This window comes from Xenopus tropicalis, chromosome 2 (genome assembly GCF_000004195.4).
Source record: "Xenopus tropicalis strain Nigerian chromosome 2, UCB_Xtro_10.0, whole genome shotgun sequence".
In the NCBI taxonomy this organism is placed as follows: domain Eukaryota; kingdom Metazoa; phylum Chordata; class Amphibia; order Anura; family Pipidae; genus Xenopus; species Xenopus tropicalis.
In genome coordinates this window covers 131,425,284-131,569,462 of record NC_030678.2, presented here as the reverse complement: position 1 = coordinate 131,569,462, position 144,179 = coordinate 131,425,284, and positions in this window count along the sequence as shown.

The window sequence follows — 144,179 nt, the reverse complement described above, 5'->3', positions numbered from 1 at the left end:
TGTAATAATTGTGTATTACACAAGTTGTAAAGAATATAGGCTCCTGCATGCCAGTCACTTGTACCTGACAGAGCCACAGGCATTGGTGGGAAAGGGGATTGTGTAAATCCTCCAAAACAGAAACAGGAAATCTGATAGCTGCTGTCATTGTCTAATGTAGCTATTATACGTAGTCACTTTTTATCCTCATGTGGCCACTAAAAGAGGTGTGCTAACAAAGACAAAGGTGGCCATTTTCTAACTCCCTCTAATATACACATAACCACCAGCATAGAGGGGAAACATGCCTCAGTATGTAATAACCTATATCAACCAATAACGTGTTTGTTTCTACCTGGGCAAATGTAATTTGCTTTTTAAATACCTAGTTACCTAGCAGCCTATTTACCATGCTGTTTAAAAATATTTATGCTGAATAAACAGGGAAAAAGCAGTTTAAAATAATTGGCAGCTTTACAATGGTGTGTATTTTTTATGTGTATGATCACAGAATTTAACGCTGTTGTTTTACATTATTATATTTATGGTGTACCACATTCAATAAGAAAGATGCAGGTGGCAAGTAAATGCCAGTGGTAAAGTGTCCAGTGTAAAAAATAATGCAAGGTAATTTTGTTTCACGTCATTTTCAAGCAGTTGCTGGAATTTCCATTTTTTAAACTGGAAATTTGGCTCTCACAACTGTGCTCCCTGCACTAGCTATGTGGCACCCCCTAGACTCCCTCCAGTGCTGCAAAGGTAAGTGCTTGCTGGAAACCCTGCATTGTACTAATGTGCATCGATAACTGGTCTGCAGTTGGGAATACAATAGTGGCTGCATGCTTTTCCTGTATATATGTAATCATACAAGTTTTGGATAGTGCACTTTGGTCAGTTAAGATGAGGAAGCATGCAAGCATTGCTTCAATCACAATGAACAGAAAGAGTTGCAGTATGCTAGATGTTGGTATTTCGGTGTAAGTGAGTTGCTACCACTCAGACCAGCATTTAAAGAACCAAAAAGTATAAAAGCACAAGTGCATAAAACCTTCATTTGTATATGTCCAACATGTGGTTAATGGTTTCACCTGAGCTTGTTAGCAACCCCACCTAGAAAGAATTCTTTAGGGAAAACCTTACTATTTTCTTTTCCTCCATGCCTGTGCCAAATCTGATGATCTTACAGTAAAAAAGTAGAAACCAAAAGTAGATACCAATAAACGCCTGTGTTTACAAGGAGAATATTTAATGTATTGCTTCTACCGAGCAACGTTTTTTTTTCTTTTACGTTTGCTAATGGGTAAAAGCAAGTGAGAGTTACCTGTATTTCAATGACTCTAACAGCAATAGTGAATATAGTGATGAGGAATTAAAGAAGATTTTTTTCTTCCCATGCTCCCATTAAAGTATTAAATATAAATGGCTCATTGGATAAAACAAATAGAGTAGGCAATAAAAGCTGTAGAGCTGATTCATATTTTGATGATTGTGTTAAAAATAATTGCTGCCTGCTGATCGTTATGGGTTATTAGACTCAGAGCCAACTCTGCACCTATTCATGTTTGTATCTTTTTATTTAAACCAATGCTAACATATGAATAATTTCCATGATCTCCATGACTTGAAACAAAAATAAAATTTATTTGCACAGCAGGCTAAATTAGGCTGCACTGCATTATCTATATAATGCATTTGAACAACATTAGAGAAAAACCTTCAACCTTGCCCAATTATTTTATATAAATGCTTTGAGCTGTTGTACAACTTCCCAGATGCAGAAGTCCTATTGATCCTAAGATATCCCACATCTCCTTCTATGTATAATGGCAACCGGTGCAAAGGTTTTAATGTTAAAGAAATGCATTTTAATTCAATGTTTGTAAGAATATCCACTCAATTCTTGTGTAAAGAGTAAAGTTTACTAGTCTGCATCTGTTTAGCATTTAAACTCCCAGCCTTCCACCCACACAAACTCATTTTCAGAGCTACCATTTTTTCCTTCTCATTTACTAGCGAATAAAAATACATTATTTCACTCTGAGGACCATTAGACAGTTCAGCCTTTTAATGAGAGGTCAAGAAGTAACATCAACAAGATTTGTTAAGAGAGAAGCAAATGAGAATACAATAACTGATAAAATACCTTCTCTGTACGGTTCCCATTACGGGCGCTAACTTGTTACAAAAGACTCATCTTGCTGTTTATTTCTGTACAAGTTATAGCAGAGCAGTGTAGCAGTAATGAACATGCGTATTTTAAACAAGGCTTATGGTTATTCAGATATAACCAACAACAAGCCACACCATTGTAACAGTTTAAAGGCTGCAGTGCAGACATTTCAATATCTATTTTTTTTTATCATTATTGATACATCTTTATAGCTGTTTTGTTTCACTCTTCACTAGTACTTATCAGTCAGATGAAATTGTGTCCAAATTGTGTTTGTCATTTGTGGGTTTAGATTTGGGGATTGTGTGATTTTTGTGTATGTTCTACAGGTCACAAGTCTGTGTTGTCTAATAAAAAAGCAGAGAGAACTCTGCCCCATTTAGCTTCACCAGATTTTTTGTGTGGCTAGCGTGTCTTTTTTTTGCGCCTGCATTTTTCTCTCACTACAAATGCATTGAAGTGAATGGGCATTTTTTTTTTGTGGATTTTGCAAATCCATGCCTTAGCTCATCACTACTTACGGGTGTAAGGTAATAAGTCCAGTGTCGGACTGGCCCACCAGGATACCAGGAAAACTCCCGGTGGGCCCAGGTGTAAGTGGGCCCTCCTGCTCCTGACCATTTGGCCTGTTTCATGGTCGTTCCCTATTTCTGAATGGGTAGAAATTGATGGAAGAATAGATGCTGGCATGTAAATAAAAGAGACTAGGAGAATAAAGAGGTTGGGTGAGGAAAAGAGGAAAAATAGTTTGTAGAGCAGGACTAGGGTTTAAGGTTTTCTGGTGGGCCCCTGGGTTCCCAGTCCGATGCTGAATAAGTCAATGGGAAAACTTCGGGCAGCAACGCATTGCATAAAAATAAGCTAGAGAGAAGCAATTTTTTTATGCTAGAATTGTACAATGGATATTTTATGTGCCTAAAATAAATACCTAGCTTTTCAAAAACACTGGATTTGTCAGTATTTTGTTTTGTTTGCTAACGGGTAAAAGTAAGTATTTTATTAGGCCAAAATGTATAAATAAGTCTTTTATTTTAATACTCTTAACCATTGTAAGAAATGCAGTGTGTTGATGGTTTATAAACATAAGAAGCAGAAACAGAAGATGGCAGGGAACTGGTGAAATTAATAAAGGGATATATAAGGGGTCCACCTAGTGCTACCAAACTCTATTTAAATACATTTCCTGAAAACATAGAAGACTAATTAACCCCCATGTTTCATATCTTTGTTACTTGTTCCTCCCTTGTCCCTATGCTTCATTGCTTCTCTATAAACTATTCTACCCAGAGCAGTACCAAGCCCTGTTATTCACAAATGTGTAATGGAATTAGAAAGAAAGAAGAATTAATAGTAATATCTAACCATGTCATGAATTAACAAATACATAATGGCTTTTGGCAACTTTTGAAGTGTTTCATAGAATATTTAACTAGAAAACAGTAACACATTTTCTCATTTGCAAAGATCCAATAATAATCACACTAATAATCACACAGCAATTAATGAAAAAATAAAGCCAAAAAAAGTTAAAATGATGCATTTATTTCTGTTATACTTCTTGAACCAACCCAGAGGTCTAGGCATGCGTATCACCGCTTGTGCACAGATGCTGGAATGAGAATGTTTAGACATGGTGCATTACAATGTACGTAGGTTAGCGCCAATCTTTGCACTTTTTAAAGGACAATGAAAGGTTAATATAAATTAAAAGTAAGTCTAAAGGCATTCTTTTTAAGTACTTACTGCATATGTAAATTCCCAGGTCCCTGCTTGCTTCTCTGAGATATGGTGCTGGCAGCCTACAGCAGTGTGAAGACTACAGTGACATCACTGAAACCTCTCTGTCCTTCCTGTAGGTGCCAGCGGCAGCCTTCCTATTCTCTGAGCATGTGTGTAACTTGATCCTGTCTCCTGTTCTGAGCGACACATGCCCACCAGCCAATCAGAAGCGAATCTGGCAGAGGGGAGGGAATGAAACACAAGTGCAGTATGAAGCAAGGAGGGAAAGGAAGGGAGAATACCTTTTTAGAGATGGCTGCCTGTTCTAGAAAATGGGAAGTAAGTGTGACTGAGTAAATAATTGATTAGGTGAGCCAAAAGTGTGGCGTTTTTACTAAACAATAGGAGGACTATTGGGCAGTATGCTTTACTATATATATATATACTATGTATATGTATACAATAAAAGAACAGAGTGCCACACACATAGGGACTTTAGGAAAACAAAAAAGTATTTATTGAAAAAGATCCGACGATTCGAGCACCAACTGTGCTCTTCTTCAGGGACAAACCAAAAGACAATGTGCAAACAAACCCCTTAAATACCCTACTACAAAAAACGGCGCCAAAAGAGTAATGGCCATAACCACGGTAACCCCTATATACAAGTGACATAAGTGACTAGACAATGTGAAAAACAAAAAACTTGAAAAGTAAAAAGATAAAAAAGAATAGTATAAAATGTAGTTGATTACTACATATTATACTATTCTGGTTACGGCCATTACTCTTTTGGCGCCGTTTTTTGTAGTAGTGTGTTCTTTTATTGCATATTCTTGACCAGCACTTAGGGCATTTGATTGCTTGAAGGGTGTGCTCCTTTTGTTCTTGTATATATATATATATGGCAGTGCTGGCGGTTCTATTTGAACAATTGGTGCGGTTTACTGCGAGCGCACAGTAGCTCCTGGATGTCTGCATAAATAAGAGCACCGGATCGGTGCGCTTCGGGATTATAAATGTGCGACAGAACACACCTCTTTTCTTTATTTCCCTTATCTGCCCCACTAATTTACACCTATTGGCATTCTTGTATTATTGCACTTGTTTGATTTTTTATGTGTTTTGTTTGTTGTTATATAGGTTGCTATATATCTTTGTATGTTGATTGTTGCCTAGCAACTAATTTGTCGCCCTTTTGGGTTTAAAAAGGCGTTTACTATGCAATGCAATACTGCTGTCCCTGATGAAAGTTCCTGTGGGAACTGAAATGTCGGATCAATAAAGAACCTCACTTTTCTACAAACCTTTTGATGTTTTTGGTGTGAAAATTCCTGTGAGTGCCGTTCTATTCCGTTTCTCTCTCTCTATATATATATATATATATATACATATATTTATATATTTTCAAATATTATCACTTTTTCTTTCTCTGACAGTTTTAGTGTTTGATGGCTTTTGCATTTAGTCATACAGCACCTGTCATTCAGCACTGTCTTTGTGAGCTAATATGTAATTAACTGACAAACCCATAATACATATCTTTCAGTAAGATTCATTGGATAAGTAATACTAATAAGCTGATGAATCTAGTCTTCACTTAATGCTTCAATAAGCTAATTAAATTCATCTTTACACTTTGTATTTCATGGTGTGTAAATATATGCCAAGATAGAAGTGCAGCATCCCAAACTCAGTATGATGGATTCCACACCTTTTTTACTTTATAACAAAAGTTATGTGTACTCTAGATGGAGCCATGGCGACGACAATAGCAAAGAGAAGGATTAAAAAAACAAAACAAATGTGGTTAGTGCAGTTGTCATTTCCTGCATTGCAACTCTAACACCAAAGAGGTGATATGATGATAACAGATAAACACCAAAGAGGAACTCTATACTAGCTCTTTTTGCATAATGAAACTATGAATGTAATTTATATTCCATATACGTACATTTGTTATTTGTAGAAGTAATTGCTGTTGAGAGTTGTATAAGACTGAATCTTTCTTTTCTTCCTCTTGAATGCAACAGTGCAGAAATAGAAAACAACTATTGCTTTCAATAGCAATTGTGTTTACATATATACTTTTGTAGGGGGTGTAAGAATGATTACTTTTTCTGTCTGTCAGGATGTGAGATAAGAGTGACTCTTTCCTTCAGGAAGGAAGGTGATTTCTTCTAAGTGATGTGATATTATGGGGTGTTCCTTTCCCTGAATGATAAAATGGTGGGATCACCAATATATTGAAAAAAATCCAACCTTGTGGTATTCCAAAGTCTCTGACTGGGCTCACACTGCGGGTTCTCCTGTCTATTTCCCCCCAGACTGAAACAAACCATTGTGCCTTCAGCTGCCTTTTTAATTATGTATCTTATGTATCCATTCCTGGAGTTTCCCAGGTATCTTTATAGTGACCTTGCCACAATATATATATATATATATATATATATATATATATATACATTTTTTATTTATAGTTGAAGGTTTATGGTAATATTCACTTTTTCACTATTTGAAGTATAGACATTGACTGTGAAAGCCAAAATACCATAACACCTTGCAAATAAAGAATGTATATCCATATACAATGTCAAAATCATTTGATTTTAAAAGATAGTTTTCACTGGTTTCTGAATTATTAATGACCTGAATTATTTTAAGTTAATTGCAAAGACACTATGAAATAAATTGTTGGAGGAAGTGTCACATAGCAACAAAATTATTATAGCAAGTTTGCTAGAAACAATTGATTCCTGAGTGGTTACTCCATTTTTGGTTACAGGAGGAAGAATATTCTATATACAGGATTTGATATGTTATATACTTCAATACTTCTAGGATATACAGATACTACAGGTATGGGACCCCTTATTCGGAAACCCATTATCCAGAAAGTTCCGAATTATGGGAAAGCCATCACCCATAGTCTCCATTATAAGCAAATAATTCACATTTTTAAAAATGATTTCCTTTTTCTCTGTAATAATAAAACCGTACCTTGTACTTGCTCCCAACTAAGATATAATTATAATTTTTTTGTAGATTTAAGGTAGGAGATACGAATTACAGAAAGATCCCTTATCCGGAAAACCTCAGGTCCCGAGCATTCTGGATAATGGGTCCCATACCTGTACTAGGTTTGTTTTATAATTTTATCACTTCTTTACATTAACTTATTTGAGGGGTTGGCTTCAAATATAATGTTGCAAAGGATATTCCAGGTCAAAGGTTATTGTTTGATGATTAAAAAAAATACAAGCACTACATAGTTCATTTATGTCACTAATAAGTACTCTGACCACAATCAGTCAACAGAAAATCAATTGGCTTAGATCACAGAGTGAGGCAGGTTACAATACATGAAAACACAGTCATTTTTTCTTGGAATCCAAAAACATAAAAAGACAAGAACAATATTTATAAATGTGAGGCCTTATTGGAGATCAATGGAATTTTCACTCTGGGATTTAAATACTGTGGAAGCATGTCAAATGCAACACATACTCAAAAGAGTCTGGAAGAAGTTACACATGTACTCAGTTTCTTCCAAGGAGTGAAATAAATTATTCCTGTCTCCTGGTAGATTATCAAACCAGTCTGTGGATCAACATTGTTTAGCATTTTGTCAATGGCTAAAATGCATATTACCCTTTCTTTAAACTGTTGGAACTCTTGATTCAAATATATGTGTATAAAAAGAACTTACTTGCACTGCCAGCTCTCTTATCTATCCATCTATCATCTATCTACAGTGGTGTGAAAAACTATTTGCCCCCTTCCTGATTTCTTATTCTTTTGCATGTTTGTCACACAAAATGTTTCTGATCATCAAACACATTTAACTATTAGTCAAAGATAACACAAGTAAACACAAAATGCAGTTTTTAAATGAGGGTTTTTATTATTTAGGGAGAAAAAAAATCCAAACCTACATGGCCCTGTGTGAAAAAGTAATTGCCCCCTGAACCTAATAACTGGTTGGGCCACCCTTAGCAGCAATAACTGCAATCAAGCGTTTGCGATAACTTGCAACGAGTCTTTTACAGCGCTCTGGAGGAATTTTGGCCCACTCATCTTTGCAGAATTGTTGTAATTCAGCTTTATTTGAGGGTTCTCTAGCATGAACCGCCTTTTTAAGGTCATGCCACAACATCTCAATAGGATTCAGGTCAGGACTTTGACTAGGCCACTCCAAAGTCTTCATTTTGTTTTTCTTCAGCCATTCAGAGGTGGATTTGCTGGTTTGTTTTGGGTCATTGTCCTGCTGCAGCACCCAAGATCGCTTCAGCTTGAGTTGACGAACAGATGGCCGGACATTCTCCTTCAGGATTTTTTGGTAGACAGTAGAATTCATGGTTCCATCTATCACAGCAAGCCTTCCAGGTCCTGAAGCAGCAAAAAAACCCCAGACCATCACACTACCGCCACCATATTTTACTGTTGGTATGATGTTCTTTTTCTGAAATGCTGTGTTACTTTTACGCCAGATGTAGCGGGACACGCACCTTCCAAAAAGTTCAACTTTTGTCTCGTCGGTCCACAAGATATTTTCCCAAAAGTCTTGGCAATCATTGAGATGTTTTTTAGCAAAATTGAGACGAGCCATAATGTTCTTTTTGCTTAAAAGTGGTTTGCGCCTTGGAAATCTGCCATGCAGGCCGTTTTTGCCCAGTCTCTTTCTTATGGTGGAGTCGTGAACACTGACCTTAATTGAGGCAAGTGAGGCCTGCAGTTCTTTAGATGTTGTCCTGGGGTCTTTTGTGGCCTCTCGGATGAGTTGTCTCTGCGCTCTTGGGGTAATTTTGGTCGGCCGGCCACTCCTGGGAAGGTTCACCACTGTTCCATGTTTTTGCCATTTGTGGATAATGGCTCTCACTGTGGTTCGCTGGAGTCCCAACGCTTTAGAAATGGCTTTATAACCTTTACCAGACTGATAGATCTCAATTACTTTTGTTCTCATTTGTTCCTCAATTTCTTTGGATCTTGGCATGATGTCTAGCTTTTGAGGTGCTTTTGGTCTACTTCTCTGTGTCAGGTAGCTCCTATTTAAGTGATTTCTTGATTGAAACAGGTGTGGCAGTAATCAGGCCTGGGGGTGACTACAGAAATTGATATTGAAATTGAAAATTGAAATTGATAAACCACAGTTAAGTTATTTTTTAACAAGGGGGGCAATCACTTTTTCACACAGGGCCATGTAGATTTGGAGTTTTTTTTCTCCCTTAATAACGTAAACCTTCATTTAAAAACTGCATTTTGTGTTCAATTATGTTATCTTTGACTAATAGTTAATGGTTTTTGATGATCAGAAACATTTAAGTGTGACAAACATGCAAAAGAATAAGAAATCAGGAAGGGGGCAAATAGTTTTTCACACCACTGTATCTATCTATCTATCTATCTATCTATCTATCTATCTATTATCTATCTATCTATCTATTTATCTATCCATCTATCCATCTATCCATCTATCTATCTATCTACCCACCTTCCTGGGTAACAATTCTTGCGTTTTTTTTAACTGCATCCATTAGATTGTATTTGATTTCTCTTATAGATACTTACATTTTTTATATGTATATATATCTTATGTATAAATGGCAAACTGATTATCCACAAAAACTAAGTAATATATTATTATGATATATTTTACAAGACAGAATTAATTTATTAAAATAATCAAAATGATTTTGTTAAATTCACCCAATAATTCATCATCATTTCTTCTTAATTATTAACAACTTTTCTCTTTTTGACAGATTTGTTTATTTTATCTCACTATATGCTGTGAATGAACAATATAAATATTTTATGCATTTTAAAGTTGAAAAAAAATATTTTAAAATAATGTTATCTTTAGACATTTAGACAAATACATTTATTAAGATCCAAAAGTTCTATGATCAAAATTATGTTTGGTATATCCTACTATTAATGATTAAATACTCCTAATCATTCACCAGCAATAACAATGTTTTCCTTGTTTATTAGGTATTATCTCACTTAAATGATTATTAAAACTTGCTGCCTTATAAGATAATAAATTGCAACACTTCTAACAGATATGACCTGTCTTGAAGAAAAAGAATAGCCCAGTCTACAGAAGTAGCAATGAAATCTCTCCTGAGCTTAACATTTAACTATGAATATTTGTCTATTTCAAGCTTAGTATTTGAGTGCCAGATTTCTGGACAGTCATTAACCATCACGGATGATTGATAGAGCTCTGCTGAGAGATAGAGTATGATAGCAAACCTCTTATAAATGATAATGATCCTCTAAGGTCAAGTGATAATAATTTGTTTGTGACAGCTTGAAGTTGTTAGCAGAAAATAAAAGTTCTGAACAAGAAGGTCTGGTTTTACTAGATATGGATAAGTGTTTTATGTTTCTTGGTGTTCTTTAAATTGTAAAATACTGATCGATATATATGTTAGGTTTCTTTTAACATTTAACATATTGTGAATAAAACAAATGTACTGTAGTAGAAGGAGATCTTGCAAGAGTATAAAGAAAAAATAATGTATGACTAGTGATAAGCAAAATTTTGCAGCTGGCATGGATTTTTTTTTGTAAAATGGGCGCAAAAATTTGTTGCAGGAAAAATTCACTCTGCAACAAAAAAAGTTGTGCACATTAGAAAAGCAGTGTTTCACAAATCTTTCACAATTTCTTACATTTTTTCAGCATTTCAGGGAAAATAAGAAGAATCTCCCTATTTATACTTTTTTAGACTTTGCTACTGAATAGATTTTGATGGAAACCACAATGAACACTCTAGATGGACAGAATTCGTAGAAGTTTAAACAATCAAGAACTTAATAAAGCAAAATTGTCTGTATAGCGCACCCAAATAAAGCCATTTGTTAAAAAAAACTAAAAAAAAAAAAATCTGACACAGGTCGGTCATAAGCCACCAAATATGAAAAACTATAAACTATGCATGTAAACTATGTGACTGTTACTGCCAATGGGAAAGGAAGCATTATCTACAGTTTTAAGAACCTAAAAAAATGTGAGCGTAATTTTTTTCACGGGGCCGTGACAAATTGTTGACGCAACTGAAACTTCTTTTAATGTTCCCTTAGCTTTTTCACAAAAAAATTTCATGTTTCACGGAATTTTGCTTCAAATCCATGCCTGGTGAAAAAATATTTTCAGCACTGCATACGGTTATGTGTCTTGGCAGATGCACACATACACTTGCAGCCTGGTCCTTTGCACTGGTCTGTAGTGATGGACAAAACAATCCCATTTTGCGCGATAACATTGGAGTTAATTAGCATTTTTTTGTATCGTGTTTTCTTGTTCAAAATGTCAATGGTTGTTTTTTTTTCTCACGCCTATTGGCTCACACCAAATTCATTGAAGTCAATGGGCATTTTTTCTCTTGCCAAATGTGTTGGAGTCAATAGGCTTTTTTTTTCTCACACCAAATGCCTTGAAGTCAATGTATGTATGTATATGTATGTATATCTTTATTTATAAAGCGCTACTTATGTACGCAGCGCTGTACAGTAGAATACATTAATACAAACAGGGTGTTAATAAGAATAATAGATAAATACAAAGTATAACAATAAATACAGATAAATACAGCTGCAATAAGTTAAGAGTCGAGGACACAAGAGGAAGGAGGTCCCTGCCCCATAGGGCTTACAATCTATATGGTAGGGTAACTTACAGACACAAATAGGCAAATATAAGTGCTGTAGGTCACAGTGGGTGACACTACAATATAAGTGCCAGTTCCCAGATCAGGTGTTGGGCGAGTGCTCCAAGAGGTAGTCTTTAACTTTAGTTTGAAAAAGACTGGGGGAGGATTCTCTCTGGAGGAAATCAGGGAGGGCATTCCAAATGTAGGGGGCAGCAAGGCAGAAAGGTTTAAGGTGGGAAACCGCAGTAGTAGTGGGGGGCGCAACCAAGCGATTGCTCTGCGAGGAACGAAGGAGTCGACCAGGAACGTACAGAGACACAAGGGAAGAGATGTAGGGAGGAGCAGAGGAATGGAGGGCTTTGAAGGTTAGGAGAAGGAGTTTGTAAGATATTCTTTGTTTAATAGGGGGGAAGCCTGAAGGGCCTGAACTCTCCTGGATGAGAGGAGGAGAATTCTGGCAGCAGTATTTAATATAGACTGTAGGGGGGAAAGATGGGAGTTAGGGAGGCCGGTTAATAGCAGGTTGCAGTAGTCCAGTCATGGAATGGGTGTTTTATCTCACATTTTTTTCTTCACCAAGGGGGCCACTTACTAATGCTTGTATTTTTTTCTGATTCAGATTTCTTAGCACTAAAAGTCAGAGAAAATAATTGTGAATTTTTTGAGATTTACAAAGAGACAAAATGGCTAAAGATCTGAATCCGACAATTCATCAGCTAAAACTTGCTGAGATCATGTTAATTTCAAAGGCAGATTAGAAAAAGTAGATGTTTCGGTGTACACTTTTCTGCGACTTTTTCCTCACTCTGACTTTTTTAGTTCAGATATTTTAGTAGATGTCAAACTTTCGTGGAAATTAGTTTATTTGAATTTTTAAAAAGAAAAAAATGAGAAATGTTACAGTTTTAGTAAATCTGCCCCAAATGCATTGAAATCTGTGTTTTTTTTCTCATGCCAAATGCCAATTAGAGTCAATGCTTTTTTGTCACGTTTCTTCCAACTCAAAAAAACACAATTTATTTCCCTGCAAAACAAAATGCATAGTGAAATTCTAGCACAGATTCACAAACATTCCACCACCAATCTGTATCAGAGAAAAAAATGCACTCACCCCTGTTAGTCTGTCCAATATTTTCTATGCAGGAAACACATTGTGGGTATGGTAAATGGTTTCTCACAGACAAACTGTCAAATTTTCAGTGAAAGACAACTAGATTTAATAAATAAATGATTGAACATATAAGAAAAATGTTTAATAATTTCAATTTGTTTGCATTTGAAATACATCTCAGAAGGGGAAATTATGAAAATGTGTTAATATATAAAATATCAATGCAATATTTTCCTAATACAGTTTTCTTCCTTTAGGCTGAAAGAACAATAGAAAAAGAGAAACTTTAGAAAATAAAGTCTAATCTTTGGCACAAGAAGTAAAAGGCAGTCAAGTCATGCAATTCAGTAACAAGAGTTCTAGTGATGAATCATTTATCTGTGGGTGGTAAGCATGCATGGATGTTGTTCCAGCAAGAAAAAGGTATTCAATTATAATTATTGCCGTAAATGAGCAATTTGCTCCCAATGCTCCCACATCCCTATGACACTTAATAGGCAATTTGACTATTTATAGTGTATTTAGTGTGTTTGAACCCCTCATTTAATACTGTTGGGGTTTGATGTGATTGATTTATGTCTTTTGACATTACAAATGAATACGTAATTACATAACTTTGCTTCTTTCCTTAATCGTTTAAAGGTTTCCTAACAACTGTAGTTTTAGAAATTACTGGTTTCTTAACTCATTATTTCCAAGGGAGACCCTAGTTTAAAAACCTAGAGTGGTAATATATTAATGCCCCCGTGCAAAGACAAGGTCACTCATCACTACTCATAATGTATAGTTGATATTTGCTTTCCAACATGTGGCCAATAAATGGTATTTTTTGTTTGGTTGCTAGACCTGGTGCAACTAATTGACACTTTTATTGCAATACCCCTGTAAATCACTAGCAGTATTAAGTCCATGGATGCAGAGGACAACATGTGACAGAGGGACATGCTATTTTAAAGAAACAATAGGAAAGAGTCTTATTGAGGGTTGCAGCTAACTTAAACCTAGAGACTGAAACTAGTTTCTTAAAGGAAAAGGAAAGGCTAATAATAAATAAAAAATAAATCTCAAGCTGCAGGCATACCATCAGTTCTCTCAATAGTGCCCTTAAGTCTCCCCATATTTCTCCTGGTCAGATGATCAGAAGCCTCACAGGAAAAAAAATGCTGAGCTCTGTAAAGAAAATTCCCATAATGCCATGCTCCTGCACCAAGACCCCTGAACATGCGCAGTTTGTAAGACTATGAGGAAGCTTCCTGCTGATAGGCTCAGATCCACATTCCTAAGGGGGGGAGGGAGTCCTTAGTATTATTTTGGGAGAGGGAGCAGAAGAGGGGAGAGAGGAGAGAGCTGCTCAGACTCTGGCACAGGAATTACAGAGACAAGGAAGGAGATGATAAATCCTGTTTCTTTTGATAGCAGCGTTTCTGTGAGTGCTTATGGCTGTATTTACATTTCTGATAAAGCTTACTTAGTTTTTACCTTTCCTTCTGTTTTAAACTGTTTTGACGAGAGAAATAAGTGGTTGCAATTAGAAGATATCATTCATATTTTGAAACTTTATGAAAGAAAAAAATCCTATACAGGTAAATAAACAACTTTAAATAAACAACTGCATGAACACCTACATAAATATATATAGATTATAGGGCCATACATTTAATGTTTCATTTGGCTTTTTCATGCTTCTATTGAAATTGCTATAAGCTCCTATATATTCCTGGCTCCCTGGCTGCTGTTTCTTCAGTCTTTGCTGTTATGCCTTTATCTTTAGTATTTACACACAAAATGTATAGCAAATGTTGCCATTAGGAACCAACACTGGATTGATAGACAAACATTTTTGGTTTAAATGTATTTCAGAAGAAATTTAAAAAAATTACTATTCATAATTTTATTGAATAATTCAGGATTCTAGTTAAGGTTTCCATTTCACATGGCATGTGTAGTGTTTTATTTTTGGCAAAGTTTCTGCTTTTTTCTATCGCATTTACAGCTATTTCCGTTTTTCTGTCCCTTGTGTTACATATGTCCATGAAATTGTATCCTTGTAATTCATTCTTTATAATTGTATTGTATGCCTATCTTTTACTGTCTCTTAGGTGTCTTCCTTCTAGTCTGGATCATTTGTAAAGAATTCAATTCAGATCTCAAATGGACCGAAGAGGAAAATTAAGAAAAGACTATTTTATGAATATTTCAACAAAATGAATTCCGTAAATTTATTTATAGGACTTACTTTTTTGCTTCCTGACAATATATTTGTATATAATGAATACAGTATGCACTTTTGTTTTAATTCACTCAAAATAATACCGACATTCAGCCTTAATTAGGAAACTGTAAATCTAGCATTAACAGACTAGCAGGATTTATCTTATGTTAGAAGGGTTCTGAAAGCCTTTTTAGCATAAACAATTTGTTTTGCTGTACTGTAGAGACATATTTGATTTCTATATATTTGTACCAGTCACACACACAGAACATCTGTATCGTACATTTTCTCCATGTTACCACAAGACATAAATGCTTCTGTCTTACTTTATGGCCTTTGCAGTAAAATGGCCATTAATGAGAATTCTAGCTATTGAAAAATCAGTATGGCTTCTAATTATAATAACAAAGTGAATACATTTAAACATAGAAATACAGTACACAAATAAATGATGTTTTCCTTACACTAGGTTAGTGTTTGAACAGTTGAAAAGTGCTATCTCCATTTAGCACCTCTGTCTCTAGTTCTGAACAGCTCATATGGGGTCATATCATTAAGGCAAAGGGTGTAGTGGTGATACACATCTGACAGCCTGGAGAAAATCACTATTAAAGAATAATGGTTTGGAAGCTTGGCTTGCAGTCACAGCTAGAGTTCAGACAGACTACATTGCAAGGGCAGGCCAATGGTCAGGCAGTGAACGTTCACAATCACAAAGAGTGGGGCAAACCTCCAGTAATATTGACAGTTTTGTGTTATGGAAAGAGCCCGGACTGCTGTCAAGATGGCTCCAACACAGAGGGCATATAGAATAGCCCCAAAACAAACAAACATCTATGTGAGAGATAAAGATATTGGGAAGATATAGGGAAGTTCAAAAAAGCTGTCAACAGTCACAATTCCTGCATCTTATTGCAAAGAAGGCTTGCAGACACCATTCCAGTATGATACTGACCCACAGCCCTACACGCTCAACCTGCAGTTCAACATCTCTCAGAGATATAATTATTTAGTAACCTACAAGGATTCAACATCATTTTACTTGATAATAATCTAGATGTGAAATACAAAAAAAATTATAGAAATGTCAACAAGCCTCCCAGGAACACTTTTTCATTTAAAGTAATGTCCTATATGATATACAGTACAGAGAATAATACAAAAACCATAAAGAGACTATACATTTATCACTTCACAGATCATGCATGGACAACAGGGGTGATTTACATAGACCCTTGGCAGGAAATTAATTACATACAAACATATTTAGATGAAATTCATTGTGATAAAGTGCAAGTGTTTCAATTCATGCAGTTTAAACTGCAAGTTTGTTGTTAGGTCATTCCCCTATTGTGGGAATTCCATAGAAAATTTAGGCTCTCATTCTAGTAGCAGACTTAAAATGATTATAATGCATATCAATATAGATCCTCTCAGCACATTTTGCCAAGTAGGCTTTCTCAAGAATCACCTATTTGGCTAAATGCATTTGTGCTAAGAGGACATCAGCGGGAAGTTCTGCCTGGATTGTGAACGAGCGTGATCTGGAGAACTCTGTGGAGAATCTGTGTCACGGTCGGCACCCTAAACCAGAACAGATGCCAAGTTCCCTTGTCTCGGCTCGGCTTCACCAGTATTGTGACCGCCTTTGGCTTCGGGAGGAGCCCTCAGCTACTCAGATGCCACCTGGACTTAACGAGGGGAACGAGGCAGGAGTTCTGGCAAGCAAAGGGGCACGACTGTAGATAAAGTCAGTTAGGCCGAAGATCACGGTACAAATAGGGTTAAACAAGGTCGTCGTCAGGCAGGCTAGGTCGGGGCGGGCAGCAATCAAGGGTAGTCAGACAGGCAAGGGTCAAACCGGAATAATCAATACAGCAGGATGAGACGAAATCGTAATCGAAGTACAAGCCGAGGTCAGATATGGATAATCAGGATAGTCAGGAGCAAGCCGGGTCAAAAACACAGGAAGGCAACAAGCAGGATACAGGAACAAAATACACAAGGCTCAGAAAGGCACCAGGAATCAAATCCTATCACGGGCAATGAGTAACAATAGAAAGGCCCTTTAAATATTTCAAATTTGGCGCCATTGCGCGCTGACGTCATGCGCCATGCGTCATGACGTCATCCGTCAGCGCGCCTGCGCCTTTAAATATGCGGAAGTGCGCGCGCGCGCACACTATGAAGGAGCAGGCATAGGGAGCAGACGGCGCGGCGGGCGTCCCCGCCGATGGCAGCGCGGCGGGCGTCCCCGCCGTGCCGGTAAGGCACTTCTCCTTACAATCTGAAAGCAGACTGGAAACCACCAGAAGAACTCCATGGACTATTAGTAGAAATCCAGTGTTTTTAGTATAATTTTAAAGTATTTTTGTAAGTGCAATATTCTATTGAGATATTAAATAATTTAAACTGACAATGAGATCCTTTTCTTTTCATATTAACTATGCAAGAAGCAATACAGAGTTTTCTGATATGCATCATAATTGTTTTTAGTCTGTGAGTAGAACGAGAGACTAAAGCTGGTCATACATGCACCAATATTATCATACGAAAGAAGGTTTTGTACGGTTTTCAGTGTATGTATGGTGGATCAACGAGACGACTGATATCGGCAAAAGCATTGAATATTGGCTGCCTCGTTGATCGGGTACTGTTATAATCTTTGTATTTAATTATTTTTAGCAATGCAAGTGACAGGGAGCTATTATCTTGTTACTATCACTGCAACTTGCAGCGCAGCAGTAAAGAGTACTGAAGTTTATCAGAGCACAAGTTACATGGCTGAGGGCAATTGGGAAACTAAGAATATGTCTAGCCCAGCATAAGATTTCAAAATTAAAATAAAAAATCTGTTTGCTCTTTTGATACATGGATTTTAATTCAGGATTCTACTGAAGGAGCTCTATTAACTGATGCATTTTGTAAAAAAACATGTTGGGATTGCTGTTTCACTGCTATAGCACTGTCATTTTTTATTAAGTGATTAAAAAGTATATATTATTGATTTTTTTTGTTTGTTTTACTTCATTTCAGTTTAATCACCTGGAGAAACCAATTCTGGCCAAGGAAATAAAATGGCAACCTCCTGGATTTTATTAACTCAGATTGCAGGCTTTTTGTGCAGTAAAGTTAATGGTAATTTTTTTTCCATCCACACAAACAAATAAACAAACAAAAAATAGATATGTTAAAAAAATGTAGAAATGTTGGTCTTGAAATTGATGCTTCTGTTACCTAGGCTCTGTGGGTGGGAGGTTTCCCCAGTAGTGATAAGCAAAACTGTCCCGTTTCTGTCCCATTCTGAAAAATGTGCGAAACAGCGAAAAATTCTCGAAATGCGACTTTTTTGATGTGCATGACTTTTTGTTAACGTCAATGTTTGCCGCAACCAGTATCAAACTTGGGTACTGGTCTCCATTGACGTTCAGGTGGGTGTCTGGGCTTGTGTACTTTTGGTTATTTATTTTGGGCAGTTCTGATGTAATCTACTGCATAAACTAAATTACATCTTTATATGCAAAGGGTAAATGTGTAATGTCCTTCATTACATGGGCTTTATGGAACAGGTCAGTGTTGATATCTGCAAACATCAGTAATCTCAGAGTTTCTGTTTGTGGTATAGCAATCAAAGAGTAAGTAAAATATATGTGAATGCATACATGTCATAAGCTAATTACACTAAGCAACTAAGCAAAAACATGCAAGGTCTTCTGTTTTTCTTCAGTTATAGGGATGGAGACTGGCTATAATACTGCAATGCAATATTTAGGGTTGACTATAGTCATCCTTCATCAGACAGCTTCCTCCACAAAACACAGTTAAACTTCACATACTTGTTTGGTTTTATATTGATTGGGGGGTGTTCTAAAAGTGTTAAATGTTTAAGATATAGATAAAGTAAACCCTTATCCAAATTATACAAATTACTAATAAACGCCACACCTCCACCGTCTAGATCATTCTGCCTAGCCTGGGAAAAGGAATTAGATATAACACTATCAGACAAAGCTTGGGTAAGAATATTTAAAACTATGTACAAAACTTCGAGAGCTTCCAGAACCAATGAAGCCGTATACAAATTGGTCACAAGGTGGCATTACACACCAGAAAAATTAAAAAAAATGTTTCCCAATAGCTCCGATATTTGCTGGAGATGCAATAGCCACATAGGCACCCATACTCATATTTGGCTTAAATGCCCCAAGCTTAAACAATACTGGACAGAGGTACTGGGAGCAATTAATCAAGTTACAGACTTTAAGTTTACCATTGAGGATGCAGCCCCACTACTATTAAATATCTACCCTAAAAAAAATGTTTCAGTAACAGATCCTCTTACCCTTCACCTTCTCCAATCAGCAAAGGCCCTTATACCCAGAAAATGGAAATCCACGGAAGCCCCTACTTTCATGGAATGGCTAAACAATATAAATGAGATAAGACAATTAGAAGAAATATCACTCATGATCCATAACAAAAGTTCACTCTACTGGAAAATATGGACCCCATGGCTAAACTACACAAAATCTCTATAACACTTGATTAATTCACAGTCATTCATGTTAGCAACCCATCCTACTACAGTTTATATGTTCTCTTTGTATTCATGTTAAAACCTAGCAATGACTTGCTGATAGCTAATGCCTGATACTTAAACTGTTAAAATGTGATAAAATGTATAAGAAAATGTTCCCTATCCCTCCCCCCCTTCCCCTCTTCCTTTCTGTACCCTTCCCCATACATGCAAAATTCAAAAATAAAGAATTGACAAAAAAAAAAAAGATATAGATAAAGTAGATACTATAGTGTATTTAGGGAAATTTATGTTGCTGTTGGACTATGTACTATAGCTACAAATGGTATGTGTAAAACATACTGTTCACGTTTCTTTTTACATTTTTTTTTCCTATTGTAACAAGGCTCGGCTGTATTTTTCATCTTGCTTTTTTCTTCACCTTATTCTGACAGTTTTGAAATGCCTTGTGTCACCTTTATCATCTTTCATTCCATATTATTAATTATACATTTTTCATGTCCTATCAGAATAAGCATTTATTCAATGTATCTTCCTTTCAAGCTCTAAATTCGTATCTTGGAAATTGATAGACAGAAAAGTTCCTATGCTAGGACCTCTGGGAATCATTCTTTCTCTGCACATTTCTGAAATGCAGTCACATTTCACAGTGTCTTCATTTGTTAGACTTGTAAATTCTTCTAATGTTTACTCTGAGCCTGTAGTGATAAGGCATGTGTAAGTGGATGCGGCTGCAGAGAGCTCCCATAAAATCTTGTCAGCTAATATTTTTGTAACATAGAAAACTGCTGTATTATGAATCCAGAAAGTCCAAAAAATGACTTAAGAGTGCACAAGTAAAATGAATTTGTCCCTCAGTTACTGAATTATATAATACCTTTTTACAGAGAAGTTGTTCCGGAACAAAATTACAAGAATCTAGCCTTAAACTGGTTATACATGTACAGATATAGTTATTGGAGGCAAGGTTTTGCATGATAGATATGTGTAATAAGGTCTGTTAGAAGCTCTCTGTTGTTGAATAAAATGTTTATACTGATCATGCAACACAACAGCACTGCACTAAACTCTAGGCCACCCTGTCCCATTGAGCTTACACTGTGTCTACTTACTGCCAATATGGCCATCGAGACTCCCATTTCACCTTCTCATGTAACCACACCTCAAATGACCTTATAGACAAATAGAAAAATACCACTGATACCAAGAACAAAGATATAATATATATTACCAATACAAATTTTAATAGTTTATTTTAAAATTTCAAACGAGGCTACCCATATTTCTTATTTCCGAGGATACCACAGCCATGTGACCTGTGCTCTGATAAACTTCAGTCGCAAGTTGGAGTGATATCATCCCCCTCCAGCAGCTAATCAGCAGAACAATGGGAAGGTAACAAGATAGAAGCAAATCCAAGCCCGGCTTGCAACTCCTTTAATTGCATAGTATGAGAAACAATTGGTTACCTGAATGCAGTTCTAATGTGTAGCACTGGCTCCTTCTGAAAGCTCAGGATCAGGCAAAGCAGCATTTAGATTCCTTTTACTTATAGATGCTGCACTGCACATTTGAGGACTTCAGGGCAGAAAATACTAATTACAACTGCCTTCTTTGCTATTATGGTAAAATCCTACATTTATCATCAATTCCTTAAAGGACAATGAAAGGTTAATATAAATTAAAAGTAAGTCTAAAGGCATTCTTTTTAAGTACTTACTGCATATGTAAATTCCCAGATCCCTGCTTGCTTCTCTGAGATATGGTGCTGGCAGCCTACAGCAGTGTGAAGACTACAGTGACATCACTGAAATCTCTCTCCCCTTCCTGTAGGCTGCCAGCGGCAGCCTTCCTATTCTCTGAGCATGTGTGTAACTTGATCCTGTCTCCTGTTCTGAGCTACACATACCCACCAGCCAATCAGAAGCGGATCTGGCAGAGGGGAGGGGGGGAGGAAATTAAACACATGTGCAGTATGAAGCAAGGAGGGAAAGGAAGGGAGAATACCTTTTTAAAGATGGCTGCCTGTTCTAGAAAATGTGAAGTAAGTGTGAATGAGTAAATATTTGATTAGGTGAGCCAAAAGTGTGGCGTTTTTACTAAACAGTAGGAGGACTATTGGGCAGTATGCTTTTTAAATTTTGACTTGCATTCTCCTTTAATCATTTTGCTTGTCATTAGGCAAAATGCATTGACATTGAGCATAGACTTGGTGGAGAGGAAAAACATTGCCAGCTATATGACGATGATCCAACATCTGGTAAAAAGGAAACCCAAAATAGATGTTTAAATAAATAGGGAATAAATTATATTAGATTGCCAGCTCTTGTCTCTGCATATTTCATAACTGGATCTGGACTCCACATGGTAAAATTGCACAAAGCTCAGGCAATAACATTGGATCAGTAGATTCAGAGTGGCACTGATCTTGATCTTATGACTATCTAGTTTAATGATAATGGACTTAAACAAAGCCGTGTGTCAGTGGGGCACTTACTCTTCCTAAAGTCCTTTCAAAGCAAAAAGTATATGTGAGATCATTGAAAATGGTATAATCCATGTGCCAAATCCATTTGGAATAATGAAGTGGCCGATAGTGATACTGCACCTGAATGGTAATTGCACACTGGCACTGCCTCATAATTCTGCTTCACAGCTGCCACTGAGGTGATATTGCTGCTGGACTTTCACTGTAAATGAGCCCCTAGTAGTCAGTCAGGGAGTCACAAATATAATGAGGCTTAACCTTAAACTTACTCTGGGATCCAGCCTTTCCTTTATAGGTCTGAGGAATAGCACCAATTCATAGATTCCTTTCTCACCCTTCTACTTTCCCTGCTGGAGGGAGCATTGTACCTCCTTCATAGCCTTGTGTCTCGGTCTCTTGTAAGTGTTATTATTTATCACTGGAGAGTTCACTGGGTGCCTCTATAGTAAGCAGAGGGGTGGGCTTCGAAGGTCACCCACATAAGTGCCATTTTCACCGGCAACAAATCTCTTAAAAATCTTGCAATACAGGATGTGGTTATGCACAGACACTGCTTAGATCTTTGTTACAAGGGACCCAATGGATACAATTATGACATTGGTATAAAGCAGTGCTTAATATTCTTCTTTTCTCCCATAGAATGGGAATCAGCACCTGGAATATCTAAATCTCCATGAAGTAAGTTTCTTATCACTATCCCTGATGCTTTTTAGATATCTATTGCCAAAGTCTGCAGGATACACTTAGGGGTCAATTTATTAACAATTTTATTATTTTCTACAATTTGTGTCTTTTGCATTTTTTTTCATTCTTGCTTTTTCAATTCAATTTTGAAAAAAATGAAAAAAAAAAGCTATTTTTCCCACATATATTATGCGTCAAAGCTGAGACAAATCCAAAATAAACATTTTTACGTTCTTTTTTTTAATTCTTGCTTTTTCAGTTCAGGTCTTTTAAAGGAACACCAAAAAATGAAAGTGTATAAAAGTAATTCCAATATAATTTACTGCTGCCCTGCACTGGTATAACTGGTGTGTTGGTTACAGAAACCCTATTATATAAACAAAGCCGCCATGTACATAGCATATAACCGATAAAGCCCCATTATATTCTACAGGGTTTATCTATTATATGCTATGTAACCTGTGCCTTTTCTCCTTTTTTTCCAGCTTGAATGGCTGCCCCCGTGGCTACTCAGCAGAGTATTTATATAAACAATATTAGGGTTTCTGTAGAAAACAAACCAAAAATTAAAGTGACAATGTTGCTAAATGGGCCTCTTAATGTATAGGGAACATTAACATGTATTGGGTTTGTGCAAATATCTGTTTCTTGAAAGAGAAGTATTCTGTCCATTGGTTTAGTTACAAATAATACAAAGTATATATACTGATAATGCAGTAACCCATAGACCGCTTGATAATTCACTTTTATCAGTCTATTGCAACAGGACGATTTTGCACATGCCAACCAGATTTTTCCCTACCATGACAGAAGGCATACTCATGCTCAAGGCTACTTGCAATACCACATGCTCCTTTAGTATTTGGTATAGTTAATATGGGTTGAAAATAGACAATAGTCCAACAAATTCAATATATATGTATACACACCTCCCTATACTAAACGAGCTATGGATGCTGAGTTTACTAGTATTGGATACTTGTCCAAGAAGTCAACCAAGTCACTACTTGGGTTGCCATCACAACACATGCAAAATTATAACAGTCTTTTTTCTCCTCTCTTTGCTCCCATCCTTGTTTCTTCCCCTGCACTGACAGACCATAATAACAAAGCTTCAAGAACTCAAAATGAAGATCATGGAGATCTTAGCCCCCCCCACACAAGTGCTAGCCCATCCACCCAGCATATACAAGTGCCTGCCCACCCCTATAAAAGCATCCACCCAGCCATCCCTGCACAAGTGTCCCTCCACTCTCTGGCCTAAAATTCCGTTGGATGAGAACTGTGTCAGAACATTCATACAATCCTCTAAAGGAGGATGATCAAATAATTGACCCCCCCACAGAACAAGACAATCTCAATGTGTATGGCCAGCCCAATCACAATTTTCTCTTGGATCTATTCTGTGGACACCCATTATCCAAAATTAAAAATTATTTTCAAATTGTCAGTGAGATCAAAGTTAATAAACCCAACGGGTAGTGTATTACAACAGATAAACAGATATTGTTTCAGTACAATCACAGCTGTGAATACCTGTACAATGATTGAAATTCTGTAAATAAACAGGCAATCATATTCACTGTAAACAAAACAGCATCCCACTTGCTGGTCTTTCGTGACAGGAAAATGTAATTTATTTTTTAAAGAACATTTCAGTTTGCCCAGAGACCTTTGTGAAGGTTACAGAAAGCCAAGCAAAACTGGAATAAATAATCCATCCAAAAAAGCACCAAAAACCTAAAAACCCAACCCAAAATGGATGTGTGACATCATAAAAAAGATTATACAGGGAGTAACATAATTGTTTAACCAGTGTGTGGAAAAGTCCCATATAATTAAGAAATACAGACTGCTGAAGTGTTGTTATTCACAATGTGTTTATAAAACTTGAAATTATCAGCATAAATCTAAAAAACAGAGATGTAAACAAGGAATGGAATGTCCACTTCTTCAGCAGCTGTTGTTTGTGTGTGGGGATGGGGCTGCTCATCAAAGCAAAGCATATAAAACTGATGGAGGTTGGGGTGCAATGCAGCAGGCAAAAAGATTGATTGCTGGCAGCAATGTCATGTGGATAGATGCACTGGGTTGTTCTAGCTAACCTAGCCACAGTCAGGCAATGCAGCAGGAGATTGTTGGTGCTGCTCATCAACCAGTGTTTGCCACTGCCATTTGAATCACTTTATGCTCACTCAATCTACCTTCCTGACTCCTGGGGAGCTCAGAGAATTCCCTTGTCTTTAGACCCCCTAATGACAGCTATTTTTGGGAAGATGCTAAACTGGCAATGGACTTATGGGGCCCCAAATCACGGCCATGCCTAGGGCTCAGTTTTGTCTTAATTAATTTCTGGTAATACAGCATGTTTTCCCCAAGGGCCTCAATAATTCTAAAGATACCCAACATACAACAAGCTCCTTGTGAACTGGCATAGATTCAGGAGAATGTTATCAATAGAAACTTGCTCATGCTTAATCTCCTAATGAGTAGTGCCCTAACTAGTCTCAATCCCATACAGGACTACAGACCTATGTGGGGTGTGGGTGTATCCAGGACTCCTGCATTCTTATCTACATTCTTACATTGCAGTTATTTTACTGCAATGTAAAGTCTGTTTCAGCCCCTGACACAACCAGAGCTGAACTTTTAAATTATCCACTTGAATGAATGCAGAGAAATCAGCTAAAGGTTGGGACAAGAATCCAATATCCCTATATCATGAGGAATGTTCCCTGCTAAACACCAACTAAGTGTAGAAACAGCACATTAAACATGAGATTACAGCTAAGCACACACTGTAAAATCCCTTTGTTTTGGTGAGATCAACAAACAATAAGATCTTTGTTAAGTAGCACCTATACATTTTGGGCAGTCACTCAGACCAGGCAACTGGATTTTCTAATCTGCTAGATGTCAGTTGGGCAAGAAGTCTGAATGAAACCTGGCAGAAATCAAGTCTAAACAATACACAACTGTTGACTTGCAAAGAAAAATTTAAATCCAGACTGAAAGACACACAAAAAAAAATCACCTACCAAATCAATGAGCATTGTAGGTTTATCTTCCTTCTTAAGAAACATGGAAGATCTGGACAACAGAGGTAGACAACAACCTTAAAATCCAAGGCATCCCTGTGCTTACTTTTGCATCTTTGTAAGTTAGAGAGCTAAAGGAGATGCAGCCTTCTTCTGTGCCCTGTACTTTTGCCAAGAGGCAGGCAGCAAGGACACAGAGTTGTGTCTCCTGATTCCGCTGTTTGCAAGGAGAAGCGGATTTAAAAGTCAATGCTTTATGCAGAAAGAAACAAGCACGGGGGCACAAGTTCTGTTAAATGAGCAATAATGGCCACACTCTTGTGCCCCATACTGCACTTGCACACCCTGTACTTGGAAATGAGCCCTATTATCTCAAACTGAATTATGAGACATAAAAAGAGTGCTGAAGGAAAATGATAGATCTAAACAAAAAAACATTTTTGAACTCAACAACCCCAGCAGCAATATCCCCACTTAAATGTTCTCCAGCAGAGAATATGCACTCAGCTCCAGTTTTTAACAATAACAGATGAAGCCAGACAAGTACTTTACTCCCTTTTATTGAGGCATCAAAAGTTAATAGCTTTACCAGGTCCTGTTACAGGGAACTCCACTACACACTTTCAGGTTCCTGCTGAAGCTCTGTAAGCTCACATTTCTCTTAACCCTAAAATGGGAAAGTCCCTGCAGGCTCAGTAAGCTATGGACTCCCTCTGAGACTCCTATGGTTCTCCCTTCAAAACACAAATATTCCCATTCTCACACTATTTATGCAAGGGTTTCCAAATTTTGCACAGGCAGTCACTGGGTGATCAAATATTCAAGGTTAGAAAAAGCGAGCAGAACCGCCAACAACCAATCAGATTTCATCCATTAAATCTCATTGGTTTGCTTCCATTCTTTAAATATTAATGCCAGGGTCCCTAAACTTTGCAGAGCTTGTCACTAGGTAACTGCAGTTCAAGGTTAGAAAAAGTGGGTGGAGCCACTAACCATCAATCAGATTTCACTCTTTGACTTTCATTGGGGAAATTTATATTGCTGCCATTCTGATAATATTAAAACCAGAGTCCTTAAAGTTTGCACAGTCTTTTTTACTATATGACAGTGGTCCAAGGTTAGAAATACTGGGTGGAATAGCCAATCAGATTTCATTAATTGACTTCACATGTTTTACAAACCAATATGAAGTTTGTTCTAGAACTTTTCTTCTAGTTTCCTCTAGTTTATTTATTTATTTCCTTTTGAAGTACTAATTGAAGTACTCTTCTACATAAAAAAGGCATTTAGTTGAAGGATGAAAACACAAGTTTGTCTTTTTTAGATAGTTGATATAACCTTATCAGTTGTTGGGAAGGATATAAAGGAGCTAAAATAGTAAATAAATTAGCAACTGAAGTGGCAAAAGGTATGAAAAATGTAATCTATAAGGAATCTTTCCTGTACCTTGTCATAATAGGAATTCTGCAACACTATATTATAATGATAATAATGGTCAGTTGAATAAGGTAAACCATGGCAAATCAAAATGGATCACTTCCCCTTAAATAAATTCATTAGCCTTCATTCGGTTGTTGGATTAGAGATATAGTAGGTAGTCAAAACAATACAATTCAATTGTGTTATAATTATGCTTGTAAGTGTATTTGTGTGTGTGTGTATATATATATATATATATATATATATAGAGAGAGAGAGAGAGAGAGAGAGAGAGATGTCTATGGTGTGAACACCTGGAATCAGTATTTTGGCATTATCCTAGAAAAAAACTTTATTAACAGCATAATTAATCATCATATAATTAATGCAAGTCCTCATAGGCATTCTATATATTGATCTTGCCAGACTAAACAGAATATCATATTAAAGATTCATAAAACCACCAAGCATTTGGACCAGGTTCATGTACCAGGTGTTATATATTGGCAGATAATTCTATCTAAAAAAAAGAAGAAAGAAAAGAGAAAAGAAAATAGGAAAAGAGAATAATCAAAAGCCATATCAAAATCTTCATGCTCACTTTATATTCATGAATGCATTTTATTATAATACTTGGCTAGACAGCCAGATTACTATTACTCAGGGCTAAGTGTACAGAAAGCAAAATAGAACTGATGAAAAAAGTGCAATTTTTTTAACATATTTACTCAGATTTTGATAACAAGATTGATTTATAGCTGCTGTGAAGCTTTTAATTGTACATTTGCTTTTGTTTAATACTTGCCTTGTACATTATTTGCTGGAATATATCCAGAAGATTCGTATTATTTCAGTCAGATATTTTCTTCAACATATTACAGTAATAATCAGGTGTATGGCATAACACAATTAAGAAAAAAAATCCCCAAAATGTGTAGAATATGGATATAAAAGTGGAGGTAGGTGATTCGAGTGCAGACTAATTGTTCTCTGCTTACATAATATGTTGGGGACGGTAATGCCAAAACAGAACCTGTTAGAAAAGGTATCTATGAAATTGTTTAATACAAATATTTAAGTTATGTAATTTAGGCAATAAAATATGCAGTACCAGTTTATCTTATACAGTTAATTTATTTGTAACTTTACAGTTACAAGTATTAGGTAGGCAGTAAGATTGTTCTCTGCTCAGCTAATGTAGTTTCATAAATATGGAATAATCCCGTTACATTGGCAACCAATGTATTTTGATGACTGTGTTGGGATAAGTGAACAATACTGTTATTCTGCTAATAAATGGTTAAAGGAGAAGTAGCAGCTAAAAACAAATGGTCAGATGGTAACATACTAGCCAAAACCCAGCCAAGGATCATGTGGGTTGTGTATTGGTCAAAAGTAGTGATGGGTAAAAAAATTCAGCAGGCATGGATTCAAGGCGAATTTCCTTGTTTCACCATTGGCGGAATGATGCCAATTTTTTTCGACATGCTGCTATTTCACTGTTTCGTACATTTTTTGCCATTTTGCTAATCTTTTAAAAGGTTTGCAAATTTTTCAGCTCATCACTAGTCAAAAGCAGTACAAGGAAATATTGGAGACACAAGGCATAAAAAAATATGCAGGATGGGATGCTTCAGTGAATCTAGTGCGGTTCCATAAGGATGACAAGGATTGCTGAAGAAGTTTAAAAGGATTATTTTCCAGATTATTGAATGCCTTCTAAAGAAATAGCACCACAATTGTAGAAGGATGCTTACTACATTAATATTAGCTGAAATATTTTACACAAGCTAGTGAGGGAATATCATATTTACCAGGTGAGGAATTACCCAAAGCGTTGCAACCCCGCACATAGAACCTTTTTAAACAATCAAAAACAAAAAAAGATAATTTGGGTAGCTGTAGAATAAGGCTAAAAAGTAGGGAAATGCATACTATTAATATCCTGTTACACCAACATGAATAAAGGGCAACTACATTCTGGATTTAATGGAGATGTCGCCCTATATAAATGTTATATCCTAATGTGAAAAAGGAAAATTGTATCATACTTACTGTGATTTTCCTTTCCTGGGAGTACTCATTTCAGCACTATCTGGGGGTGGGGGTGGCTTTTAAAGCTTTGGGGAGGATCCTTCTGATGGGGCTTGGGGGGGGGGGGCGATATCCCAGATAGTGCTGATATGGAGTATGACCAGGGAAACAGTCCTAAATACTATGGCACAAATCTTTTGTTGAGGGCTTGGGTTCCTGAGTACAAACTAACCTGTTTTGAGAACAAGAAAAGCAGTAAATAATAGCAATAATAAAAGAAGGAAATATCAGACCAGAGACATATCATTAGTGCTGCATATGGTGATCTTATCAATGTTAGTAAGTTATATTTTGTATGCTAGACTGCTCCACAACATTCAAGATGATAACTGGCACAAGGGGTACAGTATACATCACAGAAAAATTAACTAGGTAATGTGACTTTTAAACATTTAACATTTTTCTTAAACAACAGAGAACTTAGCACTTGAGAGCTTGCATCCTAGATTTGTGTGCCTGAGGCTGATAATGAAACTTGCATAAGGTTTCAAAGAACTGACATAAACCTTGAACTGCTTTCCCTCAACCATACTGTATTTAGCCCTATTTATTTGTAGGAACATTTATACAAATACATCATGTGTTACACTATAAGTACAGAGATATGATTCAAACATAACAGATATTTGTAATAATATCTCATGAACATTCTATTGCAGTCTGCAAAGGTTGATCATCAACTTTTTCTGACAAAAGTCATTTATTCCCCAAAACATTACCTTGCTTGTTACACTCTGAGGCTACACATATGGTGTAGTGTGTGGCTCCTGCTTTTTATTTACAGATTATTTAAGATCTGTTCTATGTCTGGAAGAGCTACAGTAGGTGACATATACCACATTGCTAACTCAAGATTTAAAGTTTGAAGGTTGGCTGGAGGATGAAGTACAAACCTTAATCATTCATAATTATCTGCGGGTCATTTAGGATATTTTTACCAGCTTGATACACGAAACAGTGTGTGGCAGTATAAAAATATTGATCTTGAATATTTTAAAGACCTTAGGAAACGTTAAACTTCTTACAATAAATTGATCGTTAAAGTAGTTCAAGGACCATCGATGACAGTGGCAATCCTTATGACCCTTTGAACATTGCCTTTGCACTGAAAGCTTAAATTTCTCATTGAAATTTAAAATGTAATTAAAATGTAGAAATATAAAAGAGCAGAAAATAATGCTCTTAGTTTATACAGTAGCTCTAGCAGTTCCTAGTTTAACAAGATATGAAGCTAAAAAGAAATGATGACCAAGTTTTTATTTCATAATCACTCAAACATCTGGGGCAATAGATAACTATCTCCAGTGATGTAAATGCAGAGGCTGGCTTCGTGAGCTTTTTACTAGATCAAAGCATTTATTGGAAAATAGCTTATATATCACCCTAAACTGGTGCAACCTCTATATGGGAGATTCAAATGTATTTAGCAATTTAGCAGAGACAAACTAGATCAAAGCATTTATTGGAAAATAATTTATATATCACCCTAAACTGGCGGAACTTCTATATGGGAGATTCAAATGTATTTAGCAATTTAGCAGAGACAAACTAGATCAAAGCATTTATTGGAAAATAACTTATATATCACCCTAAACTGGCGCAACCTCTATATGGGAGATTCAAATGTATTTAGCAATTTAGCAGAGGACTAAAAGCACAGATGCTTCAAAAACTGAGCCAGTTTGTGATACACAATTAGAATCCAAACATTTTAAGCTCAAGAAAAATGAATTTATTGTTCTTAATAGATTATACTGTTTCATGTTGGCCAAATGTGAGCATGCAAATAAGATTAAGGGTCAGAGCTGAATTGAATCAGTAAATCCTAAAGGAATTCCCACCAGTTCAGTTTCAGTTAACACTTTTCTACAGGACATTTTTCCAGACAAGCAGCAGTAATTTGACACAATTATCAAAGCAGATCAGTGTGTCAATTTGTCAGAATGTGTTTGACTGCTTTTAACAGATGAGTATCATTTATTTTTAGGTGGTTTTAGAGCGCAGTGGCAGCTTTGGACACCTTACTGGCTTGTTATTCCCTGAATAAGCTTTGCATTACAATTAACAGGGATTTGACTTGTTATCTAGGTATTTTTTTAGGGCTCTGGTACACAGGGAGATTAGTCGCCTGCGGCAAAACTCCCTGCTCGCGGGCGACTAATCTCCCCGAGTTGCCTTCCCCCTGCCATCCCACCGGCGAACATGTAAGTCGCCGGCGGGATGGCAGACGCGGCGGGGCGATTTCGGGAAATCGCCGAAAAAGCCTTGCGAGTCTTTTTCGGCGATTTGCGCGAAATCGCGCCGCCGCGTCTGCCATCCCACCGGCGACTTACATGTTCGCCGGTGGGATGGCAGGGGGAAGGCAACTCGGGGAGATTAGTCGCCCGCGAGCAGGGAGTTTTGCCACGGGCGACTAATCTCCCCGTGTACCAGAGCCCTTAGAAGACTTCAGTATTTGCCATATCTTAACAATTATGTTTGGTGAAGCTTTCAAGAGTGTTGTTGATACTGAAAGGTATTATATAAAGGATAAGGAACAATAGAAGATATAATTAACTATTCGTTATTAAAATTCAAATATCAAAGGGCAATAGATTTTTTTGGCTGCTGGGATCAGTGACCCCCATTTAAGAGCAAGAAGGAGGCAAAAGAAAAAGGCAAATAATTCAGAGACTACAACAGAGACTACAAAATGAAGACCAATTGAAAAATTACCAAGAATAGGCCATTATATAACATACTAAGGGGCCCATTTACTTACTCACGAACGGGCCGAATGCGTCCGATTGCGTTTTTTTCGTAATGATGAGTATTTTGCGATTTTTTCGGAAAATTATCGCGACTTTTTCGTTACCAATACGATTTTTGCGGAAAAACGCGAGTTTTTCGTAGCCATTCCGAAAGTTGCGATTTTTTCATAGCGTTAAAACTTGCGCAAAACGTCGCGCCTTTTAAGTTTTAACGCTACGAAAAAATCACAACTTTCGGAATGCCTACGAAGAACCGCGTTTTTTCGCGCAAATCGTATTGGTAACGAAAAAGTCGCGATAATTTCCGAAAAGTTGTAAAGGCGCCGAAAAAAATCGCAAAAAATACGAAAAAGTCGCAAAATGTTAGTTTTCCAATCGGAATTTTTCCAATTCGGTCGGAATTCGTGTCTTAGTAAATCAGCCCCTAAAGGTAAATTTAAAGATAACTGCTACTGTGGTGCTCTAATGAAATTAAACTCTTAAAAGTGTAGAGCATTAAATAACACAATCATCGGGGCAGATTTATCAATGGTCTTATTTTTTTTCCCCATGATTCATATTTTTTAGTGCTAATTTCTTTCTTACTTAAAAAGTGTGAATCTTTCACAATTTATTATGCATCAAATCCACAAAAACTGCACATGTAAAAATATACCATCTAAAAACTTGTGAGGCCATGTAGCAGTCAATGGGACCTGCCTGTCCTAGGAACTATAGGAACCATAGGTACTATTCGCTATTTTGCGTCCGCTTTATTTTATTCTGATTTTTTCATAAATAATAAAACATTTAAACTTTTTGAAGAAGTTTAGTAGATGTCAACAAACTCAAAAGTTAAAAGGAATATGAATTTTGATAAATCTGTTACTTAGTGTCAGACCTACTATAGAAGTAGCTCATCCTCATCCCCAAAATCTGTTGTGCTTCAAGGCAATCAACAGATTTCTTTGTTCATTTATAGTCATTTATGTAGGTCACTCCAGTTACTGCATGTATTATGTCGCTTACCATTGTATACAAAAATATACATCACAAAAATGATAGAAAAGCAATGATTCACTTTCTATTTAAAGAAAATAGGTCAGGTCTACAAAGTCTATATTGGAATAAACCACGTTATAGCAAATAAGATAGTTCTTCTTTCTATTTCTTGTGCTAAAAGAAAAAAAAAAAACCCTTTCTTTACACACAGCTGAGCGTTCTGTCACATTAAAATAAAAAAGAAGCCAAGTGTAGAAGGACCATGTTAATGGATTTGATCGGGTAGAGAATAATAACATACTTCCTTGTTAAAGCTGTTTTAGCTCATTAGTTTCTCACCACTCTATCTGATTCTCAAAGGCAATGACACAGAACGGCTTTCAAATCATGTACTGTGTTTATTTTGCAATACAACTACGCTTTAAGGGTTAAAGTGCAACAATTTATATTTATGATAATTAAAATGAAATCATAATTAAATGTGTAGGCTTAATGGTTGTATATGTTTTCCCACAGGATAGTCCATATTTAGCAGGATATGATTGTTTTAATGATTTTCAGTATGCCGCTATTTGGATTTCTGGTTGCATTTTTTACAGTATTGTTTAGTTATAATTAATGGTATATCAGCTAATCAACAGAGAAGCTTCCTTTTTGAATTGATTATAGGTAGCAAGTTCTGCTGGAATAAATATCACTTAAATAAATAGTGCATCTCTTCTTTCTTTTGCTATTTCTTCCATTTTAAGTGTTTTTGAAACCTACTTAATTGTTTAAATGTAGCATGGAACCATGATCCTTGCATCTCACGCTAATATAGTCTGTGCCACTTTTGATAGCATACCTGTGGAGTTTATGTAGCCTGATAAATTAGCACATGTGACCACAGCAGTCAGGTGGTTGGCAGTTGGTAATGGTAAAGAAGAAGGAAGGTTTACATTTAGTGATGAGCAAAATCTTTGGTCAGGTATCGATTCACTGTAAAATTCCACAGTTTGCCATTGGTGACATTTTTTGCAAAACTGGCAGAAAGTCACTATTGCATAAAAAAAATGTGGCTGTGTCAAAAGAAAGTTGTGCACTTTAAAAAAAGTTGCACAGTGGCTAGTAATGGGCGAAATTCATGGCAAATTTCCACATTTCGCCATTGGCAAATTTTTTGCGAAATGGATGAAAAAATTAGCCATGAATAAATTTGCAGCGTGTCCAAAAATTGACGCCCATGTCAAAAGAATTGTCTTGGGTGTCAAAAGAATTGTCGCAGGCGAAATTTCTTTTTTGACGTTCAACATTTTTCGCTTATCACTAATGGTAGCCAATTTTCTCCAATTTTTCTCCGTTTTGCTAATTTTTTAGCAGTTTTGTGTATTTTTCATCGAAGCAAAACGGGACCGATTCACTGTTCGCTATCATGACATCTGGAAATTGACAGTGCTTACTGCTTGGTCACTGTGTATAAAAAGTCCACAATATCTTACACTTAAAAGAAAAGCATGAAAATTGAAAATGCCAATAAATGAACCCCAGTGCACACACACAAACACACGTATATACTTATATAGACCTACATATAGACTAGATATAAAAACTATGCATACCAATACCTATACTAACTAACTGCAGATCTTAAGATAACAATAGCCTTGGATACTATTCTTGTCCAAGAAATTACCCAACTCAGTATAATCTGCCAATACAATATCACCCAGCGGGGCATTTGACAAGCTCACTGCCCTCATCGTGAAAAACCACCTGCTCTGCTCCATTTAAAAGTTCATTACCTCAAGTCTAAAAGGGTGACCTCTGGTGGGTTGTTTCTTTCTATCTAAAAAAAATCCACCGCTATCTGTCTATAATGTCCTCTAATGTACTTGTAAAGAGTAATTATGTCCCCTCTCAAGCGCTTATCTCCAGAGAACAACACTAGTCTGACAGTATAACCTCATAGTTGAAATTATCCAACCCTTTTACCAGTTATGTTGCAGGCCCAGTGCTTAACCATTAGTATAAAGTTGTTTATGAAGGATTTTGTTCATCTAAATAATGATATCCGGTTTTACTTTTTCTATTTCTCAACTGTTTTACGAATGCAAAGGCATTTTCAGATATTTTGTCACCCACACTGCAGGAGATTTTGTGTCATCTGCCATAACCCTAAAAAACAGTGGTCAACAATTATCTAAGTGCTTATCAGTTTTTAAAATTACAGTTACTGTCAACTTATCACTAATAGACATTGCAATAAAGGTTTCTTTTTGGAGCAATACATTTGACCAAATTTGTAATAAGGGATACTAACAACAAAGGGGGTAATGTAACAATTGGTCAAAGGATTGCTACTTGTCTAGGATCCCATAGCAACCAACTAGCAGGTAGCATTTACTATTCAGCTTGAAAACAAGCTTTGGTTGCTATGGGGTTACTAGATGTAGGCAAATTTAAGATTTTTTCTTACATTATCCAAACATCCTTTAACTAGATCTACAAAATTGTAAATAGTTGCATTATCCGAAGCAATACAGATATCAGAAAACTGAATTTGTAAAAAAGCCAATGGTGCATCCCCAGGACCCAGTATCTTGGGGTTGGCCCTCAGTTTTTTCCCAAAGTGCTGTATTTTAGGTTTTTCGGAACCCAAAAATTCATAATACTAATCTCTCTAAGGAGCAGTTCAAGTTGTCTGGTTACTACATACTACCACAGGGATAACATGCAGACTTTTAATGGTCTGTAAGTAATTGTGTCTGTATAATGGGCTGGTTGACTCCTGAAAATACAGTGCTTTGGGAAAGTAAATGATATCCCTAGGATGTACAGGTTCTGGTGATGGCACTACTACATTATCACTTTAAACATATCATTCATTCTTATGTCTCTAAATGTTTCTTTAGGGAATTACTCCACAATGCAGAGAGAAATCTTGACAAACCCATTTATCATAAAAAGCACCTAAGAAGTGAATAGCTAGACAGAAGTGGATGATTCATTAATTTGTTTATTTACAGAGACTGACCTATGCAGTTGCAGCTAGTGTAATGAATCCTCGTTTCCATATCTGATGTTCTTACGTAGTTTCAGAATCCTGCATTTCTAAAAGTACAAAAATGTAAACACGCGTCTCTGTAACTACGAAATAGATTTAGGGTTGTGATTCATATTTAATATTGTTTGCAACTGAATATTTCTTATACGAATATTGGAATCATTAAAACCAAACTAAATCTGAACATATTTCCATTACTGTCTTTAAAAACCTCCAGGGATTTTTTCACGTGTCAGTAACTAGGAAGCAATAATGAACGTTAAAAACAAACAAAAGAAATTACCAGCATGGAAGAGAAATCTGTAGTAATTAACATTCCAGATTTGTCTATGCTGAACCTCAAATGAAACTGAAAAAAGGCGGAATGCCTATTTTCCAAATGGCAAATGCAAGTTTAATCATACATTTATATGCATTTAGTCCCCTGTCCACATGGGCCTTTATGTCTTACTGGCAATTATTTGCTATAAACAAAAAATATTGTGACTACCTACGATCATCATTATTCTGTGGAAGTAATTTTCATTTTAGGAAAAATATGTTTAATATTTTTCTCAAGATACAAGAAAATCTCTACAGTTGTACAGAGGATTAAAAAAGAGATTAAGCATTAAGCCTATCAAGTACAGACTTTGCCAACATGCTTGGCAAGAGACATTTTCTTTTTACACTATGGTGCATATTTATCAAAAGGTAGAGCAGACCTCGCCACAGTCTGCCAGAGGAAAATTCCACTGCTCTCTATTAATGTCTATAGGATTTTTTGGAGATGTATTTATACAAAGATGAAATCTCACTTTCACCCTTTGATAAATATTCCCATAAAAATGCTATAGAAATGTAAAGAATGCCAGAATTTCCATCTGGTGGACTGTGGCATGCTGTTTCATCTCTTGATAAATATGCCCCAGAGTCTGAAATGTGTTTTTTTTTGGTTACATAAAAGAATAGTTAATACGAGAGTAAAGGGCAGTATAGTAGCAACAAAGTAGATGTCTAATCAGCAGTAAATAGATATGCATGGAAGAGGAGGATAATAAATGCACAGAAAAGCTTGAGCAACTGCAAAAGTTAGGTTATTAAGGAACAGAAATAATTTAAAACTCGCAGTTGATAATTAGCTAGTTTATATAGGCCATGTGGACCATGCAGACAAAACAAAGGCAGAGAAGAATAAAGACATTCAAATTATGAGTTTGTCTAGAAAGAAAGTTTATCTAAATAGAAAGTCTCTATCGGGGTGTCCTAAGGCTCTGTCTTAGGGCCTCTTCTCTCTTTACATTCTCTCTCTTAGTGATTCACATCTCTCTCTTAGTAATTCATCACTAGTGATGGGCGAAATTTTTCGCCAGGCATGGATTCACGGCAAATTTTCGCATTTTGCCATTGGCAAAAATAGCCGTGCGACAAAATAATAGCCGCGGGTGACAAAATAATAGCCCCACAACAAAATATTAGCCACGAGCAACAATAACAAATAACAACAATAGCCACGGGCGTCAAAACAATAGCCGTGCAACAAAATAATAGCCGCGGGTGACAAAATAATAGCCACACGACAAAAGAATAGTCGTGGGCGACATTTTTTTTTGCCGCACAACATTTTCACTGTTTCACGGATCTTTTGAAAGATTCGTGAATTTTCATCACATCTCTCACTTTCTCCTTTATGCAGATGATTAGTGATGAGCAAATCAGTCCTGTTTTGCTTAACTGAAAAAAATTGGCAAAACTTCTGAAAAATTTGAGAAATAGTGAAAAATTAGCAAACCAAACTTTTTTGACGTGACCACAACATTTTTTGATGCGACTTTTCCAAATTTGCACAAATTTTCCGCTGTGAAATTTTGCCCCAGTTTTGCAAAAAAATTAGCCGATGGTGAAAGGCAGAATTTCGCTGCAAATCCATGCCTGGCAAATCAGCCCTGCTATTCAGGCAAACATCATGCAATGTCTTACTAGTGTAACATCTGAACATACTGAACATATGCAAGATGGAACTGTTTATATTCCTATCATGTGTTTATGTCTCATTAAGTTCTTTAAATAAATAAATACATACAGTATATACATGCATACAAAAGGGCACATTTTAAATCAAGGTAACAATGGAAAATGTTTAGGGCTAAAATAGATGCAAAACTAGGTACATATTAATGGAATTCACAAAAGGCACTTGTTCCCAGACATGCTTCTAACAATAGTAATAAAGCTATGCAAGTTGTGGGCAAAGGAGCTTGGTATATACTTCTTTTACACTGGAATTTTAGGAAAAAACTGCACTTTAAACAGAGTGCTTTTTTGGACAGGTGGTAAGGTAAGGGGGGTGGTTGGGGTCACCTAAATATGTTTAAAATAACTGTGTTTAAGTATATTTCTTAAAAAAGGAAATTATAACATTTTTAATATGTAGCAAGACTTCATTATTTTCCAGCTTTGTCAGTGTTGATTGAAGATGGCAATTTCCTTATCTCTGCCTTGTTTAGTGGCCTTGTTTAATTACCTAATTTCCTAGCACTTATATAATATGAGCACCTATAATGGGGATGCTTTCGGGTCATTTCCTGGGGAGTTAAGAACAAGTAATATATATGAATATGTGTATAACTCCACTTCTGTAATAATATATTATCACAAATATCTCTAGAAATTAGTTCTTATATATACAATGTATTTTATTAAAGCTAGTGATCCGCAAATCTTTTCGCCAGGCATGGATTCGCTGTAAAATTCCACATTTTGACATCAGCAATTATCTTTTTTTCCGTGAAACTGGTGCAAAAATCTGCTGCAACATATTTGAGTGAGAAAAAAGTTGCGTCAAAAAAGTTTTGTTTACAGCAACTACATTGTGGTTGTGTCAAAAAAATTGCACACGCCAGAAAAGTCATGAGGTAACCGTGTTTAGCAAATTTTTCGCCATTTCACAAATTTTTCTGCAGTTTGACGAACCGAAACGGAAAAGATCTGCTCATCACTTATGCAACTGATTTATCCAGAACCAAAATTACGGGGAAGGCCATAGAGTACATTTTAGGCAAATAAGTCCAATTTTTAAAAATGATTTCCTTGTATTTGATGGAAACTAAGCAGTGGAAATCCATATTGGTAGCAAAACAAAGCCATTGTGTTTATTTAAAGTTTAATTTATTTAATGACCCTTATCTTACAAACTCAAGGTGCCAGTTATTCTGGATAATAGATCCTATACCTGTAAAAGGTACTGACAGGCAGGGAGATCCTAGAGTGCTGCAGGATGCTATTTGATTTTTTTTTCTGTTTCACATTTGCCTTGTGCTTACTGGGCCTTAACATAAGTAAGTCACCAGGGTTGATCTGTTGTATCATTTATTTTAATGATAAGAAGAAACACTAATAACAATCTTCCTTCCATATTCTAGAAGTTGATTTTTAAGAAATACCTGGCAATATTAATAGAAATCAAATAATGACAATTTGAATACTGATATCACATTTTCAAAAAGGTCATGTTATTTCTTGTTGTAATAATATATGCTTTATATGGTCTTTAAGATAGACTGATGAGGGTTCTATTTCCCATGCCATTACCATTTCATGCCTGGGCTTAAGTGACATTTTTTGCAAGGATCATGTTCTCACTGGAACCTCATGAGATGCATCAAATATGTCACTTAATGAAATTGGGTGGTTTTCTACAAAGATTTGTATGATTCATTGCCTTGACCTTTCAAGTATAGATTTTAGCTTGAGTAGGCAACCATGTGTTTTCATCTTTAAACAGCAAAGCAAGCACCCTTGTATTTCAATTTTAGTTCTTTCTGTTTAGCTTTCTACCTTTGGATGCCAGTTTGTTTTGTCCTTTCTCTCTCTCTCTCTTTCTCTCTGTCTTCTTTCTCTTTCTCTCTCTTGTTCATTCTTTTTTTCTAGATTCTAATTTGCTTCTGTACATGTTCCTAATTCAGGTGGAAAATGTAATGTGTAAAGCATGCACAAAAATCACAAATTTAATCACATGATCTAAAGTCACATGATGTTAAGGATTCAAATCAGGCCAAATCCGAATCCTGCCAAAAGGACTAGGATTTAGCTAAATTTATTTTCTTTCTTTCAGTATTTGATGATATTTTTATTTGTTAAGGTAAAGGATGGTTCAGACTTTAATGAATTTTTTTTGTGTTTGGAAGGAAGATAAACACTGCTTTACTGTGTTTCTGCTGAAACCATATTTATTGTAAAATTAATGATGCTGATTATTTTCTATGTGTGCTGGGTGTTTGTAATCTAAAACTACATACTTTCTTACCCTGCTTCTAAAATCCATCTGATTAATAAAAACTTATTTTATTTACTTTTACATACAAAAAATAAACAAACAAACAAACGCTTAACACTGATAGTGGACCTGTCACCCAGGCATAAAAAGCTGTATAATAAAAGCCCTTTTCAAATTAAACATGAAATCCAAACTAATTTTTTTATTAACACATCCATACTAATTATAAAAGCCTTTAAAAATCCCAGCTGTCAATCATATATTGCCTGCCCCACCTCTATGCCTTAGAAAATAAGATTAAATTAATTTATATAGTGTAAGTGAGGTTTATTTTGCTTGACAAACACAACAGAAAACAATTTGGAATTACTTCTTAGGGTGACAGGTCCCCTTTAATACACATACTCATGTTAGTACTGAGTTATCACTGACATAGATCACAGAGGGAATGTTTGAGACCATCTCAGACACCAGAAAGGAATATGACCAGTGAAGATATAGTAAATCTGAGCTGTCCATGGTTCTATTAGACCATGGACTTCTTAACCTATCTTTGAAACCTTAAACATTCTAAATCAGTTCTTTTGTGCACTCCCGCACATATGTTTAATTCCAGCACAGAAAATTGTTGGAATCCTGTCCCCATGCATGTGATATAAATCAGGCAGTATGAATTTGAATGGGTTTTTCAATGTTAAGACATACTAATATGCACAAACGTCAGCTTTGAATTGTGTAACCTTATTACATTGGATTTAACCTTTTACATTGGATTAAACTTCCTTTCATGGTTTCATTTCTTGGGAAAAATGTCTCCTAACTAACACATTGATTTTCCAGGTTGATCTAAACCCCCTGTAGCTTTTATAGGGGGAGATCTTGAACACACATTTGTAATGGCATAAGACCAGGATTAAGGAGAAGTTTGGCCTTTCTTCATGCAGCTGTTCTACAACACAAAGAAGAAGACACTTTTCTCATGGGGCAACTAAGTGGGGACATACTTACAAACATCTGGAGTGACAGTATTTCAATGTTTTTAAAATGTTAAGTATTAAAAAAAGAATTAAATTAGAAATAAGATGACACAAGAAGAATGTTTTCTAGACAGAACCATTTCACTTTCTGAAAATTCTTAGCTCTGTATCTGAAAGCAAATATTCTTTAAAACAAAATGAATACACTGCAGGAACCCTAAATAAATGTGATGTATTCTTAATATTTTCTAGAATCTCACAACACTGAACCATATGATGCATATTTTTATAGTTAATAGAAACATTTTTGTTGAATATTAATATATGTGATTTTCTGTACTTTCTGAGAAACTACTCAGCTCTCAAGTTGTGAACCTAAAATGCTTTGAACACTATGTAATGTACAGATGTACTTACCTAATTCATGTGAGGAATATAAAGTTGTACATTACTTGAGGATTAAATGGTGTCTCAGTAATCAGATTAATTCCTGTCTGAAGATCTATGGTACTCAGGCAGTGTGAGTAATGCTTTTGACAACTACCGTCTAACATGAACCTTATTAGTAATATATAAATTATAACAAGGCAGGTCAAATCAGCAACTCTCTGTGAAGTTAATGATAAACAGAGGCACTGGGGCACTTCTGACAACTTGTAATGAATTTGTTGCATTTTTAGTTTTTTTTTACTGTCAAGAAATGCATTAACTTTGAAAGAAAGTTGATATACAGTGGCTATATTTCTTTGGAAAGACCATTGATTGCTCTAAACCTCAATTACAAAAATTACCACAGTTTTGGTTATATTTTTGTGCTATGGTTGCATTCAACGGATTATATGACATCATTCATACCCAAAATTCAAGACTGTCAGTTTTTTAGATCATAAATCAGTGGTATTGTGTATAAATATATACCTTATATATGGAACAGATGGGGTGTTTGAACACATGCAATATTAAATATACAAACTAACAAAAATACTTCTAAAAATAACATAAGCATCACGATAAAATAGACAATAGACTTGGGAGTATGGAAATGGCAGAAATATGTATTTAATGTGGTGCTTTCACGCCCATCTATTATATGAACTAAGTTCAAAGAACTTCACAGCTCAAAGAACTTCACAAAGGATTGAAGATGATTTCAATCTAGTTAATCACAGAGAAGTACATATCTTAAATGCACTGTCACTAGACTCCTCTATAATTATAAACATAGTCAACTATACAATAGTTATTAAAACAGCCTATAGTTTGTAGATAAATAATATTTAATATGTACTGTATTATAAGCGCAATTAATGTATTTCATTTTTTCTATTTTTTTCTGAAAATAGTTTTCTATATTGTTTTGATAATACAATTTATCAAGCTTTTTTTTTTTACTAGTAATTCAAATGCTTAATTTTTAAGAACAGGATTTAGATATCATACATGATATGCATAAGTAGTAAGAAATTAAATGACTGTCCAATACAGTTCAGAGGTTTCCAAAAAGGCTGTTGAGAAAAATCCTGAAAAAAGCAGGGTGTTTATTAAAGTGTATATTGTATTAGTTAACCATATTTTGTCTTTAACTTGGGTACCAACTCATCTCATGGAAGCAGCACCCCTGCATGGTATAATACAGAAACTGCTCTGTGGGGGTTAATGCAATTGACACCTAGAGGCCTATTTATCAAAATTTGTAAGGTTTTTTTTTTACTTTGAATTTAAACACTTTAAAATGAACTTGAATGTGTGCTAATTTATTAAAGAATCTGAAGCTCAAGCTAAAAAATAAGCAAAAAAAACCAACTTTACTAAATAGTTTACATTTTTACCTAGGACAGCTTCAAAAAACTTGAATCACAGTATAAATTAAAATTTGTTAATTAGTTAGTCCCCTCGTTGTTCGGTGTCAGAAGCCCTGAGTCAAGTGTAAGAATGCAGATCTCCCTAGCCGCATCAGGGGGTTATTAGCCATATTTAGTGATGGGCTAAATGTTTTGTCAGGCATGGATTCACAGGGGATTCACGCCAGATTTTTTTGTGAAACGGATAAAAAAATTTACCGCTGTAAAATTCACCGCACATCAAAAGAATTGTTGCTGCTGACAATTTTTCTTGCTGCACGACATTTATGCTGTTTTTTAAATTTTGCGCAAAATCTTTTAAAAGATTTGCAAATTTTACGGGGAAATGAAACGGGACAGATTTGCTCATCACTAGCCATATTCATATCTGGCCATAAAACCTCTGGCCCAGTTAAGGCCACACTGTGGGTATTGAGTTTAAATTCCTACTCTTTTCACTCCCGTTGTGTTTTGAAGTTGGCCATCAGTTTAGTGACTCGAAGGTCACTATGCTACAAAAGTGTGCTGCTACTGAGATATCAGTTTTCCCACAACTGATATTGGCTCTATAGGAAGACATCCACTGGTTTAATGTTTGTCCAGTTTCACCCACATATATTTCTGAAGCTGGGCATTTCACACACAGGATAAGGTAGACCACACTGGATAACTTGCAGGAAAATTATCCCTTTGTTATGTGTTTCTGCTGGCGATGTGGTTTAGGTACCCGCCCTGTAGAATAAATGTCAGTGCAGGTTTTACACCTTGCTTGCTGGAAGGCTGATGTGCCGCTTTCTGCTGGGGCATTTGTGGAGCTATGTTCAGTTTGGTTAAGGTTTGGCAGTTATTTGTGTGCAAGCAGGGGAGTTTCTGAGAATATATTTTGCAGCTTTTTCATGATTTTGTATAAGGCTTGTAGGTGTGAATTATATGTGATAACAAGGGGGACTCTTTGTTATTCTTTGGGGTTTGTTTGTATTGGAGGACTTTATCCCTGGGTATGGCAATTGCTCTTATTAAACGCTCTTAAACGCTTTTATTAGTTTCTTAACAAATACAATTATATTATATTATTAGATTTTTCAGTATCTGCATATACCATCCCTCAAGCAGGGACCTAAGTAGTCTCGTAAGCTCACATTTTATAATCTAGCCAATAAAATCTATTCTATACTTTCTACTATTGATGTTATTCGTAGATTAACTACCAAAAATTAGAGTGTTCTCATTTTTCACAATTTATAATACTGATGAAGCTTAGAGTTAAATCATTCGGGTGCATGTGCAATATCCCCAGGTAATTAGTAGAATGTAGTAGACAGATTAAATAAACACTTATATTACTACTAGTCTTAAATGTGTTCTCAACAAGAAAACAACAGTCTACATGCTGTAATTTTCAAGATGGTGGTTGGTGACTAACATAAAATATGTCTGATGAAGTAAACATGTGTGCAGTAAACTTGAAAAATTAGGTTTTAAACAAATCAGAAGTCCACTAAAACTATCATATTACATTTCTCACATGTAAAGGATATAGGACAAGCAGCCTAATGCATTTTCTTGAGTTTTACATACACTGATATCCAACTTTTTAAAGTAAAATCAATGATAAATGAATCCCACAAGATCATCCCAGTCTGCCTATCAGAGACAATGGTGTTCTATTAGTGATTACTTTGGCAATAACTCTGAAATTACATATTGTGTACTTACACATATCCCTAAGTTAAGTCAAATGATGAAGATTGTACATAGAACTCTGGCTATCCTACAATCTAACCCTATTTTAAATAAATGTAACCTATGTCACCTACGTGCCTATGTTCTCTCATGTATTCCATTCAATCTTCCTATTTGAAGAATATCTATTTACTTTTGGGTCATATGACAAGCAGTGAATACCTTATTAGATATTGGTTAAAGGCATGTATGCATGACACAAGGTATCATTAAGGTTAGATTTGTCATGCCTCTGGAGATCAAATAACTTCTTGTTCACAAAATATTTTTACTGACATTATTGTTCCTTTTATCTAACTCAATATGTAATGTTAAAGGCTGTTGCTGTTCCCTTCACAGACCCATGAGACAGGTGCACAAAAGGTGTTACACGAGGGGCGTGGCTGACTGCCTGACGGAATGGTCGCATAGTCCTGTAGCTCCGCTGCAGACCTGTGGAATATAAGTCAGAGATCGCAATTAAAATGGGCAAACATGGCAAAATGAAAGATATACCGAAAGATGACTCAAAACCACGCAAACTTACCGAATCGCAGAAACTTCTGAAGAAATTCCTGATGCCATCCGACGGAGAAGAGGAGAGGTGCGCAATGAGGCCTAGTGCACCTGAGGTTGGCGGGAACGAACCTGAGTCTGACGACGATTCATCTATATCTGAGAGAAACACAATTGCATACTTGAAAACTTTGCCTACCAAGCAGGATTTTGCAATACTAGCACAACAAATTCAAGCGACACTTAAGGAAGAGGTGGCAGACCTAAAGGCAGAAATAGCATCGCTACATATCAAAGCCGCGGAGAACGAAACGAAAGCGGAGACAATTGAAATATCCGTGGACTCACTTATGTCGGTAACACAGATACAAGGTAAAGCAATTCAATCCCTAACTAGACGACTAGAAGATCTAGATAACAGGGGAAGGAGATGTAATCTGAGAGTGAGGGGCCTTCCCGAAACGGTCGACCCCGCAATACTTAAGCAAAAAATTCAATCACTGTTTAACTTTATATTAAACAGGCCTGATGCTACTGAGATCCACATTGAGCGCGCTCATCGAGCTCTTCGGCCAAAGGGGCTAGCATCAGAAAAACCTAGAGATGTTATCTGCTGTCTGCTACACTACACTGAAAAGGATGAAATACTCACTAAAGCTAGACAAATGAAGACCGTAAAGTTTGAAAATTCGGACATTACTATTCTACAAGACCTGTCTTGGTACACATTACAGCAAAGGCGTATGCTAAAGCCACTCACCGATATGCTAAAGGAAAAGAAAATTTTATTCCGCTGGGGGTTCCCTTTCAGTATACAAGCCACGATAGCGGGGAAGCTACATATTATTGCAGACCCGAATGACATACAGCCCTTCCTCCAAGCCTGTGGAGCGCCAGAAATTTCGCTAGTCGAATGGGTTAAATTTGTACAGCTACCAGAACCAATCCCGCTGCCCTCCAGAGAGGCCTGGACAGAAGTATCGACTCCAAAAGCTAAGAGGAAAAGACCCAGGCAAATCCCAGACAAAATAGGGAATCCCCCAGAGGACATGGAACCCGGTTGACGTTGGTAACTATGGTCTCACTTAATTAATATCCCCAACTATTTGCAAATACTCTTGAGCAGCATAGCTCATAATTTACTATGCCACAATGCTGACATTTATATCAAGCGATCCCCGTGATTCTACGTGAGGGACTCGTTAAGTCCACAGAGGCTGTGCGACACTTCTGAAAGGCCCTTCCTCCCCCCCTGGATAAAATGGGCCCGCCATTAGACCGGCTTTCTGCAGGCAGAAGCCGCAAGGCAGAATACCCATTTGTTTATGTGTATACGGTTATGTACCATTATGCTATTTTTGGTCATTCCGGAACCTATCCGGATGAGTTACAGTTAATGCGGAAAATGTGCAAATGTCTAATGATTGCTATCCTTGTATATAGTTCACGGCAAACTCTGACTATCTTCCCCTCTCTCTTTCATAGTAGCGCTCGGTATGGCACTAATATTATGAATGTATGGTCATTAAGGTATGAATATTGCTCTATATACTCCTTTAGATATGATGGCAAATAATTTAAAAGTAATTTCCTTAAATGTGAACGGTTTAAATACACCGGAAAAAAGAAAGCAACTAGTCAATATTTTGCGGAAACAAAAGGGAGATATTAATTTCCTTCAGGAAACACACTTTAGGAAAGAAGCTCCCCCAATGCATAAGCTGGGCACATTTTCCCAATGGTTCTATAGCAATAATCCCTTACAGAAAACGAAAGGGGCAGCAATAGCCATCAGGAATAATGTAGACTTTAAACTCCAGGCAACCCTTTCTGACCAAAATGGGAGATACATATTAATCAAAGGACTACTTTATCATACACCTTGCACCTTAGGAAGTGTATATCTACCTAATATCAAACAACAAAAATTCTTATCACATTTAGTACCCAAGATACAGGACTTCGCAGAAGGCATTACTATAATTGGGGGTGACCTCAACCTAGCCCTTAATCCCCTTTTGGATACCTCCAGGGGGGTCACAAGTCACACAACTACAGTACTTAAAGGGATCCATAAAAACTTACAATCACTTAGACTGATTGACTCCTGGAGATATCTCAACCCTACTATGAAACAATTTACTTTTTACTCACATGCCCAAAATAGTTATTCCCGAATTGACCATATACTTATTTCTCAACACCACCTCCAATGGTTAAAGCAAGCTACCATAGATAATATTACTTGGTCAGACCATGCCGCTATTTCAGCATCCTTGTCCATCCCTAATAGAACTAAAACAGTATGGAGCTGGAGGCTAAATGACAATCTTTTAAAAGACCCCGACTGTAAAAAAGAAATTCTGGATAATATAGAAGATTACAAAAAGACAATAGCCAGCGACCCTACCCCCCACCAATTTAAATGGCAAGCTTTAAAATGTATAATCAGGGGAATATTAATTAAACATGGGGCCAAGCTGAAAAAACTTAAACAAGCTGCTATAGATAAACTATATACGGAAATCCAACATTTGGAATTGATACACCAGACACAGCTGGATAGAGACAGTCTAAAAGCTTTAACTAGTAAAAGACTGGAACTTAAACAATACCTTAATCTCCAGACCAAATTTGCCATGGTTAAACTCAAACAAAAATATTATGAATACGGCAATAAATCCGGGAAACTACTAGCAAAGGCCCTCAAAAATAGACAAACAAATCAGTATATCCACAAAATCAAAGATTCCAAGGGCGAGCTGCAAGTTTTACCAGAAAAAATAGCACATGTATTCAAGAGCTTTTATGAGGACCTCTATAACATACCACAAGCATATAAGCAGGAGACTCTGACTTCTAAAATTAAAGAATATTTAACCAAACATCCCCTTCCAAAATTGGAGGCATCAGTCATAACAAATCTATGCGCTCCCTTCCAACTACAAGAAGTACTAGAAGCTATTAAACATATACAACCATACAAAGCCCCAGGCCCTGACGGCTACTCGGGACATTTCTATAAACAATTTGCCCCCATCCTTAGCCCGTTGTTTTTAAATTTTATTAATGATATAGACTTAACCCGTCCCTTAGACAAGGAGTTTCTCTCCGCTAACATAACTGTAATCCATAAGCAAGGCAAAGATCCGAATAACTGCAGTAGTTATAGACCTATTTCTCTTCTCAACATAGATCTGAAAATATATACTAAAATTATTGCTAGCAGGCTTAATCCCCTCCTACCCCAGCTTATACATAGAGACCAAGTAGGATTTGTTAAGGGTAGAGAAGGGAAGGAAAACACTATGAAAGTGTTACACTTAATCGCGATTGCCCAAAAACAACATTTACCCTCATTACTCCTCTCAACAGATGCAGAAAAAGCATTTGATCGGGTCAATTGGGAATTCCTGAAACAGATGCTAGAAGGCCTGGGAATCACTAATGCTTTTAGGGACAAGATAATGGCACTCTACTCTATCCCCACGGCCCAAATAAAGATAAATGGTATCAGATCAGAAACATTTTTTATACACAATGGGACTAGGCAGGGGTGCCCATTATCTCCCCTCTTATATGTACTATGTATGGAACACCTCTTGATAGCACTCAGGGCTAATCGGGATATCAGTGGCCTGCCAATTGGGGACAAGGAGTATAAAGCAGCAGCATTTGCAGATGACCTCCTAATGTTTATAACGAAACCACATATTTCTATGCCTAATATTGTAAAAGAGTTACATCTTTATGGAGAAATATCCAATTACAAGGTAAATATGTCCAAGTCAGAGGTGTTACCCATTTCCCTGTCAAAGCAACAAGAAACGTTATTGAAATCGAACTTTTCCTTTAAATGGCAAAGGGATAAGCTTTGCTACTTAGGGATCTATGTGCCCAGAAACCTGAATGAAACCTTCCATTGTAACTATACGCCCCTATTGAACACAATTGATAAACTACTCAAGGATTGGGATCTCAAGCACTTCACTTGGACTGGCAGGATTAGTATAATTAAAATGACTGTGCTCCCTAAAGTTTTATATCTTTTCCAAACTCTCCCAATTAATATACCGGTAAGCTTCTTTAAATCTCTAAATTCAATTGTCAGCAGATTTATTTGGTGCAAACAACGCCCTAGATTACGGAAAAGCATCCTATATCTTCCCAAAAATCTCGGAGGCTTAGGTTTACCAGACTTTACCACATACTATCAAGCAACTCTACTAGCTAAAGTAACGGAACATACACAACCCGGCATTAGTAAGCAGTGGAAATCGCTAGAAGACTACTGGGCTAAACAACCACTACAAAACATTATCTGGAACAAAAACAACCCCAAACTACCCAACATCAGCAACAACCCCCAAGTCCAGGCTATCTCCACATTCTGGAAACTCTTTAAACTGAAATCTCAACTAGTCCCATACCCATCCCCTTTATACCCGCTCGGCTCCAACCCGGAGTATCCTCCTGGACTAGCAGACGACGGTCTACTCCATGCATTCGGATTACAAAATTTACAACTAAGACACATCCTGGGCTCACCCACCCAACCTGCTAAGATTCACTCAACTGCTGCACATTGGTCTGGGAGAGACCATTGGAGATTTTTTCAACTCAAACATTTCCTCCACAAAAATCCGGACTTACATAAAGCCAATCGGACCCTCACTGCTTTCGAAAAAATCTGCGATATCCAAGCGCCCATACAGCATCTAATCTCTATCCTATACAAGCTGGTTCTTTCCGCAAAATACCCAAACTTACCTTACTTTACACGTGCCTGGAATGAGGAACTCTGTCTAGATCTGCAAGAAAAAGAATGGGGAAAAATCTTTAGACTAATAGCGAGATGCTCGATCAGCAACAGATACCAAGAAAACTCCTATAAAATACTCTCGAAATGGTATAGAACTCCACTCCAACTCTGCCGAATGCACCTACTACCAAATGATGCATGCTGGAGATGTAACTCCTCACAGGGGTCAATTACCCATATCTGGTTTACATGTCCGAAACTGTCACATTTTTGGAATGGTATACAATCTACCTGCCAGGAGATTCTGGGCTGCCAAACAACACTGACTCCCCAATTAGTATTATTATTCCATACGGATACACCTGAATATATTTTTAAACATAGCCTCTTATTACAAATGATCCTTGCCGCTAAGACTCTTATTCCTAAACACTGGAGAGACGAAAACCCTCCTACTATAGAGGAATGGTTTACAGTCATGAACGAAATATACACAATGGAAGAGATCACTTCCTCCATCCATGAGAAACAACAGGAGTTTGTGTTGTGTTGGCAGCCTTGGCTCTCTTATCTAAACTCTCATAATAGCTTATGACTACTATTGTACTTAGTGCCATGCCATACCGAGTCAATGTAAATATATCATACTGCTACTTACCCTGAAAATGCCGTGTAGTTCACTCTGGTCCCCTCTCCTCTTCTTCTCCTCCTCTTCCCTTCCTCCTCGAGCCCTCCCGATCTTGGCCTCCTGACGGTCAGTGGCTCCTCTGCTTCCCCCTCTCCATTTGCCTACTTTTCTTTCCCTCTTTTATTACACTACATCATTTATTGTTCATAACTAAGAACATTTAATTGTAAACATATGCTTTAAGTATTACGACAATAATGCTGTAACTATATTGTGTACTACCCAATAAAGATATGTTGAAATACAAAAAAAAAAAAGGTGTTACACATTTACAATGGCCCTGAGAGTAAATAGAGCCAGCCAACAGAAGACAGCAGAAGACAAGAGAGTAAAAAAGATTTTCTTTAAAAGATAAGTTAAAAGCTTTTCTAGATGACAGGCTTTTTATATTGACATTTTTATGTATTTGTGAAATTATTTGCATATGTAATTTTGTTAGTTTAAATTTGTTTGTGTAATAAACCGATTTGCTTACAGTGGCCTTATGTAGAGTCACTGCAATTTCTACTATTCTATTAGCGCTAACTACCAATTGTAACTTCAACATTGTTAGTCTTAGAATTAAATTACTTTCCAGATTATATATATATATAGGTAAATATTTGCAGTTTGCACTATTGTTCCCTGTTGCTGAAAAGAATCACAAACAGACATGCAATATGAAGCACAGTAAATTCTTGATAACATTGTTTATTTAGGGATTAGCATGGGATCAACTCTAAAACTCTATTTTCTCTGCTACTTTCGAGTTTACACATACACACTAAAGAAATAAATGTACTTTTTCAGAAATATTTTAAAAGACACATGCCCATGGTGTTCAACTAGTTTACCTAAGTGAAACCTACCCTACTAGTGGATTTAGTCCATATCTAACAAATGTAAATTTACTCCTATGATTGTAAGGATATTTTAATATTAATTCATATACTATATAAAAGTGTGTGGACAGTCATGTTTGGGTCAAGGGGCCCATTTGATTACTTCTTCTTCTGTAAACTGGTAATACATATAATAGTGGCATTATCATTAGTGTAGCCTGTGCTCCTTGTTTTTATGCCAAATCAACTGTATTTTAAAATTAAATTCATATGTGTGCATGTGTATATTCTTCTCACCATCTTCCATTGCTCAATTTGATCAACTAATATCCTGTTTTATTACTTTTATGCAGTCTTTCTTCTCTACCAAGCTATGACAAAAATATAATAATAGCAGCAAATGAATTTAGTGGGGGTCATTTATAAAGTTTTTGCAGTGCATATTTATTTGCATATAGTTGTTTTAGCATAGCATAGCATGTTTTCCCCAAACTGCTTAAATATTGCACTGCTGTGCATGTCTTTTCTTTTCTTGCAAATCTCGGAAAAATGCACACTGTGCACAAATATTCGCAAATGCCTCACAGATGAGATGGGTGTTTGCTTAAGCATGGCCACTGTGCATGTTTGTTTTGTTCGAATATAGCAGATATTTTAATTTTTCCAATATATGTTTGCAATTTGCAAAATCTGTCACCAAAGATGTGAAGTATCTCGCATGCAGGGTGTGTGTATAGATATTCACAATTTGCTATTATGCCATATTTCAAAAGCTCTTAATCCAATCTAGTCCAGCTTTGTAAATATAACTAAGGCAGGGCAACAGGGTTGGACTGGACCAGTGGGGCTCTGCCCTCCCCTGTTACTTCCCTGCAGCCCCCTGTCCCCGATCACGGCAAAAGTAAGTATAAGGTCAGTGCAGGGGGAGAGGGGCTGGCGGTGGGTGAGTGGGCAATGGAAAGGCCCCAGAGGAGGTGTGGGGGCCCCTGTGGTAGCAGCCTTGGTGGGTCTCGCACACCCCAGTCCAACCCTGCAGGGCAAATATGTTCAATGTGTGAATTATTCTGCATTCCGCAAAGTTTTTAAATAAGCCCCAGTGTCACTAGTCTTAACTAACAGAGCATTACAAAAAAAGCACAAAAACTCACAATGTGTTTATGCTGTGAACCATATAGAGTCCACAGTTAATGATTAGGACAAAAAATTACAAATGTAGAAGTCTTTTCTTATTTCATTTTATTTATTTATTTATTTTGTTTCTGTTAGTGCCACTGTGATTTATTTTTTTGCCCAATAGTGAATTTAAAAAGAGAGTGAAACAAGAAACGGGCAAGTGACATACACAGATGAGGAAGAAAATGTCATGCTTTTAACAATGACTCAACAAGCATATTCATTTCTTTTTTTTGAAAATAAAAAACGGAAATATGAGCCAAACTAAACTGCAAGAAGAATATAGAAAAAAACTGTTTCTGAGTTAATAGCATGGTTTTATTTATTTCTGCTATTGATTGTGCAAGCAGCTTGATAGTCCATTTTAGGTAGAAGTCGAGGTATAGTACAAGTGGGAGCATTCAGAATAATAGAATCTAATCTGAGAATCTCTGAAGGGAGAAAAAGCATTTTAAAAGAGCCATGAAATGTACTTTATCATAATATACAATATAATGGTAGAAATAAACATAAAGAAATGCTGTAAGGTCAGAAATAATTGTACAAAGCTACTGAAAGAAAAGTAGAAATATCAAAACAATGTAAAAAAGATTTTATTACCATAAAAGAGGGTGAGGAAAATGAAGCACTTTAGGCTTTGTACTATAGACTTGTGTAGATTATGTGTCAACATTGTCAACTTATTTTAGGCCTGCGGTTACATGCATATTATACTCAATACCCACTGCTCACCCTTAGAAACATATTTTTATTGGAATTACAAATATCTGCAATATGGTTACCTTAAAAATGGCTCATTGGCTCAGGAAAACAAGATTCTATATGTGAACTTTCTCTTACATAAGTTGTATTACACACCCTCTCACCTGTTCCCAGGACTAGTGTTGGGCGAAATAATTCAGCAAGCATGGTAAAAAATTAAACGATTCAATATATTCTCAAAAACTTCATAAAACTTTCACCAAAATTCTAATTTTTTTCAAGAAACTTTCGTACAATCAACTTACAAATTGTCATGACTATTAATAAACACATCATTGAACATTTTTTTTAATTAAGAAACTCTCAGGAGTTTGTGTGTTTCTAAAAACAAAAAAATCATATTTTTAGTAAATCTGCCCCTATATGTTACAACTGATTTTCTGTATATGGTACTACTATACATTATTGGTTTTCCTTAGTAGAAAAAAGAAAGATAATGTGATAAGATACACATTTCAAAGTATGAGAGAAATGGGAGGGAAAGGGAGGGAAAAAAATCCTCATTAAATATAACCAAAAGTTAATTACAAAGAATTCCTATAGGAAATCCATTTTAGGGTAATCAAACCGATCTACTAAATCACTAATGAGCTGTAGTAATGTTACATCCGAGCAGCAATGTTACATTTACTTAACAATCAGGAGCATGCAAATTGGTTCGATATTGTATTCTGTCTAAACATCCCTAGTAGGAGAAGGAGTAAGAGAGAAAAACATGTTTCAAAAAATCCAAGCTACTTATACTTTTATGTATAAAATATTGAAACAGTAATGGATCTCCACACTCCAGTGTCAAGATATGATAACAATAAATAAAGCTTGGAACTGCAGCTTTTTCTAAGGTACAAATCCCTTATATATAAAAATTCAGGTGCAGGATTGTGGGATATATGACTTACAGTAGTATTTGGGTAGACCCAGCAATATAGTAATTTGACTTTTAGTAACCTTGTCATGCTATAGAGTTAATGGATGTGAAATTGCTTTTCTACTTTAAAATACAGCAGAAAGCCATAGTCTACTCTGACAGGCAAAGTCCATTTACATTTCTATACTCTGTAGTGCACCTGACCCCTTGGAGGAGGGGAAGAACAGAAGGACAAGGAAATGGCTACTCTCTACTTCAGTAGAGAGAAAAGAAAGCATATTGGAATTGTAAGGTTGGCAAAAAAAAAAAGAATGGAAGTAGAGAGAGAAGAATACAATGTAAAGTGGAGGGAAGAGTTAAGAACAAATGTAGGTAGAGTAGGAAATTAAGAAAAGAACCCTTAGGAAATTCGCAAAAAGAAAGGCAGAGTCCTGAAATCAGAAGTGAAAGACTCAACATAAGAAGAAACTTTTAAAGTATGCAGTAAAACCGGTGGACGTCACACACAGTAAAATTGTGCCCATCAAGTTAAACCTTTTATGTCTATATAAAAACTGCTAAGTGCTATTTAATTCTGAAGAAAGCCAAAAAAGCCCCTCAATTTTGCCTCAAAGGCAAAAAAGCCATCCAACCCCTTCTTGAACCTCATGGCACCTAAATAACTACTGCCAGCACATTCCCCATGACTAATTTGATTTACTAATATGTGTGTGGCTGTGAATGCGTGTGGCATGAGCCAGGGGGGTGACCAAGTGTTTCAAAATGTCTAAGGTAGACTAACACTTAGGGGCACATTTACTAACCCATGAACGAGCCGAATGCGTCCGATTGCATTTATTTCGTAATGATCGGTATTTTGCGATTTTTCGGAAAATTGTCGCGACTTTTTCGTAGCCATTCCGAATGTTGCGCAAAATGTTTGCGATTTTTTCGTAGCGTTACGACTTGCGTGAAAAGTCACGACTTTTTCGCAGCTTTCGCGCCGAGTACGAAAGATTCGGATTCATTCAAGCTTCAGTATGGTGACTTTTCTTGGGCCAGGTTGGAGCTGCAGGGTGCCATTGAGTCCTATGGGAGGCTTCCAAAATCATGCTAAGTCTGAAAGTTTCACCCGCCACTTACTAGCGCTCAATACGGAAAAGTCGCGACAAGATACGAGCGAATCGTAATGGCTACGAAAAACTCGCGTTTTTTCGCACAAGTCGTAATGGTTATGAAAAAGTCGCGACAATTTCCGAAAAGTCGTAAAGGCAACGAAAAAAATCGAAAAAAATACGAAAAAGTCGCAAAATGTTCGTTTTCCAATCGGAATTTTTCCAATTCGGATTCGGATTTGGGGGTTAGTAAATGTGCCTCTTAGCAATCCCTTGCTTCCTTTATGTTTTTCATGGACATTAGCTCTAACAGGTGTAACTAGTGATGGGTGAAATTATCGTCAGGCATGGATTCATGGTGAATTTCGGCTTTTCTCCATTGACGGATTTTTTTGCAAAATGGGCGGTAAAATTTGCAGCAGAAAAATTTGCAGCATTGACGCATAATAAATGGTGAAAAAAAAATCATGTTTTTATGTGCATATTCATGCATATTATGATGGACAAGAATGTTAGCCCTATACTAGTTAAACATGAGGTTGCAGTTTTTGCTAATTTAGTCCACAGATGTTAGAGATTACAGGGACAACTGAACCTCTTTGATTCTGTTAAAATTATCATTTTTATTTAATAAATGCAATAGAGTCAAGCTTCTTCAAAGTTTTCAAACTCAAATTTCTAACTGCAAGGGGAAGTTGGTAAGAAACTTTCATAACAAAGGGCAAAAGAACAAGAGATTCTTCATTGCTCCATAACATTTTTCATTTTGTTTTCATCACAGATTGCTCAGTGGATGACAAATGCAGCTTCTAAGGTTTTGATCTCTCAAGGACACTGACCAGATAGGCTTGAAGAAAGGACTTCTAAAATTTTGTAATTTTTAGGTTTCACTATTATTAGTGAAAAATGCAGTGTATTTAAGTTTAGAATCCAGAACTCTTTCCTAGCAGGTTATGGAAATTTGAGATGCTGTTTTACATAGATTAATTGCAATGATTAATTCATTCTCTTGTTTGAAAATGAACAATTTATTAGTATGAATGGGGAACTTGACTGCACATTTTTTTTTCAAGCAGATTTCTTTCTAACACATAGCTTATGGCAACACTTCTTATCAGCTAACTATATTCCCTCTATTTCTTTGACTTAGTTACAGTCAATTAATAATATTAATGACTTTGTAATGAGAATTTTTCCCCAGCTAAACATTTTAGCTATACAAACTCCCCTGAGCCCAGATAGCTTTGTGTCAGACTTTCATCAGCTATATTTAACAAGCCATTATCTATTATCTTGTCTTAATTTTTAAGTGGAAATACCCTTGGTATACTGACACATTTCCATTTAAATCATAATGACAACAAATGAGCACCAACAATAGTTCAAAACACTTAGCAATCATCTGAACCATTGACATTGTACACTCATTTTAAAGAAACTGAGGGATTATACTTCCACACTGACTGAAAAAGAACTGTGCACATTAGATCCTTATATACAGAAATTCAACAAGTCAGATGGTATGACCTCGCAAATTTGCATATAAACAGTTCTCAAGGGTGAAACATAACTACTTCTCCTTATTGTTGCTCATCATTCTTATGGATACTTAAGTTTTCTACTCCCTAATTGCATTTAAGAGACCTTCAGAGCTAAACAATTTACAATTGCCTCTGTGAACTCTGGAAATATAATTGCACCAAGCTTGTGTTCCAAAATTTCTTTCTGCCCTTCCTCCCATAGGCAGAGGGTGAATTTTTTGTTTGGAGAGGCTAATGATGGGCCATACATAGACTGACCTAATGCTAATGTGAAACTTAGTGGATTCTCTACTGGTTTAAAAATGGACCTCCTTAACTACCTCTTGCAGTTCCCACTAACTTCCAGGGATACTGTGTAAAAATGCGGGTGAGAGGGCTTTTTTTTTTTACCCTAAAATGCTTAGGATATAAAAGTATTCATACATGCACTTCTGTTAGAGGTTCTCCATTCATTTGTGTTTGTGATCAGTTAGCTAAATGTGTCTTGGTTATTTTTATAGAGAGAGAGGCAGTGGGTACTGACACCTCAGTCACATTATATACAGTGAAATTCAGTCTATATTTACAAAATTATATGCAGTGAGATGCAGTGGGTAGTGATGAGTGAACCTGTCTGTTTGAAAAGATTTTTACATGCATCATTTACGTGCACAACAATATTTTGTTGCACAAACCAATCGGAAACGGAAGTTCGCTGAGAATCCATGCCTGACGAATTATTTCGCCCATCACTAGCAGTAGGTACTAGCACCCCAGGCACATTATATGCAGTGAGATGCAGCGGTACTGATGCTAGATATTCAGGCATGTCCTCACACTATATATAAATTGGTTTGTTTCCCAGCTATGTAGTTTCATGAGAACTTCACTGTAACTTACCAGAAATGAACAAAACAATGACAAATGTGAGAAAAAAAGTGTACAATTAGCTTTTTTTTAGGTGGAAAGAGTTAATTTAGGACAGGAGCAAGGGTGATAGGGATATTATAGATGCCAGGTGACAAATAATGATTTAATTCATATACATTATAGTACCTGTGGGAGTGGGATGAAATCTGCAGCAAAAGTTCAGAGTTGGTGGGGTTCTTAGGTAAAGTTTACAGTCTGCAGATTCGTCTTATCAGTTTTCATTTCTGCACTGACTTCAGTTTGTAATATCTCCTTCTCTGACTGGAGAAGCCACAAAAAAATGTAGATTAAAGCAAAAAGATTTCCCAAAGCAATGCAGAAATGGAGTGAGGTTTGTTTTTTTCTTAAGGCGCCAAGTAGGTTTGGGAAACCTTAGCCTACCCTAGCCTTATTGAAAATCTGCCTATGCAGTGCAGAAACAGAAAGCCATTTTCCTACCAAAATCTTCTCCATTATTCTCTACCCAGGCCAACACAGTGAGGGTTATTTATTAACACTGGGCAAATTTTGCCCATGGGCAGTAACCCATGGCAATCACTCAAATTGTTGCACTCATTGTTCTACCTGCCGCTGGCGCAGCTGGCTGAAAAAGCCAATTGCTGATTGGTTGCTATGGGTTACTGCCCGTAGACACATTTGCCAGTGATGACAAATGAGTCCCAGTGAATCTGGGTGCAAAACCAGGAATGTAAGCGGAGGGACTGTTTCTACACCTGCTCTTATAGGCAAGCCAAGAAACAGCCCAATTTGGCAGCAGCCTAAGAGAAGGAAAGACCTCTTTTTATGTCACAATTCTACACATGGCTGCACCTTCACATACAGTCATTGCACAGCTTTATGGTACCTTATCTTAACATAAACTGCTGATCTCTTAATGGTTGTACCACCTTGTGCTAGGGAGCACTAAAAGGAACACTTTCAGTCTTTATGAAAGCATTGTTCTTGAATGTGCCTTGATACCTAATGGATCAGCCAGTTGCTGTGAGCTTATTTTCCATGTCATTATTTTGGAGGACTCACTTCCTACTGTTGTTGCTAGCTACATAGATAGAGTCATTTTGGGTGATCTAGACACCCCTGTGTTCCAAATACAATTTTTAGGTCCTTTCTGTTCATTTGCTTAGATGTAGAGACAAATTTATTAACATTGTGATTTTCATGGTTTTAGAGATTTTTAAAACCAACAATAAACTAATTTCCACTAAAACCCCAAATGTCTAGCCATTTAGTAAAAGATCCGAATATAAAAGCACTAACAAATTCAAATGTGTAACAAAAATGAGGATTTTACATTTTCATAATAATTTGTGTGTGCCTACAAATGAAAAGAATCGGTAAACCTCTACAACAGGGAATTAAATAAAGATTGCTACAATTAGCCAACAAGTCCCATTGACTTCTACATGACCTTGACAGCTTTTTAGATGGCTTATTTTAACATTTGCATTTTTCATGGTTTTGACGCATAATAAATGGCAAAAACATTTCTGCACAAGGAAATCATGTTTTAGCACAAAAAAAAAACAGGAATCACAGAAAAAAGAAGGTATAGGACCCATTATCCAGAATGCTCTGGACCAAGGGTATTCCGGATAAGGGGTCTTTCCGTAATTTGGATCTCCATACCTAAAGTATTACCGTAATTCAGATTTCCTACATTACGTCTGCTAAAAAAATTTATTTAAACAATTAAACCCAATAGGATTGTTTTGCATCCAATAAGGATTTTTTATATCTTAGTTGGGATCAATTACAAGGTACTGTTTTATTACTACAGAGAAAAAGGAAATCAGTTTTAAAATTCTGAATTATTTGATTAAAATGGAGTCTATGGTAGACGGGCTTTCCGTAATTCAGAGCTTTCTGGATAACGGGTTTCCAGATAAGGGGGTCCCATACCTGTACAACCATTAGTAAATCTGCCCTGTAATGTTCCTTTGGCAGCTATAGAGGATAGTTATCTCCTGTGGGCCATGAAGTGTAGCAGTAACAAGTTTCTGAGCTTCTTTTATCTTCTTCTTATTATTGTTAAAGTGAATCATTTGTGATAACCTTATTGCCTTATGTTTTTTAAAGGATTTAAATGGAAAACTGTTGTCACCAACATGGGCCTTTTTGGCCCCTGGGCCACCCCAGACGGCCTCTCCAATGCTGTCCCCCCTCGGCCCCCCGCGCTTACCTTTACAGCACCAGAGGGGGTCTAGAGGGACCGCATCACTATTGTAGAGACTACAGTTGCAGAGCTGAATTTCCAGAAATTTGGCTAGTAAAGTTACCAGGAGTGGCTCTTTGCTGCCCCTGGTAACTTTGGGGGTGCTGCCACTGGTAGCCACACCCCTGGTCACAAAATAAAAAAAAAAGCAGTCTAAGACAAAACATTAATGATAATAAGAGAGTAGTGTTTTGAGCAGTTAATATTTTGTCTGATGGGTCTAAAACACCTCAGCCTAAAGGACTCCACCCTCAACTAATAAGGTAGTTATGAAATAGATACTCCATTCGTATAGTAATCATGGACTACTTTTTTCGATGTCCAATGCAAAAAAACTTGCATAAATAAGAAAATATGAATATTTAAAAAGCAGACTACATAGAAACCTGTAAGTAACCTACAGACCATATGAAAATAATTTAAAAAGGAATATTGCCCTGTGGAATAAGAGAGAGAATGAGCAATGCAATACGCTAGAGCATATAACTGCTAATATTTCTCTGTTTCTAAGAAGTTAATGTATTTGTTTATACTTCTCTACATAATAGTCTATTCTATTGCAGTTGACTTTATCATTTAATGTGGCTGAATTGATATTGCGCAGTCACATATACTGCTTGCTGTTTGTGGAATTGATATTTTAATGAAAATGTTTTAAATGCATATGTAGATGCTGCATGGAAAACTTTAAGTACATTTACTTTAGTACAAACAGTTTGAATTTGTGACAATGGGCCACTATTTTTTGTTACAGGTTTTTTTTTTTTATATTTAACCATAGCAACAAAGTGTCTTTTTTAAATCTGAGAGACAGAAAAAACAGCAAATAACAATAAAGCGAAGGTCGATGCCATATTAAGAAATAGCTTTCTTCTCTATGTTTAATTAAATATAATTTTTTATACATTGCTTTAAAATGAATTAAGTATTAGTGTACAGTATTATTTCAAATTATTGATAATCGTTTAATCGCTGCTGAATGCGTGTACCCTAAAATTAACTGTGCAAGTGCAGCTACCTCCATATATGTAAAGGAAGCACAAAGTTAATTCTGTTGAACGCGGCTGATAAATGATTCCAAGATTTGCTACTTTTTAGAAGTTTTTATGAGGGTATTAAAATACCGTACCAAAGAAAGTTAAGGGATATTATGGACTCTGCTAAATAATAGCAATATTTTAATGAACTGTCCAGTTCTATTGATTTCTTGTATCCACTTCTGTGATTTTAAGTAGTTTGAGATATTCTACAAGTGGATTCCACTGACTGCAATAATAATAATTGAGTTTTTATTACTGTGGATATTGACTCACTGTGAGAGATGGCAAAGAGATAAAATTTTTAATATAGAATCTAGCAAGGTTGCACAACGGTTTGATATGGTTTTATTGCAGGAGTGTTTAAATGATGTGCGTTTTATTTATTTTTTTTATTTTATAGGATCAATGCTGTATTGTTAACTATGGTTAAAGTGAATAGTTCCCAAAGAACAAATGGACCTTAAAATACATATTATGATTTAGGCAATTGTTAATTTTAGGTATTCAGACATGGTGTTCCTTGTGTATTTCACCGCTTTCTTTCCACGCACATAAATACAAAACGTTAGCCATATTTGCAATTAAAATAAGACCAATTAAAATGTTTATTTATAAAAAAAAATATATAACACATTTTTAAGACACAGACACTTTTTAGGACGCTTGCGTGAACAATTCGGAAAGGTTCTGCCGCTGTTTACAATCGTTCGGTACGAAAATTTAGTGATTTTCGGATCGCCAATACGATATTATTGTGACTAATACGATTTTTTCGTAAGCATTTTCATCATATTTGTCATCTTCAGAAATTATCGTTTCCAATCCGAATTTTTCCCATTCGGGATTCGAACTCGTGTTTTAATGAATTGGCCCCAGTGGGTTCCAGAAAAAGCTTGAAAATTGAGGGGTAAAAATTTATAGAAAATAGTGATGAACGAATCTATCCCATTTCACTTCGGCAAATTTTTTTTCGAAACAACATGAAAATTCACGATATGACACAAAATCGGTCAAATGCATTTGTCCAGCGACTCTTTTGTTGCATGCGTCTTTTTTGTCACGCGTGTCTGTTTTTTTACGCGACCACACCTACTTTGACTGCCCATTTTGCCACGACCACACCCAATTTGCCGTGACCACAACTTTTTTTGACGCATAACGAATTTTCCGCTGCAAATTTTCCCTGAGGTTTGGCGAAACGATCAGGTAAGATTTTATCATAACAGACAAAATCCAAAGGTCAAGCTCAGAGGAACATTCCAGCTATTGCTAACAATATAACGTTCTTGAAGAAAAGAAGATGGGGAGCTACTGGGGGCATCTTTGGAGGCCCAGATCTTCTCTGCTAAAGGGCTATGGTTGCTTTGGGCTGGTACAGAAACCCAAAACATGATGAACAACATTTCTGCCTTTCTTCATTAGCAGCACTTACTACAGCACACACTACATAGATAATTAGAATTACTGTAGAAAAAAATGCCAAGCATTTTACCTGTTCAGTGTTTCATGCAGTATTGACAAGATATAAGAATTCACAGCATATAGCAGGAAGTCTATACACGGACATGCTGTGAATTCTTATATGTTTCTAATAATGGATACAAATACTGTTAATGGATATCATAAGGTACCACACAGCTTCAATTGTAAATGAGCAGTAATGTCTTAACTGTAAATATTAAAACTAACTCTCAGAAGTGATTTGTAAAACAATAAAGATGCTCAGGTTACATACAGATTACAAATAGAGACAAATAAGAAAGAGACAATAAATGCCTCTGTAGTCACTATAACTAATCACACTATAATAAATTCCCATTAAGCAAAAAAAATCCATCTCCTTCCCATGACTTTCATTGTCTGCACTAGTGATAAGAAAAATTGTCCTGTTCTGTTTTTTCTAAAAAAAAACAACAAATAGAAAATTTCACAAAACCAAATGGAATTTAATTAGAGCATTGAAACCACAGGGAAGGTGAAAATGATATTGCGGTTAAGGTGTCTTTAGTTCTGCAATAGCACGTGCATTGCCCTGCCTTGTAAGAGAAGTTCCTTTCCACTATGCTACAGCTGTTCTTCATTGACAAAAAAAAGCTCTTATGTTGCCCGAGACCTTCTTCTTAATTAGAAGGGGGAGGGGTAGGAGAAACTCTGATCCGATTGGTTGATATAATAATTGAGCAATAATTGAGCATAAGAATGCCTATTTTTTCTGGTTCAAAAACCTGTCATTATTTTCCTGAAGAAACAAAACACAGGTGTAATTCTAACCAGGACAGTATTTAGGTCTGATGCCACCCTAGTCACCGGACCTTAATACGCCCCCTGTGTCACATGCATTTAAGTCGTGTGTGATGTCACAAAAGTGTACCAGGCAAAAACATTTGTTCCCAATTCTGCAACTCACTACATCTCTTCTCTTGTGTCCCCATACATTATTCTGCTGTTCCACCACCTGGTCACACCACCCACTCCTACTGCTGTATCCTGCCTGTAACCTATCTTGTGTATTTTACACTAAGGGGTGTATTTATTGACACTAGAGACAAACATCACCTGTGATGTTGCCCATAACAACTGATTAGAAGTTAGATTCACCTACAAGTCAGAAAACAAAAGCAAAGATTTCATTGGTTGCTCTGGGTAACATCACCGTTGAAATGTTGTCTCCACTGTTAATAAATATACCCCTAAATATGGTATGCAAAACATTTAACTCTTATGGGTATTTTTTTCTGGAAAGTCACAGGTCCCAAGCACTCCAGTTAATAGATCCCACACATGTAAACTTTTAACAGAGAATTAAAGCTTAACTAAAGAAGTAGGGCAGAAATGTTGTTCATCTTGTTTTCTTCTTCTGCACCAGCCCAAGGCAACCACAGCCCTTTAGCAGGGAAGATCTTTGCCTCCAAAGTTGCCCACAGTAGCCCCCCATCTTCTTTTCTGCTGATTCCCTGCACATGCTCTGTGCTGCTGTCAGTTACTGAGCTTAGGGACCGACTCACAATATACTGCATAAATAGAATATAAATGTCACAATACAGCTGATTAGTACTTAATACAGATAATTATTACATGGCAGCCGGTGCATTTAACATCAGAATTTAATAATCAGCCCTGTAGCATCAGCTTATATGACAGGCCAACCTCATTTTCTGCTTGATAATCTATGACAACCCCTAAGCTCAGCTTCTCAACCGCTGTCCAGAGCCCACTGAGCATGTATGAGTCGCAGACACTTTCCAAGATTGGGAACCCTTGTGACAAGTTTGAAGTCCTAGATCTTTGTTGGTATTGAGATGCTAAAACTTTAGGCTGTAAAACTACAGCTATAAATAATATAGAATTTTTAGGGTTTAGTTCTCCTTTAAGCTCATGTAACAGTTTCATTTGCACAATAGCTTCTCTTTACTTTAAATACCAAGGATGAAAAAGCATGCACTATTTTTGTTAATGCAATTTACATTTGTACAATTTCTAGATATGTTGTATTTATAGAATAAGCCTCAAAACCCGCCTAGTATCTAACTGATAACTATATTTAGGACATTTCTTACTTCCATGAGATGAAGTTTATATTAGATTACATTTTTTTTTGTCAAAATTACCCTTTCACTGCCCATTTAACCCTTTCCAAATTCTAATAAGCATATGCTAATTTATGCTAATTAGGATTTGGATTCGCCCGAAACGAATCCTTAAAAAAAAGCTGGGATTTGGCTGAATCCTGAACCGAATCCAGGATTTGGTGCATCCCTATTTGTCATACTTAACTTAAATACTTGACCTTTATCTTTGTAATAAAATGTAAAAACATAGGGGCACATTTACTAATCCACGAATCCGAATCACGAATGGGAAAAAATCGCATTGGAAATGAAAATTTCGGAAGATCGCAAATATCACGAAAATGCTTACAAAAAAATCGTATTAGTCACGATAACATCGTATTGGCGATCCCAAAGTCACGAAATTTTCGTACCGAACAATTGTAAACCGCGGTAAAACATTTCCGATTTTTTCGTGCAAACGTCCGAAAAAGTCGTGCGATGTACGAAAAAGTCGTGCGGATGCCCGAAAAAATCGTCGAAAATACGCTCGGAGCGTTCGTGCTTTTGTAAATGTGCCCCATAGATTTGTTAAATACAAAAATGCTTTGAATGAAAACCTCTATAGGCCACTTCTTAGATGAGATGTTCAATTATTGACACATTTGTTATCACATTTTTCATTAGTGAAATATAACCTGAGACCAAGAGACATTTACAAATAACTTTACAAACCAGGAGAAAAGGAAAAATAAAAGCAAAACCCAATGTCTGCCTTATGAATCATAGTCATATTGTATCAGTTTCAGCAACTAACATCATCTTTTAATAATGTTTACCATTCTCATTTGAACCAAGAAATAACCTTTTATATTTAATGCAATATAAATGTATAAAACAACAACTCTTAGTAATGTATAGAATATAATTACATTTGACTTATAGGGAATAGAAACAGATTCCTATATGAGTATTAATCATGGCAATGCGCAGTGTACAAAATATTTCATTTTGTTCCCTTTGCCTATCCCTTCTATAATCTAGCTTTGTTTTTATTTATTAAAAAAGCCCAGCACATTGCATTATACATCTGAAACAAAATACATTGAAATGATAAATGGATGGGAAAAGATTTGGATCAAATAAAAAATACAAATATGTTAGAAGGGTACATCATAAATGAAAAGACAAAATGACAACGTCATAAATGATTTATATTGCTACGGAAAATGTTGCTGTCCCATAAACACACATAAAATTCTTATTACTCTATAATATGTATAACAAAAAAAGTGAACAATAAAGGCTACTCTGTGTAAAATATTAATTCCAATATTCCACATGCTGCAGAGCTACATCTTAAAGAAATTAAAACGGTAAGAAGGCAAATAGATATAAAATGTATCATTTATAAAGGTAGAAATGTAACATTTTATTATTACTACTAGTAGTAGTATTATTACTAGTGTTAATAATAGGATGCTTTTTAGATCACTGTATTTTAGGCATTTTAGAATGCTTTTTTAGAGTCACTGCATTTAACCGAGACTCTTAAAACTAAGGGTGCATTTATTTATTTTGTAATATTATTGTATTGTTGTATTTTATTTAGGACTATTTCCAGTGGTGGCCAGGAGTTTAATGGTGTTTATGTGATTGCAATCCCTTTTTGGCTGTAATACAGACCATCTAGGATGGATTAGAACATGGGGTACATTGAACTCTCTGAACCTCCAAGTGAGTGCAGCATGTTTACATTCAGAGGAGACATGTATAGTTACTCACTTATAATGGTGGCTGCCACTGGCAAATTTTGCTGCAGAAGACGAAGTACTATGGGCAGGAGAGTAGGATCACTCACACTCTGCCCAGAGATGCAAATCACTGTATCGCCTCTCCTTTTCTGTCTGCATAAACTAATATTTAAGTCCGCCACCATTGCCCTCAAAGAGGCTATGTAGCTATCCCCTGCCCTGCATGATTGACAGATTTTGGCACCACTGAGTGACTTCGGCCTGTATAACACGGACAGTCAGTCCTCCCCTCTTCCATTTTTTCTCGGCATCAGAAAAGTAAGAAATGTGTTTTTTCCTGTACTTGTCATTTTGTGTCATAAGTGTAATCTGTGATACTTGTATTGAGCAAGCCAGTAAAACTTTTTGGAAGATGTTAAGGCAAGTAACAGTTGGGGCCCAAAGGGAGGACTAGGAATAGACTGGAGCAGGAAAGAGTGAGTAAAAAACACAACAAACTGGAGAAGGAAAAAGCAGGCACAGAACAATACAGACTACACATGGCAAGGCAGGACTAGAATATAGGGCAGAGTAAGCAAGGAAAGGGTTCTCCAACAAGGCAAGGAATCTTAGAAAAGACATGGTAGAAGTAGCAAGTGGTAAAGACAGGAAACAATACCCTGCTACACAGGAAATACTGAGAGCTAGGCATCTCCATTCTCTTACTAAGAAGTGAGGAAAAAGAAAGGTTTATAGAGAGAAGTCAGTTTTGAATAAGTTCACAAAAGAGATTAGCTGGCACAGTGGTTACTAAAAAGCAGCTAGAAGTCAGGAGGTCCCCCATTCAAATCCTAGAAAAGTCTTATAGCTTGTTCACTTTATTTATGAAGTGAGGCCTATTCACTTAACCAAGAAAGTTTGAGGATACAGTTTTGGGAATGACAATGCTAAATTAGTTGCTTGGAAGGGGGACAGCACATCAGATGACATAGCAAATTGCTAACTACAGAAAAGCTGCAAGTAGCATGGAAAGTTTTTGAAGTCTCATCAACATGAAAAGAAACAGGGAAAGGGTACATATACATGATCAGTATACCTGAACACACTAAAAGCATTCTTCATTGACTCCATTGCCTTCACAACAAAGGTTTTAACACAACAGTATTAGGCAAGCACATACTATACACAAATATAACATTAAACTGTCCTAGAACTCTTCCTTAGTAAAGAAGAAGATTGTCAAAGTAACCACAGGGAATATGTCTTTGAAGAGCATATCATGCAACTTATCTTCAAAGATTAAAGAAAAAAGTATTAAAAATGAAATGTTTCTGATGTTTAGGCAGGTGGATGTGTCTCCACATAAAAGTTTTGACACTGATCTACAATAATTTAACTTATACTGAGAGCTGCAAGAATAAACTAATGTTTCTGCTCATATTAGCCACTATTCTGTCTCTTGTAGGACTGACAGTGCCTCATTGTATGTGGTGACATATTCCAGCCATATACATACCATGCAATCTGTTTCACAATGGACACAGCAAGCATTTCCAAGTTACATTTTCTTTTAATAAAAATACAGTGTTTCAGAGGGATTTAAATGTACTGTAAACTATTTCACCTAAAGTCATATAAATCATGAAAAGGTTGATACCTAAAATGTAAACGTTGATACCTAAAATGTAACTATTCAAAACAATTAAATTTCTGACAATACAAAATGTTGTGCAATCTCATTTAAACTGCTGGTAAAGTGTTAATAACTTGTCTTAGCATTAACCCACAACTACAAAGAGACTTTCTTTCAGCGATTGTAATTTTAAGGTCCATTCATTTGGTGAGGTCACCAAACGAGCAGATCTTCTCCAAATATGCACACCTAAAGTGGGCAATATCAGGATAATTCGATCTTTTGGCCCTAGGGCCAAATGATCGAATTACAATGACAGGTATAGGGGCTGTTGGACTGAGGACTACATTAATGAGCCAATGCAGTCTCTGATCCAACGGGAAAATCAGACCTGCCTTGCTGATTTTCGGGGAGGCCTGTTGGGGATCTGACTGGAAAAAATCGATCATTAGTAAATGCCCCCCAAAATTTCATTTACTTTTCCCATGAAATGCAAGCTGTTCAACTAACTTTTTCCTACGTTGCAAACATTTTATAATACTATAATACTACTTTTTGTGCATATTATCATCTGCCAGCATTAACAGGGGGACATTTACTAACATTACTTGTACTTTTTGGGGGGGTTTGCACTAAAATTAGATTTTTTTATGAAAAACAAAACATGATTTTTTTTGCTATTTTTTAAGTGTCAAAACCACAAAAAACACTAATAGAAAACTTCACCATCTAAAAACTGTCAAGATCATGTAGAAGTCAGTGGGAGTTGCTCTAGGCAAATCTTTATTTAATTCATGGTTTTGAGGGGGGGGGGGTCATTTGTTAGTCCACAAAGATTCATAGGAAAGTATAAAAAAAACAAAAATGTGTGGTTTGTTTGCTCTTTTTTGATAAATCTGCCCCTAAATGTCAGCAATAAATTGTGTTGTAAATGATCATTTTATTCATAGATCTCTCCAAGTGACACAAGGATATTCTTAGAATATAGGAGTAGGTTTATCAAAATGTGAGATTAGAGCTCACCACAGAAATGCTTACCCACTTTTTATTCATTCCTATGGGATTTGTTTAGAAGCATATTTATCAATGGGTGAAAGTTAGAATTCATCATATGATAAATACACTTCTAAAAATCCCATAGGAATGAATAGAAAGTGGGTGATTTTTTTCTGTGATGAGCTCTAATCTTTCTAATCTAATCTAATTTTGATAAGTCTGCCCCATAAAGTTAGGGTATCTTCCACTAATGCCATATGGTTCCCTTGCAGTAAATGAAATGACATTATGTGAAAATTAAAAGGGCCATTTGAGTTGTGAATTTGTGCTTAAACTAACACAAGCTGTCTGCCAAAGCAAGAGAGAGTCAAATATACTTTATTACTAATGAGGGAATATTTTCACCAGGCACGGATTCACTGAGTAATTCTGCATTTTGCCACTGGCAAATTATTTTGCGAAACTGCTGCAACTGCTGCAAAATTTTCCACAACAAAAATTTGCAGAGGGAGGAAAAAGTTGCAGGCACATCAAAAAGTTTCCGGACACATAAAAAAATTCACGGTCACATCGAATATGTCATGGTCGCGTGAAAAAAGTTGCATATGTCAAAAAAGTAGTGTGGTAGCCACATTACTCAAATTTTCACGCATGTCTATGAAGATTTTATTCATCCAGGTCATGGTCAAAACAAGAGCAACTAAGCCCAACAGGAACACCAAAAGGAATAACCGTCCTGAGGCAGAGAGAAGGCGCAATATAGTCATCCCATATGTAGCAGGAGTGTCGGAGAAACTCAGGAGAATTTTCAACAAACACCACATCCCTGTGTTTTTCAAACCTAGCAACACACTGAGACAAAAACTTGTACACCCAAAGGATCCAACACCTAAGGAAAAACAAAGCAATGTTTTATACGCAGTCCAGTGTAGCGAGGAGTGCACAGACCTTTACATTGGGGAGACAAAGCAACTGCTCTCCAAGCGATTGACTCAACATAGGAGGGCGAACACTACAGGCCAGGACTCTGCTGTATTTCTACACCTACAAGGGACACTCCTTTGAAAATAGCAATGTCCAAATTTTGGACAAAGAAGACCGCTGGTTTGAAAGAAGTGTAAAAGAGGCCATTCATGTCAAAGTGGAGAAACCATCCCTAAACAGAGGCGGGGGACTTCAACACCATCTGTCTGCTACATACAATGCTGTTCTAACATCTGTACCCCGGTAGTTTCAGAACTCTTCACACATCCATTCATGCAACTCTAACAATTACACCTGTTTTGAAGAGTTGCATGATACTTTGGTAATCCTTTCAAAGTACCCCGGTAGTTTCAGAACTCTTCACACATCCATTCATGCAACTCTAACAATTACACCTGTTTTGAAGAGTTGCATGATACTTTGGTAATCCTTTCAAAGTAACTCCACAGCATTCACACCTCTGAGTTTCAGATGTCACCTCTCTGAAGAGTTACAAAGTGCCATTGTGATTGGATTAGTGGAAGAGTATATATGCTGAGCATGGGCGTCCGCAGAAAATTTTCCAAGGGGGGGCAAGTAAGCTAGCATCATCCTGCAACAGATAAATATATATATATTTTTTTTTTTTTTGCAGGATGATACTAGGGGAGGCTAAATATGGCCCATACACAGACTGACCTATAGCTAATGTGACACTTAGTGGATTCACTGCTGACGTAAAAAGTTAACCTCCCAACTACCTCTTGCCGTTCCCACTGACTCCCAGGGATACTGTACAAAAGTGTGGGTGGGGGTGCTTTTTTTTTTTACCCTAAAATGTTTAGTATTAGTAGTAAAAGTATTCATACGCGCACTTCTGTTAGGGGATCTGCAAACATTTGTGTTTGGGATCAGTTAGCTTAAAGGGGTAGTTCGCATTCGAATTCACTTTTATTTTTAATGGTTTTTCAGTTATTTAGCTTTTTGTTCAGCAGCTCTCCATTTGGTATTTCAGCAGCTATCTGGTTGCTAGGGTCTTATTTACCCTAGCAACCAGGTAGTGATTTAAACAAGAGATGGGAATATGAATAGTTAAGGGGCCTACTTGGAAAAATAAGTAATACAAAATTATAATAATAATAAAATTGTAGCCTCGCAGAGCAATATTTTATGGCCCCCATTTGAAATCTGTATAGAGGCAGAAGAGAAAGGCAAATTATTCAAAAAAATTAATTAGGAAGACCAATTGCAAAGTTGCTAGGAATAGGCCATTTTATAACATACTAAAGGTTAACTTAAAAGTGAACCACCCCTTTAGATGTGTTTATGTTAGTTTTATAGCAAGAAAGGCAGTGGGTACTGACTCCCCATTATATACAGTGAGACGCAGTCCGTATTTACAAACCCAGCACATTATATGCCATGAGAAGCAGTGGGTACTGATGGCAGATATTCAGGCCCTGGCACTATAACACTGGCACTGATACACAACATTGGCCCCACTGTAACTTACTATAAATGAACAAAACAATGACAAAAAAAAAAAAAAATAGTAAGTGCAAAAAACAACAACACATATATAAACACACAATGAGCTTTTTCAGAGGGAAAGAGTTAACTTACCCTCCATGTGTTAGGGTAGGGGATAGATTATAAATTAAACAATTTAATGTCAGCTAGTGATTCTTTAGAACTGTATAGTACCTGTGTATAGTACCTGTGGGATGAAAACTGCAGCAAAAGTTGAGAGTTGGTTCTCAGGTAAAGTTACAGCTGCAGATTCATCTTTTCAGTCTTTATTTCTGTTTCCAGTTTGCAAAATCTCCCGATCCCTGTGTGCATCTGTGCTCTGATTGGTCAATTTTACTGTCTGTCAAGGAAGCTGTGCTCTGATTGGTGAATCCACAAGAAGAAAGATCCAATCGGAGCACAGCAAAAACGGGCTTGAGGGGAAAGTGCAGAAATGGAGTAAGGTTTTTGTTTTTTTTGCTACTTTTCCAGGGGGGGGCAAGTGCCCCCTCTTGCCCCCTTCTGTGGACGCCCATGATGCTGAGTGCTTCCCATACCAGCCAGTTGAACTGAAGAAGCTGCTCGGATGAGTAGTGAAACGTCTTCAATGATTACCAAACAAGTCCAGTTGTTTCACGCATTTTTCAGTGAAGCAAAACGGAACAGATTTGCTCATCACTATTTATAACAAATAAACCTAATTGGCTGTACCTTTTAACTTTAACAAGTGTATTGTCCTATGATATATTATTTACAGGTTAACTATAGCTTTTAAATAATGTAAGTAATATAGGACAGTACATTATTTACATTATTTGCAAGTTAAATAACGGTAACTTTTAAAGTACTAGTAGTAACCGTTAAACAATAGCATCTATATAAAAACAAATTTCCATATGTGTACTAAAATGATAGATGCAAATGAATCGACCTGTGATCTTGCACTTCAGCAGGAATTTGCAGGGCATCTGTCAATTGAAACTTTATTCATGTAGAATATTCTATCTCCTGAAACAATGTTTTCATTTCCTAAATGCTCCAACTGGGATAAGTTCTCAGAACAATTCTATCAAAGAGCAGATGGCTGATTTGCAAAACAACTTTTTTTAAAGCGCAAAGCATGTCTTTTCTATCATTAGAAAAAAAAGACTGCATGATAATTAAACATATATTTTAGAAAAGAACTTTGTAACAGCCATGTTAAATTTGTTTTAGCATCTCATACTCATTTGTTCAGTGTAACTCTGGTCTGAAAAACAACAGCAAATTGCTCTTCTAGACACCCATCTGTACAATAGTGGAATAAAAAGAACAACACAGTGCCAGTCGGAAGCATATCTCCTCTTACAGGTCTTATCTTGGGTAAAGAGATCCAAAGCCATTGTTTTGACTGTTACACCAACCTTTAACCTTATTATTATTTGCACCTTCATTATACAAATACAGACAAAAATTTTACCAGAACTAATGCATACAATGCATGCATGCATTCCTGTATTCTTGGGGAATTCCTGGGGAATTTTACAATTTTTTCACCAATTAACACTTTCCTGACACTTTCCTAAAGTAGATACATCTGTCAGTTCATCAGAATGAGTTTTGAACACCATTCTGACATACAGCCTATTAGAGCTAATCAGCAACCCTGAGCTTTAACACCCCTCTGTTTTGTTTATCCCACTTTGAACTGAAAGCATTTAAAGGGATGGTTTAAGTTAAATGTAGTTTTTAGTATGCTTTTAGTATGATACAGAATTTCCTTTTCTTAAAGGAAAAATACACCCCCCAGGTCAAAAAGCCCCCTTAATTAGCCTGCATAGACCCTCCCCCTCACCTCTCCCTTCCGGCTAGCCCCAACTGCATATGCTCAAGCAGGGTCCATGTTGGTGGTAAGACCCGAAGCATATCCGAATGAACGGAAGATGGCGCCCAGGTATGCTTCTGCGCTGCTCTGTTTTTTTAGGTTGGGTTTTTCGATACCGCCAGTTTTTAATGTTATACATTATGCGATAAGGGAGAGGTGAGGGGGTCTATGCAGGCCAGTTAAGGGGGCTTTTTCAACCTGAGGGGGGTGTAGTTCTCCTTTAACAACCTTTTTGGTTGTTTGTTTTTTTTTTTTAGTTGTTTTCCTTTCTTTTCTGCCTCTCTCCAGCTTTCAAATGGGGGGGCGGGGGGGGGTCACTGACCCCAGCAGCCAAAAACCTACTGCTCTGTGAGGCTACAATTCTATTGTCATTCTTACTTTTTCTTACTTACTGATCCCTAAAAAACAAACAGCTGCTAAAAGTCAAAACTTTAGCATTAAACAGCTGCTGAATAAAAAGCTAAATAATTAAAGAAAAGAAGACCAATCGCAAATTGCATCAAAATAGTGATGTCCATATCATTAAGCCTGAAATTATTTTTTTTTTAACTCAGTAAAAAATATCAAAGCTTTTTAATTCAGCCCCATATTATATATCATTTTCTGAAATTGTAACTAGGAGCTTTTGTGAAATTGAGTCTGTAACCTTCTGCTAAATACAGCCGCAGTCTTTCTTTTATTTGAAAGCTTATTGCATCCCTCTATATAATCACTGATATCAAGTAGCATCTTCCCGCTACTGTAATTAGAAGGTTTTATAACAGAATCTTGATTGTGCTTCAGTGCCTGTATTGTTTCAGTGTGTCAGGGACACTTTTTTAATGAAACGCATTTCAAGTTCTTTGATGATAAAAAGCTAGTGGATGAATCCTATTGAAAGAAACTAAATCTAAATCAGATCTAATAAAATATAAAAAGATGCCCCCCAAACCAATAAAAGCACTTAATTGATTACAAAGTGCACTCCGTTACGCAGATGTCAAAAATATAATATCTAAATATTGAGTTACCATTTCACCTGTTCATCGTTAGTGGCAGGTTTTATATCTAAATATTTCTGTCCTTTTTCTGGGAATAGCTTTTGTTCTTTTTAAAAATAATCTACTTTTACTTTTTAAAGAATCATTTTAAAGATGACTTTGAATAAAAAGCAAGAAGATTAATCATATAAAAATGCGCTAAATCTGAAAAGAAAAACACTGACGTGAATATGAAAGGGTTCAGTTCAAAGTATAAAGGATTTACGCTTCAAAGTACACTTCATTACCCGAAGAGGTCAAAAGATAATATGCAAATAGTGGGTTATATTTTCCAGGGGAAACTTGAACTGTTTTTTAGTTTTGTTTTATTTCATTCTCCACATACATTACATAAATTATTTTACAAGCATCTTATTTTATTACATATCTGTTTCATATTATTGATAATGTGTAACATATTAAAATGTACATTTATTTAAAAAGGAGAGTTATATTTCTTTGCAGCCATGCACACATATATATGAAAAATCCTGAAAAGCTAAATCAGGATCATCTCTAGTTTTCGTGCTTGGACGAAAATATTGTGGTATGATCCGAAAGTTACAAAATTTTCATATCTGAACGATTGTAAACAGCGTGAAAAACTTTCTGACTTTAAACCTTCTGTGCATGATTTTGGAAGCCTCCCATAGGACTCAATGGCACTCTGCAGCTCCAACCTGGCCCAAGGAAAGTCTCCCATAGGGCTCAATGGCACTCTGCAGCTCTAACCCGGCCCAAGGAAAGTCTCCCATAGGGCTCAATGGCACTCTGCAGCTCCAACCCGGCCCAAGGAAAGTCTCCCATAGGGCTCAATGGCACTCTGTGGCTCCAACCCGGCCCAAGGAAAGTCTCCTATAGGGCTTAATGGCACTCTGCAGCTCCAACCTGGCCCAAGGAAAGTCTCCCATAGGGCTCAATGGCACTCTGCAGCTCCAACCTGGCCCAAGAAAAGTCTCCCATAGGGCTCAATGGCACTCTGCAGCTCCAACCTGGCCCAAGGAAAGTCTCCCATAGGGCTCAATGGCACTCTGCAGCTCCAACCTGGCCCAAGGAAAGTCACCCATAGGGCTCAATGGCACTTTGCAGCTCCAACCTGGCCCAAGGAAAGTCTCCCATAGGGCTCAATGGCACTCTGCAGCTCCAACCCGGCCCAAGGAAAGTCACCCATAGGACTCAATGGCACTCTGCAACTCCAACCCGGCCCAAGGAAAGTCTCCCATAGGACTCAATGGCACTCTGCAGCTCCAACCTGGCCCAAGGAAAGTCTCCCATAGGACTCAATGGCACTCTGCAGCTCCAACCTGGCCCAAGGAAAGTCTCCCATAGGGCTCAATGGCACTCTGCAGCTCCAACCTGGCCCAAGGAAAGCCTCCCATAGGGCTCAATGGCACTCTGCAGCTCCAACCTGGCCCAAGGAAAGTCTCCCATAGGGCTCAATGGCACTTTGCAGCTCCAACCTGGCCCAAGGAAAGTCACGATACCGAAGCTTGACTGAATCCGAAACGTTCGAACTCGTTGCGACAAATACGATTTTGTCACAGAAATGTTTGCAAGGTACAAAAAAGTTGAGCAAATTAATGAAAATATCACAGAAAATACGCAAAAGTTGTCAACTTTTGAGAAAAATACTATTTTTTTTGTAATCAGACCTGTTGTACTTTTATGAATGTGGCCCATACAGTAAACAAACAGTTTTTGGATGATGATTGATGAGCATCAACTGTTACAGATCAATGATGGTTTCATTCATACAAAGTAGTGTTAATTAGTTAGTATCATAAACTTGAGGTTTGGGTGTTATTTCTTTCATTTTTATTTTTTCAAATGCTCAGTTATGTTTAATAAAAGCAACTTAATATGAAACACTGTTGGCTGTACTTCTCCCAACTTTTGGCTGTTTAGTTTAGTTGAAAACTAAACATTAGTGATGAGCAAATTTTTTCGCAAGGCATGGATTCACAACGAATTTCCACATTTTGCCGTTGGTGAATTGTTTTGTGAAACTTGTGCCAAAATTTGCAGCAGAGAAATTTGTTGCGGTTCAAAAAAAGTTGTGGTCGCGGCAAATTGACAATCCAGTCTTTACATGCAACAGCACAACAAAATGCAAAATAGAAATATTTCAATTATTGGACATTTTAAAACAGATTTCATCTTTATGAATAATCCTAAAGTAATGAAATGCATTGTGCAAGATGCAGGATGTCTTAAGCGGCGATAAGCAAAATTTTTCAGCAGGTTTCACCATGAAAAAACATCCATAGATTTTAATGTTATGTATTGTTTCACAATTTTTTGGTGAAACAAAATGGGACAGATCAGCCCATCACACCGCCCCCACTCCTTCACCCCCCCTGCGTGTGATTGCCATGCACACCCCCCCTCCGCGCATGCGCAAACCCGCGATTGCGCATGCGCGGGGCTTTCCGCTAGCATATGGAGCATTAGGGGAGAGGTTCCCATTGCTCCGTATGGGAGAAAAAGTTTAACATCTTTGTGCGGCAGGGTGGCATGCTGCCCCCAAATTTGTGCTTCCCTAGGCCCGGGCCTGTTTATTTTTGGAGTGCAAAATACACACACATATCCTGTGTTAGTCAATCAAATTCAGCTGTAACCCCCCCCCCCCCACCAATGATGAAGTTATAACTAGCAATGTGCATATTTTTTTTGGCAGGCATGGATTTAGGTGAAAATCCACATTTTGCCACTGGCAAGTTTTCTCATTAAACTACAGCAATACTTAAAAAAACAACAACCCTGCAAGAAAAACGCAGCATTAGCAGTGAGAAAAAACTTGAGAAAAAATGCCCATGACTAAAAAAGTTGGCATGGTATCCACGGGAAAAGTGTCTATTGACGTTAATGCATTTCACCCATTTTTTGTTGATTCGCTCATCACTAGCTATCACTTCTACCTACAGTAGATGTTCTTGCATTACCTACTGGTCCAAGAAATAAGTCAAATATTCAAGTTAATATATTGTATTGTACATGATGATCTTCATTTTTAAGGGTAACTTTCGAAAGGAATTAGCTTTTATTCATGGTTTCTAACTATATTTAGTAGCCTGTCTCTGAGCTTGCCATCTTTTTTATTGATGAGTTCTCAGAATATTTATCATGTATTTTACCTTTGCAGTAGATTTCAAAAAAGCTTGAAAAAAATCCCTAGTTCTGTGCCAACTATTCTTACCTGTTTTTATTTTTCATCTCAGCTAAAATAAATGTTTATTTTTATTTTTTTGGTTTATTGATTTTTTTTTTAGTTTCTGTTTATTGTTTTCTTTAACAACCTCAATAACTTTTCTTGTTCTCAGTCTGCCATAGCATCCCAATATTTCTATTGTAAACAAGTGCACAACTATGATTCAATAATTTTCCATACCAGAAAAGTGGCCAACTTAGTCTGAACCTCCTCCTTTGAAATGTTGAAGAAATGGCACAGTAATGACTTACTTATAAATGCAGTAGTAGACAATAAGATATAACACCTTAATGGTATTCTGTTATGATCTTTATGGCATATTTTTTATTTGTAAATTACACTGTTTATACAGCAAATAATTCACTCTACCATTTCAAATTTTGTTCTTAAACCAACAAATGTATTTTTTTAGCTGTAATATTGGTGTGTAGGCGCCATCTCAGTGCATTGTGCCTGAGTCTGAGCTTTTAGAAAGAGCCAGTGCTACACATTAGAACTGCTTTCAGGTAACCTATTGTTTCTCCTACTCCCATGTAACTGGAGGAGTCCCAAGCTGGACCTGGATTTCTTACTATTGAGTGCTATTCTGATATCTACTGGGAGCTGCTATCTTGCTCCCTTCCCATTGTTCTGCTGATCGGCTGCTGGGAGGGGGGAGATATCACTCCAACTTGCAGCTCAGCAGTAAAGTGTGACTGAAGTTTATCAGAGAACAGGTCACATGGCTGTTGCACCCTGAGTAATGAAGAATATGGTAAGCCCCATGTTAAATTTCAAAATTAAATATTAAAAAAATCTGTTTCACTGCAGGATTCTGCTGGAGAAACTCTATTAACTGAAGTATTTTGAAAAGAAAAATGTTTTTGCATGACAGTAGTCGTAGTGTAATTTTATTTTTTTGCTGTTATTTTCTTGCTGTGCTCATATTTTTGTGTAACTAATAATGCTTCATGCAGGATAATATACCTGGAAGATGAATAGGATGTTCATTGGGCATTTTGGTAGTGTGTATGTAGGGAAATCAGTCTCTGAAAGGGATAAGCAATGCTACCAGGGACCTAACTTTACTGTACACACAAAGTGCAACCAATTGTTATTATTTTGTTTGTAAAGTGTTTTTAATAAATAAAATACTTAATAGAAGCAATACTTTTGCACAAGAAAGAGTCTTAAAAAGTGCTTTCACACATTTGGAATAATTAATAGGATTAAAGGCTTTGGGAATGGCATTTTGGTGGCTGCAGTGGGAATCTTTTCAGTTTGCACTGCGTTTGCAAGTATACCCCAATTTGATTGGGTACTGCATTAGGCAGAAGTTGCTACTGTCTAATAACCAGATTCTTGACTTACGTTCATAGTTGTTCTAAGGGATGTGGAATAAGCTGATTAAGGTGCATAGTCAGGTCAGGGTCTTTATTGAAAGAGTCAACCTGTTCACTGCATGACTAATTTGTGGCAAGCCTCCACAGTGCCAAAAAGAGAACAGTGCTAAAGGATAACATATGGGCAGATGGTTGCATCTCCAACAAAGGGGGTTGCATAGAGGAGTCAAGAAAGAGTCATGGATATGTGGGAGCCATCCCTGTCCTCCACTGTGACCTTAAGTAGAGGTAGTTGAAAATAGGAAACTTATAGGGATGGTTAAAAAACAGTGAGAATTCCTGGCTGCCATACAAGAGGAAGTGGCTAGCCTCCACAGGATCAGTGCATTTAACTTCCCCCCCCCCCCCCCGAGGTCAAGGGATGGCCCCTTATTGCTGGAACTATAAAACTCTGGAGCCTAGTTTGGACATGCCCGGGTCCCATACCAATAAATATCCATGTGATTGTGATAATTGCAGAGGTGTCTTTCCAGTGATAATATGATACACCGAACAAGTACTGCCTGTAGAGAGCACCTGAACAGAGACTGCAAATCATTTTGCGAATACTAGGCTTGTCCCAGTTAAATGTGACCTACCAACAAGTGTTTTAAGCTGTACTGCTTCCTCACTGGTGGTGTTAATAGGGAGAGCCAAATCCCCTTGCTTGCTCCCACTCAGCTGATCCTCCCCCCAAAAATTCATGCTTTCCTGTTGCACATGGATAGAAGATTGCAAGGACTCAGAGCTGTGTTGGCCCACATATAGAATGGAAAATTAAGAGTTGTGGCATGTTAGTCATTTTATGTGAAACACAGAAAGAAATTGCCAGCACTTGCTCTAAACATGAGGTGCTCATATTTTTGCAAATATTATTTCTAAAGGCAAACTGAGCCATGGCAATTTTTCTCCTTTTTGTGTACACAAGGGTGCTTCTAGCAACTGGTCAACACCATAGCATGGGTTAGTCCAAGCGCTGGCTAATTCTTTCTGTGTTTCATGTACAAACTGTCAAACATTGCATCTAGTTGCCATTCAGCCTTTAGAACATAGGATTACTTACAGGTGTATGTTAATTAGTTAGGGCTAAAAACTCTCTGCTTTCTTACTAGAGCTCCTGAGTTAAGCATAAGTGCAACATGGTTTTACTACCCAGTCACACTGTTTGCTGGAGGACTTGATTTTAAATGCACTACAGACTTAGGGACCTGCTTACTAACACTGGCGATAAATATCATCAGTGATGTTGCCCATAGCAACCAATCAGCGATTGAATAGCCATCTACAAGTTAGAATCAAAAGCAAAGGTCTGATTGCTTGCTATCTGCAACATCACCGGTGATAAATAACTCCAGTGTTAATAAACAAGCCCCTATGAGCCATAATTGAAACTTTTGTGGAATACCTAGTGGGCCAAGGGTCCTGTTCCATAGGGAGCTGTAGAGTTTAGCAAATTGTTACAAATCATTTTACTGACAAATATTGATGAGTAAAATTTTTTCAGGTATGGATTCAAAAAATAAGTTACTGTGTGTTGTTATGGGGTTTCTAGTTCTTTTGTGCGTATTTCAGATTACAGATTCTAAGAGTAATATCCAATATAAGAAATATTCACTTTCACCTCTTTTAAAATTACCTTGTTTTTGAAAATCCTCATTGCATTCTCCTCAGTGCTTATTAACAGTATCAGTCCTAGTCATCCCCTAGCTTTCTAAAGAAAATCATTAAATAGATTGCTCTGATGCAGACAGCTACATTTCAACACCCTTTCAATTTGTGCTGCTTAAAATGAAGCTTCTTTTTGTTTTCTAATTGTACATATATTGCATTGAAAATGAACCAAATCTAATATTTAAATTGGAAAGAAATCTAACATTCTGGGACAGCTGAAACATGTCATTTAGATTTTTTGTTTGTTTATATTGTTGTGCAAGAACTGTATGTGGTATAAATTTACAAAGAAAGAAAAAAGACACAGCAATAACAATTCATAATCAATAAAAATGATAATATCTAGTATATAACACCAGTATCAATGTTTTGAAGAACTAACATTTCTTTACCAAGCCAGGGAAACCCATTTATCATCATTCGGATTTTCATGGTTTTATAGGTTTTTGCAACTACAACTTAGATCATTTCCACGTCTGTCAGTTATCAAAAGATTTGAACTGAAACTGCACAAAATAAAAAAGACAGAAAAAAAAACATGAAAACCGTGACTTTTTCATATTGTCGCACAAATGACAGCATCAAGAAACCCTAAAACCCTGTAAAACCATGGTATCCCATGGCTAAGCAGTCCAACTGCCCATCAGGGCCAAAACTTTTGCAGAGCAACATGTAATAATCAAATTTTGGCAATAAACCAGCTGGGTAATTAGCTATCTGATGCAGTCTCAATGAGAACAATAGGGTGCCTTCCTCAGGACCACAACACAACTCAAGTGTGTCAACTTACATTTATAGTCCAATAGTTACAAAGAATCCACTCCAAAGGGGTGGTCCTACAGCATCTCAGAAAATGTCATCTCCCCATGTTAAAAAAAAAAAAAATGCATTACAAAATAAATAAACTTGAGGAGGGGAAATGTTCTGAGATGCTTTAGGACCACCCCTTTGAAAAAATAAAAAATATATAATTTATTTTAGTACATCCAATGCATTATTAATAGTGATGAGCAAATCTGTACCATTTTGCTTTGCTATAAAATTTGTCTGTCGCATGTCTTTTTTGTCGCCTGCATCTTTTTTTGTTGTCTGCGTCTTTTTTTTATTGCGCAACCGTGCCTATTTTGATGCAACCTTTTTTTGACGTGTGACAAGTTTTTTCTGTGGCAAATATTTGCAAAACAATTCACCACTGGTGAAATGCGGACATTCACGGCGAATCCATGCCGGGGGGAAAAAATTGTACATCTCTAATTATTATATTTTCATTGTGTTATTTTTTTTTCATATTTTGGAACAAGTATGAACATATTATTCTTATCTTATAACCTATAAGTTGGGGTCATTTTTATATAAATGTGAAAGGTCTGGAAATTTGCCTACATATATACTTGATAAAAAACAAAAATATTTACAATACTTTACTGAAAATATTTTGTGGTTTCCCCTGTTGTTAGCACCTAGCAATATTGTAAAATTGTGTATTATTCTAGGCAAATATTTTTCTTTTCTCTTTCCCACTATCATCTTGCCAGGGGTTTGACAGTAAAATGATTATAGAAATAGATATAACAGCTCCATCCAAACATGCCACAGTTATGAAATATTTTTTGTAATGATTTTACTGTTGGAAGTTTTATTCTTGGACTGATGTAAATAATGTTTTATTTATATGTATTGGGTTATAAAATGTTAGTCTCATTATACTTCAAATTTTGTTTTTCAAGTTTAGCAAAAATCAAGATAATACAGTTGTATAATTATTGTTTTTTTAATTATGCTATAATTATGATTAATTGCACAAATACTAAAATAAAACAAAACTGTAATGCTTGTACTTTTAACTGAGACTTCTTATTCATGTAGTTTAAAGTGCAAAAATAATGAAATGTTGCTCAATTAAAAAAAATAAAATTGTTTGGAATCTAGACAAAATTGTAGTAATTACTAAATATTTAAAAATAATTAACATTTTAGCTTTGGAATTTAAAAATATATATATATAACTGTAATTTAGCTTAAAGATGCTAGATTGTTTAGAGAACAGGTTACATTGGTGTTACGAGTGCAGGGAGATGCATGCATGCACAATAGGGCTTTGAAGGTGCTCGGTGCCGGGCAGTGATGTCAGCGGATATGCTGATGTAAATTTGGCAGTAGTAATGATTTTTTTCACCAAGCATGGACTTGCAGCTAATTTTTGCAATTTGACATTGAAATTTACCCTGGAATTTTTTTTGGTCGTTTTACAAATGTTTCTGTTGTTTCGCGAATTTTTTGCCAAACCGAAATGGGACAGATTTGCTCATCACTATTTGGTAGCAAATTCAAAGTTAAAAAGTTCTATTTTGTGTATTTTCATTGTCAAAGCTGGTTCTTAGTTTCTAGATCATAGCTAAATGACTGGTTTTGGACTTTCTGCCTGGTTTTTGACACTGAATCTCCGCTGCCTGCCTCTGACCATTTCCTGACTCCCTGTCTTCCCCGAGACAGAAACTCCAGGGCCCCAAAAGGCATTGGTGAAAACTGGGGTTGTGAGGGCTCTTCTATGTCATCTAAAAGGTTGATATTTTCTCCATGAGAAAAACACTGCAAAAAAAATGCCCATTGACGTGTTTTGCAAACTTTTCCTGTATCATGAATTTTTTTTCACAGTTTTGCTAATTTTTTGGCAAAGCAAACAAGACAGATTTGCTCTTTGCTAAATGTGACCCTTTAATAAATACAACAATGGATTCCTATATTTAAAAATGTTCTATAAGAATTGCCTACAATCTATTTTACATTCAGCTGGTTAAAGGGACAGTACAATAAATAGGACAATGTATGCACAAAAATGGGGCTGTATAAACAAACTCCTGCCTAAATTGCAACCTTTGTCAGTCTTTGAAAAAAGGAGCAGCTCATTATACAGAAGGCTTATTCATAGACTGGTAACTTGTTTTATAAACTTCTACACAAAAGCAGATTCAAAAGATGTTGTGAAAGTGGTTTCAGTTTTTGCCCTGCTACAAGAATTAACAAAACTATACATATTTCTTAATGAAAGTTTTTATGTAAGGCACTGTCGGACACTGCTTACTGACATATCAACGGTGTTAATTTGCTAAAAATTGATTTCTGCAGTGATGTTACTGGTTTAAAATTTTCAGCACTGTTCTACAAGATGTGCTTTTTGTGGTCCCAAGCTTCACTTTCCCTTTATGATGCAGTGGGGGGCAGTGGGTGAAGTTGTGCCCCAGGGTTGAGGTTCTCCAGTGAGCCTCTCTACAAAATGACTGTAGACCATTAGCTTTAGAAGTCATGCCTTTTCAATTAAAAATAAAATCACATGGTACTTCCTCACTGCTCTCACAGTGAAGAGCCATTTTCATTCTTTCCAGTGAGTCCTATTCCTCAAGTCTGCCTCTTGTCGTTTTTTCTTCTCTATATGGAAAGCAAAAGCCTGCTATATGCATATAATTCAAATGAAAATACCTTAGGGCCCTCTTTTTTGGTATGAAACATGTCAGGCTGGTTGTGTTTGAGCTTTTTCTTTACACTAAATAAAATGTATTTTAACTGCACCACTTTACTCTCCAGTGGTCCAGGTTTTCCTTCCAGCCTGTTCATCATGGAGTATTTTTGTTTGAATTATTTTCCTAAAAGTTGATGGTTTGAGGCATGAGCACCTGGGCCCCCAATGTTATTTTTGGTTAGTTTTTGTAAAGAAATGTAACTGATTTATATGTATATAATGCCATCTAATTAGTGATTAGCGAATTTTTTTGCCAGGCTGGATTCGCAGCGAATTTACGCATTTCGGCATTGGCAAATTGTTTAGCGGAACTTCGGTGAAAATTCGCTGTGGTAAAATTCATCGCGTGGATTTTTTTTTTTGTCGCGTGTCAAACATGTCAATGTTTTTTTTTATAAAAAGGGTAATTTATTTGCTTTTGACAACACTGGCTGCAACTGTCTAGAGTTCCAAAGCCTGTTTACACAAAAAAACACAAATCATCACACGCCTTTATTTCCCTGATATAGCTACTCTTTTATTCCAGGCATTGCCTGTATAACTGAAATCCCCTGTAATTATATCTTGACCTAATTGTAATGCTTTTTTACTTTTTTAATGGGTATTATTATGCTGCCTTATTCTGTGATGTTTGTAGCATACATGAATGATAATTTTCACAGCAATCTTACGTCCAGCTAAAATCTCTGCTAATAGGACATCCACACAGCCCCTAGTGCATTTCTTCCTCAATTCTTTAATGCATGGCTTTAATTCTGCTTTACGTAAAGATAACCCCCCAGCTTTTTAAATCCCTTTGTCCCCTAAAATGATTATAGCCATCTAAATTCACAGCTTAGTCACATATTTTATCCCACCAGGTTCCAGTAATACCAATTATATCATAATTATTTGTTCATGCAATTAACTTACCCATTTTGACTGACAAGCTCTGTAAAGGCAGACAGTGAAGGTTAATATGTTTTTTTTATTAATATGTTAATATGTGTTGGGTCTGTTCTTTACATTGTTCATTGAAAGGTTATCTAATGTATAGTTACTGTTATACAGGTTCATTTGTATACTATGTTGCTCCTCACTCCAACCTCATGCCCTCCTTATAATCCCAGGTCCCTATATTCCTATTTATCTTGAATTTACATGGATTTTGTGTGGATGATTCAGTGCAATATTTTACAGGATATAACAGTTTAATTTGGCCTTTGGAACTACTGGTGCCATACATTCTGATGATGCTTACACCTTTCAAAATGGAACGTCTTCTGCTGTGATCATTTTCTGCCCATACCCATACATTATTAACTTATACTTGGCACCAACATCTTACTAAGGGGGGTATTTATCATGCTGCACAAAAACTGGAGTTAAACATTATTGGTGGTGTTGCTCATAGCAGCTTTGCTTTGGTTTTCTAACTGTTGAAATGTAATTGCTGATTGGTTGCCCTGGGCAACATCACTGGTAATGACTCAGTCCACTTGTTACATCTATCCACCCTAATTTCCCAACTCATCGCCTCTTGCCTAGTAAGTAGTAAGTAGCCTTTTTTTCCCAATACATACAAACAGCACCTACCACTAGAGATGTAGCGAACTGTTCGCCGGCGAACTAATTCGCGCGAACATCGGGTGTTCGCAAGTCCGCAAATTCGCGAACTTTTCGTGATGTTCGCAATTTGGGTTCGCCGGCACCGAAAAAATCGCAAAACTTACGATAACGTTACGAATGCTCCGAAAAAGTCGCAAAACTTACGATAACGTTACGATTGCTCCGAAAAAGTCGCAAAACTTACGATAACGTTACGAATGCTCCGAAAAAGTCGCAAAACTTACGATAACGTTACGAATGCTCCGAAAAAGTTGCAAAACTTACGATAACGGTACGACTGCTCCGAAAAAGTCGCAAAACTTACGATAACGTTACGAATGCTCCGAAAAAGTCGCAAAACTTATGATAACGTTACGAATGCTCCGAAAAAGTCGCAAAACTTACGATAACGTTACGAATGCTCCGAAAAAGTCGCAAAACTTACGATAACGTTACGAATGCTCCGGAAAAGTCGCAAAACTTACGATAACTTTACGAAAGCGCCGGAAATTACGAAAAAGTCGCAAAATTACCGATCATTTCGAAAAACAGCGTGTGTCAATTTTTCAGAGAAATTTTTGCTTGATCCCCCTCCTGCATGCCACTGTCCAGGTCGTGGCACCCTTTAAACAACTTTAAAATCAGTTTTCTGGCCAGAAATGGCTTTTCTAGGTTTTAAAGTTCGCCTTCCCATTGAAGTCTATGGGGTTCGCAAAGTTCGCGAACTTTTTTTTTGAGGTTCGCTACATCCCTACCTACCACTGCCCCCCAGAGACACACATACAAATAATACAATTTTTTCACATCAGAGAGAATCTCAAAACTATGAGAAACTCAAAGCTTTGCTGAGGATCTATGAGGAGCTACAAATATCTGTGGACCTCTCCCTAGGCACACTGGCCCAAAGGATAGAATTTTTAATCCATAACCACAGCATTATGAGAAAACAACATTCCTTAATTGCTCATTTCGGGGAATGGTAACACTGGTAATTATTATACTACAACAAACAGACAAAATTCCACACAAATGGAACCTTCAATTAGCTCAGCATCATGGTGGTCCTCCCCCTGCAAACAGCTAATAATATTTTGGTTGAAGAAATTAAAGAAAAAAAGACAGAATCTCCCTACAGAATAACCACTACTCGCTGCTGATATTATGAATGCTTTTGTAAGGTTCCATGAGTCCCCATACATCTTAAAATTTGACCCACATCTTGCTGACCCCACAGTAAAAGTGATTAGATCACTTGAAAATTCAGGTACACATCAAATAAATACATGTTGCATGACTGCCTTGATTGTATTTCAATTAAACTGCAATCAGTTCAGTCCTCAGAGATGGATTTTCTTGCGGGGTCCTGAATTTTCAAGTGATCTGGTCACCCTACCCCACAGAGGAAAACATAACAAATTCCTCAAAGATATAAATCATCTCTGGATACAACCAACCTAATCATCAGATTTACTATAACATATGACAGTTGATGAAGTCCTACATACATATTTTCAACTATGCTTCACAAAATAACTTTTACAATGGAATTTATCCTAACATCATAATTCTACGCATACAGCCAAACCATGTACCACTGACAAATTTTCAAACCAATCAGCCAAATGTCTGAGATCTTAACACATATTGTACTATCTATTGGCAACCCCTTCATTACTCATGACTCATCAGAGTAAGTGGGCACTTACGTCCACCGAGTTAGTAATTGCATTACTTTCTGTTCAACCAGCACTCCAGATTGCAGAGTAAATTGGTATAGCTTTATATGTGTATGGGAACATCTCTGCCATAAATTTGGATTTACATTCACACCACCTTAGATTCATTGCACTGTCTGACTAGGCGCTTTACACTAATCCTGAAGCAGAAAGTAAACGTTATGGACAACCCTATAGTAAATTGGTAGTGTGCTCATAGCAGCTTTGCACAAGGCAGCAGTGCCTGTTTTCTCCATTGATTTATTGAGCAAAAAATCAGATGTTAAGTAGGTCAAACAAAACAAGGAACACAAAATTGCACTGTTCACTGACAATGTGACCATTATGTTAACTCATCCAACTACAGTTCTGGTAAGCATCTTAGATATTTTAGATATGCTCTCTGTGGGAATATTTCATACTATAAGTGAAATGTCACTAAAACCCAAACCATGACACTTAACTTGCTGGAGACACATGTTCAGCAACTGATAAACCTGTGTGTTGACTGGCAACGAATCTCTATTAAATATATTTTATATTAAGAAATGCTGAGTAGATAAAAAAGCAGTACAGGTTACAAATTATATTAAATCATGACAGTAAATACAAATTGAAAAACCTTCTATAACTTATTTAGCCCCAGCAAACCTTTTTACCATCTGGGAAAAAAATGGGTACAAATGAAACTTAAAATAACAATCTTCATTGCTTCCTCGGTTTAACAACCAACTGGAACTCAAGTTCTTTAGTTTTAATCAGAATGGACTTTTATCCCTTACTGTATACAGTACCTTTTTTTGCACCTCTCCTCCAGGTTGTAGTTCCATTTTTGTATCATTTCTGTGTGTCGGTATTTATGGAAGAAAGTAAGAATAACCTAATAATTTATATTTACATAAGGCTTTTTTATTTTTTAATTTTGAAAAGGTTTTTGTGAATTACCCCGAACTAGTCAAAAGTCTGAATTACATTAAAACCCTCTGTTACAAATCAATCAAGATAACACAGTACATAATATATACTGTAGACTTAATGTGAAATTGTCTTAATAGGATCATGGAGACACACTAGATTTAATGCTCACAAGCAGAAAAATTTGCACATAAGCTTAACCAAATCTTATTTTACAGTGTTCTTTGTGTTTTTTTTAAAATCCAGCAGAGAGTAGGATTTGTATTTCTGTGCACTAATCCTAGCTAATTACTATATATATATTACCAAAAGGGTGGCACTCTGCTTCAATTTTATGCCGGGTGCATGGTAAAGCCATAATACCCAGTCCAAAAAAACACCAGCAACACTGGGATTTCTGTACATCAAAAAAGTATATTTAAATGTGCACATACAGGCTATATATGAACATATAATGGCTAGTGATGAGCGAACCTGTCTTGTTTCACTTCACCAAAAAATTTGCAAAACTGCAGAAAAATTGGCTAAATGCAGCAACTGTGCAACTTTTTTGCCACAACCTTATTTGATGCGACCGCAAGCTTTATGATGCGACTGCAACCTTCTTAATGCAACTTTTTTCTTACCTTTTTCAAGCCAAATTTTTTGCGTCAGTTTCACTGCAAAATTTGCAGCAAATCCATGTCTGGCGAAAAATTTGCTCATCCCTAATAATGGCAAATTGAATAAGTTTATGATTATTTATTGAAATCTAAAACCATGTGAAATAGTATAATATTTGATTCTGGATTCTAGTTTTAAAAATTCTCTAAACCTTTTTTTCTTTTTTTGGGGGGGGATAGTTTACTCCACTATACTACAAAGTAAATAGCTTATCATAGCCTTATGTTATGAATTAAATAAAAATGAAAATTAGATAATCTGCATCTGAATTATGTGTAGGGAATTGAAGTATGCATACATTCATGTAATTAATTCATATGCACATAATTTTGTCTCTTAGGCATATAAACATTACATGAAAACATATTGCAAAGTACAATCATACAACCCATCACTCAGAAATGTGACATAAGTGATATGAAAATTTTGTATCAGAAATCATTAACAAAGTTAAGAGGTAATTAGTACGAAATGTGCATAAAAAATAAACCGTAGTAACTATGTTAACAAAGAAAAATGTCTGTGGTAAAAATAGATGATTTGGCTATAATCAAGTTTTTGTACAGAAAGGTGTTACATGCTGCAAATACCACAGCTAACATTTGTGTTTGTTTTTCCTAAAAGCCAGTGTGATCTGAAAGCATCTTGATATAAAGGTGATGTTTAATACCTGCATCTGCTGCTTCTCAAACTGCACCTGTATCTCCTTCAATTATTTCAATTAAAATCCCCAATGGTGCTAATCAGAAGGAAACTAACATTTAAATGATGTTATTTGCAACACCAAAATGACTTACAGCTTCAGCATTAATGGTCATGCCTTGAGAAAAAAATTGCTTTTGCTAACATGACTTCAAAAACAGGAAAGAATTTCAACTGTAAAAGAAAACATCAAAGTGGAAGAAGTAAATTGCAGTAATTTAAAGTAACATTTGTTTTCAATTCGCTGTTTGCTGTACAGATATCAAATACAAACTTTTTTTTTCATTCTCAGTGTCAGCTGTTATAGATTTTCAGTCTAAATATAAAAATACATACACAAAACTCACAATACAGAACTGTCTTGTGGATAAGAAATAACCCACTAAGAATGTTGGATAAAGAACAATTACCAGTAGAGATGGTGGGTTTGGGCCACCAAACCTACAGCCAAGGGGCGCAATTAAACCAATTATATTGCAGGGTGCAAGCACTCACAAGGTATCTTTATTAACTTAAATATCCTTAAAAAGTCTTTTATGTTTCATGCTGCACGGCACTTAATTATAGGCTAAAGGAACACCTAGGAAAAGGCAAGAAAAAATATACCAATTCACATCCAATGTACATTACAAAGGTAACTCCATAAGATTGTGTAGCCTATGATTAAGTGCCTTGCAGCACAAAACGCATAGGGCTTTAAAAAGGGCACTTAAACTAAATTAAGATACTTGGCCTGCTACAGCCTCACATGTTTCATCTCAATGACTCCTTCAAAGGCTTATAATTCCATTGCACATCTCTGCATGTGATTAGTTAGGGCATAGAGTCTCACTGCCAACTAAGTAAGCCAATGGGGGATATATAAAACTTGGGACACATGCAATGGAATTATGAGACTCTAAGGAACTCATCAAGGCAAAATGGGTCAGGCTGTGATATCACTAATGTCAATAAAGCTGGCCATACACATTACGATTTTAAAAAGATCTTTTCATTATTGTACAGCCAAGCTTATTCTGAAATGATAGTTTAAAAGTGTGATTTGTCCATCAACAAAAATAATTATTTCAAGTGATATAATCTAGCTGAAGCTAGGAAAACTACTTGCTTGGTCCTTCAAACAATTGGCCAATGGGCAAATCTCATTGCTAATGACACATATTTTCAAGACTGCTCGATCATTTTTCTGACTGATGTCGGATAAAAAATTGCCATAAGTATGATTATTCGGTGCCCACTAACCTTACTATAATTAGATGAATTTGTCTGATCACACTGAAATTGGTTGTTAGGGAGAGAGAACTCTTAACATGTATGGCCCCACCAGATAAGATGTGCCCTCCCCATGATCCAGGCTGCACAGTGGAGAAATGTTGTCCACAACTCTGTACGTGTTACATAGTTACATGAAAAAAAGAGTCCATCAAGTTCAATTCTTTCAAGTAAACCCAGCAGACACAAACCTATACTGACCTATCTATACACTCACATACATAAACTATATATACTAACATCAATACTAACTGTAGATATTAGTATCACAATAGCCTTGGATATTATGCGTGTTCAAGAACTCATCCTGTGATACATAATGCCATCCTACCGGCTAGAATGTAAATCTCCGATGGGATGGCATATGCGGTGCCCCCTTCCTTTTAAGGCAACTTTCATGACTTCGGCAAAGCGCGGCACCGCGTATGCCATCCCACCGGCGATTTACATTCTAGCCGGTAGGATGACATTTCTGGGAGATTAGTCGCCCGCGACAAGGGAGATTTGTCACGTGGTGACTAATCTCCCCGTGTGTCACAGCCCTTAAAGGCATTAACAGAATCTGCCATCACAACATCATTAGGAAGGGAATTCCACAAACTCACTGCCCTCACCGTGAAAAACCACCTACGCTGCTTCAAATGAAAGTTCTGTTCCTCTTATTTAAAGGAGTGACCTCTGGTGCGTTGATCGTTCTTATGGGAAAAAGAACCCCCCCCATCTGCCTATAATCCCCTCTAATGTACTTGTACAGAGTAATCACATCCCCTCACATGCGTCTTTTCTAGAGAAAACAACAGCAATCTTGACAGTCTCACCTCATAGTTGGGAATTTTTTTAAGATAAGTATTTTCATGTACCCAAATATTAATGTAATTTTAAACTAAAAGTGTTTTATTAAAATGTTTTTGTGACATTTTTTATTTTTGTTTATACATTGCATAAGTCTGAAATAGGTTTTTCTAAGTTTTCCTAGGTCTGTCGAGAAAAGATTCCACCAAGAAGATCAGCTACCTCATTTTCACACATTTTCTAGATTACTGAGCATTCCCAGAATGTATGTCAAAGGGTTCCTTGTTCCAGTTCCTCCAGCAGGTTGCTGGGAAAGTTGGAAAAAGTCTGTGTAACTTATCTGGGGTGTGATACCAGAAAATCAGTATTTTATATATGTGCTCTTTTTGCCTGACACAAGTAACCATCCTTGTGGCATTATCCCAGATGCTTGTTCATTCCCCAGGAGTAAGTGGTTGTGGAAGCAATGCATTCCATTTGTCCATACATTAATGCTTATACGGAGGGTTGTCTGGGGGTGTGGTAAGTAGATCATATAGGACGGAGATGAGTCTCTTTTGTGGCAAGCCATTGAGAGCTAAGGTTTCAAATGCTGTGGGACGAGCAAGCTTAGCCAAAGCAGTGTATGGTTGCAGGAAGTGATGGAGCTGAACATATTCTGGACCATATGGAGAGAGTCAGCTTAGTTGTAAGAAGTAATGGGAGAGGGTTCTCAGGTGTAGCAGTTGTAGTTCATATTATAGAATTAAGGTACAAAGTGTGTGTTATATCATTTTCGATGCAGCCCCAGATTGTGTGCGGTGACCAGTGGGACCAAGCCAATAATTGCCTCAGTTGTGCGACCTCGTAATATTTCTGTAAATTGGGGACACCCAGACTGCCATGTCTCATTGCTGCTGTCATAACTGTTTTAGGAATCCTGTGGGGACGATGTTGCTCTTAAAATGTTTTTATACTATAAGTGTTGTATGTCCTGCAGCTACCCAATAAGTGGACTGTACCATTGTAGCTATCCAATAAGTGCACTGTACCCTCTGAAAAAGTGTTTCACTGTTGAAATACATCTGAAAGTGGGAATACCCATCTACTATCAATAGATGGTAAGATGTATTATATTCTATTGTTAACCCTTATATTGGTAGGCTAAATCTATCTTACTTAAAGGTGAACTGAACCACTAGTGCTTATTAAGGTTTTTAGTCACCTGCACAAGGGGAATAACATTAAAGGAATACTGTCATGGGAAATATGTTATATTTCAAAATGCACCAGTTAATAGAGCTTCTCCAGCAGAATCCTGCATTGAAATCTGTTTTTCAGAAACACAAACAGATTTTTTTATATTTCATTTTGAAATTTCACATGGGGCTAGCCATATTCTTCATTTTCCAGGGTGCTACAGCCATGTGACCTGTGCTCTGTTAGAACCTTGACACACAGGGAGATTAGTCGCGCCGCGACAAATCTCCGTTTTCGCGCACGACTAATCGCCCCACAATGCCATCCCACCAGCTAGAATGTAAATCGGCGGGTTGGATGGCATACGTGGCGCTGCAATTTGCCAAAGTCACGGAGGTTTCCTCTCAAGCTATCAACATTGTCTCCCTCCTGCTACCTTTTTTAATTTGTCAACTTCTAAATCATGTCCAAATAAAAACCAATGCACACAAAGTGAAAGCTACTAATATTGTGCAATACATTACAGAAACAGGCATTCATTCCATTTAAATGCAGATTTTACTTAAAATCTGGACCCGTTCTAATTAATTGGCAGGACCCACCACCAAGGGGAAAAAGTGAGCACTGTGCTAACCTACATCCCTGTTAAATAAAGAGTACAAGACCCTTTATTTCTGCAATTCCTAATGATAAAGTCAATTAAAATGGAGTCTATAGGAGACAGCCTTTAATTCTGAGGATTCTGGATAAGAGGTTTTCAGATAAGGTATCCCATACCTGTACTTTTATATACTCAACTATGAAGCATGTTTTGTGTGTGTTGCTATAACTAAATGCAAAATACCACATTAATATAAAAAGCATCTCCTAGCAAATCTTTGAGCAGGTATTAAAAGTGAACATAGTGCCATGATTTGTGGCCCTTCCTTATATAAAGTTCAGTGAACTGAGAACATAGCCATCCATAACAAAAATACAGAATGGCCACCATATATCATCATTCACATAAGTCATTTGTTCCAGCAAATTTCCTCTAGGCAATTATATTATTGGCTTATAGCCATAGCTTGTTTATTTTTCTTTTCTTTCTGTTTTGAAAATTCCTAAACAAAATTGTTAATTTCGTCATTGCCACTTCTTCTTTGTCATTAGAAAAACGAAAATGCTGCAGTAAAATGTTTTAAAGAAATAATATATTTCAGTGGATAAATTAATCATTTAGTGCTGTAAATGGTAAAGAGCAGTCAAGTTATAAAAAATACAGAATATTTTTTATTAACACCTAGGGCCTGCAGCACCAGAAGTCTTCAGATTTCATTAAAATAAAACAGCACAAAGGGCTGTCTATCACGGTGGCTTAACAAACAAATTTTAATACTTAACTATGTTTAATGGAAAGCATAATGCTACTGAAACTTTTATGCTCTGCAGATAAGAGGGGAACTTTATTCACAGGGAATGTTTTATTGCTTTATTTAAAGGAATTGTGTCGTGATTTTTATGGCGTAGTTTTTATTACTAAATTACACTATTTACATTGCATATAATTCCCTCTACCATTTAAAATAGTACTTTTGAACCAAATGATATTTTTTTTACTTGTAATATTGGTGTGCAGGCAGCCATCTCAGTGCATTGTGCCTGCTCCTGTGCTTTCAGAAGGAGTGAGCTCTTCACAATGTAACTGCTGTCAGATAGACTATTGTTTAAACCTTTTCCAGCCTTCGGTAACATGTTTTTTGGAAGGGTACGTTGGTCTGGGGTGTCAAAAATCATTGCCTCTTACTGTATGTAATGTATTTAGGGCAAACGATCTCACTTATTGGATATAATGTATTTTTGTCACTACCCTCTGACTTTTATTGTATAATGTATTTAGGATGTGGAGTCATTGTTCTTGGAAGTCACTGTACCATTATTTAGAGGCCCATACTGTGTACATACAGTATATCTATATAGCAATTACTATACAAGCAAAATTATGCTAATGGAACATGGGGCAAAAAAGCATACAGGGGAATAAACAGACAGGGTACTGTCACCCTCTTGGTATCCCACTATGCACCAAAAACAGAGTACCCAAAAATACCTTTAAATTGGTCCCTATGGGAACTGCTTTAGGTAAAACTGACTTTTTATATACAGTAACAGCATGAGAGACCCCTGAATAAGCGACACATCATAAAAATGGTTGATGAACCGTTTGCTGATGAACTGTGAACTATTATGTTTATATTGAGAGGAGTTTGCCCCAAATAAACGTATTTTTGAAAGAAAAATGGGATGTTGCATGTAGTGTCCCTGTCTCTATGCTCCTGATCCTCTGCATACCTGCCTACCATAGATAATTCCACAAATATTACATATACAGGCAGACAGCATGTCACAGTATGAGTATGTATTATATTGAATGAATTAAGTAGAGGTTTTATTAAGAAAACATAGGGGCTGATTTACTAATCCACGAATCCGAATCCCGAATGGGAAAAAATTGGATTGGAAACGAACATTTTGCAACTTTTTTCAATTTTTTTGTCGCCGTTACGACTTGCGCGAATTGTAGCAACTTTTTCGTATTGAGCGCTCGTAAACGGCGGGCAAACCTTTCCGACTTGATTTTTTTTCTACATGATTTTGGTAGCCTCCCATAGGACTCAATGGAACTCTGCGACGGCGACGAAAAAGGCGCGTCAATTCGCGCAAGTCGTAACGGCTCCGAAAAAGTCGCAACAATTTATGAAAATACCGATCATTACGAAAAAAACGCATTCGGACGCTTTCGATCCGTTCCTGGTTTAGTAGATCGGCCCCATAGTGTAAAATCCATGGAAATGTAAAATCAGGGAACACTGTCATTGAAATCCTTTTTTTAAAAGTGCTAACAGATTTTGCCAGATTTTTGCCATGTGCCATGCTCTGATAAATTTAAGTTACACTTTACTGCTGCGCTGCAAGTTTGAGTGATATCAGGTAAAAGCACTTATCAAAATGCTTTATAAATGGTGGCACCACAAAACCAATGCAAAATTAAGGAAAACTTAAAATCAGGGTATTTAAATTGAAGTTTCACTGTAACACATTTTGGATAGAAAGAACTATTAATTATATACAAGTATGGTATCTGTTACCCAGAAACCCGTTATCCATAAAGCTCTGAATTACAGAAGGCCATCTCCGGTAAACTCTGGTAAATAATTACAAGTTTTAAAAATTATTCTGTTTTTCTCTGAAAACAATATTATTTTTAATGGATCATTTAGGCTTTAGTCCTTTTCTTTATCCTACAGGCAACTCATCATTGTGATGCTAGAGTAGGGTGTACTGTACTTGTCGAGAAAGTATTTCATAAATTGCATAAGCATTTCACCATTCACGATTTCTTGTTTCAAACAAACCACCACGGTTAAGGATTCCTTTCTTAAGAATTGTCAGAAACTATTTCAAGAAACTCTCAGACATGTATGCAAGGCTTTTTCAAATAGCTAAAGAACAGCTATCTTACAAGGTCAAGTGAATGAGGCTAAGTTAGTCCGAGTGTATGAAGTACTGTTCTATATAAATCTTACAAAAGATACATGGCTAAAAGAAACCAGAGGGTCCTTATTGCTTTTACTGGCCGAGTATAATAATTCTCAGTTTCAAGAATACCCAGATAACTTGAAAAACCTGTTCCTTTAATACAGTTCATTCCAAGACCATTAGCTTGTGTGGTAAAGATATCAATAATGCCATTGAAATGTTAGCTTTTAGAAATAAGATCTTGTTGCATTAACTGGAGCATAAATGGGAAAATGGGAACTTCTTTCTTTTTTTTTTTATTATGAGAACTGTCAGTTTCATTATGTAAATACAGTTCTGCCAATGAGATCAGTGTGCGATACGGATTGTAACTGTTATTTCCAAACTTTGCTCTTTGGTCTCTGATTAATTAACCTGAGGCCTGTGTACTAGTCTCAGCTTTTGTCTGCCAGCAACCCTTCTGCACCTGACTCCAGTGGTACTCTTTGAGGAAGGGGGGAGATGAATTTCATTTTGAAAAATATGTTGAACATTTGTCTATTGTCTCTGGGGTTTTTATGCATGCAGTAGAAGGGAGGAAAATATACTGGAGGGACAGTTTTCCTAAAAGAGTATCCTATTCATTTTATTAAAAGGTGTTTTTATTTGCATTTGTATATATCGTGCTGTAACCCTTTTATTAAGGTCTAAGAAGTTGCCAAGGAACCCAGGTTTCCAGGAACAAAGTGGTTCTTTTCTGCGTAGAAGCAATTGTGCTTTTAAAATTGTTATACAGGTATGGGACCTGTTACCCAGAATGCTCGGGACCTGGGGTTTTCCAGATAAGCGGTCTTTCCATAATTCAGATTTCCTGTTGAACACACCAATTAAACCCAATTAAACCCAATAGGATTGTTTTGGCATCAATGAGGATTAATTATATCTTAGTAGGGATCAAGTACAAGGTACTGTTTTATTATTACAGAGAAAAAGAAAACTATTTTTAAAAATGTGAATTATTTGATTAAATATAGTCTATGGGAGATGGCCTTTCTGTAATTCGGAACTTTCTGGATAATGGGTTTGCAGATAAGGGGTTTGATACTTGTAACTGTTTTACTTCTGTCCTATATGTACTATATGTATGTTATTGCAACTGTAAGTATTTGCCAAGTTACATAACTAATTTGGGTTAGAAAAGAGATTTATTAGGAGAGAGTTAGTTCTGTACCTCTCAGGTTGCCCATGAGGAGGGTCAATATGACTTTTGGGGTTGTATGAAAGTACAAAAGTCTTATAAATGCTGAAATATCATCCTAATGAGGAGTATAGGGGGCAGGTATACAATTAATTTCAATTGTAATTGAGGTGCTTATTATTGTATGGTTTCTACCCCAAAAAGTTTACTTACTTTTCACTACCGCAGAAAAGTGTAAGGTCTTGCCACCTGCTCAGACTAGCTTTTTATAAATGCATTATACACTGTATATTTTTGTGTGGCAAGAGTCTGCAAAAAGAGTAATTAAACTATTAAATTAAATGTATTAGATGAGTAAAGATTTTGCATGTTATTGTGCATTTAATATTCTTCCCAGTAAAACAATAATGATAGCATTATATATATACATATACATATAATATTGTACTACTTGAACAAATGAGGACACATAAAGGAAAATGTTCGTTATTAAGAAATAGGTGGTTTCTAGATTAGTTGTTCTTAAGACAGATGAGCAATCTGAACTACTTAATTAAGTGATAACAAAAGGAAATTCGAAAATGAGACTTTCTTTGTAATTAGCCAATTTCTTACGCTTTTTTTTTTTTTTTAGATAACACAATATTGATTTTAAAGAACAAAGGACAGTGGTAAAATGGGTTTGAATGTTAGAATGTGCAAGAGCTAAGTTTGGTTTTTCAGTGCATCACTAATTTTATTTACTGTTATTGATGATAGAATGTTTCATTCATGTATTCTATGGTTGCTTGCTAATATGAACAAACATAACCTGTACAAACCTTGAGGCATTTCGCTTGGTGTAAAAGATTGTGAACCCATGCAAATATTTGCTGAAGCTTAATATTTTACTAAAATTCATTGTAGTCATTGGAAAGTAGAATTACATTAAGGGTAATGCATTTTTGGCTTTACAATAGTTTATGCATTGCTGTACTTTGTTATTACTTTGTGATTCATATCTTGTATAACAAAGTACAGCAGATGGGCTGTGGAAGAGATGGGTGGGGCTAGTAGGGTTTTTACAGAAATTTTCAATAAATCTACCAAAAACACTACTTTTTCAAGCATATTCCTTCTATATTTAGAGTACAATTCATTGGCACAATATTGTTTTTTTACCCAATATGTCCCCTTTAAGATACAAATGGAAGATAAGAGACAGATGTCTCTTGAAGAGTTGAAAGCTGATGCAATCCCTATGCTTGTAGTGCTATCCTTACAGGATCACTGCTTGCTCTGTACACTACAGTTTGTACCACCAAGTCCCATTAAAAATGTACTTCTAAAAATAGATGCAGGGAATAGATACAGCCAAAGATATAAATAGAAATGGGATATCCCTTTTCTGTCATTGCATATAAAGGCACTACAGCACCCTGAGGAACTACCAACTTTCTGTCAGTCTCTTGACATACTGAACAAGTGCTGAATCTTCCAGTGTGACCTAATCTGGCATACAGTAAGAAATGGTTATAAGCACTACAGAACATTAAAGCAACAGTTCAGTGTAAAAATGAAAATTGGCAAAATACACTGCTCAAAATAAAAAATGTTTTCAATATAGTTAATTGGGCAAAAATGTCATCTATAAAGGCTGGAGTGAGCAGATGTCTAACATAACACTACTTCCTCCTTTACAGCTTTCTAAGCTGTTAGCAGTCAGTAGCCAATCAGTGACTTGATTAGGGGCCATATGGGACATAACTGTTCAGTTAGTTTGCATTTGAATCTTACCTGCGTGCTCACAAAATAACTGAACAGTAGTGATGGGCGAATTTCCGCGTTTTGCCATTGACGGATTGTTTCACGAAACGGATGAAAAAATTGCCGCAGAAAAATTCACTGTGTGTCCAAAAATTGTCGCCTGCGTCAAAAGAATAGTCGCGCGTCAAAAAAGAATAGCCGTGGGTGACAAAAGAATAGCCGCGGGTGACAAAAGAATAGTAGCGGGCACAGAACTCTTACAAGCCAACAAAAACTTACCCTTATTAAGGGTTGTCTTAGAATGATCAACATTCCAATGCCTTCTTCCGAAGAATTAGTGATCTCTCTGCAGGTCTGGAACATTCCATTTCAAATTCCCATTCCCCATATCTAAGAGCAAATGACATACCTAGCAATAAACTTATTAGCATTTCTTAAGGAAGGCATAAAAGTAAACTTACGTTTGATTAATAAAGTAGACCATGAACAAGAATGTAACAAACAAAGCTTCTCCTTGTTTGGCTGAATCAATATTATTCTAAAGAATGTTATTTCTAGGCTTTATGCATTTCTAATACTATCACTCTACTGAATGTACTGTACTATATATTACATGGATTTTTTTCACGTGACGGTGCCTATTATGACGGGACTGCGCCTATTTTGATGTGACTGTGCCCATTTCGGTGCAACCATGCCCAATTCTATGCGACCACGCCTTTTTGACACAGCCGGGCCCAATTTGATTCAACTGGAACCTGGAAAACAGGTCTGCCGTTTTTTTCTACCCAAATCAATTAAAAAAATATTTTATAAACACAAGACTTCATAAAGCTTCCATACAAATTATGCAACAGACACTCTTCTCTTTCTCCAAGTACATATCAACCAAGATTTCCCTCAAGGGCTCCTTCCTAAATCAATATCCTGTATACCAGTATGTAAACAGAAAGAGGATTAAATTATTTACCAAAATTAAAGTGGAATTTATTTTTTTCAGTCTGAATATTTAAGCTATAACCAACTGAAACAGTTTCTACATCTAAGGGTTTCTATATCTAAGAGTAGCATGCTAGATCTATACAATCTTTGAAATATTCAGAAATCAGGGATGCATTAAAAATATAATTTTTGGTTTTGACTGAATATTGAGCATTGCACAATATTCAACCCCATACTTTGCATATTCAAATGTAATGTAAAAAAAAAAGTTTTCTAATGTACATCTCCTGCAACCTTTCCTCCTATATTTTACTTGCCCAGCAATTACAAAATCATGGTACTCAGTTAGTTAAGAAAAGGTAATTCATTGACATCACCATTTCTATATACAGTAAAAGCATCTGGCCTACATTTTGCTACCAAAATATATCACAATAATATTGGCAGGATATAGTGATACTTAACCAAATTGCAGCCTAGTTGGTGAAACTGTACAAAACTAATGATGAGTGAATCTGTCCCGTTTCGCTACGGTGAAAAATGTACAACTCTTTTTTAATGCGACCACAACTATTTTGGTGTGACCACACCTATTTTTTATGCGTCCACAATTTTTTTTTTTTACGCGCAACATAGTAACATAGTAAGTTGGGTTGAAAAAAGACATACGTCCATCACGTACAACCATAATGACTATATATAACCTGCCTAACTTCTAGTTGATCCAGAGGAAGGCAAAAAACCCCATCTGAAAAAAAAAAATTCCTTCCTGCACCAAGATGGCAATCGGACCAGTCCCTGGATCAACTTGTACTAAGAGCTATCTCCCATAACCCTGTATTCCCTCACTTGTACTGAGAGCTATCTCCCATACCCCTGTATTCCCTCACTTGTACTGAGAGCTATCTCCCATACCCCTGTATTCCCTCACTTGTACTGAGAGCTATCTCCCATAACCCTGTATTCCCTCACTTGTACTGAGAGCTATCTCCCATACCCCTGTATTCCCTCACTTGTACTAAGAGCTATCTCCCATAACCCTGTATTCCCTCACTTGTACTGAGAGCTATCTCCCATACCCCTGTATTCCCTCACTTGTACTGAGAGCTATCTCCCATAACCCTGTATTCCCTCACTTGTACTGAGAGCTATGTCCCATACCCCTGTATTCCCTCACTTGTACTGAGAGCTATCTCCCATACCCCTGTATTCCCTCACTTGTACTGAGAGCTATCTCCCCTACCCCTGTATTCCCTCACTTGTACTAAGAGCTATCTCCCATAACCCTGTATTCCCTCACTTGCTAAGAAGCCATCCAGCCCCTTCTTAAAGTTATATAATGTATCAGCCAGCACAACTGATTCGGGGAGGGAATTCCACAACTTCACAGCTCTCACAGTAAAAAATCCTTTCCGAATATTTAAACGGAACCTCCCTTCTTCTAAACTGAGTGGGTGCCATTGTGTCCGTTGGAAGGACCTACTGGTAAATAAAGCATTAGAGAGGTTATTATATGATCCCCTTATATATGTATACATAGTTATCATGTCACCTCTTAAGCGCCTCTTCTCCAGTGTAAACAGACCCAACTTGGCCAGTCTTTCTTCATAACTGAGACTTTCCATATCCTTTACCAGCTTAGTTGCCCTTCTCTGGACCCTCTCTAATTCAATAATGTCCCGTTTGAGCACTGGAGACCAAAACTGAACAGCATATTCTAGATGGGACCTTACCAGTGCTCTGTAAAAGGGAAGAATAACCCCCTCCTCCCGTGAATCTATTCCCCTTTTAATACAGCTCAAAACCTTGTTTGCCCTTGCAGCTGCTGCCTGGCATTGCTTGCTACAGCCAAGTTTATTATCTACAAGGACTTCAAGGTCCTTCTCCATTATGAATTTGCCTAGTGCAGTCCCATTAAGGGTATAAGTGGCTTGCATATTTTTACATCCCAGGTGCATGACCTTACATTTATCCACATTAAATCTCATCTGCCACTTAGCCGCCCAGATTGCCAGTTGGTCAAGATCCTGCTGCAAGGATGTCACATCCTGGATAGAATTGACTGGTCTGCAGAGTTTTGTGTCATCTGCAAACACTGAAACATTGCTTGTAATACCCTCCCCTAAGTCATTTATGAACAAGTTAAACAAAAGTGGACCCAGTACAGAACCCTGAGGGACCCCACTGAGAACCTTATTCCAAGTAGAGAATGTACCATTAACAACCACCCTCTGTACCCGATTCTGTAGCCAGTTTTCTATCCATGTGCAATTGACTTCACTAAGACCAATAGACCTTAGCTTAGAAAGCAGTCATTTGTGGGGAACGGTATCAAATGCTTTGCCAAAATCCAAATAGATTATATCTACTGCATCCCCACTGTCCAGCTTCTTACTTACCTCATCATAAAAAGCAATTCAATTGGTCTGACATGACCTGTCCTTCATAAAGCCATGCTGATTACTGCTCATAATGCCATTCTCCACTACATAATTTTGAATGTGATCCCTTAACAAGCTTTCAAATAACTTGCCCACCACGGATGTCAAACATACAGGCCTATAATTGCCAGGCTGAGATCTTACTCCCTTTTTAAATAAAGGAATGAAATTCGCCCTCTTCCAATCCCTAGGTACCATACCTGATGAAAGCAACACTCTTTTTTGTGGCAAATTTTCGCTGAACTTACGCAAAACTATTCGCCAATGCAAAATGCGGAAATTCGCTGTGAATCCATGCCTGCTGAAAAAGTTTGCTCATCACTATACAAAACTCATTTTTGCCAGTCATGAATTCACAGTGTAATTCCACATTTCACCATCCATTTCACAAAACCTTGTGAAAAATTGGCTACAAAAAATATTGCGTGTAAAAAAGACAGGTCTTAAAAAAAGTTGTGCGATAGGACTGAGAAAAAACACCCATAGACTTCAATACATTTGGAATGAGGAAAAAACTTGAGAAAAAATGCCCATAGACTTTAATGCATTTGAAGTTAGAAAAAGAAACCCCATAGACTAATGCATTTGGAGTTAGAAAGTTAGAAAGTCATGTAAAAAACATGTAAAAAAAAGAAAAGTTGCACAGTAAATTCTTCTATTGACTTGCATATCACAAATATTTTGTTTCCTGAATTTTTTCACCAGTTTCACACATTTTTTTGGTGAAGCAAAATTGGACAGATTAGCTTATCACGAATGGGGAAGCAACTGGATTACTTAAAGCATCATACTCCTAGCACTTGCCTTTACTTGGGCACCCCTAAAGGACACACTTCATCCTTGTGTCTGTTGCACTAAGCTAGGGTAACAACCAAAGGGCCTCTTCTCTTACCTTTTACCAATATACATATATATGTATAGGAAATGAAGAAACTTTGTGCATTAAGCTACCAAGAAATGCCCTCCTCTTCCAGCAAAACAGGGATTGTTTGTCCATATATTGCAATATACTTCAAGCTGGTCAACTACATCAAAGTCATCCCCAGTCTGCCCAGTCCTACACTCACTTTTATCTGATTCATTAAGAATTCTACTGTTTCACTATACATGTAACAAGGGGACTGAGTTTTACCTGAAACTTCAAGGTTAAAACCCACAAATGGCTGCCCTTTTATTGGCCCATTGGGATCACCTGACTGTAGCTACAACATGGAATTAGCCACTGCTCCTGTATAAAGGTCACCTATTTTGAGGCCACTGGGAGCAACATTAAAGGTGGTGGGAGCATCATGTTGTTCATGAGCAACTGGTTGGGGATCATTGCCATAGAGAATGTAGTATATTATACCATAGAGTTTTTAGTGTATTATACCATAGAGTGTGTACTGCATTATACAGTACAGTTTTAGTGTATCATACTGCAAAGCTTGTATTTTATATATGGTTGTTTAGAATGATTGCCATGGTTACCTTTCTCTTTCTGGTGCCATTTTCTGCATTTTTAGTTCTGGCTGTTTGTAGCCAAGGAAGGTCACCTTATGTGACGTAATGTTGAATTTTGTAGGTCAGCTTATCATGTGTGTGTGTTTGATATATTGGAGCTCATATATAAACACTGGGCAAATTTGCACCTGGGCAGTAACCCATAGCTATCAATCAGTGGTTGTTTTTTAACAGCCTGCTGCAGGTCAGTCAATTAAAGCAAACATTTAATTGGTTGCCATGGGTAGTGATGAGCAAATTTTTTCGCCAGGCATGGATTTGCAGCGAATCTCCGCATTTTGCCATTGGCGAATTGTTTTGCGAAACTTCCACGCAAATTTGCTGCAGAAAAAGTCACTGCGTTTAAATAAAGGTGCGGTTACGTCAAATTGGGCAACAAAAAAGTCACACAACACTTAGGTTTCGCAAATTTCTTGTTGTTTTGCAAATTTTACAGCAAAGCAAAACAGGACAAATTCGCACATCACTAGCCATGGGTAACTGCCCAGGTGCAAATTTGCCCAGTGTTTATAAATGAGCACCATTGTCTCAAATTGAGTGCAAAGTACCGTGTTTCCCCGAAAATAAGACACTGTCTTATATTTTTTTAAGCTCCAAAATATGCACTAGGTCTTATTTTCAGGGGATGTCTTTTTTTCCATGAAGAAGAATACAGTACACATTTATTCCATTGTTTGGGCGAGATTTATTGCCCAGCCCTATGTGGGTGTCTTATTTTCGGGGGGTGCCTTATTTTCCGAGGGGGGTGAAAAATCGGGGGGGTGCCTTACTTTCGGAGGATGTCCTATTTTCGGGGAAACAGGATAGTATGTTGCACTATTCTATTAACTATTGTCTGTTATCTCCGTGGAAAATGGTATTACAACGTTGTAGTCTAGTCCACTGGCACTGCATATAATTGGAGATTACAGTTCATCATATTTTCTAGCTTTGCATACATTTTCTCCAGCTCTACATTTAAATATTCTGAAGCAAGAATTTCTGTCATCTGTTATTTGTTTTGACTTCCAGCTCTCGGCTATGCAGTTTGTCACTGCTGTCCATATATGCAAGAGGAGCCGTCTAATGGGATTTTAATTTTCACTGGATACATTTGTAACAGCATGTGTTCTGGCCAGGTTGTCAGCAGGATGAGTAGAGTGTGAATTATAAATTAGAATACATCTATCCATAATAATATTTGACTACATCCAAAGAAAAAAACTATGCAAATACCCAGTTCTTTGTAGCGTGATACATGAAACATTTTATCATTCTTGATAACGTAATGTGTCAAAATGATCTAATTTTAGAAAATGGTGTTGTTGTAGACTTTAACTTACGTTTACACATATGTGTAAATCTTTTAAAGAACTTCAAAATACAGTCTCAGACTATAAAAGCCACAAGGCACTCAAAAAATCAAAGAAGTTTCTCAATTGAAGTCATACATCAAACATGTAATATATTTATTGGTTAGATTAAAATGGGTAAAGAAATATAAAAAAGGAAACTTCAAAGATTAAAATGATGAAGCAGATGGGTGTGATATTATTTTAATTCTGGTTTAATATAAGCTTTAGAGGCTGCTAAGTGAGAATAACATTGCACTTCTGAATGTTAAAGAATATAGAATGTAAATATATTTTCAGTTAAGGAGAAGCTACAGTTTATCTTTATAGCACAGTTTTACCTGTGGAAGTGAGACAAGTATAAAAAACATACATATTTAGTCATGGATGATTTCAGACTGAAATGTCACCACTGTGCTGCTGCTCACTCACTGTGAGCTGTCCCATTAGAGGTTCAAGATAACGGCTGCTAGATTTTCTCCTTTTAGAAATCAAACATGATAATCTAGAGAAATCCATTCTGACAAATTGAATTCCCCGCTGCTCTTTCACCATTATGAGCACTGTACTTTATACATGAAGGTGCCCTGGGTTTTAGGTTGCAAGTCAAGTATAATATGCCACTGAAGGCGCACAATAAGTGACTGGAAAATCTGCAAGGAACAGCATGCCAAATTGGTATCTGCTATATAATGAGCTCACCGAGGTTAGATTATTTTGATGAAACAGAAAAACAGGCAAGGTTATATTAAAAACATTTGATTAAGCTATATGTGTAAATCATCAATGTAATCTTTTATTCAAGATTAAAAAACTGAGTTGGGTGAGTTTTTTTTAATAGAAATTATATTTACAGTTTTTTTTTGGGCCAAGGTATTTAATAATGAGACACTAAACAGGTTATTTTGAATTATACATCTTTAGAAGACTTTTTAATCAGAGGCTTGAATTTTCGGTGCTTTCTACTTTTAGCTACCATATGAAGCATAAAACTTAATGCACAGGGTGATTTTCCTTCATACTACATAATCTATGCAAGCTAGGTTTGATGGTTTGCATTGATTTACTATACATACAGTGATGTGTAGCAATATTAAAAAAAGATTAAATATGGAATCAGAAATCTTTACATTTAATGCAACATACTTCCTGCCAGAAATGAGAAAAATATATATGCACAGGCATATATATGCAGAATGTCACAAAATACAGGGAAAAAGTCAATTTTTGTTATTTTCTTTAAATTCATTATGTAGCACATTTAAATTACAGCTAACAAGGGAAATTAGAAATCATGACTAATGACTGGTTATTTAATAAGTATGGGAAATATTGAAAAAAGGTGTAACCAGAACTAGGGGTACACAGAAGAGGCATGTACCTAGAGCTCATCTGGGAAAGGGTGCTAGGACCCAGGGAACATATTTCTCCTGTAACTCTGGCCCTGTAAGCAGGCAAGTGGAGGGGAGGAGCCAGCAAGCAAGAAAGTGGATAGTGGGTGGAAGTTAGGAGTGGGTTGTAATGGTTTGAGCTGATTAGGTGACTGGAGTAGTGATGGAGGGGCAAACAATGGTGATTGCGTGCTGTGAGCGTCCTTACAAAAGGGAGTACATGTTTGTTCCAGTATAGTTTTGTGGATATTTGCTTCAAATTAAATTTAAAAAACAATCAAAAATGTATAGTGATTTTTATTGATTGGTTTCCATTGGGTTTTCTCCACATCAGCAAGTATGCACTATAAGTACAAGTATGCACTTGTAAATAGGCAACAGTGTATGTAGCATAGAGACCTTGCAGTATCTGTCTTTGTTTAAATGTAGCCTGGGTCACACCAGAGACTTCATGACAATCATGTAAATGTAGGGATCCATAGGGTGACTTCCCCTACTGGTTCAGAAAATTGTGGTTACTATTACCTATGCCGTTTGAGAGAACTTTATTACCATTCCATTTTAAAGAGACCATCTTTTTACAGGATCCCTGTTGTTTTCTATCTTTTTTAAAAACATTTACATGGGATATATGGTTCTGTTGAGACTTTTCAACTTACCGCTCTATGTCCGAGGTACTCTCAACTTGTCAGGCCACAAAATCTCCAGTACCGTTCAGTCTGCTGATTCATTTCTAAATGAGAATAATGAAGAGGAGGATTACTGGGAGGATGTTTCTGATGAGTATGACTTTGCAGATGATTTTTCTAATGATGACTATTGTGAAGATTTGGACAAGATACAAACAGTTTTTATGATTTAGCTCAGTTTCTGACAGTTTTTAAGTCAGTCAAGCCACTGCCTGCTTCCATGCCTACAGTTCAGTTACCTGCTTCAGTTCCTGCAGTTTTAGCTACTTGCCCCTGTGCCTGCAGTTCAACCACAGGTACCTACAGCTCCTGTCCCAGCAGATGTGCTTACAGATCCTGTGCCAGCAGTCCTGCCACTAGCCTCTAAGCCAGCAGTCCTGCTTGCCATGGCCTCTGAGCCAGCAGTCCAGCAACTAGCCTCTGAGTGGGCTTTTCTGACCCCAGCCTCAAAGCCAGCTCTCCTGTTTTCCATGGCTGTTGGGTCTGAGGACCTGTCTGACGTCCTCCATGCCTGAGGACCTGCCTGATATGGCCTTAGGGTTTGGTTTTTAGGGTTTGGTGCAATGAGTAACAGGCGCCTGTTGCTGTCTGTGGTACTCAACTTGCTACTGCTTATGGCAGTTGTCTTTCCATCAACTCTAGTAGTCCCACTGCTGGAGTTGCCTTGCATGTTTCTAATCAGCCCTACTCCTATTGCTGCTCTAGGCAGTCCTTATTGTGCTGTTGATTCAGGTGATCTTCCCACTGGTGTACTAGTTGGTCCTACTCCTCTTGTTCCCAACATTATTTCTCCTGCTTAAACTGGTTGCCTTCATTCTAGTTTTGTATTTTCTAACCTTGCTGGTTACACTGCCGATTTTTGTGGTAGCAATTCTTCTGCTAATTTTGGTAGTTCTCAAGTTGCTACTAATCCTGCTGGTTCACCTTTAATACCCCTGATGGCACCTGATCCTGGCAACCCACATTCTATTCTGTTCCCAAACCTGGAACTGGAATTTTTTGCTGATGTTCCTGATCCTGCTGACTCATACCCTGCTGATGTCCTTAGTCCTGACAACTTGTTCTGTGCTGATGTTCCCAACTTGTAATTTTCTGATGTTCTTGATCATTGTGGCTCATACTCGCTATCGGTAAAAAGGGCAAAACTTGGGCCCCTCAAACCCCCATCACAAAATATACTTATCGTGGAATACAAATAAAGCAATATCTACAAAGACAGCTTAGGACTATTTTTGGATCAAGAAATGGACAATATGAACTCTTTAGATTACTCTGAAGCAACACCTTCAACTAAATCTCAACAATGTTCCAAAGAAACAAAATTAGCCCACAGTCAAGATAGATAAAGGTCAACCTGCAGAAAGAAGTTTTGAGCCATAAGCTATGTAATAATAGAAATGACACATACAGTGTAAACGTTTCTAGTCATTCAGGGTGAGTGCAAAGAAATTTCTTTGGTATATTTTCTACAGAAGCCTTAGGGGCATCCAATATCATTTTTTTTTTAATGGAAACAGTAAATATGTGAAATTTCCTTCCAAAACAGAATGTTTTGGCCTGAACAGTTTTTAGCTAAAATCAACACTAGGTTATAATTTTTCACATCTCCATAGGTAACAACAAAAGACCTTCTGCACTCAACCTTAAAAGCAAGTAAGTTGCAGGTAAAACTTGGTCCCTTTGCTAAATGTATATTGAAACAGTAGAATTTTTAATGAATTGCATAAGTCAGTGTAGTACTGGCCAGAAGGGATGACTTTGACATAGTTGGCCAGCTTGAGGGCTTAGTAGCTTAATGCACCGAATGTCTTAATGTCCTATATATATTGATAATGGGTGAGCGCAGAGGGTCTCTTGTCTATATGTGTTTTGTGGTCACAACCTCATTGCACCCCTGCCTAATGGTTTAAAATTTAATGGTTGTGCACAACCTTTCCTTTTTTGCTTTAGTCACTATAGGTGAGACATTTATTCTAAGAGTCATTTTTATAGTCAGAAGTAAGCTTTACTTTGATTACTTTTTACAAAAGTAAATTAATATTTCAATACTGGTATTGTTTGTATTCAACAGAAAATATATTTAGTAAGGGTTAACCCGACGACAGAAGTGGTAATTTTCTGGAAACTGGAATTTCTTTTAGTATTTCTTTTCTAACTGCAGGTGATATAAGCCTTTGTGGCAGTAACTTTTTTTTTTTCAACTGCATACATTACAATCTAATACTATTTATTTTAGTGAGTAGTGAGTTGCCAATTCTGTAGATTTTAGGTAGGGGTGGTGCAATGAACAAAAACAATATTTTGTATGACAATAAGCCTTTAAGGCCCATTTACAACTGCAAGTGCTGTGTGCAAAAATTGTTGCAAACTGTATTGACATCATTCGTAAATAGTACTTGCACCTAAATATCTACTTCTTGCTAATGTGCCCACCCAGTCAAATGTTGTTGCACCACTTGAAAATGCAACACTTCCTCAATCCTTAAATGTATTTGATTGATTCCACTCCTCTTGCTGCCAATACATAAAGATTGTAAAGTTTTAAATATGATATAAATATATAATATAATTTGAACAATAACAAACGTTTTCAATTCATTGATAATACTTCATATAACTTTGTTTGACCTCAGTTATGCTGTGAAAAATAGTCTTTCATCATTACTCCAAAAACATCGTACGCAAAAAAATCTCACTTCTTTGTGTCCTTCTAATGGAAAAAAGTATTGTAGAGAAGCTGAGTGCATTGCATTAGTCTATTGAAAACAATGTGTATCTGAAAATATAAAGAATAATGCTGTCAGATAACTTTCTTTATAAAATAAAGTTAATCTTTTCAGCATAAATCTGATGAGCATTTTATTACAGAAGTAGCAGTTTTTTCCCAAGTATTGGCAGCAAGAGGAGTGGCATCAATAAAATACTTTGAAGGATTGTGAAGTGTTGCGTTTTCAATTGGTGCAACAACATTTTCTAGCACTGAAGTTAGTTAAAAATGACATAGAAATTAAATACTGTATGTGCTATTAAACTTTCAGAAATATACATTTGGCAGACCTCTGAAATGTGGAAGTTTACTTGAGGAATTCTTACCTTGGCATCCTAATATTTGGAAATATTTGCTAAAATGGAAAGAGAGATGTGTAATGTCAACACAATTTTAAAGAGTTCAACACAGATGGTAAAAAAAACCCAATATTTTTACTGTTGGGTTCTGCTGGGTTTCAAACCAGAAACAACCTGTCTCATGGTTTATCTTTTGATTTGCCTTAACCCTAACCACGGGAACTAGGAAGGTAGCAGGACAATTCTATTCTCCTGACATTATCTTTTAGTGATGAGCGTATCTGTCACCTTTCGGTTCATCAAAAAATTTGCAAAACACAGAAAATGTCATGCGGCAAAAAAAAAAAAAATTGCTGTGCACACTAAATAAATGATGTGTACGCCAATTTTTTTTTTTTTTACGCACGGTTTTTGATGAACTCAGCTTTTTGTTTATTGTAAGGCATTTTTTTGCCCGTTTTGTAAAACTTACTTAATTTTGCTCATTCCTACTATCTTTTTCTCTTGCTTTGTGAATTCTAGTCTTCCTTCCCTGTCTATGATCCTTGATTTGCTTGACAATCTTGTCTTTGTCTAGTATTCAAGCCTTTCCTGCTTTTTCCTGCCATTTTATTCTTGTATTCTGCTCCAGTTCCATGTGTCATGTACATGTATTTAGCTCCAGTCTATCCTGTTTTGTACTCAATCTGTCCTGCTCAACAATGTCCCATTCTATGTTCTGCTACACCCCTGCTCCAGCCTGTCCTATTCCATACATGCTCTGTCCTGCTCCAGTTGGTCCTGTTCTACACCAGCTGTGTCCTATACCAGTCTGTCTAATTCTACACCTGTGCCAGTCTGGTAAAACCTGCACCATTCTGCACCAGATGTTTGCTAACTCCACCTTGATCAGCTCCTTTCTAGTACCCTTATTGGACCCCAACTATGTCTCTCCTAAAATTCTCTATAACCTTCTATTTAAGTATTAGGGATTCCTTTTAACAAATCCCTTACAGAATGCTTACTGAGGTGTCAGGTAATAAACCCAAATTCACCAAAAAAAGGGGGTCCCTGGTTTCACTCTCATCAGATTCTGACTTTATAAGTAGAGATGTAACGAACTGTTCGCCGGTGAACAAATTCGCGCGAACATCGGATGTTCGCGAACACGTATGTTCGCGAACTTTCAGCGTATGTTTGCAGTTTGGGTTCGCGCGGCGTTTTCCGTGGTTTTTTTATCGGCGCAAAAAATATCGCACAAATCACACAAGGCGTTTTTCCGCAAATCCTGTTTTCATGGTGTTTAGCGCGAAAGAAAAAAAGACGCGTATTTTCGCTAGAATATCTTGCGTTTTTTTTTTGCGCAACACTGTGCCAACAAAGTATTTTTTAGAGAAGTTTTTGCCCTTGATCCCCCTCCTGCATGCCCCTGTCCAGGTCGTGGCACCCTTTAAACAAATTTAAAATCAGTTTTCTGGCCAGAAATGGCTTTTCTAGTTTTTAAAGTTCGCCTTCCATTGAAGTCTATGGGGTTCGCAAAGTCCGCGAATATTCGCGAGTTTTGGCTTAAGTTCGCGAACGGGTCCGCGAATTTTTTTTTTCAGGTTCGCTACATCCCTATTTATAAGTGTCAAGTACCTGTACTTAGCTAGCAAGTCTTATAACTTAAATGTAGTTGTCAGTGCTTGTGAAATTTACATTTAGAACTGGTTACAAGTGCTTACTGATATACATTATTATGTCCCTTAAATAGTTTATTAAAAATGTCCATGTTTGGGAGTTACAATTCAGTTTCCTCTTCCCATTTGTAATTAAAGGCACAAAGTTTACCCCAGTGGTTCAGTAACCTATAAGGTGTCACCCATGGCTGGTGAACTTTCATCAATGGAGAAATGATTAAACAAGCCTTTAGAGTAACAAAAACAGACATTTAACACACTGATGTGATACACCAAGACACAGCCTTTATTGTAGCAGCTTTCATGGGGATAGCAATGGTACAGATTTGCACTAAAAGCCTCACTCTCCCCAAAACACAAGATACTCTAATAAATGTTTTTTCATCTCTTCCACATACTTCACACTCACATTCCTTTTTCACAAAGCCTGCCGTACCTGTAGGATCTCCCTAACCTACACCTGAATGCTTATGTACCTAACTGGCGCACAATTACTGGGGGGTTCTAATGCAAACACAAATACCTCATTGGTGCCTCAGACTGCACTTGCTGACTATGCTGGCTACCTCTTGCCTCTAAAGTGAGTTAGTGTCAGTCTTTCTAATGTCTACCTAGTATAGCCTCCCACCTGATCTGGCTCTGTCCTGCCTCTTGATGTCATTAGGCCAGAGTTCTTGGCTTCTGCGCTTCCTTATATAGGTTTTTTAAGGGAAATCCCCTAGAGGTCAATCTTAAGGGTTGGTGACACCTGCTGGTAGAATTCATTTTGTATTTACATTTGCAATAAATGTATATATTTTTCTTATCTTCTTACAAACCCATAGCAATCAATAAGAAGTTTACTTTTAAACAAGTGCAATGTAAATAGTAGTAACTGGTTGCCTCCAGTAATTTGGGGTGTTAGGAGCACACTAGGACTGCGGCCTGCAGGCTCCCACCCCAGTTGCAAGCTTCTGCTACCTCCTACCCCCTCTGTGAACAGGGTAGGATCACAGGCATATGGGGGGAGCAGGAGTGGGCTGGGACCGTGAGGACCACTAGGGTCACAGCCAACCAAGTTTTTTTCTGGTGTCTTTATAGACCTTTGCAGGGCTATAAAAAGGCATGTAAAGGCAATGGGTAATGCGTGAAAATTACAACTAATAGGAATGTGGAATATGTATATTCACAGTCTGCTAACCCAGAAAATGCATCACATCAGTACAACAAGCCTTACTTATAGATATCAAGGCAAACATCCATTATTTATGCCCCAACATAAAATTTATTAAGGGAAATTATATTAATATAATATAATAATATATTATAATATAATATATTAATAGATTATATTAAGGTCACTTCTACTTTTAACTGGGGTGCTGTATTTGTCATCTACAAAAACCAATAGATTTAGCACTGTATCTTAACTTGCTAAAATCTTTCAAAAAGTTCTTTAACAATTCCACAGTTATTTACAAAATTTAATTCACTTAAATACAAATAACATGGGCAAGATTAAAAAATTAGGCTGAAATTGTGCTTTCCCTGATAAATGTGAAAACTGTAAAAGCTAAAAATTGGGTTGTCTTTTTGTAATATATATACTGTTAATCAGATCTAATAGTTCTTTTTAGTATAAACCTGATTGCATTATTTTGCAAACTCAATGTTTTTTAATGTTCTGAAACATTTAGCAAAAGTTCTGGCCGTCTCCAGAAATAGCACATAAAGGTAAAAAAAAAAAAATTTAATGGGTGAATATGCAGCATATTACCCTGTTATTATCAAACCAATTTCCCAGAGTGTCTTATAAAAGTTAATTTCCAGGGCTTGTGAAAAGCTGAATAGATAACGCTGAATAGAATTTTCACATTATAATTATTTTATATAATACTTTCAGGAAGGAAAAATTAAATAAAAAAATATTTCAGATCAAATCTGAATCATAAATGAAACACATCCAAAAATGTAGTTATGTGATCAGAAGACAAGTGCATGTGTTCTGCAACCATGGCAACAGTCCATTTCATTCTGAAAAAGAAAAAAATGAATAAAAGACAAAGTAATTTGACCGATTATCGATTTATTCAGGTCCCTGGCTGTGAAATTGTTTGCACATCTTTGTCTAAAATGTATTTGTAAAATATCCTGCTTTTCTTAAAAGAACACATAAGCACAATAATCCTGATGAAGGTTATTATATTGCTGCACCATTTAATAGTTTAGTCTGTTTTTTAAATATTATTTTGTTGTATTTTTTTTTCTATTTTGCCGTTTCCCACTTACATTGTAATGAGTAGCTGCTGTGCCAAGATTAATTATAACATTTTAAGTCTGCATGTAGTATAACTATTTTAAGAAGCTACATTTCCACTAGGAATGTGCACATTTTTTCACCTGGCACTGATTTCTGCTAAAATTTGTTTTTTGCGGGTGACAAAAATTTTTGTAATGTGTTTTTTTTTATTTCCATCGGGGAAGAAATTCCTTTTTTTCATGCAGAAAAGTCACCCCTTGACTTTAATGTCTTTGGAGTTAGTGTCTACTAAATGTTTGGGGTATTGTCAAGTTTTAGAATAAAATAACATCTTCTGAAACAAAATACTTCTGAGACCTTTTCATTAGCAGTGTACACAATGTATGCTTTTGTATGTATGTATATCTTTATTTATTTATAAAGCGCTACTTATGTACACAGCGCTGTACAGCAGAACAATTAATTAATACAACAATCATGGGTTATTACAATAATAGATCGATACAAAGTTTGATAATAAATACAAACAAATACAAGGCACAGTTGCAATAGGTTAAGATTCAAAGAGACAAGAGGATAGAGGTCCCTGCCCCATACAGCTTACACTATTACAAATATATGGAGGGAGGGGTAATTTAAAAAAAAAAAAGTATTTTAGCAGTTTTGTTTCAGGAAGCACCATTGGCTAACCTGGAAGATACAGCAGCAAAGTTTTACATTTGGTCACCACAAACCATACTTACTGTATACAATGCAGTTCCTTACCCTGTTCTACCCTTACCCTGTGACTAGTTTGTAATGACAAGTGGTAGGGATGAGTGAACTTTTTGCTAATTGACTCTTGAATCTGGCCATGCATTTTCTTTTGTCAAAAGTGTGGGGTTTGAAACAAACAAACAAAAAAAACACAGATTTTACTATGCGTGCCTTTTTTTTTACATTAACCGATTAGAATTGAGCCATCCACAGCACTGTGTCGGCCAATATAGAAGAAGCCATGTTTGGAAGAAATAGGCAAATTGTGAGCCTTTTTCCCCTATTAAAAACAGTTGCAGCATATTTGAAAGGAGCTTCTCTAACAAGGTAGGGCAATGTATATGCTATTGCACAGCTTGAACTCCTTAGCTGCGATGTAATTTGACCTTCTCCAATTTTTTGACGAAGCAAAACAGGCCAGTTTCTCTTATCACTGGCAGGTGGCATAGCCGTAAGAATTAAAGCTAATACTATATGATGAATTCCCTGCTTAAGGCATTTTTCTAGTTTGGAATCCATGAACTGATTTCCATATAACAAGATACAAGCAACCAAATCAATTAAGTCATGAGTTATAAATGATATCCATGGAAGGAATGTAGATGTATATGTGGTCTGTATGATAACATGATCCTCCGATATAGTTACCTCATATATATTATGTGTTTCTTTGCTTTTAATGTTATATAATACAGGTATGGGATTCCTTATCCGGAAACCCATTAACCAGAAAGTTCCAAATTACGGAAAGATATAATTAATCCTTATTGGAGGCAAAACAAGGCTATTGTGTTTATTCAATATTTAAATCATTTTAAGTAGACTTAAGTTATGGAGATCCAAATTACGGAAAGATCCCTTATCTGGAAAACCCCAGGTCCCAAGCATTCTGGATAAAAGGTCCCATACCTGTATTAATGTCATACATCCTGTAGTAAATATTTGTAGAATGTTATCTTTATCTACAGCTTTCTTTCCTACTATGCTTTGTTGAAGTAGTAAGATCGATTGATATGTACCATTGATGAATCTGTTATTTCTAGTGATGAGCGAATCTGTTCCGTTTCACTTCCATTAAAAATTTGCGAATCTTTCAAAAGATCCACGAAACAGCGAAAAATTTGCAAAATGGAGGAAATGTTGTGCGTCAAAAAAAATTGTCGCCCGCAGCTATTATTTTGTCGCGCGGCTATTGTTTTGTCGCCCGTGGCTATTGTTTTGTCGCGCGGCTATTGTTTCGTCGCCCGCGGCTATTATTTTGTTGCGCGGCTATTATTTTGTCACCCGCGGCTAATATTTTGTCACGCGGCTATGATTTCGTCGCCTGCGGCTATTATTTTGTCGCCCGCGGCTATTATTTCGTCGCACGGCTATTCTTTTGTCGCCAGCGGCTATTATTTTGTGCGCGGCTATTATTTTGTCGCACGGCTATTCTTTTGACGCCCGCGACTATTCTTTTTTGACTATTCTTTTTTGGATGTGCGGCAAATTTTTCCGCTGCAAATTTTTTCATCCATTTCGCGAAACGTGGAAATTCGCCGCAAATCCATGCCTGGCAAAACATTTTGCCCATCACTAGTTATCTCATTTTAATTACATCCACTATGAAATCAGAAGCTTGGCATACAGGCAGGATAACTTCAGAACAAGTTTTAGTCGCCCTAATTGAACAGAATGCTATAAGAAAAGCCATCCCAACAGTATGACAAGTGAAACATTCCCACTGGAGGCTAGGCACATAACTTTATGAATTTGATTGATGAATTGCAATTGATTCGTTAAAAGTCAAATAATCTCTTTGAATGCTAAAAGCTATTTTTTTCTCATATTTCTATTATGATTTAGTAATATTCTTCTTCTTTTGACAAGCGTATTTCATAAATAAAAAATTGCCTTTTCACATAAAAAAAAATGTGGAATGGGAATATGCCAAATCAGGTTCAGGTTATTTTTTTATTTATGTTTTCACACCAATCAAGAACCTAAATAACCATGTAATTTGCATAGTGAAAAAGTACAATCAATAATAATCATAAATAAATAAATGAAGGGCTCCTTGTCGCCGTTTTTAAACATCTTGCCCTTACTGCTCTGTGATTTGCATTTTAACAAGTCCTTTTTAAAACACCCTCCCCTTACTTCTCTGTGATTTGGCTGATAATGTTTAATACAGGACTTAGTAGTTTTTTATATTTGAAAAAAGGTGTCTTGCCATTTAATCCGATCCCCAATTTTCCCTACAATTTAATCTAATATGTTTTTGATTATTTCTCCACATTGCTTTTTAACAGCAAGTTCAGTCAAAACATGCCTTGATCAGTGTTGCATATTGCATTTGTGGTGTTGTTTGTTTAAAACTGACTTTTGGGGGAGAATCTACTGAATGCAGGAAAAATAAATATTACATAGGTTTTAACATCTCTATGTAAGCTCAAAATTATTTAAATTACATTAGAAATCACTTTAGTAGATGATTATATTTAATAGCTTTAAGCTTTTCAGACTAATGCCCTTTATTAAATTCATACACTGCTGCCATCTGGTATAAAGGAACCACAGACCAATAAAAGACTTACTGGAAAAAAAAAAACCATCCAGAATGACCTTACTTGGCACAGGATAGGAATAGGGAAAATGTAATGTAAGAACCATAGAAGAAGTTCACCCTAACAATATAATGTATTAAGCGAGTTACAGCGTAAAATCATAAAAGACAGGATATTGATCAATTCGTAATCAAGAAAAAATAAATTGAGCGGAAAAACTTAAGTTAAATTCACTAAAAGGTCCTGAATGTTAAATAATATAAATCAACACATAAGTTTTTTAGTGAAAAGAACAAACATTTATTGGCTCAGAAGATTTAACACAAATTCAAAAAAACATAAACCATACTATACCACAGTGGAAAGGAAAACCCAGTGCCTCATGGTACCCACTCTCCTTCCTAACGCGTTTCGCACCATTAGGTGCTTCATCAGAGGACTTCCTCTGATGAAGCACCTAATGGTGCGAAACGCGTTAGGAAGGAGAGTGGGTACCATGAGGCACTGGGTTTTCCTTTCCACTGTGGTATAGTATGGTTTATGTTTTTTTGAATTTGTGTTAAATCTTCTGAGCCAATAAATGTTTGTTCTTTTCACTAAAAAACTTATGTGTTGATTTATATTGATCAATTCACATTCCATTGCTTTATAAGTACAGGTATCGGACCCCTTATTCTGAAATCCATTATCCAGAAAGTTCCGAATTACGGAAAGGCCATCTCCCATAGACTCCATTTTAATCAAATAGTTTACATTTTTATAAATGATTTGCTTTTTCTCTGTAATAATAAAACAGTACCTTGTACTTGATCCCAACTAAGATATAAATCATCCTTATTGGAGTCAAAACAATCCTATTGAGTTTAATTTCTGTTTAAAAAATCTTTTTTTAGTAGACTTAAGGTAGGAGATCTGAATTACGGAAAGATCCCTTATCTGGAATAATTATCTGGATAAAAATCGTAAAGACGCCGAAAAACTTGCGTTTTTACGCAAAAATCGTAAAGACGCCGAAAAAATTCGCAAAATTACCGATCATTACGAAAAAAACGCAATCGGACGCATTCGGCCCGTTCGTGGGTTAGTAAATGTGCCCCTATGTGTCATAAGCTGGCACCTCCATGATTACAAACTAAAAATCCCAATTTTTTAACATATACATAAGTATCTGTACAATTGTTATATGCATAGTGTAAAAGGCTTCTGGGTGCAGTAAGAAAAAGGGAAAAGTCTTGATCTATGAGAAGTGATGCTTTTGGAACTTAAAGGAAATATAAAATCTAAACTACTTTGCTTTATAATATAGTTATATAAAGTCTTTATTTGTCTCAATTGTCTTTACTCTAATTTCTGCTACTCAGCATTGCTCATGATCCATTATGCTTGATTATTAACAGAGGCTAGATGCCAGACCAGATCACTCAACAGATGACCACTGTGTGACAATCTTTTAAATTACAATTGTTACTTTAAAGCAGTTCACCCACACATCACATTACAAGAGACTGAAAAGTTTGCATACAAAGAATTTAAAGCTGGTTAAAGGAGAAGGAAAGGTAAAAACCAAGTTAACTTTATCATAAGCACTCACAGAAACGCTGCACTGAGTCCTTTATCAAAAGAAACACAGTATTTCTTGTCTCTTTTTTTTATGTTCTTAGGGTATCGGACTTTCTACCTCAGAAAAATCTTTCATTCCTGGGGCCAGAGTCTGTGCAGCTCTCTCCTCTCTCCCTTCTCCTGCTCCGACCCTTGGAAATGTGTAATCTGAGCTACCAGCCTTTAGAGCTACAGCAGAAAGTTATGAAGACCAAGCTAAAATGGCAGCTGCAATCTTAAACAAACAGAGAAAGCTTCTAGGGCATTTTACTCAGCTATGATAAAGCTTTCTGCAGAATAAATTTATTGTTCTAGGAGGCACTAATGTGGCAAATCTATTGGCTATAAAATGATTGTGTATGTAATGTATGTTGCCTGTAATCCTTGCAAGAAGCAAAAAGAAATAGGACCATCATTTTATGTTAAATTTAAAAAAGTGTCAATATTTTATGAAAGTTATGAAAGTTATGGTTCCCAGCAGAATATAATTTTTTAGAAATTGTACAGGCAATGTACCTATCTAATGTTAATAGTCATGGGTAGATTAATACATTTGATAACAAACTAATTGATTGCAGAATACCCTTTCTAATTTAACTAAATTTAGGATCTTTTCTCAAACTCACTTTGTTACAAATTATTCCTATTACCATTTTGTCTCCCCAGCAGCACCCTATTCTGATGCTAGAGCAGAAAAGTAGGACTTTCCTTTTGCACATCACGTGTCACATGAGTAAAACAGCAATTCTTTAAAAACTGAACAAATTAGTATTTTTACCAGTTATTTCAAATTGTCTGCGATTCTCTGAATTTTAAAATATCCAGTTAGTTTTCCTAATATTTTTAAAATTTACAGACTTATAGGGGCTGATTCACAAACGGTCGAAAAAAATGAGTGTTATTTTTAGCATGTGTTAAAAATATTATCACTTCTTATATTTTGAGAATTAACGATCGATTCCCAAAAAGACACTTGTCTGAATTAAGCGATTTCATTGTCGTTATTTATGTTGCAACATATTTTTAAGTGATATTTTAAAGCATTCAATATATTTATACGTTATTTCATAGCACGCGATATTAGCGCACGCTATTATGCATGTAACTGTTACTAACTACCGTTCTGAAAATGGATGCAAGGATGCATCACTCTAGGGCAGGGGTGATCAGGCTTTTCACAGTCGCGATCAACCGTAAGTATGTGGAATGCGGAAGTGCGGCGTGAATGCGACGCAGCATACGTACGCATTAACGCAGCACTTCCGCATCCCCGGCTTGATCGCAGTCCACCAGAAATCCACGGGAGATCAACTGCTGGACCGTGATTTACGTATTGGCCACCCCTGCTTTGGGGCGATTACATAATTGATTCTCTTCTTCAAAATCCAACAAAAATCTGACTGCAAACTCCATATTGTCTTCACAAGTGCTTACGAACCGCAATGTTTTGATGACTAGTAACGCATGTGAAATGACGTTGATTAATCGTTAAAGAACACTTTTTATCACATAAAAATATGTGTTAAATGTTAACAACCTTTTGTGAATCAGCCCCATTGTGCTTTAAAATAAGAATAATGATTATACAATGTAATAAAATTGTAAATATTCTAATAAAAAATAACAATGCATGCTTTTTATAATTTTAAATAAAATAAGGGTTTCAGTGAGTTGTTCACCTTCAAAAGTCCAAATCTTATGAAACCAATAACCATGCTAGTAAAATGGCCATTACAAAAGCTACTTTTTATGCCTGTTAAATCATTCTTTCTCCTGTCTCTCTGATCAGCTTTCTGAAGGGATGGGAGCGGCCTATTTTGAACTCGACAAACTGAGAACTTCCTATTTGCTTACATCATCACATCCAGGCTTTGCCCTTACTTGTTTCCTGTTGGACACTGCCCTTCCTCTAGTAATTCATTGTGCGCTTTAACCAGTTGCATAAATTCACTGTTCATTGGTTAATTCCTCCCCCCCCCCCCCTTGGCTGTTGTCTTATGTACATTACTTAAGAGTTCCACATATATAAATGGACCCAGCATATACTTTATATTATAACTCATACCCTCCACACCCTTCTGTTCCCCCAACACTGATAGTCAGGCATGGATTTGAGGCAAATTTCCGCATTTCATCACTGGCAATTTTTTTTGCGAAACCGGCAACTCTCTCATCAAAAGAATTGTCCCACGCCACAAAGAATTGTCGCACATCAAACATATTTTTTGACGCGCAACATTTTCCCCGTTTCGTGAATTTTCCTCCGGTTTGCAAATCTTTTGAAAGATTCACTAATTTCTCGGTGAAGTGAAACGGAACAGATCTACTCATCACTAATTACTACCCCCCTCTTCACCCACACTTGTACAATTTTCCTCTCTGCACCCTCAGTTTCCCACAACAGAGGTTGCACAGACTTCAATTCCACACAAAATTGAAGAGAAATTGCTTCAAGACAGCTACATGTTTTATGTTTCACTGCTCTAACACCAGCACTTTAGCACACTGAAACAGATAAGGGATCACAGCAGATTGACAGGCGTCATAGGCAATAGGAGATATCATATGGAAATCATTATGCATGCATTTTTTTTTCTGTAAGCCGTCACTGCCAGTACAGGTATGGGACCCCTTATCCAGAAACCCGTTATCCAGAAAGCTTCAAATTACGCAAAGCCTGTCTCCCATAGACTCCATTTTAATCATATAATTCAGAATTTTAAAACTGATTCCCTTTTTCTCTGTAGTAATAAAACAGTACCTTATAATTGATCCCAACTAAGATATAAATAATCATTACTGAATGCAATACAATCCTATTCGGTTTAATAAATGTTTTATTGATTTTTTAGTAGACTTAAGGTATTGAGATCCAAATTACGAAAGGACCCCTTATCCTGAATACCCTTGGTCCCAAGCATTCTGGATAATGGGTCCTATACCTGTACTATATTTGACATCAAATAAGGAAGCAAAGATTGTTGTATTAATTAATACAGGTTTTACAAAGGTGAACAACCTCTTTAATTTCAATAAATGACAATAGCATATATATGACCATGCAAAAAATATTCATTGAACGGCAGCTAAAACATAACTACATATATTGTTTTGACAATATATATCAGAGTAAATACATCAGTTAGACATCAGTTAAAAATGATGGCTCTGTTTTTTGCAGTTACATGAGCAATAGTGTACCAGCTTATGTTGCCTGTGGCTTTTTCAACTCTAAATCTTATACTTTTAAGATTGGGACATAATAAGAACCTTAAGCATTTGACATATTTCATTTGTTCAATGTTATAACCCCCACAGTTACTTTCTGTTTAGAGTCTTTGTATTCTGAGATACTTTCGTGGTGAAGAGTGATATTGGAATAGAGTCATGTGCCCTTTAGTAATCACACATTTCTAAAATGAAAGACTGCTAGAAGTCTTCTTCACTTGCTTTCAATGTGCCTTGTAGTACATTAAAGAGTGATTTTCCAGTAAGATACATGCCATAAGATTCATGCGCATCAAGTTCAATTTTTTTGTTTATATTTTACATTATTATATTTACACTATTTAAGAAAATATGTTTAATTTTAAGAAACTGCAACAGGGTATCTTTGATGGTGTTTAGTTGGAATAGAACAGTTTTCTATAAAATTTAAAGGTGATTTTTGTTCTGAATCAATGTAAAACTGTACTGTCGACATGAAACATTTTGAGATTTGTTCTGCTTTTGAGAATGATGGTTCCGCTGCCACCACTCTTGTTTATCTTCTGCCTCAACCCTACTTAACAAAAAAAATATCTTATAAGACATCAACAAGCTTTCACTCTCAACTGCATATTTATTAGTTTCTGGAACCATTAATTTGAGCTATGTGGGGGACTCCAGCTCTCCAGATGGTGTTCTATGCTGTTCCAGGTTTCTGAGATGCAGGGCATTTAGCTGATGTATTTATAGTTATAAAACACCCAAAACATCAAATTTGCCATAAGGTTATGTTATAGATGTATTGTCTGCTATAATTTTGAACTTCTGTATTCATGTCTCAAGTTCAGCTGTGCATTCACAGAACTCCTGTTAAGCTTCTGGTTCATACAATGTTATTGCTAAGATTATTGCTCTCAGAAGAAATTTAGGGCCCTTTTAACCAATAAATATCAATTCAATCAATCTCTACATAAATGTACAGGTATTTTATCTGTTATCTAGAAAAATATTGCTCAAAGAGCTCTGAAATATTGTCATATTTAAACAAATCCTCATTTTGACAGATTTTTTTCCCTGTTATTAATAGACTGTACTATGATTCATTTTTAACTTAAGCAAGATAAATAGAACTTATGCTAAATATATATTTTGCCTTTTACTTTTATTAAAGGGGCATTATTTTGATTTTACACTTGCTATCTTACCATGTGCTCTATATAAACAACCCCCTCTCTTTAACATTTGTTGTGACTGTTTTGGCTTACAGATAAGCAAGATCCAAACATATAGTTGTTCTTCAGTTTTCCTGTTTGCTCAAGGGTATATACTGCCCCTTTGAGGCATGGTTCTTATTATAGTAAAGCCTCTTATTGAGAAAATACCAAGTATATTGCATAATAGATTTTGATGCCTGTAATACCTGTTTCAACAACAGTGCCACTCCCATTAGCAAATCTTTATAAAGCTGGACATGAAACTTAGTTTCTTCTAACTGACAGTATGCCCTTATTTGCACTAGTAACATTTATTTCTGCTTGGGTTCCAATCCTTTATTTCCAGATTTTAATGTAAAGTGAAAATGTTGCTTTGCATTCTTTCTATAGGTAGACCTCTTTCAGAACCTTTGTTATGAAGTATGTGTGTCCTTTTACTTGTCACTAACCCTATACAGTATGATGCTATAACCTGATTCTAGAAAATAGCTATTTGTTTAGGCAATATGTAGCATGGTTTTTGTCATTTTAGAGTGAGCTATACACATATACATATGTAGCTATACATATACACATATGGTATCTATAATCTTATATGGTTGTGATTTCTGTGTAAGGGGTCCTTCAGATTATGAAACACTATAGGGTTGATTCACTAAAGGTCAATATTACAAGCGCTATTTATAGCATGTGTTAAAATTTTTATCGCTTCTTATTTTTTGCGACTTAACGCATGATTCACTATAGAATACTTGCATTAATTAAGACGTGATGTTGCTTGCGTTATTTTCTGTGTATGCGTTAATTCCCACTGCGTGCAATATATTTCGCCGCTTTCTATATTAGCGCACGATTTCATGCACGTAACCATTACGTTCATAAAACTACTGTTCTGAAAATGACCATTTCCCTGAAAACTGCAGGATGCATCACTCTAGGGCCAACACATACTTGAAAAAATCCCACTGCAAAGTCCATATTGTGTTGCCAAAAGCTCACAAAACACAATTTTCTTTAAGTACCGCCTGCCCCAAGTAGGTGTTAATTTTCGCACAGACTAATGAGATATTTAGCGCATCTAACATGCGTTAGTATTATTTCTATGCGAGAATTAACGCAATGCGTTAAAATTAACGCCTTTCGATCATGCGTTATTTAGCGCATGCGATATGCGTCTTAATGCACATGATAATACTTTAGCGAATCGAGCAGTTTTTTTCGTGTCAATTTTAACACAAAAAAGCATGCAATAACGCTTATCGCACTTTAGTGAATCAACCCTTATGCCTTAAATCAACTCCAAAATTAGGTCAATACTTTCAATAAAAATAAATAAATTCAATATCATTATTAACTGTACTAGCCTGGTACTAGGATCATTTTCAAAATAGATAACATGTAAACATAGTAATTTAAGTTGGAACAAAGACACACCATCAAGTTCAACCTTTTGTCTACTGAAACCTTTCTAACTGCTGGTTAATCTTTTCAGTTTGCTTCAGAGGAAGCAAAAATTTGAAAATTCCTTCCTGACCCTAAGATGGCAATTGGTCAGATACAAATAGATGCAAACACTCACATATGCTTTAGTTGGAAATGCTTGGGTGCAGACAGCAAAGTACTAAAATCCATAATATAGGGTGATCGACACTCATAGGCCCTAACCTTTGCCAAACCATTTGCGGTGACAAAGTGCTATACCATTTTGTATGTTAGCATTACAATTATTGCATATTTATTTACCCCAGTTTTAGTAATTTTGTCATATGTTAAAAATGTACAACATAATATTCTAAAAGATTCTGCATATGGAAAGAAGGACATGGTGTTACATTGTGTGACAGGTTGGGTTCTAAACACACCTGTCTGCCCTTAAAATATGTATTTAATGTGCACTGTATAGGCAGCAGATGGATGTTAAAATGAAGAAGGGTTAACTTCAGCCAGGTAATTAAGTGGAAGCTGAGTGGTTTGAGAGGGGCCTGGTTTTGTGGCGAGGCCCCATATGGAGCAATGGGGACCTCTCCCCCTCCTCTGTGTGCAAGTTTAAATGGATGCTGTCGCACATGCTCCGGAGGGGGGGGGGTTGCGTGGGGTGATTGGTGGGGCAGCCTCGGAGTGCCCGGTTAAGAAATCCGGCGCTGCCTGTGAAAGAAGCAAGCTGTGGGGAAGCAGGTGCTGTGAAAGTCCATGTACTGACTGGTTAGAGAGTGTCTCTCTGGAGAACTGCAGCTGAGTGTAGTGAATGGAAAGCCATTCTGGTGTTGTACACCTTGTCTGTGTTTGAGTGGAGAAAACCCATATAGACCCCAAAGTGTGAGGGTTCTTCATCTATTCACCCACAGACTGCATGTGTTACACTGTGTATTTGTGTGAAAGTTGAACTGCTGATATTAAAGCGTAGTGGGAAAATGCTTGAAGCTGCAATTTGGTGCCTTGCTGCCTGCCTAAACTCTATCAGTAATAGCTCGAGCAAGTCCCCACAATTGGTTTCATAATTATAGTAGCATGTAGATATTTAAATGTATTGTTAGAAATAATAAGTACAACTGTCTATGTTGTGATAAAAAAAAAAAAGCATTTAGGGATGTTTATGAGTTAAGTTTAATCAGGAGAACCAAATTAGTGACGGCTCCAATACATTACAAGAGTCGCTATGCAATCCTAAAAGAATGCAATGGAAATGAAATGTGCATACAGTAAAGCAAGATTCTTTAGCTTAATGTGATCATTATGTACGACATTTAATTGTGTTTAGCTTCACAATGTCACAATGTGGTGTCCAGTTTAGACCATTATATCTCTAATTACCGCATTACTCATTTGTTTTGTTTCACATTAGGAACATAATAATCCATAACAATAAACATGTTTAATTACTGCCCTGATAACTGTATAAATTATTAAGTGTAAATCTTTCTGATATAGGCAGTAGCAGTTAAGTTACGATAGCACAGCATAGTGTTATTGCATACAGCTTTATGATGAATATACATTATTTGTACTGTTCCCAACTGTTAAAAAGGCAAAAGGTACTAATGTAATAAAAGCTACATTGTTTGATTAAAGTCCAGTAACCCATAGCAAGTGAGATGTATGCTTTCAAATGGGTGACCAGTAAAATCTGGTCTGATGATATGTTGCCATCTAGTATTAGGGCGGGTGCTGCAATAAAATAAATAACAAATAAACAAAACTAAATGGAGGGCCTATAAGACTTTATAAATGGTTGACATTTTAATGCCTAAAGGAAACATTCCTGTCAATATATTTTAACACCAGTTTTATCTATTAATATTTTTAACACCAAAGAAAATCTTTTTCATGCCAGGGAATTCTATTACAACAGGGTATCTCAGATGGTGTGATAATAACTTTAATTTGTATTTAATCATTTTACAGAGCAATGCAAAGGGCTTTTATATAATTACATTTTTTTCTGGATCAACATTCAATGGGTGTTTCAAAGCAAAACTGTTCTATTGACATGAAACTTCTTGAGCTTCGTTCTGCTACAGAGAATGACAGCTCCAATAATAAGGGTAAGTCCCACAACTCATTTATTCATCTTCTGCCCCAACCCTATTTATCATATATATCCCACAAGATACAGACCAGATTTAATTCTCAACTGAATATTTATTGTACAAGTATTTCAACTTCACAGTATTTACTTGATTTCACTGTATTATATTGTACAAGTATTTTAACATCACCGTATTTATTTTAATTTCACTGTACTATACTGCACAAGTACTCAATTTCACTATTTACTTCAACTTTTCTGTACTTATTTCAACTTCACTCTACTTATTTTAACTTCACTGAACATTGTGCTATATTGTATATATTGCACTGCTTTCCCTTGCATTTCTGATTCGATGCTAAATCTAATTTCGTTACCCTGTATTTATACCTGTGTAATGTATGTATGTATGTATGTATGTATGTATGTATTACAGAATACAAAATTACACACAGGGAGGACAAGTGATATAATAAATAAATTCAAGAAATATATATATATATATATATGTATATATATATAAGTGCCATGTGGTATGAGACACAGTAGGAAGGAGGTCCCTGCCCCGTAGAGCTTACAATCTGAGTGGTTGGGTAACATACAGGCACAAACTGGAAGGTAAGGGTGCACTAGGTATGGGCATTTGCTCTTAAGCGCAGGACTGGGCAAAATAATGTTTTAGTGCTCCACTGTCAATAAAGTTGAATCTAATCTAATCTATTGGGCTCTGGCACTAATAATTTGACCTCTATGGAAGACTTAGCAGTCATGCAGACCTTCCTAGTACAGCTTTGACCAAATGTTTCATGGTCTGGGCTATTAAAGTTTTTATTTGGGGCCTTAACTGAGCTAGTACTACTCATATAGCTAGCTTCTTTCCCACAAAGTAGGAGAGGGCCACTGTGATAGGATGTCAAACTGTTGTGAGAGAATTGTCTGCTTCTTACAGTTGGATTCCAATTGGATCTCTGCCTACTGGGACAGAATGCTCTGTTCCAATAGCTCTAATTAGTGATGAGCGAATCTGTCCCCTAACGTGAAAACATTTGAGTAAGGCTGAAAAATTCATGAAATGTGGATACAGCACAACTTTTTCTTCTTTGTCACAAACGCACTTTTTCACTGCAGATCCATGCCCGGAGAAAATATTAGTTCATCACTAGCTCTTAACTCAACCACAACTCTGGACATAAGTACTGGCTGGCTAGCTGCAATGGTTATAAGTTAGGATTCATGTCCCTGGTATTAGAATGCTATGTTTAGAAGACAGATAGAATATAACTATTTAGCCACTATATATGTATTCCGAAAAAGTGGCAGCCATAGCCATAGAACAGGACAGTATGTACAGTGGGTTTAAGATAGCACCCATACCATAATAGACTTTTCTAATGATAGCTAGAATTTCAGCCAGGAGAACAGGCAGGTCTGCTGTTTATACAGTAGTTGGTTTCAGTTAGAATTTGATAGCTAGGCTTACAGCCATAAAGCAGGAACAGACTGTATATTTTACAGACAAACCCCCCCTGTCTTCTTTATCTTCTCGTCTGTCATGCAAACAACCACTGTTTAAATTCTTTATTTCAACCCTGTGGATCAAGAAGAAAAAAAAATAAATAAATTAAGACCAGCTGCAAATTCATACAAAATGTTAATATCAAATGAACTGTGCCTGTAACCATCAGAAAACTCCCTATAAGAAAACAAAATTGCACAAAAACCTGTCACTCTAATTTTATTAACTGTCCCCCAAGCTGTTCCTCCTTCTGTTTTACATGGATGTGACACACTTTGCCTACGGCACATGCTGGCAATGTCAGGTTGGGATTGAGGAACACCAAAGTGGCCAAAAAGGCCATTGTACAGACGATGTTTATATAGCAGAGGTTAAGGGCAGTGGGACACGGGGAGATTAGTCACGGGGCAACTAATGTGCCACTGCCCTAAGGCATCACTATTATGCCTTCACAGCTATTACTTTAATGCTCCACCTCTAAGAAATGACTTCACCATTCCGCCACAACTTAAAAAGAAGCTCAAAAGTAAATATTCTTTTAGTGGGTAGAGTAAATAACAAATATAGTTAGGCTTATGTGCTCTAATCAAGAAAATCAATAATTCATTCACAGCCATCTGTTCCCATGTTGCACTTATTTCAATGTCATTTTTAATGACACAGGTTAAAAATATTTAGTGTTTTAAATAATGTAAAATGTTTCATAATTAATGATATTACAGTTTCTAGACATGTATAGTCACTCTTTGTATTTTTTTTTTTTAGTATATAATTCAAACATAAAAAAAAAGTATCAGATTCACTTCATATTTGCTGTTGGGTTGGCTACCAAAATGTATGCTAAAGGAACAGTAACACCAAAGTAAATGAAATATAATGTGCTGTTGCCCTACACTGGTAAAAGTTGTGTGTTTGCTACAGTAACACTACTATAGTTTATATATAATAAGCTGCTGTGTAGCCCCGGGGGCAGCCATTCAAGCTGGAAAAAAGGAGAAAAGGCATAGGTTACATAGCAGATAACAGATAAACTCTGTAGAATACAATAGTGTTTTATCTGTTATCTGCTAAGTGCCTGTGCCTTTTCTCCTTTGAATGGCTGCCCCCATGGCTACACAGCTGCATTCTTTATATAAACCATAGTAGTGTTTCTGAGGCAAACACCCCAGTTGTACCAGTGCAGGGTAGCAGTACATTATATTGGAATTTCTTTTATACACTTGCATTTTTTGGTGTTACTGTTCCTTTAACCTAAAATATGTAATGATAAATGACAATCTTAGAAATCTATACTAGGAAACAAATTTAATTATGATAACAAATACAACTTATCAACCAATCTTCAATTATATTCTTAATTTTTGCCACAAAGTATTATCATTTTTCTTTCCATCATAATAACTGTAAGAGGCAGTATAGCTGTATATGAAACATTGCTTACAGTGTCAAATCATAACTCTTATCTATACATTTTAAAAAGATGAATGAACAAGATTGAATCAATATAATGATTGATAATATATTCATTTTGGACCAATCAATATTATAATTAAGATAAAGAAAACAAGCATGCACAGATTATGGGAATCATTTACTGAAGACCATTGCTTTAATTTTTAACCTTAATATATTATTTCTCTTCTCCCAACAATTTTCCATTCTATTTCAGTTATGATGTGAGCGAATGTATTTTAAAATATCTGCATTATTTATAATTTAAATTAACCTGATCTGTATTTATCTGTATTAATTCAACCAGTGCCCTGCAGTCAGCATTCTGCTCCAGCCCCCATGGAGCTACCAAAGACCCAGTTACAGGCTTCATCTGACAAAATTGGGAATTATTTCATGCTTTCAAACATTTAAATGTATCTCATGGATAAAAAAAATTTGGGGACCTCTGTTTTAATTATGAAGTATGATCTTGAGAACTCTCCCGGACTGCCCCCCTTCCACCAAAATGTCACAATCTGTTCTTGGGCCCTAAGTAAACGATCAAAAGCTCACTTTTTTGGACCCTTTTGCAAGAAAAACATTGAACACCTGATGTAATTACCACAAGTAAATACGACTTTAATTAAGAAGACTATTTTCAGTAAGTCTTGTAGACAAAGAAGATTCAATGACAAAATGAATAAGAGATCTATGCTCAGAAAAAAACAAATACTGCATTTAAAAAAAAGAGCTCCCATTGAGGTCCATAATAGCTGCCAATGGCCTTGAAAAAAGTATCATATGTGTTCAATAGATAAATACTGCAAACAAAACAAGTTGATCATTCTTGTACAAAGTCAAATTTTTAAATTCAAGTAAATTGGTTCTTACAAAAGGAACTGACAATACAAAATAACTAAAATGGCTGTAAAAGAGAATTTGACCAAATACATTGAAAGTTGATGTATGAATGTATCAGTAAATGTTTTGTTGTTAAAAAAGATCCCACTAGGAAATAAATCTAATCTTTTTATCAACAAAGGGAGTCAATAATAATTAAATGTGTTCAATTAATCCACTTTAAAGGATCATATATCATTATTTCTTGTATACAGATCTAGTTCTTTTACAAACAATTAGCTATACACTTAGGGGCACATTTACTAATCCACGAACGTCCGAAAAGCGTCCGAATGCGTTTTTTTTCGTAATGATCAGTATTTTGCGATTTATTCGTAAATTGTCGCGACTTTTTCGTAGCCATTACGACTTGCTCGTAAATTGTCACGACTTTTTCGTAGCCGTCACGCCGAGTACAAAAGTTTCGGATTCATTCAAGCTTCAGTATCGTGACTTTCCTTGGGCCAGGTTGGAGCTGCAGAGTGCCATTGAGCCCTATGGGAGACTTTCCTTGGGCCGGGTTGGAGCTGCAGAGTGCCATTGAGTCCTATGGGTGACTTTCCTTGGGCCAGGTTGGAGCTGCAGAGTGCCATTGAGCCCTATGGGAGACTTTCCTTGGGCCGGGTTGGAGCTGCAGAGTGCCATTGAGCCCTATGGGAGACTTTCCTTGGGCCAGGTTGGAGCTGCAGAGTGCCATTGAGCCCTATGGGAGGCTTTCCTTGGGCCGGGTTGGAGCTGCAGAGTGCCATTGAGCCCTATGGGAGGCTTTCCTTGGGCCGGGTTGGAGCTGCAGAGTGCCATTGAGCCCTATGGGAGACTTTCCTTGGGCCAGGTTGAAGCTGCAGAGTGCCATTGAGCCCTATGGGAGACTTTCCTTGGGCCAGGTTGGAGCTGCAGAGTGCCATTGAGTCCTATGGGAGGCTTCCAAAATCATGCAAGTCACAAAGGTTTGCCCGCCGTTTACGAGCGCTCAATACGAAAAAGTTGCGACAATTTACGAGCAAGTTGTAATGGCTACGAAAAAGTCGCGACAATTTACGAGCAAGTCGTAATGGCTACGAAAAAATTGCAAAATGTTCGTTTCCAATCCGAATTTTTCCCATTCGGATTCGTGGATTAGTAAATGTGCCCCATAATGTTTATATATATATATATATATAGTATACAGGGAGGAGCACACCCTATACAAGTCCAAATGCCCTTGGTGCAGGTCAAAAACAAAAATATAATAGAAAGAGTGCCGCACACATAGGGACTTGATACAAAAGAAAAAGTGGTTTTATTGTGTGTGCGGCACTCTTTCTATTATATATATATATATATATATATATAATTTACACACGCCACATCTATCCATTAAGACCTATTTTTTGACTCAAAAGGACAACAAAATACTATCAATTAGCAGGTCTATTTATATGGTTGGGCGCTTCATCTTACATTATTCACTAGGGGGCAGATCAAATATCAAAATATCAAAATCTGAGTTTAAAACTTAATACGTAAAAACTCACCCATGTTCTATTCATTCCCATGGGATTTTCAAAAGTGTATTTATCAACTAGTGAACTCTTACTTTCACCTATTGATAAATACGCTTCTAAAAATCCCATAGGAATGAATAGAACATGGGTGAGTTTTTATGTATTAAGTTTTAAACTCACATTTTGATAAATCTGCCCCTAGGTGTTGCTATCCTTTTATGTACCTGCAAGTACAACTGCATCAGTACAACATAATGGGCCAAATTGGGATTCTCTTATCACATGTTCCTCCAGGATTCCATTATGATCTAAATGTTGGCCTATGGGAGAGGACCACATCAATGTGCTGGCCAGTCGATGTCCGGCTGATTCATTTTAAATGATTCCTCTGCACCATGTGCTATGTTAGGAAGGCAGTGGAACGTAAGAAAATTAATATGTAGCATCTAGGGAGAAGAGATTTGATCTTTATATTAGCTACAGGTCTGTACATCAGTGATGATGGTGCAACTGTTCAAAGGCAAAGGATGGGTAGAAGATCTGAGGAGGTTGAAATTGATGAAACATGGCTGAAAAGTCAAATGACTGGGCTGTACATATAGAAGGCTATACATTTTTTGAAAGGACTTGTGAAATAGAAAAGAAAAAAGGGTGCAGTATGTCTTAAAGTTAAGTAGGTTTTAACCCCCCAAATAAAGAAGTGATGGTGAAAATGGTCTGAAGATTTATGGGTTGGACTCTTCACGGGTTGTAAAGCATTAAGCAAAGTGATTGTTGCTACAAACCCCTTGATATAAGTAAAGAGGCTTTGCTTTGTTGCAAACAAAAAAAACTGCTAGTACAGGGTAAGTCTTAAAAATGTGGTAATTTAGTTACCCAGATATTGGCTGGTACAGTCAGGACATTTAATGGAAACAAGTTTCTAAACTTGTTATATTACAATTTTATGATGAGAAGGCAGTAACCAGAAATGATGCATAAATGGATCTAAGAATGCTGAAATTATAGCAAATGTGCATGTAATAGAACTCTTGGCTATTACTGACCACATGTTATATAATTTAATTAATTTGCTAAAAGAAAACAGATAATGGCTCAAGTGAATTATACTTAAAATCAGTACTTGAGTTCACAGATTAGGACATTGGACTGCACCGTTAGTGCTGATTTGAAAATCCCTTGCGCCACCCAGTCTTTGGCTGCACCTCCTGCCACTGATACCTCGAGCCTCTAAATGTTGGGTTCAAGGCAGATTTTATTAGCTCATGTGCACCAACTATACAGTACAGGTAAGGGATCCATTATCCGTACACCCATTATCCAAAAAGTTTAGAATTTTGGGAAGGCCATCTTCTATAGACTCCATTATAAGCAAATAATTCTAATTTTTAAAAATCACTTCCTTTTTCTCTGTAATTATAAAACAGTACCTTGTATTTGATAATAAATAAGATATTATTAATCCTTATTAGAGACAAAACAAACCTTTTAGGTTTATTTAATGTTTAACTGATATTTTAGTAGACTTATGGTATGTAAATCTAAATTAAGGAAAGACCCCTTATCTGGAAAACTCAAGGTCCCGAGCATTCTGGATAACAGGTCCCTTGTCTGTTCCTGGCACCAATACTTAGATATTTTTTTTTTAATTCTGCCATTGACAGCCAATGTATGTGATGAGAGCTAATCAGTTTGGAACTTTGTGTATGTCTAATTATTGTTTTATATGATAAATTATTTAACAGTTATCAAATTATCAGACTATTATTTTTTCTATTATCAGAAAAAGAAAAGAAGTCTATTGCCGAAGAATCACTAGGCCGAAATCCCGATCCCGATTAGATGTTCGTGAACATTACATCCTGGCATCTCCGATATCTTGCTATCTATAAACTGCGGCAACTTGTCTGTTATGGTTATTTTCTTCACTAAAATTTGTTACAAAAGAAAGAAAAAGCAAACACATAGAATGAATACTGTGAAAAAGGAAAATGCTGCCATTTGTATCCAAACTCTGTAAAATAAAATAATAAAAAAATATAATGTCAGATGTTCTGTTAGGTATTTTACAGCTGTTGTTGAATGACAACTATCAGTAACGAGTCAAAGACTGTCAAGGAATGCTGAATTCTCCAGGTTTGCCATCCATAATTTATACATTGCACAAAATTAAAGGTGGAAGAAATCTGTTCAGTCATTAAGTACTAGCAGTAGCTACTTGCTGTCATTCATATAACAATTCTTCTTGAATCAATATAGTCACTACAATGAACAATGTAAATTGTCAAGTATTTCTGCTATGGACATCTCCATGGTCCTTGTTTTAGAATTGTTATGAAGTGTGTGTTTTGGTATTAACATGAATTCATTGCCAGATAGAATTATTCTCCAGAAATTCACAAATGTTATTTTATTCCTAACATGCACAGAAGGCTGGCCAGACTGAGTGACTGAGCAAAGAGACAAAACTGACAGTACAGTTCAGCCTATCACACAAGATTCTATGTAATGTGATAACCCAGGGGAACAATTCTTTACTCAACTGTGTTCTGTCCCCTATAGCCTTAATGTAGGGTTTTACAGGAGTTAGCTACATGAAATAAGATCATGGTGACTCAATCACCCGTGTGACCCAGCCTTAAGCTACAAATTCTATAAATCATTACATTTAAACATCATAAGAGATGGGGAGCATTTACTAAAATTTGTATTTTATCTATTTTTACAGTTTGTATTTTTTTGTGTGCAAAAATACAATTTTTTCTCAAAGAAACACATTTTTTATTACATTTATTACATGCCAAAACTGCAACTGCAACAGTGGCTTACTTTGCTTTTAGAGTTTTTCATGGTTTTATTGGCACTTTCATTTGTGCAACAATACAAAAAAATTGTGTTTTTTGCATTTTTTCCCACATTTGTTTTTTCATTTGTGCTTTTAATAAATAACCATAGATTTTTTTGTTGAAATATTTTGGCATGATATTCAGCCTTAATTAATGATGGTACATTAGGCCAACTGATAAATATAAAAAAAATAATTCTACACACTGTGCACACACTAATTTTATACTCAGAAATTCTATATTATTTTTGGTGCTGAAACCTCCTAAGGCCAATTCGTCACCATTATGTAACTTTAAAACACACATTTGAGAAGTATCTCATTATAAATGTGTAGCCCACTTATTAAATGCTTGTGTGGCACTACCTGCTGGAGCACGATACTTTGGCGCTACAGGAGTCCTGAGCCCCCGCTTACTATGGGGGTTTACAAGGGGTTCTCCCCTATTTGGCGTGCCTCCACCCAGGGATAGTGTTGTGGAACTATAATCCACCCCCTGGGAACTTAATAGCTTGTTATGCCCCTCTTGGGACCCACGTACTCCTGGCAGATGTACCCCACCCTGGGGTTATTCCTTACCAGCTGGTAGTGGTCCTCTGGGCTGGATAGATCTCACAACACGGTGGTATGAGTAAAGCAGATGAAATGGTTTATTAGGCAGAAACCTCTCCAGGAGCGGCATATCAATCATACACAGTGCAGGGCATATACTCCTTACTTCTCATTGAGAACCTTTTCCTGTTGGCATACCCTACGGTACTCCCGACATATGCTCCCCTCTGGGTGCTCTCCCAGGTACTCACGGCAGAGACACTCTCTCATAGAGTTCCCCCGGTACTCCGCTAGGACGTTACACCCCAGGGACCCACACCGGTACTCACATAAGGCACCCTCAGATCCGGCCTCCTGGACTAATGGGGACCTTGCCCACCTACCTAGCCACTTGTGTCCCTGCACTCCAGCAGATGTAATGCTGGGAGGTCTTAACCTCGCTACCACTCCTGGAGGGGCGATGTCTGCCCATTCTAACCTCTGGTGTCCTACATGACACTCCTAGAATGTCCTCTTATATAGAAACTTCTAACTCACAGGGGAGCTCCTCTCTCAGAGGCTCCCAACTTAAGATGGATCCCAGCACATGGCTGTTTCCCTTATATGGGCCTATGCACCACCCTGTGGCCATAACCCGAACTACAGGGGTCCTCCCCATTAACTATAGATGTACCAGGCTATACCCATTGTACCTTAACCATTACCCTCCCAGGGGCCTATCCTAGGGGTATACATCCTGAGGGGCCCTTTTTAGCAAACCCCTACAAATGTATTGGAATAGACAATTATTAAACATTTATACGTATCAATATTAAACACGTATAACTGATAAAAAGCTGTCAGTCATAAGCAAGGCTTTTTTTCTAATATGATTGGGATGCCTTTTCCCTAAATAAAAACAACGTTTTTACTGCACCACTGCATTACTGTTGTGGTCCAGGTTCGAATGCCAGACAAATATCACTAAATTATTCACCAGTGTATTCTTTAAGCTGTAGGTCTGAGTAGTAGCATATTCTGACCAGTGCTGCCATAGGCACCAAACCGGTGAGCGCCCATTGGCCCATGAGCAATTACTTCACCGGAACTGATATCATGTGTAACACACCTGTATGTGATGTCATTTCAGCTCAAGCATTGTGAATAAACCCCCTACCCCCCACCTCTGCTGCCAGATTTGATAGAAACGTATCCCACACAGGGAAAGGGTTTTTTTCCACCAACAGTTCTATTTACCATATCGGCATCTGATGGCCACCCTCCCAAAGCTGCCACCCTTCAAGTGCCTATATGGTAGAGTTTAAAGTCTGGGTCTGAGGCAATGATCACCCACTGTTCTTAATGGTGAGTCTACACCTTTACTGATACTGGTGGAATCAAAAGTGAAATTTTTAAGTTCTTTAATTAGAAAAAGAATCACAAATCTTGAATTTGCACATATTTATATTAAAAAAGTGAAACTAAAGTAGATCACTTAAAGGAACAGTAACACCAAAAAATTCAAGTGTATAAAAGAAATTCCAATATAATGTACTGTTGCCCTGCACTGGTACAACTGGGGTGTTTGCCTCAGAAACACTACTATGGTTTATATAAAGAATGCAGCAGTGTAGCCATGGGGGCAGCCATTCAAAGGAGAAAAGGCACAGGCACTTAGCAGATAACAGATAAAACACTATTGTATTCTACAGAGCTTATCATTTATCTGCTATGTAACCTGTGCCTTTTCTCCTTTTTTCCAGCTTGAATGGCTGCCCCCAGGGCTACACAGCAGCTTATTTATATATAAACTATAGTAGAGATACTGTAGCAAACACACAACTTTTACCAGTGCAGGGCAACAGTGCATTATATTTCTTTTAATTTAAAACTCTTTCATTTTTTGGTGTAACTGTTCCTTTAAAAACATTTTAAAAATATGAAAAAAACAAATGGAAAGCAGTAAAATCCCATTCCATCCTTCATTTTTAGACTACCAAATTTCCAACTGATGTTGAAAACTCAAAATGAAAAATAGCTTAAAATCTAAAAATGCATTGACTTCTACATGAACTCACTATCTTTTAGATGCCATTTTCTTTCATTCTAGTTTGAGTTTTTTGTGCTTAATGCATTTTGAATATTTTAAGTCAATAAATTAAGCCCAATACAAAATGTTATTTTGTGGCAACGACTACGTTCTGAACAATGCGTAAGACTGAAATTATTGCTACTAGGTCAATCGATTATGTACTATTTGGGACTCTACTATATGGCAAAAGCGTCATTATCACTGGCAGCTTTACATAAATTATATGGTTTTATTATTAATGAATTTGATATAATGATTGTCTGTTTCAGGGAATTTATAATGTAATATTGCCCAACTGCCCTTATGTGACAACTTGAATTTTTCTGTTCAGCATGGGTAATGGGCTCTGCAGCATTTACATGTCAATGCAACAAACTTTTGTTTTGTTTAGATGGTTTACCAGATTCTGTTATAACAAATCATTATCACCTTCTTCAATTGAAACAGATGTTGTGCTATGATGCATCTTGTGCACCATGGGAGCTAACCGATAGCAAAATAACATTTACTCTATCTATGTACCCTAGAGCTTGGAATATATTTAAGTGCCAAAACATCACTATCAAGAGTAAACTGTGTTTTCTATCTTTCTCAGCATGGCATGTATCACACAATTGAGGGCCCTGTTTGCCTCTCTAGCAAGTTAATATACTGGTAATAAAAAAAATAACTCAAATTTAGCAATCAGTGAATACTTAACTCATAAGGGTTACAGTCGTACAAAGAGAAAATGTGATCAAAAGTGGAGAAATTTGCCATGTTTTTAGCATATTGCAACATTAGTTCCCATTATTCTATGTAGTATTAATCACAAAGGACTAAGTTCTAACCGTATCATAAATCATTTTCAAGTTATATTGGCATCAATGTGGGTGTTGTAGAATCACAATCATTGTGCCATACATCTGGCACTCTTGACTTCCTTTGGCACAATGTGTAGTATGGACTTAAGAGCAGAGGGCATTGGCCACTGACCTCAGTAGTAGAAACTAAAGGTGCAGTTTAAATGTGAATAACACAAAAATGAAAGCAACACAATATGCCAGAAGGTTCAGTTTCTCTTTAAATAATTGTTTAGCATATTAAGCAATGAATAAGGACTCAAGCCAAGCAGATAAGCATATTTTTTTAAGATAAAATATATGAGAAGCCCCTTCCTGTTCAATATTATGGGGGGGAGGGTAATAAAAGTCATAAATGGGGAAACAAAAGAAAAAATAACATTTTTTGTTTCTGTGTCCTCAAAAGCTATATTCAGTTTGCACAAGCCGAATGCAAAACAAGCAGTTTGTAGTGATACAAAGTAATGCCAGCTACTATAGTATGTAAAGTATTTTTGTGCTTATCATTAGCTTTCAATAAAAGCAATGGATTATTATGTATGCGAGAGCACAATACATATAATAAATAGCACATAATGAATTAGCAAGGGACATCATTCTTAGCACAAAATGACTGTATAAATTAGATGTTCTATTAACACCATGCATAACAGATTTTACATCATTATAACTGCACAGATAAATGCTAAAATTTATACATTAACCTTGATAATTCATTGTAACATTTTTGAAGGATGATGCAAGAAGTTGTATCTAATGAATATGAAAACATATACTAACAGAGAATCTTAAATTATTTGGAATTATGAATATTACGTTTTCAAAAATTATCTGTGCAAATGATTTAATAAAGGTATTAAAGAATACTCTGGTAGCTATGCATCATTAGTCCAGTGGCAGAAGGTAGTGAAATAAGGCTAATTTCTTATGTACTATATAAATCTAAAATATAAAGGATGAAGAGCTTAGTGTTACTCTTTTGCAGGAGTCAAATGATAACTAGCTTTTGAAATGAAACATCATACTTTATTTATCAGACTAGCAATACAAAGCACAATTTGGCAGTGGTTTTCCCATTTTATCTTTATTATTTTAGTTATATACAGATGAAGAAGGTTTTCATTATGGTTCAGTATTACATTTTGCATAATAATAGCAATAATAATACCATTTATACATTTACTCAGATTGTAAGCTCTACGGGGCAGGGACCTCCTTCCTACTGTGTCTCATACCACATGGCACTTATATATATATATATATATATTTATTGTATTTATTTATTATATCACTTGTCCTCCCTGTGTGTAATTTTGTATTCTGTAAGACTGTACAGCGCTGCGTACCCTTGTGGTGCTTTATAAATAAAGTTATACATACATACATTTACCACATACATTGCAGTGTATTGCACTATTCCGTTTTTCTAATATACATCCCAACTGGAAAACATTTCTTTTGTAAAAAAAAATATATTTTCTCTCAGAATTTGCCAATATTAAATTCTATGCATCCTAGTGGCCTTACAATATAAAACATAAAATAACTTTTGAAGTTCAAAACTTTATTCAGGATTTATGTTAAAGCTGAAATACAGGATGTGATTTCAGCTGGGCATTCAGAGAGATCATGTGACAAGATTTTGGTCCTGGCCAGATGAGCAGATGACATGAAAAGCAAAAGCATGACAATGTAACCATGACCCAATGTGGACTTCAATCCATAAAAATTAATATAATTATGTTTTTGTTTATGTTTACATTTAAGGAAAAATAATAATCGCTCTAATATTCCCTTCCACAGGCTGAGCAAGTTAATTACAGCTCTTTAAGCCTCATAAAACAGCCACCTATTTTCCCTCCAAATTTCCATACTCTATGGTTACTGTGCTGCCACAAAGACCTCCTACAGGAGATTCAGGAATGGTCCACAAAGACTGGGGGCACCAGTGAAAACGTACAGGAATAACTGGAGATTTGGATAAACAACACAATACAAAGGGAAAAGACAAAGCATAAGTAAAAGTACAGACCGTGGTCAGGAATGGGCAGGGGACAACTAACTAAGCCAAGCCATGGGTCAACATATGGAAAATCAGTTTAAAAGGCAGACAAGATAATTATGACTTGGTCAGAAAGGTTAGGGCTAGTAACTAAATTCAGAGCAAATAGGGTAAAACCAGCTCTTAGCAATAGAGATGTAGCGAACTGTTCACCGGCGAACTAATTCGCGCGAACATTTGGGTTCGCCGCGTTTTTTTTGCGCTGCGTTTTTTTTGCCTCGTTTTTTTCCGCCGCGTTTTTTTGCTTCGGTTTTTCGCCTTTGCGTATACATAGGAATAGCCTGCTTTTTTTTTTTTTTGGCGTTTTTTTGGCATTTTTTTTACAAAGTATTTTTCAGAGAAATTTTTGCCCTTGATCCCACTCCTGCATGCCACTGTCCAGGTCGTGGCACCCTTTAAACAACTTTAAAATCAGTTTTCTGGCCAGAAATGGCTTTTCTAGGTTTTAAAGTTCGCCTTCCCATTGAAGTCTATGGGGTTTACAAAGTTCGCGAATATTCGCGAGTTTTGCCGAAAGTCCGCGAACGGGTTCGCGAACATTTTTGGCGATGTTCGCTACATCCCTACTTAGCAACCAGGATGAGATTTAAGGACAACACTGAAGAACAATCTTTACCAACTTCCTCCCTCTCAGCCTGTAATTTGGAATACCCACTACTGCGGTGTATTACTTTAAATTTCACTTCATATTAAATTTAGGAATTTAGGAATTTTTTTTTTTCAGGCTTGGATTAGCGGCGAAATTCAGTGTTTTGCCATCAGTGAATTTTTTCATGAAGGAAAATTCACAGCAACAAGAAAATTCACCAAGAAAAAATGCCCATATATATTCAAAGTGATATAAAATTTGTGTGGTAGGAGTGAGAAAAAACACCTATTAACAATGTTTTAACATTTTCCCTTATGTTATATTGTTAAATGTAAGAAACAGCTTTCTACAGTATTTTCAGTTATGTTTCCGTTACAAAAGCTTGATCCCCTACCAGACGTCACCATCATTGTAATTCCGATTGCATTTTACGCTCTATGTTCATTTAAGCAGCATAGATTATCTATTTTCAGGTTATAGATTAGTCTGATAAATGGCTGTTATTTATCTTCCATTCTTACAAGGCCTTTCATTTTTCCAGCTATCTTTAACCTATTCAAAATCTTGTTATGAAAGTGTAACTACAAATCTAGATTCTAAATCAAGATTTCTACATAACCAGCAACTGTTGTGTTCGGCAAATATTTTGGAATTCTGGTTCAGCACAAAAAGCTATTTGATTTAAAATATTTTACTGATAAAAATGAGCCTTTAGCTACATATTTCTGTATTGTACAAAGAAGCTTTTATTCACTATGCAGACATTCTGCAGACGAAAAGCCTCCTAGCAACACATTTTTATTTGTAGCTTGCCAAAATACCTAGTTAATTATGCAAATTGTTTAATAACATTTTTGCCATTTGGTACTATCACTTATTTTAACTGCCAAGGTTTAATCCCTTAACTATGCTATCAGGCTATCCACAAGCAAAGAAAAATATTGTAATAGAAGCCTGTTAGTAATTAAAATGCTCGGAAAATATCATATTTAATCAAAACTATTTACATTGCTGAAAATTGTATCGCCAAATTGTGTTAAATACCTGTAAATATAGTTGCATAAATTGTGCCTCACATTGACCAGTTTTATTACATATACATGGTCTAGTTGAATAGTTATTAATTATGTCATTATTCATGGCACGCCAAGATTAATTTAGCTAATTATTTAAAAATGACTTCATTACGGCTCTTTGAATTTATTTGCTACACTGTAGATTGAAAATGTAAAGTTCCCAAGATATAATTAATGTTTAAATGTAAAGTATAGGATTTTTGATGAAAAGCACAGCGTTGCCTGGGATGTTGGCCAGTTTTATAATAAATTCCAGCTCTTTCAGCTTGGAAGCATATCTTGTGACATTTTAGTTGCATCTACTAGAATTGGCTGAAATCCTTGCCAATCCAGCATTAAATGCATTGGTGTTGTGGCTTCTTAGCCCATATGCCATTAAAGAAATTCCTATTTTCCATCTCATACATGAGAGAAGATTTTTTTTTTTTATGTATTAAAATGATATTTAAGTGATAGTGACACATTTTAAATTATAACATATTATAACACTCGCTTGCTGGCAGTACTCTAGTGTATTAACACCTTGCTGCCTTGTAACATAAAAATGATCAATATATTAGTAGTGATGAGCGGAGTAGTGATTTTACGTGACCGCAAATTTTCCATAGTTAAATTTTGTGAGTGTTTCGTGAAAAACTTTGCATATGGCGAAATGCAAAATTCCCACTGTCAGTATGTAGGCACACTCAAATGTGAGCATGTCCCTTGGCCTTGGAACCCACCACTAAGGGGCACATTTATTAAAGCACCAATTTCGGATTGTTAAAAGCATACCAAAGCTTGAATGAATTCTGAGTACAACTTTTTCATTTATAAAGTTCGCACAAAGCAGAATTATTTACACAGTGAAATTTGCACTTGTTTATATTTATAAAGCTGGACAAGGCTGGTGCATTTAATGCGCAGTGCGTATGTCCTTTTTTAAATATGGCATAGTTGCAGTTTGCAAATTTGTACGTGCACCTCTGCGTCTGAATTACACTACAACTTTGGCGGCGTAAAAAATATTCACTAAATATATTTTTCACTATTTTTGCGTATAAACACATACAGTGCCCACGCTTATGCAAACCTCTTATTTGTGTGATATTTGCAAATTTTTATGCGCAATATGCATTTCAAAGCAATTTGCATTTCAAAGTAATTTGCAATAAAAGGAAAAAAGGGCACAGCAGTGCAAATTTTAACTGTTTAAGGGAAAAATGCACAAAACAACCTTATGTAAAAAAAAATTGTGATGTGTGAACTTAACAAATGACCCCCAGTATGTTTTACAGAGAAGGCCCCAAAATGGCCTTTGTGAAAACCTGCATCTTTTGTCTTACCGTACAAGGCCAGACTGACT